Source organism: Phacochoerus africanus, chromosome 1, assembly GCF_016906955.1.
Source record: "Phacochoerus africanus isolate WHEZ1 chromosome 1, ROS_Pafr_v1, whole genome shotgun sequence".
Taxonomy (NCBI): Eukaryota; Metazoa; Chordata; class Mammalia; order Artiodactyla; family Suidae; genus Phacochoerus; species Phacochoerus africanus.
In genome coordinates this window covers 109,442,523-109,586,183 of record NC_062544.1, presented here as the reverse complement: position 1 = coordinate 109,586,183, position 143,661 = coordinate 109,442,523, and the positions used below count along the sequence as shown (strand labels likewise).

The following is a 143,661-nucleotide window of genomic DNA, read 5'->3' as shown; positions in this document are numbered from 1 at the left end:
CAGTATAGGGAAGAGGACAGCAGACCAAATAATGATGAATTTTGTAAAGATGGCAAGTGGGTGGAATACTGTCTGTAAAACCTGAATTTTGAGGGCTCAGAGCACTTTGGAGGCCACAATAGAAGTGGAAGTTAGTGATCAGGGCAGCACAGGTCTTTCACATCAGAGCCTCCCAAAGTTGAAAAGTATATGGAGAAGGGTGGCTGTAAAAGGAAGCAATGGATGGAAAGTCTGTACCTAAACTGCTTTAGGAAGTGGCCTCCCCACCCCATTGACCAATATGGTGGGTAAGAAGTGATAGCTTATGCCACAAAGGTGAGGCTGGATAAATAGTTTCTTTTTCATAAACAAATGAAAGCTGACAGGCAGGGGCAAGGGCTTACAGCATGGACTGCAGCCCCTGAGTAGGTTGGGGTGAGGTGGAGCCTGCTTATCTCCTCCCCACTGTCCTAGCTGATTGTGACACTATCCCTACCCTGCCAGTGCCCCCCTTCCACACCCAGAGCACTCACAATCAGCCTTCTCATTCGAGGAAGAGGAATGCTCCCCAGTTACCTCAAGTCAATGCCCAGCCTGGTATACATGAATAGGGATGGGTTGTCAAGAGTCCCCATTCACACAGCCACCAAGATAGGTAAATAGAATAGACAAGCCTGGAGGAGGCAGAGCTCAGTAACAAGAACAAATGAAAACCCTCAACTCAACTCATCTTCATGGAGAATCAAGAGGATTCACCCATAAAACAAGAACAATCTTCTAAAAAGGAGCAGGTGGGAGTTCCCGTCGTGGTGCAGTGGTTAACGAATCCGACTAGGAACCATGAGGTTGCGGGTTCGGTCCCTGCCCTTGCTCAGTGGGTTAAGGATCTGGCGTTGCCATGAGCTGTGGTGTAGGTTGCAGACGCGGCTCGGATCCCTAGTTGCTGTGGCTCTGGCGTAGGCCAGTGGCTACAGCTCCAATTTGACCCCTAGCCTGGGAAGCTCCATGTGCCGCAGGAGTGGCCCAAAGAAATAGCAAAAAGACAAAAAATAAAATAAAATAAAAATAAAAATAAAAAAATAAAAAGGAGCAGGTGAAACTAAGAAGGAGTTTAAGTCTCTTATGAACTGTATCTACTTTTAATAATTATAATAACATCATACTTGAAATTTAAAAATTCAAACAATAGAATAATTGCACTAAAAAGTCTAGAAGATCTTGCAAAATAGAGAGTAAAATGACAAGTGGATAATTTGAGGGGAAAATGCATAAAAGCTCAATTCATGTGGGTCAATATTTATGTAACAGGAATTTCAGAAACAGAGAGAAGTGTGAAGATGGAGAGGAGGAAATAAAGAAATAATTGAGGAAAATTTCCCAGCATGGAAGAAAGCAAACGTTTTAGTTGGAAAGATCCCACATACCCAGCACAGGGAATAAAGAATGATCTATAGAAACAATGTCATGGGATTTCAGAGTACTGCTCATAAGAGGAGATGCTAAATGCACTCAGAGAGAGTAGAAACACATAACCAGCACAAGAATAAGAAGGAGGCAATCACCAGTGTTCTTATCAGCAACACTGATCCTTGAAGACAATGGAGCAATTACCTTCAAAGTCTGAAGAAACAATTTTTAAATGATTTTTATTTTTTCCATTATAGTAGGTTTACAGTGTTCTGCCAATTTTATAGTGTACAGCAAAGTGACTCAGTCACACATACATATATACATTCTTTTTCTACCATTATCCTGTCATGCTCTGTTACAGGTAACTGAGTAGGGTGGGGAGAGGTGGAGCCCCGCTATACAGCAGGATCTCATTGCTTATCCATTCCAAAGGCAATAGTTTGCATCTGTTTACCTCAGACTCCCCATCCATCCCACTCCCTCCCCCTGCCCCTTGGCAACCACAAGTCTGTTCTCCAAGTCCATGATTTTCTTTTCTGTGGAAAGTTTCATTTGTGCTACATATTAGATTCCAGATATAAGTGATATCATATGGTATCTGTCTACTCCTTTCTGAGTTACTTCACTTAGTTTGAGAGTCTCTAGTTCCATCCATGTTGCTGCAAATGGCATTATTTTGTTATTTTTTATGGCTGTGTAGTATTCCATTGTGTATATATTCCACATCTTCTTAATCTATTCATCTGTTGATGGACATATAGGTTGTTTCCATGTCTTGGCTATTGTGAATAGTGCTACGATGAATACACGGGTGTGTGTCTCTTTTTCACGGAAAAGTTTTGTTTGGATATATGCCCAAGAGTGGGATTGCTGGGTCATATGGTAGTTCTATATTAGTTTTCTGAGATACCTCCATACTGTTTCCCATTGTGCTTGTACCACTTTGCATTCCTACCAACAGCGTAGAAGGGTTTTCTCCACACCCTCTCTAGCATTTGTTATTGGCAGACTTATTAATTATGGACATTCTGACAGGTGTGAGGTGGTACCTCACTGTAGTTTTGATTTGCATTTCTCTAATAATTACTGATATTTAGCATTTTTTCATGTGCTTGTTGCCCATCTGTATGTCTTCTTTGGAGAAATGTCTATTTAGGTCCTCTGCCCATTTTTCAATTGGGTTGTTGGGGTTTTTTGCTGTTGAGTTGTATAAGTTGTTTGTATATTTTAGAGATCAAGCCCCTGTCAGTTGCATCATTTGAAACTATTTTCTCCCTTTCCATGGGTTGTCTTTTTATTTTGTTTTTTTTTGTTTTGTTTTTTATGGTTTCCTTTGCTGTGCAAAAGCTTGTCAGTTCAATCAGGTCCCACTCCTTTATCTTTGCTTTTATTTCTGTTGCCTTGGGAGACTGACCTGAGAAAACCTTTGTAAGGTTGCTATCAGAGAATGTTTTGCCAGTGTTCTCTTCTAGGAGTTTGATGATGGCTTGTCTTACATTTAAGTCTTTAAGCCATTTTGAGTTCACTTTTGTGCATTGTGTGAGGGTGTGTTCCAGTTTCATTGTTTTACATGTGGCTGTCCAGTTTTCCCAGTACCACTTGTTAAAAAGACTGTCTTTTTCCCATTTTATATTCTTGCCTCCTTTATCAAAGATTAATTGACTGTAGGTGTCTGGGTTTATACTGAGTTCTCTGTTCTGTTCCATTGGTCTCTATGTCTGTTTAGGTCAGTACCACACTGTCTTGATTACTGTGGCTTTGTAATATTGCCTGAGGTCTAGGAGAGCTATGCCTCTTGCTTGGTTTTTGTTCCTCAGGATTTCTTTGGCAATACCAGGTCTTTTATGGTTCCATAGAAATTTTTGGGTTGTTCGTTGTGAAGAAACAATTTTATACCTAGAATTTGCTGTCTTGTCAAACTATCAATTCAGTGTGGAAGAGAAATAAAGGCTCATTCAGGCATGTAGGCTCTCAGACTCCCATTCATCCTGGAAATAAAATTACTTGACAATGTACTCCTCAAAAAAGAGAAAGATATGAGAACTAAAAACAATGAAATCGGTCTGGAAATGCAATCAAAAGAAACTCCAGTACAGGTGACCTAGCATTTGACCTAGCCAAAAGTCAATACATTTTGGAGGACCTATTGAATGATGTAATTTAAAATCTGGAAGATATGATATTATAAAGAAGGCGTATGTTTCTATTGTCAATCAACTAAAAATTTTAGAAACTGTACATTGTAAAAAATAAATATACAGAGATAGAGAAAGGTAGGGAGAGGGAGATAGATGGATAGATAACCTCATGGGCCAGATATAAAACCAACCAAAAATTGTCATGGTTTTCTGTACTTGACAAAGTCCAAAAAAAGACCCACTTGACCTTGACATTGGAACATTCCTTACTGCAGATCTCAACATAATACCTGCTTCTGCAGGAAATAATATTTACATCATTTTTGTACTTTAAATACTGTTAGTCCACTGGTTTTTAATAATCAGAATTAACTTACTGACAAAACATGGAAAGATAACTTACTAAACAGAATGCATATATTGTAAACCTTGACAATGTTAAAGAGGTGATATAGCTGAGAGAAGGTGGGAAATACGAGAGAAGAGGAACATTACTTTCCTAACTTACATAGTGGAGAATCACGAATCACTAGCTAAATGATTAATTTGCTTCAATAGAGATTGAACATGATGTAAAATCATAAAGTTAACCATCAAAGGAAATAAAAATACTTATCAATGATTTGGAGGTGGGAGAAGGAGGTCATTAATTGAATAAGCTACTCTTTGGTCACAATGGAAAGTCTATAAATAGTGCTTCAACCTAATACATGAAGACATAGGTGTAGGAGGTTATATAGCAATATCAATCAAGGCAAATACCAGAAGAAACAGAAACAATCAAAATCAAACAAGAAAATCAAATCCTTCTAAAGATACATTTTCTAGAAGGAAAACTAGGAAAAGATTGAGGAAGAAGATTTACTTTTTATTGCCTTCTCTACTATTTGAATTTTTATTTCCAGACACCTATATTTTACTGATTAAAAAACAAAGTAAGAAAAAACATTAAAAACCCTAAGGACTCAACTCCAGAACTACTTGAACTGATTAACAAATTCAGCAAAGTAGCAGGGTATAAGATTAACATTCAGAAGTCAGTTGCATTTCTGTATACCAGCAATGAAATATTAGAAAAGGAATACAAAAATACGATACCTTTTAAAATTGCACCTCACAAAATCAAATACCTCAGAATACACCTGACCAAGGAGGTAAAGGACCTATATGCTGAGAACTATAAAACTTTAATCAAAGAAATCAAAGAAGATGTAAAGAAATGGAAAGATATTCCATGTTCCTGGGCTGGAAAAATCAATATTGTAAAAATGGCCATACTACCCAAAGCAATCTACAGATTCAATGCAATCCCTATCAAATTACCCATGATATTTTTCACAGAAGTAGAACAAACAATCCAAACATTTATATGGAACAACAAAAGACCCAGAATCGCCAAAGCAATCCTGAGAAGCAAAAACCAAGCAGGAGGCATCACTCTCCCAGACTTCAAGAAATACTACAAAGCCACAGTCATCAAAACAGTGTGGTACTGGTATCAAAACAGACAGGCAGACCAATGGAACAGAATAGAGAACCCGGAAATAAACCCTGACACCTAGGGTCAGTTAATCTTTGACAAGGGAGGCAAGAACATCAAATGGGAAAAAGAAAGTCTATTCAGCAAGCATTGCATGCAATGCAATGAAACTAGAACACACCCTCACACCAAGCACAAAAATAAACTCCAAATGGCTGAAAGACTTAAATATACGACAGGACATCACCAAACTCCTAGAAGAAAACAGAGGCAAAACACTCTCTGACATCAACATCATGAATATTTTCTCAGGTCAGTCTCCCAAAGCATTAGAAATTAGAGCAAAAATAAACCCATGGGACCTCGTCAAACTGAAAAGCTTTTGCACAGCAAAGGAAACCCAAAAGAAAACAAAAAGACAACTTACAGAATGGGAGAAAATAGTTTCAAATGATGCAACTGACAAGGGCTTAATCTCTAGAATATATAAACAACTTATACAACCCAACAGCAAAAAAGCCAATCAATCAATGGAAAAATGGGCAAAAGACCTGAATAGACTGTTCTCCAAGGAAGATATACAGATGGCCAACAAACACATGAAAAAATGCTCAACATCGCTGATTATAAGAGAAATGCAAATCAAAACTACCATGAGATACCACGTCACACCAGTCAGAATGGCCATCATTAATAAATCCACAAATAACAAGTGCTGGAGGGGCTGTGGAGAAAAGGGAACCCTCCTGCACTGTTGGTGGGAATGTAAACTGGTACAGCCACTATGGAGAACAGTTTGGAGATACCTTAGAAATCTATCCATAGAACTTCCATATGACCCCACAATCCCACTCTTGGGCATCTATCCGGACAAAACTCTACTTAAAAGAGACACATGCACCCGCATGTTCATTGCAGCACTATTCACAATAGCCAGGACATGGAAACAACCCAAATGTCCATCGACAGATGATTGGATTCGGAAGAGGTGGTATATATACACAAGGGAATACTACTCAGCCATAAAAAAGAATGACACAATGCTATTTGCAGCAACATGGATGGAACTAGAGACTCTCAAACTAAGTGAAATGAGCCAGCAAGACAAAGACAAATACCATATGATATCACTTATAACTGGAATCTAATATCCAGCACAAATGAACATCTCCTCAGAAAAGAAAATCATGGACTTGGAGAAGAGACTTGTGGCTGCCTGATGGGAGGGGGAGGGAGTGGGAGGGATCGGGAGCTTGGGTTTATCAGACACAACTTAGAATAGATTCACAAGGAGATCCTGCTGAATAGCATTGAGAACTTTGTCTAGATACTCATGTTGCAACAGAAGAAAGGGTGGGGGAAAAATGTAATTGTAATGTATACATGTAAGGATAACCTGACCCCCTTGCTGTACAGTGGGAAAATTTTTAAAAATTATTAATAAATAAATAAATAAATAAATAAATAAAAAGAGAAGGCCTGATCTGAAAGGCTGGGGGTTAAAATTGGAAAAAAAAAAAAAGAAAGAAAAAACATTAAAAGATTTTAAAGTAATGTGTATCTTGAGTCAAAAAGAGATTGCATAGGTGATTTTCCCCTCTATTTTCTAATTATATTGTAACATAGTTTTTGTTGTTTCCATAATGGAAAAGTCATAAGGAAGACAGAGAAATGATTAACACATTATGTTTATCACATGGTGGTTAGAAGTTGTAGGAAATGAGGATGACTAAGCAAACAAATTCACCTGGAACATTTGTTTGTTTGTTTTTCCTGGCACATGGAAGTTCTGGAGCCAGGATTCAAACCTGAGCCAGAGCTGCAACCTATGCCCCAGCTGCAGCAATGCGGGATCCCTCACCTTCTGCCCCACAGCAGGAACTTCTCATCTGGAATATTTGTGGGATGATCCTACAATAACCATGACAGCCAGGCTAGCTGTGTGACCTTGGGAAAGTTACTTAACCTCTCTGGACTTTGATTTCCACCTCTGAAACATAGAGGAGTTAGCTTTAGAATTCTGAGGCTCTTTTCAGCTCCCACAGCTATGAGTCTCTGAGTTTCTAGCCGCTGTGAGCATTACCATTGAGATCATGTGATTCAGGCAATCTTGACCACAAAAATGGCTGGGTTCTATTTTCCATCCTTGTTAAGGGGCTGAACAAGACTTCCACTTGAAATCTGAATTTGTGAGGTGCTTCAAACCTCACGTTTCTCTAAAAGAATTGCAATTGTTCATTCCAACATAAGAGAAAGCCCACGTAGATTAACCCTGGGGGTCACAAAGAAAAAAAGACCTCACCCACCGAGAGCCATGGATATGCCCCTGGCCCTGCCCAAGCCCTCAAAGAAACCTTTGTTCATTTGGCCTGTGGCCTGCAAGAAAGGAGTAAGTCATCTCTATTTTGCAAGAAAAGAGGAAGTGTGTGGAAAGAGGTAACCACAGCAAAAACTGCCACATCAAACCCAGAGGTGTCATTAAGCATGGGGAAATTGTGCACCACCAGGAACCCAGAAGGGTATACATCCCAATGCCTGTATGGTTACACATTATCTCTCCATGTCTTGACTAGGATATGGGCATTCTATCCAAAAGGAAGATCTACGGGTAGTAGGTTATTAACAACAATAGCAACAAAACAGAAACAGAGAACAGAAACCTTGTGGTGAGTTCAGATAACAAATGGCAATTCATTTGCTTTTTTTTTTTGCTTTTTTTTTTTTTTTTTTTTTTAGGGCCGCACCCACAGCATATGGAAGTTCACAGCAATGTGGAATCCAAGCCATGTCTGAGAACAGCTCACAGGAATGCTGGATCCTTAACCCACTGAGTGAGGCCAGGGACTGAACCCATGTCCTCATGGATGCTAGTCAGGTTTGTTAACTGCTGAGCCATGACAGGAACTCCTCATTTGCTTTTCTTAATTACAGTGTCTGAAATTGTGTGGTCAAGTTTAGAACAGTGAGGGGCAATAACTAAGGAATATCCATAAGTTCTTAGTAGAGAGTCTACAGTCTTGCCATAAGACATGTGGCCCCCAGAACAGCAGCAGCATCCCTGGGAAGCTTTTAGATTTGCAGAATCATAGGCCCCAAGCTAGACCTGCTGAATCAAGAATGGCCTTTTACCAAAATCTACAGGTGACATATTTGGGCATTGAAGTTCGAGAGGCACTTGTGTACAAATCTGTGAAGTCCACACATCTACCTGCATCAAAATTGAGGATTTCATCATGCACAAGGTTGAGTACCTAAGCCCACAACAACCCTTCAAAGAGGATGTTTCTGTTGTTTTTAATACAAAGGATACAAAATTAATACACAGAAAATTGATTGCATTTCTATATACTAACAATGAAAGATCAGAAATAGAAATTAGGGAAACAATCCCATTTACTATCACATCAAAAATAATAAAATACTAGGAATAAACCTACCTAAAGAGACAAAAAGACCTGTACTCTGAAACTATAAAATGCTGAAGAAAGAAATCAAAGATGACAAAAACAGATGGAAAGATATACCATGCTCTTGGATTGTAAGAATCAATATTGTCAAAATGACTCTACTACCCCAGGCAATCTACAGATTCAACACAATCTCTATCAAATTACCAATGGCGTGTTTCACAGAACTAGAACAAAATTTTTTTTGTATGGAAGTGTAAAAGGCCTTGAATAGCCAAAGCAATCCTGAGAAAGAAAAATGGAGTGGGAGAAATCAGGCTCTCCAGCTTCAGACTATACTACAAAGCTACAGTCATTAAAACAGTATGGTATTGGGATAAAAACAAAAATATAGGTCAGTGTAACCAGATAGAAAGGCCAGAATTAAACCCACACACCTATGGTCAATTAGTCCATGACAAAGGAGGCGAGAATATGTAATGGAGAAAAGACAGTGTCTTCAATAAATGTTACTGAGAGAACTAGACACCCACATGTGAAATAATGATATTAAAACACTCTCTAACACCATACACAAAAAAAATCAACTCAAGATGGATTAAAGACCTAAATGTAAGACCAGAACTATAAAATTCCTAGAGGAAAACATAAGCAGAACACTCTCTGACATAAACCACAGCAATATCTTCTCAGATCCACCCCCTAGAGTAATAAAAATTTTTAAAATAAACAAATGGGACCTAATTAAATTTAGAAGTTTTTGCACAGCGGAAACCATAAACAAAATGAAAAGACAACACACAGAATGGGAAGAACTATTTGCAAATGAAGCTGCTGACAAGCAGTGAATCTCCAAAATAAACAAATACCTCTTGCAGCTCAGTATCAATAAACAGCCCACTCAAAAAAAAAATGGGCAGAAGACCTAAATAGACGTTTCTTCAAAGAAGACATACACATGGCAAAAAAACACATGAAAAGATGTTCAACATCACTAATTAGAGAAATAAAAATGAAAACAAACAATTTTTTTTTAAATCGAAACTACTGTGAGGTACCACTTTACATCAGCCAGAATGGCCATCATCAGAAAGTCTACAAACAGTAAATGCTGGAGAGGGTGAAGAGAAAAGGAGCCCTCTGACTCTGTTGGTGGAACGTAAATTGGTGCAACCAATATGGAAAACAGGTGCCTCAGAAAACTAAAAATAGAACTACCATATGATCCAGCAATCCCATCCCTGGGCAGCTAACCAGAGAAAACTATAATTCAAAAAGATACATGCATACTAGTGTTCATTGCAGCACTATTTACAATAGCTAAGACATGGAAGCAACCAAAATGTCCATCAGCAGAGGAATGGATAAAGAAGAAGTGGTATATACAATGGAATAGTATTTAGCCATAAAAAAGAAAGAAAGAATGCCCTTTGCAGCAACATGGATAGACCTAGAGATTGTCATGCTAAGTGAAGTTAGAGAAAGACAAACATCATATGATATTACTTATATGTGGAATCTAAATAAGAGGATACAAATGAACTTATTTGCAGAGCAGCAACAGACTCACAGATTTTGAAAAACTTATGGTTACAAATGAGATAGGTGGGTGGGTTGGAGGGATAGACTGGGGGTTTGGGATTGGCGCATGCACCCTATGGTATATAGAATGATTGACCAATGCTAACCTGCCTTATAGCACAGAGACTCTACCTAGTATTCTGTGATAATCTATGTGGGAAAAGAATCTAAAAGAGAATGAATGTGTGTACATGTATGAATGAATCACTTTGTTGTACAGCAGAAATTATCACAACCTTGTAAATCAACTATACTGCAGTAAAACTTTAAAAAGCAAAAACATATTATTTCTCCTATGTACAGATGAGGAAGCCTAGGTTAACTTCAGCAGAACTGGGATTGATTAAAAGAAGCTTTATTTTAAACTGGGATTTATTACCAGAAGTTTGGAAAGAAGGCTTAGAGAGGTTAAAGACTTGTCCTGGATCAAAAGGTAGTAAAGGGCATAACAAGGGCCTTTGAAACAAGGTCTCCTTGAATCCCACCATTACTTTGTCACCTCCCTAGGGTTGAATGTTTTTAAGTGGTTCACTTGAACAATTGCATCCAATTGGTAGCATGTCGAGACCCATTTTCCAAAATGTCATCTGTAGGAGACATCCTTAGGTACTTTTCTCACCCCTCACCTGACCATCTGGGTGGATATAGATGGGCTAGGAGGGACACTTGGGAGTTTAGTACCTCCTAGGCAATCAAATCCGAGTCACTCTGGGGCTGAGTGTGACAGTCAGCCCCAGAAACAAAGCCTAGAAACGCCTGTGTTTAAAAACAGAAGGCCAAGGCTTCCAGGAAGGATGATCTATTTTGTGATGCCTTAAGGTTTCACAATGACTGTGGGGCCCCCCTTCACATACCTCCTCTGAGCTAAAGGCCATCATCTACCCTCTGCCACTCTTGGGTCTGGAGACAGATTGGGTCGGGGTGGAGGCAACTGCAGCAAACAGGAACCTTGTTTTTTAAAACCTGAGCCCCCAGGACAGTCCTGGTCAATCCCCTCATGATATGACTTGGGGAAATGTGGGTTTGCTGGAGAGCCATGCATGCTTTTCCTGGATGCAGGAAAGGGAGAAATGGAAGAGCCTAGTAGTGAGTTTCTCAGAAGTCTATTCTTAGCTCCACTTTCTAGATGGCCCCACATGGGAATCACCTCTATGCACCAGAATTAGATTTGGCTTCCAACAACAGGAAAAAGAGTAATAACAGTAGTAGCTTAAACCAGTGCTTCTCAGATCATCATGTGCACGTGAATTATCCGTAGATCTTCTTAAAATGCAGATTCTGTTTTCTTTTCTCTTCTTTTTTTTTTTTTCTTTTTACAGCTACATCTGCAGCATATGTAGGTTCTCAGGCTAGGGGTCAAATAGGCCTATGGCACAGCCAGGACAACACCAGATCTGAGCTGAAAGTGTGACCTATGCTACAGATTACATGACCTTAGCAGCCCCTCTTATCCAGCAGTTTCCATGAGAAAGAAGAAGCCAGACTCCACTGTGGCTGTGATCTGGGTGATAAGTGAACCATGGTCAGGAACCAGAGTGAGAATAAATGAAAAAATGCTGCAGCAGGGCAGGAGGGAGGATAAACTGAGTAGGGTGATCTGGAATCTTCTGCTAGAATTTGACAGAAAAGTAGGAAGACCACAGGTAGACCACATTTGAAAACTAGCTTTGGTCTTGCTTCTGAGACTTAATATTCTATCTGTGTCCAAGGAGTAGGCCTCTTCCCCTGGGCCTGCCAACCTCTTTTGGTGTCCCTGGAACAGAAGTCCTCTCTGCAGTGTTCTAACTAGACTTTTCTCATCCTCCCTTCCTATTCAGAAATGGGGTGCTCCCTGTGCCTACTCCAGCAGAAGCCTGGGGCCTCACTTTTGGCTCATGCCATTGGCACATGGCTTCAGCCTCTCCTGGGTCCCTTCTCTTGCTGTGAATATATGCTCAATGCTATAACCTGCTAGAATCACCATAATTAACTGCTGCTGGTTCCTCGAGGCTTTAGGTATTTTTTTTCTATATCCAATGTCCCCTTGAGCTGAAACTGCCTGGCCTAGAGCACACACATAGTCTCTCCCACACACACACCTAGAGAGAGAAGTTCTGGGGTGACTTTGGGCAGGGGTAACCACCTAGTGGCTCAGGAGTATACACTCTACCATTAGCTACTAGTGGCTTATAACATCGCCTCATGCAAAGGGAACTGACAAAGCAAAGTGATAGCATTAACTGAGCTAGTCAGAGTCCTTCAAAGAATTTGACATGACATTATAGCACAAAAAAAGGGCAAACCTGAGATGACACTGAGTTAGATTAATGATCCTGTTGCTGACATCTCCTGGTGCCGCTGGGCCTGCATTGCTGGATATGCAACCTGATGGTTTCCCATCCTGCTTGCCATCTGGGAACCCCACAGATTTTCAGACAAGAACAGCTGGCATCCCTTTCTGTTTAGTGACAGCTTGTGACATTTGACTAATGCCATGCAAAGTTCTTATTTTGATGCCTACCATGCTATACTATATTTCCCTTCCTGGCTGAAATGGCCCTTCCCAGAGCTCCCTACCCAGGGAAAGTGCTAAACTATTCTCTGTGCAAAGGTGACCACTGATTGGGTCAAAGGTGGGCATCGACCCAAGAGAGACCAACTATAGGCTTGCTGGTTGAGGTAGCTGGCTTGCAGGCAAGAATCATTTCCTAAATGTATCAGTAGCTCGGCTGCCATGAGAAAACAGCAGAGTTGTCCTCACTGGCACTGTACAAGATGGCTCACACCATCTTGGACACGTTCCAAAAAGTGGAAGAGGAAAAGGGACCCTCAAAGATATGCCCCTTCCCTTTAAAGCACAACCTGGAAGTTGCACAAATAACTTTCACTCTCATCCTATTGGTCAAAGGAAGACTCTGGTTCAAGGAAGCCTGGGAAATGTTAGCTGTATTCCAGGCAGCCATGCCTTGGTAGAAAATCCAGGGCTGTCTTAAGAGAGAATAAACAGGAGGAGGCATCTCCAGTCTCTTCTGGACAGACCACCTCCGTCTGGAACCTGGGGCTGGAGAAACCAGAGAGGATTCTCCTTGAGAATAAGATGAGGTAGGGGGTGACACATGGAAAGAATCACAGCCATGAGGCCCATGAGAGAAGTCAAAGCATGGGCAGACCCTGAACTCCCTGTGACACAAACACTGTTGTCAGCCTTGCCCTTATGGGCGGGTGTCCTCTCAGGAAATCCTCCCCTCTTAAGGGGCCTGAGGTACTCAGAAATCTTTGCCGCAAGTCCAGGATATTCAGTTCTGTTGGAGGTGAGGTCTAAGCGATGTGTTACTTGTGGTTCCATTCTCCAGGTGAGAAAACTAAATCCTAAACCCTAAATGCTTCATCCTCCATCCTCAGGTCTCCTGGCCCTAATCAATCAAGGAAGAAATGGTGCATCAGAACCTATTGCTTTCAGCCCCTTGGTCAGTGAGACAGAAACAAACCATCCATACATAAGGCAATCTGGCTTCCTCTGTGGGTGAAGTACAGATGGACATCTTCAGGGCCTTGTTTGCCAAGGCCACAAGTTCAGGGTGAGTGAGTCAGCTGTGTAGCACATTATAAGGGTTGTGAGACTGAGATGTTTAAGGGGGCGCAGAGTACCTGGCACATAGGCCATTGCTGAGGTTCCATGCGTAGAAGCCTCCCTTGGACCTCACAGCTCGGTTACCACAGTGCATGCAGTGGGGCTGAGACATAACTAGCAGTGCGAGGATAGGATTATCTTAGGTCCTGGGGCAGAAGCTCTTCCCAGAAGGCGCAAGTGGTTCTCTAAAAGGATGGCCAGGGGAGTTCCCGTCATGGTACAGTGGAAACAAGTCCAACTAGGAACCATGAAGTTGTGGGTTTGATCCCTGGCCTCGCTCAGTCGGTTAAGGATCCAGCGTTGCTGCGAGCTGTGGTGTAGGTCTCAGATGCAGCTTGGATCCTGTGTTGCTGCGGCTGTGGTGTAGGTCGGCAGCTATAGCTCCAATTCGACCCCTAGCCTGGGAACCCCCATGTGCTGCAGGCAAGGCCCTGAAAAGAGAAAAAAAAAAAAAAAAAAAAAAAAGGATGGCCAGGGTAATACCTTGCCTGGAAATGTGACTTTGGAAAATAAGAATCCAAAATCACTTAATGTGCCTTAACTGATCTAGAATATGCATGAGCAAGTTGTAGCCGAGCTTAGATGTGCACACATCCTGCAAACCACCCCCCACAAGAGTGGGTGTCTTCCAGACCTGCTGGCCACAAGCCAACTCCACCGCAATACTGAGAGTCTCCATTCTGGCCTAGATGGTCCTCAGGTTAGGGCTGGGCAGCATTGGAAGGACAGAGTGTGTGACTGCAGTCCAGAGGCAGCACAGGGCTTTGGCAAGGGAGGTAAAGTGGTCCTATAAAGCAGCTACTGACTGCTGATAGTGGATAAAGTTATCAGAAACCTAACTCGAGCTCGCTTGAGCCAGAAAAGGTATCTGTGGGCTGTACAGCCAAGTGGCACAGAATGCAGAGCTGGATCCAGGAACAACTAGGTTTAGAGATTTGACTTTTTTCAGGACTTCCTCTCTATCCACCTACATGTTAGCTCAGGCTGCTATAACAAATTATCATGGACTGGATGGTTTAATTAGCAGGCATTTACTTCTTCCAGCTCTGGAGGCTGGGAAGTCCAAGATCAAGGCACTGGCATATTAGTTCCCACTAACTGGCCTGCAGACACCACCATCTCACCGTATCCACTGGTCTCTTCTTTGTAGGAGTGCAGGTGGGGAGAGAGAGTATGAACTCTGGTATCTTTCTCTGAATAAGTGCACTCATCTCATCATGGGAGCCCTACCCTCCTGACTTCATCCAAACCTAATTACCTCCCAATTCCTGATTCCTAATATTACCACCTTGGCGATCAGGATTTCAACATATGAATTTGATGGGGGGGGGGGGAATACAAATATCCAGTCCATAACAACCCATATATCTGATTATCTCTGCATGTTGGATCCATTCCTGTAATTCAGATGTCCCCACAAGGCCAAAGCCATGCCTGCAGGCAGTTTGAGAGAGTGTCGTCACCAACTCTTAATTGGCTTTGCAGGCCCCTTGCCCATTCCTAGCCAGTCACTGTGGCCAGGAGGATGAGGCTACTATGATTGGCCCAGGCAGGTCACGAGCTCATCCCCACAGCCACAGGATGGCTGTAGTGGGGAAGGAGAAGCTTGTCCCCAAAGTGGGGTGTGCTGTTTGCTGTTGTTCAAACAGCAAACCAACTGCAAAGGGAGCTCCAAGTGGAAAGGAATGAAGAGGGGGCTGTGCTGAGCTATTGCAAGGGGCTGAAAACAATGGAATACCATTTTGTAAGCCAAAGAAATACTGCTTTAATACTGTTATCATAGAGCCTGAGGAGCCCTGGTACTATGACATCTATAGTTTTCTTCAAAAGACTTCAGCTCTGATAGCGTCATCTAATGGGATTCAATCTCTTTTAATCTATACCCTAGAGGAGGCTAGCTGTCCTAATCAGGGAAACTCCAGGGTGATAATTAGTGTTTAATCAGAAGGAAGCCACAGCCCAGAGTTGCTCCCACAAGTGCCTCAACTGTCTTTATCTCTGATGAATACTAGAGGTTTTGTTAATTAGCATAATGAATGAAGAAATGGGCTTTTTGCTGGGAGCATGGAGAAATTCCACAAATGTATACGAATTCTGGTGCATCTTTTCTCCTTCCCTGTTAGGAATGTTGCTGTTGGTCCAGCTGCAGATTCTGGAGAATGTGGGCCAATCTGAGTCTGACAAGATGGCTTGCCAGTCCTTCTACCAGAGTATTTGTCGCATTTGTCCCAAGTGAAGCTTCCTTTCATGCACGATTTTGTTGGAGCACCCTGAAGCTCACAGGAGGTGATGTGACATGTGTATTTGGTAATAATGTCTGTTTGGGGAAAGAATTCAGTCTGAAAATTCCTTTTATTGGATCCTGGAGTGAGGCTGTGAGGAAGAGCCAGCCCTGGACTCTTGTCACTAATGGCGCCTGTTGTTGATATTAACCGAAAGGAACATCATGGTTATTCATAACCAAACTGGAAAGTAGGACTCGCCCTTTCAAGTCCAGGGACTCATCAGTCTTCCTCAGAAAGCTATGTCATCCGTAAGGTTTCAAGGTCCCAACTGGGCTGGAGTCCTAGCAGGACTCCAACCCCCAAAGAGGTGGAAGAATGTTGGGCTCATTCAGAGTGGGACTGGATAGGCAGGCTTCCATCTGGGAGAAAGGAGAAGACCCAAGAAATGAGGCAACGATCTGGTAGCCAGAACTGGAGTAGGCCTAGAGCCAGAGCACACAGGGGGTCTCCATGTATGTGAACCTCAGAATCTGGGCTGTAGCCTCCTTAGAGACCTGGCCGAAGGGGGCTGAAGGTGATGTTGGCTGCGGAAAGAGGGAGGCTGCAGAGACTGGGAACGGGGCCAAGCTAACGGCCATCCTTCCATTCCAGCAACACCCCGGAACCGCTACTAGGAAGTGCAATGAGATTAGAACTTTTGATAGATATCTCACTCTGCATCAACAACTTTGAATCATCATCCTTTCTTTTTCACGGGTCAGCATTTTCAAGGTACTTGCGAAGACAATGGAGGAAAAACATCTTTGTAGCTACTGGCATGAAAATTTCTTGGTGGAGAAAGGGTCTTTGAAAAGCTCGCTTTTCAAAGGTAGATAAGGGAGCTTCCAGCCTGACCTGGAGCTGCTCCCAGACTTTCTGTAGAAGGAAGGAGGAGGTTTTCTGAAGGACAATGGAGAAGTGGGGCTGAGTGTTGTAAGCCAAGGCCAGGGAAGAGGACAGATGTAGCCAAAGCCCCAAAGAAGATTTTGAGGGAGTTGCTAGACCCATACTTATAAGGTTAACTTCCCCTGGTCCACTCCTACTCCTCAAATGAAATCTTTAGCCAATTCTCCACTGTGTATTAAGGCACACATACCTCCTACTCCCTGGCGTTGGAACAGACCTAAGTCTGTTTAGTCATGTATAACCCTGATGTTCCTTTTGGTTAATATCAACAGCCGCCATTAGTTATATGAGTTGAAAGTCACCTGTAACCTCACTCCAGGTTACCATAAGAACAAGTTTCATAATGAATTCAGCCCAAAGAAAGACAATTTGTTAGCAAGCAGGCAACATTTTCAAGTGCAATCATTTGGGACCACAAAGAGGTGTTAAGGATGAAAACAGAATTCAGACAAAGCTAAATAAATCTTAATGGGAACTGATATAAATGGATTTTCTGTGTATTTATTTATACACACCTGTTACTTCATTTAAAAACTTCTTGGAAGCAAGGACTACTTGTTTTGCTTTAAAAATCCCCATGTGACCTCACTCCCTAACCAAAAGGGGAATATGATAAAACATAAATGGCATACAAATGTGCCTTGTGCACTGAGAAACATGACAGATTCTTATTCTGTAAAGGTATAGACTTGCAGGTAAAAATCTGGGATGTTGTACCTCTCAAACCAAGCATTCCCCCCCAAGGTGTCCACTAGGAACATCTATAAAGAAACTGCCTCGAGAAGACAGAAAAAGAATTACGGGAGGGACAGGCTTCACCTGTCCAGTGGTAGGTGCAGGATGAAGACCAGTCCATCAGCCAGGACTGGTTCTAAGGGGCCTTGGCCACTGTCAGATAGAGATTAAGTAGAGAATGGAAAAAAAAAAATCCCAGTATCAGAAGCCAAGTTCAAGTCAGGGCCACACTGGCCATGTCCAAAGGTTGGGCTTGGAGTGGTGAGCTAAATCTCCCTCCATGCCCTTTCCTAAGGTCAAGATCAATCCCAGAAATAGAAAGTCTTTTAATTAGGATGCATCCAGCTACAAATAAGTGTAAACTGAACTGGAAGTAGCCAAACAATAAGGAGATTGCGGACTCATGGGACATTCAACAGATCAGGCCTGCGACTGCCCTGATCCAGTGGCTCACATTCCATTTGCTGGTGACTTTCTTTACTCTGCCTCTCTCAGAATGGTGGCTTCATCTGCAGGCAGCAAACAGATCTGGCCATGCTGACCTTGGGTGTGGACAGAACAACCACAGGGTCAGCTCCCTTCAGGGCAAATAAGCCATGCAGACAAGGTGGCTCCCTGAACAAAATCATCCTTCTGTTATAAAGAAGGAAGGGGGAACAATGCCAACAAGCAACCTCCAGAGCCCACCAAGGGCAAGAAGGCACAAGCAGGCAGCAGGCCAGATTCTTAGTGCTGTTGTTCTTCTGACATGCTGCGTGATCTGGGGCAAGCCACTTCAGCTCTTGAGGCCTCAGTTTTTCTCATCTTAAATTGATTAAGCTAGAGAATCTGTCAGATTCTATTCAGCTTTGAAAAGTCTTTTATTTGGCCACGCCTATGGCATGTGGAAGTTCCTGGGCCAGAGACTGAAGCAGCACCACAGCAGTGACCCAAGCTGCTTCAGTAACAATGCCGGATCCTTATCCTACCGTATCATAAGAGAACTCCACAATAGTCTTTGACTATGAAATGAGATGCTTAAAGACTACTCAAAATACAGGGCTTCAAATATGGGAAACAGTTCTGGTCCTTTATAGAAAATTCCATTTTCTAGAGATGGCCACAGCAATTGCTCCCATCCCACATGCCCATCTAAGTGGACCCTTGCACTCTGCCATCCGAAGTTCGATTCTCATCCCTTTGAATCTATGCCTGCCTGATGATTTGCTTATACTCATAATAACTTATAACTAATAAGCTATGGGAGAAATGACACTGAGAGGCTTCCCAAAAGGCTATGCATGTCTGCTTGGTTCTCTCACAATGCTAGTAGCAGGACTGAACACAGTATAAGAAATCCAGCCATTCTGAGACTACCATTCCAGAGAGGCCAGGTGTAGGCACTCGTGTCAACAACCCAGCTGAGCTTCCACTCCACAGTGAGCACTGACCACCAGCCCCAAGTGTGCGCCATCATGGACATCCATCCTGGGCTGACTGTCAGATGATTGAAGCCTCAGCTGACATCGTACCACAACCCCATGAGAAATCCCACAGGTGAAAGGCCCCAGTGAGCATTTCCAGAATTCCTAACCCAGAACATCATGAGCAAAATAAAAGCAGGTGTTGCCATTCTATACCCCTGTGTTTCAGAGAGATTTTTTTTATGCAACAGTGGTGATCAGAATAACCTTAGAGAAGAGTGGGCATAAATGAACAAGGAAAGATTTAGAGTCAGCTTTGAGAGGTTGTTTTTGATAGTTGCAAGCATTGAAGATATCTAAATTCCTTTTTCCAACTCTTTAAGGAGTCTGTGGAGAGATTCCTCGAGGCATGATCTGTAGGCATCTTGCCAGGAGGTAAATAACAGTGGACCTTCACATTTATATAGCCTGTTGGAGTTTGTGAAAAGCAAATTAATACATTTGAATGTCAGAACAAAGGATTAGGGCTCCATTCAACTGCCATCTTTGGCCCAAAATCCCTTCTTGGAATTCCCGAGCCAGTGACTCACCTGCTTCCCTTAGAAAAGCAGTCATGGGGAGTTCCCGTGGTGGCGCAGTGGTTGACGAATCCGACTAGGAACCATGAGGTTGCGGGTTCGGTCCCTGCCCTTGCTCAGTGGGTTAACGATCCGGCGTTGCCGTGAGCTGTGGTGTAGGTTGCAGACGCGGCTCAGATCCCGCGTTGCTGTGGCTCTGGCATAGGCCAGTGGCTACAGCTCCAATTCAACCCCTAGCCTGGGAACCTCCATATGCCGCGGGAGCGGCCCAAGAAATAGCAACAACAACAACAACTAAATAAAAAAAAAAAATTAAAAAAAAAAAAAGAAAAGAAAAGCAGTCATGGCTGAGCAAATTTCCCTCAGTGAGTACACATGAAATGGGCACATTGCCAGGCACTTTCCTAATTGTCTCCACATTACAGCTTCATAGGGGGACAGCAAAGAGGCTAGAGGCCTCTGAGCTACTATGTCTCAGTGTTGGCCCTCCGTGGAGCTTCCTGGAATGGTCTCAGTCCACAGCAACCCCTTTTACAGCTGTTTTTAGCAGCTGCTGCCTTGACCTTATCAGATGCATCCTCTGGTTAATGGTTTTTCTTGCAGTGGATATGCCAACAAAACCTCATGATGTCTCAGTGGGATGGACATGGTAGATATTACTGATGCTACTCATTACTGCTAAGATGGTAGCCAGTCTTCATGACGGCTCCCAGTGGTTGATACCACCTGGTACTGACATCCCTGAGTAGGGTTGACCTGGATAACAAGTAAGATAGTGTAGAAATGATAGTGCTTTTCTTCAGAGGTTAAATCATAAAAGATACTGTGGCTTCTGTCTTGGTCTCTTAGATGGCTTACCCTGGGAGAAGGCAGCAACCATGTCAGGAGGACCCTCGGGCTTCATGGAGAGACTCGCATGACCAGGAACCAGGGCCTCCTGCCAGCAGCCATGTGAACACAGCTGGCTTGGAAGCAGATCTTCCAACCCCAGTCAAGCCTTCAGATAACTGCAGCCCCATGGACATCTTGTTCTCATCCCATGAAAGGCCATGGGCCAAAACCATCCAGGTAAGTTGCTTCCAAAGTTCTGACCCCACAAACATTGTGTGAGATAATAATCATTGTTTAAACCACTAGGTTTTGAAGGAATTTTTTTTTTTCCTTTTTCGGCCATACTTGTGGCATATGGATGTTTCCAGGTCCGGGATCAAATCTGAGCCACACCTGCAACCTACGCCACAGCTATGGCAATGCCAGATCCTTAAACTGCTGCACTGGGCCAGGACTCAAACCAGTAACGCCATAGAGACAAGCCGGATCTTTAACCCACTGCACCGCAGGGAAACTCCTTGTAGGAATTTTTTAAAGGTATGGTAGATAAATAATGTACCCATTATACAAGTGAGCCTCAGACACATATGGTGACTAGCCCCAAATCGCACAGCTGGAGCTGTGGCTGACTGGGAAGAGAGCCATCATCTTGTGACTGCTGATCCACACAGCACAGGTTCTCTTATAGCCCCATGATTCAGTAGTTCTCTAATTTGGGGTCAGAAGAGGCAGAGATGAGGTTGCAGGCACAGTGCAGTATCTGCCTAGGCAACTGTGGCCACACTCACAGCCTTGACCCACATGGCCCCTTGACCAGGAATCCAGAATAGGAAGGGAAGCTAAGAGTCTTCTCTCACTTTCGTGGCACCCTCATGAAGAGGAGGCACAAGCCAGCAACACTTCTTATTTGAACAGACCCACACCCATGCAGGCTCACACATGTGAAGGGTCTCAACCCCTACCGCAAAGGAAACTACAGCTGACCCATGATGCTGCATTTCCGAGGGGCTGTGGTGGGGAAGATTTGTGGTGTCAGGGCTTGTGCTAAGATCCTTGCCTGCAACACAGGGTCTGGCTGTGCCTCCCAGCTTCCCCACTGCTGATTCATGCATCCACTTCAGAGAAGTCACTCCACTGACTCAGTTCCCATGTGACTCACTGGCCATGTGATCGCTGGTCCCCCGCTTCTGCTAGCAGGGCCTGTGGGCAACATGAGCTCTCTGTAGTGACAGTGTGGTGGTCACGGGGTCAACAAGTGGCAAGTCTGGCTGGCTCTGTTTTCTCATCCTTCCAGCTGGGTTGGACTTATTCCAGCAAGAGCTGGAATCCCTACATGGCAATGGAATTGACCAAGTCTGGAGGGTAGTTGAAGATAAAAGGTTGAGAAGGGCTCCATAGTCACTGCTTTTGTCTCCAGGGACATGCCAGCCTATCCACAGCAGGAAGGGTGCAGCCCAAAGCCTAAAGCAGGGCTGGACTTCCCAGCAGAGAACAGAAAATTGTTCCTAGGGTGGCAGTGGATGTAAGAGAGACTGAGCAGGAGACCTGCCAAAGCAAACAAGGAAGAGGCCTCACGTGGTAACATTTCTTTTCCTTTTCTTTCTTTCTTTTTTTTTTTTTTTCGGTCTTTTTAGGGCCACACCCACACCCATAACATATGGGTCCAGTCAGACCTGTGGCCACCGACCTACACCAAGGCCATAGCACCATGGGATCTGAGCTGTGTCTGCAACCTACACCACAGCTCATGGCAACACAGGACCCTTAACCCACTGAGCAAGGACAGGGATCAAACCTGCATCCTCACTGATACCAGTTAGGTTCATTAACTGCTGAGCCACGATGGGAACTCCCTGATAATATTTCTTGATAAAGGACCTTAACAGCCCAGCAGATGTCCTCCCGGGCATCAAAGGACCTCCATGATAGGAGAGATTAAAAAAAAAAAAAAAAGGTATAGGACCCCTGAAATCTAATATAAACTCAAGATCCCAACACTTGGATCACCCTGGAAAAGTTGTCAGCCCACATGGGCTTCAGTGTCTTCATGAATGGAGTCAAATGAATGGTTTTCAAACTGGATTCCTTGGAGCCCAAGCTTTCTGCAGACGAGCTTAAGAGTTTGCCATTGGGAGGGAGGCTCTAAACCTGTACTGTCCAATAGGAATATGAAGTAAGCCACACATGCAATTTTAAATGTTGTAGCACCACATTTTCAAAAATCTAACAATAAACAAGTAAAAATGATTTTAATAGTATCTTTTACTTAATCTAGATATTATCATTTCAGCATGCAATCAGTTTGGTAATTTATTAAGATATTTCACATTCTCCCTTTTGTGCTAAATCTTCAATATCTGGTGTGTAATTTGTATTTAAGTACATATCAGTTAGAACCAGCCACGTTTGCAGTACTCGACAGCTAGAGTGGTGTACCTGACCTGCCCAGAGGGAGGAGGAATCAGGCGTTTAGAGAAGACCTCCCCCTGGTGGACAAAACTCAAAAGTCCATTTCCTTGATTCAGTAATCATGTAGAATGTCAGCATTATATGTATCCTGAGGGCACTTGGAGAAAGCACCTACAAATCAAAGAAGCAGGTCAAGTCCAGACTCCTGAGGAATTTGAAAGTGAGAATTGTTAATGGCAGACTCCCTTGCTTCTGGGAAGAGAGTGAGTGTGGACCATTCTTTTCAGGAATTTTGCTGTGAACGGGAGGAACATACAAGGCATGGGGCACAGACCTAAGGGTGTTTTAAATGGGAAGAAAATATTTGGACAAAATGCAGGCTGTAGAACACTTGTCATGACCAGATCAAAGGAACCAGAGGCATTCAAGAGTCATACTAACAGAGCTGGTTGGAATACAGACCCTGGAGCCAGCTTTATTGCTTTCTGGTTGTGTGACTTTGGGCAGATTACTTACATCCTTTTGCCTCTGTTCTCACATCAGTGCAATAGTACCTGCCTCTTCTGTTTGCACTGTGATGAGTTGTGTTTGTATGAGGATTGATTCATTTTTCAAAATAACATACTCAAGTGCTGAGAATAGACATAAGAAAATTAAGTGTTGTATTAGCTGTGTTGTATTAGCTATAATGATTAGAGGGATTCATTTAGAGGGGCAACATGTTCTGTGAGTGTTCACACAGGGGGGCTGCCTCTTCCCCAGTGAGTCAGTCGAAGTTCAAATACTGTGCCATGACAAGTCTGAGAATTCTCAAATCAGAAGTGACAACATTATCTCAACAGAGGGCAGTGGCCAACAACACATTTCTCTAGCATCTTCAAAGTGAAACTGCCAAGAAAGCCGGCTTCCTGACCTAGTGGGGACATTCAGGACCATGGACGTCTAGCTCTTTGTTTTACTCCTTCCTGGGGAAACTTATCAGGTTTCACAGTTCTATGTTTTATTTTATTTTATTTTATTTTTTGGTCTTTTTTGCCATTTCTTGGGCTGCTCCCCCGGCATATGGAGGTTCCCAGGCTAGGGGTCGAATCGGAGCTGCAGCCGCCAGCCTACACCACAGCCACAGCAACGCGTCTGCAACCCACACCACAGCTCATGGCAATGCTGGATCCTTAACCCACTAAGCAAGGCCAGGGATCGAACCCGCAACCTCGTGGTTCCTAGTCAGATTCGTTAACCACTGAGCCACGACAGGAACTCCTATGTTTTAATTTTGACGCTGATGAATTCAGTGATCTCCTGCTTTTTCTTTTTTCAAAATAATAGCTGTCATGTGTTAAGCCACTACTAAGTGGCAATCACTGACCAATATCTCATCTAATCTATTCAATTCTACGATGTCAGTTTCTATAAATAACGTTATGCCATAAATATCACTTGGAACACTTTTTAAAATTCAACATGATGTTTTTGAGCTACAGCTGTGCAGCTCTAGTAAATCCTTTTCTGATTGCTTTGTCTTACTGTGTATGCATCTGCCAACATTTTATGTATCCATTCCCTAGCGACAGACACCTAGGTTGTCCCAATCTCTGCCATCAAAACAAGATGCAATAAGCATCTTCTCACCTGTCTCTTATGGCCTGTGCAGAATATCTCTGGATGAAGAACCCAAGGGTGGACCTGCTGGGTCAGCGGGTATTTGCAGCCTTACCTTCTTCCAGGTTGTCCTTCAAATGCTATGCCAGTTCCCATTCCCACCAGCCTTGCCTCCAGGGTCCTTACTTTCCCCATTCTCATCAGCCTGTAATGTTATGACTTTCTAATTTTTGCCAAATACATGGGCAGAAATGATGTCTGACAGCTTTAATTTGCATATACGTGATAGCTATTGAAATCTCATAGGCCTAGAGCTGTTCTAGGCTTGAAGTGAAAGGGCTATGCACAGGGCAGTTTCCGTCTAAGAACTGGTAAAAATTCCATGGATGTGTAGCTCTTCACTAGGTGACTTTGTGTATTTCAGTGTATCTGCTGCTCCCACCAGCCCTGGGAAGTAAATACTTACAGCATATGAGACTCAGAGGGCTTAGTGACTAACCCATGGGTCGTCCAGCCAGTTCTTATTAGAACCAGGAAGAGAATCCAAACATTGAGACCCCCCTCACCAGAGCTCTTCATACTCCACCATTTATACCCATAGCCCATCAGGAAGAGATGGCTTTCCCCTGAAGCATAGGGTTCCAATGTTTGTGAGAAAGTTGGGGATTTTGGTTGTTTCTCTGCTTTGTTTCTTTAATCAGCTTCACTGAAGTATCATTCATATACAGTAAAATGCACCCATGTTAAGTGGGCATTTCTACAAGTGTACACTGGTATAACCATCACTGGTCCAGACACTTTGATTGCCTTACCCCAATCCTGGATCCAGTGAACAGATGTTTTTGTTGTAGAGCAGAGTTTTAATTGTAAACTGAGAGCTCAAGGCCAGAGACAGAGTCTGAGTTTCTTACAGTGTCATCTGAAGATGCTTTTTGCAGCTTAGTCACCTGCCGAGCAGAACCCAGCCTTTCCCTCTACCTACTGCATTACAATTTCTGGGGCTGGGGCCTGGGGATCTGCATGTTCTTCTTTTTTTCTTTTTTGTCTGCACTTGCAGCATATGGAAGTTCCTGGGGCAGGGATTGAATCTTAGCTGCAGCTGCGACCTACACCACAGCTGCAGCAATGCCGGATCTTCAACTCACTGTGCCAGGCCAGGGATCAAACGCTCACCACTACGGAGATAATGCCGCATCATTAACCCACTGTGCCACAGCAGGAACTTGGGGATCTACATGTTTAATACAACATAAACAATACTTGTGTACCCTAAGTTTGTAAAACCATGGCTGTGAGCCATGGATAATTGTTGAAGACTTTTGAGCTGAATAGTAGGATAGTAGCATTTTAAAATTTATTTAACTTTGAAATAATTATAGATTAGCCGGAAGTTGTAAAAATAGTATAGAGAAATCCCACCCAATTTTCCTCCAGTGGTTACATCTTCCTTAACTACAGTGCAATATCAAAACCAGGATTTGGACATGGGTACAATGCGTGTGTATCGTTCTGTTCTGTTTTATCACATATGTAGATTCTGTAACCACCACCTCAGTCAAGATACAGAATTGGGAGTTCCCGTCGTGGCGCAGTGGTTAACGAATCCGACTAGGAACCATGAGGTTGCGGGTTCGGTCCCTGCCCTTGCTCAGTGGGTTAACGATCCGGCGTTGCCGTGAGCTGTGGTGCAGGTTGCAGACGCGGCTCAGATCCCGAGTTGCTGTGGCTCTGGCATAGGCTAGCAGCTACAGCTCCGATTAGACCCCCTAGCCTGGGAAACTCCATATGCCGCGGGAGCGGCCCAAGAAAAGGCAAAAAGACAAAAAAAAAAGATACAGAATTGTTCCCTCATCACAAAGGTGTCCCTCCTGCTACCCTTTAAAGTCATACCTCCCCCAACATCCATCCCCACCTAACCCCTGGCAACCACTGATCTGCTTTCTATCTCTATGGTTTTTGTCATTTCAAGAGCGTTATGTAAATGAAATTGCTCAGTATGTGACCTTTTGAGATTTTGATTTTTTTTTACTAGTCCTAAAACCCCTGAGATCTATGTGACTTGTTGCATATACCAAAAGCTTGCTCCTTTTTATTCCTGGGTAGTATCCCATGGTATGGAATTTAGCCATTCACCCATCATGGGACATTTTGGTTGTTTCCATTTGGGGGCTATTAAGAGTTAATCTTCTTTAAACAATTATGTATTGATTTTTGTGAGAATATAAGTTTTTACTTCTCCAGGATAAATTCCCAAAAGTGTAATTGCTGGATCATATGGTGTGTGTTCAGTTTTTAAAGAGACTGATATTCTTTTCCAGAGTGTCTATGTCATTTCACATTTCCAAGAGCAACGTGTAAGAGATTGTTTCTCTATATCCTTGCCAGAATTTGGCACGGCCACCATTTTTTATTTTAGTCTTTCTTTTTCTTTTTTCTTTCTTTCTTTCTTTCTTTTTGTGTGTGTGTGTGTGTTTTTAGAGCCACACCCATGGCATATGCAGGTTCCCAGGCTAGGGGTCCAGTCAGAGCTGTAGCTGCCAGCCTACCTACGCCACAGCCACAGCAACACCGGATCTTTAACCCACTGAGTGACGCCAGGGATCAAACCTGCATCCTCAAGGATAGTTAGATTCATTTCCACTGAGCCATGACGGGAACTCCCTATTTTAGCTTTTCTATTAGGTATGTGGTAATATCTCATCATAATCTTAATTTATATTTCCCTCACAGCTAGTGAGGTTGAGTATCTTTTCATGTGCCTATTTGCAGTCATTCTTTAATGAAATGACTCTCCTAGTTCTTTGCCCATTTTTAACAGAATTGATTGCTTTTTTATTGCTGACTTTTGAGGATTCTGTATTTATTTCTAGACATGGGTCCTTTGTCTGATATGTGGTTTGCACATGCTTTCTCTTAGTCTACAGCTTATCTTAACAGAGTCATTTGCAAAGCAAAAGTTTTTCATTTTGATTAAGTCTCATTTATCTGTCTTTTATTTAGACTTTTGATGTTATATCTAAGAACTCATCACCAAGCTTTAGGTTCCCCCAAATTTTCTCCTATGTTTTCTTCTAAAAGTGTTGATAATTTTACATATACATTTATATCCATGATATATTTTGAGTTAGTTTTTGTATAACATTCAAAATTTAAGTCGAGTTTCTTTTTTCTTTCTTTTTTTTTTTTTTTTTTGGCCTATGAATATCCAGTTGCTCCAACACCATTTGTTGAAAAGTCTATCCTTCCTCCAGTGAATTGCTTTTGCACATTTGTTGCAAATCAGATGGCTATACTCATGGGGGCTAACTCTGGGTTTTCCATTCTCTTTCATTGATCTTCATGCCCACCCCTCTGCCAGTGCTATATATAGTCTTTTTATTTTTTTTTAATATACAGTGGGTTTTTTTTATTTTTTCCATTATAGCTGATTTACAATATTCTGTCAATTTTCTACCGTACAGCAAGGTGACCCAGTCACACATACACATGTACATTCCTTTTTCTCACATTATCATGCTCCATCATAAGTGACTAGATACAGTTCCAAGTGCTACACAGCAGGATCTCATTGCTTATCCATTCCAAAGGCAATAGTTTGCATCTATTAACCCCAAATTCCCAATCCATCCCACTCCCTACAGTCCTAATTACTATAGCTGCATAATAAGTCGTGAAACAGAGTGATGACTTGCATGTCTTTCTTCTTTTTCAAAATGTTTTCATTATTGTAATTCCTGTGCTTTTTATATAAATTTTAGAATAAGCCTGTTTCTGCTTACCAAAAAAATCTTGGGGGATTTTGCCAGAAATTGCATTATAATCATATATCATTTGAGGGAGAATGGACATTTTTACTATGATGACTCTTCCAAGCCATGAATGTTTCTCCATTTATTTAGATCTTTTAAAATTTATTTTATCAATATTTTATACTTTTTAGTATACATGTTTTGTACCTGTTGGTGATTCATGCACAAGTATTTCTTTTTTGAGAGATTGTAAGTAATATTGTACTTTAATTTTGCTTTCCATGTGTTTATTGTTAGTATATAGAAGTACAATATTGATCTTGTATCTTACAGTTTTTACCAGACTCACTTATTATCCCTGGAATTGTTTCAGTTTTGTTTTGGTTTTGGATATTATTTGGCACTTTCTATGTAGACCATTATGTCATCTGCAGACAGGGACAGTTTTATTTCTTCCTTTCCAATCTGTATGCCTTTTATTTCCTCCTGCCTTATTGCACTGTCCAAAGCTTCTAGTACTATGTTGAACAAGAGTGGTTAATACAGACAACCCTTGCCTTGCTCCCAATCTTCTGGGAAAACATTGTCTTTCACGTTATTCTGCTGTTTTTTAATAGGTTTTTTTTTTTTTTTATCAAGTTGAGGACATTGCCCCATCCCTGTTTGTTGTTTGTTTTCTGAGAATTTATCATGAATGGAGTTGAATTTTGTCAAATGCTTTTCCTGTACTGATTGATATGATCATGTGGTTTTTCTTCTTTAGCCTACATAGTGTGACTTTGAGGAGTGAACCAGCCTCGTATCCCTGAAATAAACCCCACATTCTATATACTAGTATTCATTAAAGATTTTTTTTTCATTTACGTTTATGAAGGATATTGGTCTGTAGTTATACTACGTTTTGTTTTGGTTTAGTTTTTTGGTATTATCTTTATCTAGTTTTGGTATCAGGGTAATATTGGACTCACAAGATGAAGTTTGTTGTACTCCCTCTTCTGTTTTCTGGAAAGGATTGTGTAGAATGGGTGTTAATTCTTCTTTTAACATTTGAAAGAATCCTCCAGTCAAATTATCTGGGCCTGGAGATTTCTTTCTCAGGAGTTTTTAAATTGTGACTTTGATTTCCTTAATGGTTACAGGGCTATTCAAGTTATTTATTTCATATTGGATGAGTGTTGGAAATCTGTATTTATTGAGGAGTTAGTCTACTTCATCTAAGCTATAGAGTTGTTCATACAATTTATTATCTTTGATGTCTGCAGGATCTGTAGTGATATCCTCTGTTTCATTTCTGATATTAGTAATTTGAGTCTTTCTCTTTTTTTGTTAGTCTTCCTACAGGTGCATCACTTTTATTGATCTTTCCAAGGAACAAAGGAAAGATCAATTCATTGTTCATTTCTCCGTTGTTTTTATGTTTGCAGTTTTATCAATTCTTTTATCTTTATTTTTTCCTCCCATTTATTTTGAATTTATTTTGCTTCACTTTTTCTAAGTTCTTAACATAGGCACTTAGATTATTCATGTGAGAGACAATTTCTCTTTTTTAATATTTTATAATGATTTTTATTTTTTCCATTATAACTGATTTACAGTGTTCTGTCAATTTTCTATTGCACAGCAAGGTGACCCAGCCACACATACATGTACACATTCTTTTTTCTCACACTATCATGCTCCATCACAAGTGACCAGACATAGTTCCCAGTGCTATATAACAGGATCCACTGTTTATCCATTCCAAAGGCAATAGTTTGCATCTATTAACCCCAAATTGCCAGTCCTTCCCACTCCCTCCCCCTCCCTCTTGGCAACCATAAGTCTGTTCTCCAAGTCCATGATTTTCTTTTCTGTGGAAAGATTCATTTGTGCCATATTAGATTCCAGATGTAAGTGAAATCATATGGTATTTCTCTTTCTGACTTTTCTAATGTAAGCATTTAGTGCTAAAAATTTCCCTCATAGAGCTGCTTTAACTGTGTCCCACAAAGTTTGATGTTGCAATTTCATTTTTATCCCATTCAATTTTTTTTTTAATTCCTTTTGAGATTTCTTTGACCCTTGGATTATTGAAAAGTGTGCTCTTTATTTTCCAGTAACCCACTTATGGAAGATTTTTAGGCACAGTAAGTTGGTTTACTGTATTTATTGTATTCTTTTAAGCTGTTGATTTTCATAGTGAGGGTGGCTTGGAAGGAGACCCACATCTTTATCACTGAAGGAGCCCAGCACTTTGTCAGCCAACTTGGGTTGACTTGGAAATCTATGTGAACACACACACACAAGAGCACACAACCACACAAACATACACATAGCATACTTCTACCTATACCTAACTAGCAGAGCACAAATTCTCATTTTTGAAAAACAAGGCTAATGGCAGATACCATGGTAAACAAACAAAAAACAAAAACAAAACAAAACAAAAAAAACAGGAAAAGGAAGCTGTTTCAGAAGAAAAAAAACTTTCAAGTCAGAATTGCATCTCTAAAGAAAAAAATTAGGCCAACCAGAAACCTCTAGCGGAAATATCAGAGACATTTCAGGTTCTGAGTTGACAGTAGACAAAATGAATTTCTTGTATTTTGGCAACACCACCTTCCCTCTAAGTTAACCTCTTCCCCCCTTCCCACCATCACTGCCCCTAGCACGACAGGGTCACCCCAACTAATTCTGCTTTATAAAACTGAAAGGAGAAAAACTTAAGACAACAATGGACTAGACATCCCAGGAATTAAAGATGTATCAAGAAGAAAGAGAGATATGTCCTGCAGACCAATTCAGTATCTGGCATATAATAATACCCTTCTCAAATGGCATGCACAGAGAACCATAAACAAATCTTATTTATGTTTATATTCAATATATGAAAATATATAAGTACGTTTTTAAAGCTGTTCCCTATCCATCTGATAGCTATTTCTGTTGTCCATTTTTTTTAATTTCATTTCTTACATTTCAGTCTATCTAGAACTTAATATGGTTGTAGTTCTACAATACAGTGACATATCTGGCAATGCCTCAGATCCCTCAGCAGCTAAGCCATAAAATTGAACCTTTGGGCTCTTAGTACCAAAGTTCCAGTGAGGGAGGCAGCTTTACCTCCCTGTATAAGCTAGAGCACCCAGTCAGTTTAGACCAGGGTTTCTCAACCTTGGCACCATTGCTGTATTAGTAATTTTCTTTCATAGGAGTTTGTCCTGTTTGTCTGCATCCCTGGCTTCTACCTGCTAGATATCAGTCACTCCCATGAGCTGTGATAACCAGAAATTCCCCCCCAGACATCACAAAATTGCTCCCAGTGAAATCCACTTGTTTAGACATATGCCTCCTTATTTTCTGCTCTGGATGCTGTACAAAGCCATGACGTTTGGTGCCATAGCAGCCATCTTGCAGTCATAAGGAATAATACTACAGATACACCAAGGCTAGTGCAATAGAAGGGACCTTGGTTCTTGATGACCTTGCTGACTTGCTGTACCAACCCTAGCATTACCTCCCTATGGAAAATTAAGAGCTTCTACCACTTAAACCTCTTCGGTCCTGTGCTCTGTCACTTAGAGCTGAAAGTGTCCTACTGAATCCACTGAGCACCTTATTCCTCTGCTTAAAATTCTTCCCTAGTTCTCCATTCAGAGAACTAATTTCAGACTCCTGAGCATAGCATCCAAGGGACTTTACCTCTCTCTCCTGCTCACTTTCCACTGCCCCTCCCAGCACACATTTCCCCTTGAGCCATAAATAAGAGACCTTTGAACCAGCTCCAAGGCTTCTTATCTCCTGGTGTTGACATTTTTTGGTCCCCAAATGCCACTTCCTTCTTCCTCTTCTCTCTCTCTGTTCACTCCTACTCACCTTTTAAGACTTAGCCCATGTTGTCCTCTCCTTCAAGAACTTTTCTCTGAATTTCTATCTAGTGGTTTTGCAATGTAGACGCCAAATTATTTGACACTCCTCCACTTGAGAGTGACCACGTTTTCCTGGGCAGAGATTTGAACCTCTATGACTTTTCATACTCTAAGCACCAAAGCAGGGTGCTAACTGACTAATCCAGGAGGAGTGTAATTAAGTGACACTCAAGCGGCCTTTGTGATAAGGACGTGCAGTGCGTGCTATGAGCTAGTCAGACCTGCAGGCATCAGGCAATCTAACTCAACCCAACCAACCAATGCTGCTCATCTTTCCAGCCTCAAACCCTGGCAGTTAACCACACACTTCTCTCATTCTGAATCACTGGGTGGCCCAGAGCGTATGCTCCTGCATAAGTGTTCCCCCACACCTGGCATTCAACTCCCTTTCCCTGCATAACTCCTACTCATCCTTCAGCTCTCCCTTTGATGTCACCACCCCTAGGAAGCCTTCCTTGCCTCTCCAAGCCTGGTATGCTCAGAGCCTCACACTGCTCTTACCACACTTGCATCCAAACTGCCCATTTCCACATCTTGAACCTGTGCACATCTTAAGGGCAGGGAACGATTTATTCCTTTTTGAACTACCAGCATCCAGAATAATGCTAGAGCTTGTTGTAAAAATTAATGTTCATGGCATGACTGTGCCAATGGTATGACTGAATGTGTTTTGCTCTTGTCCTCCATTCAACATTAATTGAGATCTGACCCCATACAGCTTCTTGCATCTACTACCATCAGCAGGGTAGCTGGAGCTTGCAGCTATTTCAGCTCACTGGGCACTGGCCTTAGTACCTAACTCATTCACTTTTTCTAAGCCTTTGTCTGCTATAATTATCTGCAATCCATATGGGAAAACCAAGGCATCAAGATTACATGGGCACGGAATCCTGGAGTCTAATTTTGAACCCCTGCAACCTATCTCAAGAGCCCGTGGTGTTGATATCTATACTACCTGGCTTCCTTCTGAACCACCCAGACCCCTATCATAAACACAGAAGCCTGGGCCTCACCAGAAGGGCTTGTTGCTCTGGGTCCGGGCAGGACCAGCGAAGCTGCATTCATCATGACTCCCACATAGTGCAGGAGCATCCAGGAGTGTCTGAGGCTCTGTGAGTTCTGGCCCTGATGCTCCTGTCTCCCTGCATCACAAGCACATGCTGTACTCACTCTTCTCCAAGCTCTTGCTGCCTCTGCCAAGAATGCCGTCACCACCACCACTACCATGCTAGTGTTGCTTGAGGAACACCAGAGGGAGTGAGAAGAAGGAGACCTTGGCGCTCAGGATGAGCTGGCAAAGCCCCAGGCCCCAGAGACATCTGCACACGGCTGCTTCCAGAGGCCTCGGAGGAAGTCCAGGGGCCTCAAGCTTCTCAAATGGCTCTTGAGTCTGATGCTACCAGAAGTATCCAAAAGGCTCCATCCAGAACCTCCCACACCTTCAGAGCACACCCCTGGGTTTAGTCCTCCAACTGCAACCTGTGCAGGCCTCGGAAGCTCCCACAGACAAATCCTGGTGATGCCAGCAGGATTTGTTCTGCCCAGGACAGGACCAGCTGGGCAGCAGGCAGTGGTGGAAGCAAGGGCACCCCTGGCCGGTGCATGTATTTCTCCACCTCAGTGTGAACATCAGCCAACCAGGCCTGTGCAGGGCCAGGTGGGCAGAGCAGTCTTCCAAGGAAGGAGCCTCTCCTCGGGAGTCAGTGACTTCACCATCATAAAAGGTCGAAGAGGGCCATGGGAAGACTTGACAGTTGGCCCAGAACAACTCAGCTGTCTTTACTACAGAGCAGCCAGGCCTGCCCCTGGGGGATTTCCCAGCCATGTTCAAATGGAAGCTAAATCGAGTCAACATCCCTGTAAAAGCCACATCAAAGGTAAGTTGCTGGAGAGTTAGCGAGATTCTTGGTGGGGACATTCGTCAAGAGGCACCTGAGAGTATGGGATGCGTGAAGGTGGGATGGAAAATCAGTGTAGGGATTTCCCCCTAAACAATATGATGAGTTCTGACTATTGCTATATAATAAAATACCTCTGAAAAATTATATTATTGCTATGTAATAAAAGACCTCTGCCTCAAATAAGAACCATTTTATTATAGCTCATAATTTTGTGACTGAGAAGCTTGAGCCACTCCCAGCTGGGTAATTCTTTTTCATGTGGCATCAGTGGAGGTCCCTTGATGCCACTGAGCTGGCAAATGGGCCACCGCAAGGCAGCTTCCCTTACAGGTGTGGGCCCATCAGAGAAGGCTGGCAGCTGGGCTCAGCTGGAACTACCAGCCACTCTCCATGCAGCCTCACCAGCATGGCAGCCTCATGGAGTTGGACTTCATAAACTGTGGCTCAGGGCTCCCAGTGAGAGTGTTAGGGGCCTGGCTGAAAGCTATTATGCTTCATATGGCCTAGATGTCCCAGAATCTCACTTCTAACACATTCTTTGGGTCAAGCAAGTCATCAAGACCAGCCCAGGAGTTCCCATCATGGCACAGTGGAAATAAATCTGACTAGGAACCATGAGGTTGTGGCTTCGATCCCTGGCCTCGCTCAGTGGGTTAAGGATCCAGCATTACTGTGAGCTGTGGTATAGGTCCCAGATGCAGCTCGGATCTGGCATTGCTATGACTCTGGTGTAAGCCGGTGGCTACAGCTCCAATTAGATCCCTAGCCTGGGAACCTCCATATGCCACAGGTGCGGCCCTCAAAAGACAAAAAGACAAAAAAAAAAAAGACCAGCCCACATTCAAGGAGACTAGAATTAGACTTCATCTCTCAATGGAAGGAGCAGTGAAACGTTTAAAGCCATATTTAATCTCCCATCCTGCAAAAGAGCTGGGAACCATTTGCCACTCTCATTGTGGGGATTTTTACTCCATACATGTTTGTCAAGCTCCTAGCATGTTCCAGGCTCTGTTCCAGGCACTGGAGAGAGAGAGAGAGAGAGAGTAATGACTAAGACAGAGACATTGTCCTTGCCGTCATGGAGAGTATAGTCTAGAATACAATCTAACAAACAGTTCCCCAGTGCCTGGCATGTGGGAAATGTCAGTAAATGTTGGCTGCTGGTATTTTAATTGTTAAATGGATCATCTTTGGATTAAAACAATAAGTGTAATAAGCATAAACAGAATTGCTTTGAAGAATGACAAGTTGACAAAAGCCTGACCTTTCAGGAGGGTGAAGTTTAAGCCAAGGAGGAAGAGTGATGCGCTCGGGGGAAGGGCAGGAAGTAGTGGCCACTGAGTGCAGTGGACAAGGGGAGCGTGCGTTAAATGAGCTGGGCAGAGAGGGAGCATCCAGACTCTAAACTATGTATCTGACATCCGTCCCTCCAGGCCCACCTTCCACCTTCCCCACCCGCCTATGCCTCTGAGGCTCCCCTGCATGGGCTGCAATCAGCAGTCTCCCTTGCCTCCCTGCTTCCAGTGGAAATCACCAGCAGGAATTGGGTGCAGAGGGGAAGAGAAAGAGGCTGGCATATTTATTCCTCTGGCTCCTCCCTCTGGCTGAGCAAGGGGTGGAAGCAAACACTTTCTCTGCCAAAATCCTGTGTGGGTCCAGCCATCCTCTCCTAGGGTCCCGAGGTCTCACAGGATCTTCGCTCTCTCTCTCCTGTGCCTTCAGCCTGGGCTCAGAAGCAGCTGCCCACTCTTGCTGCCCAGGAACACTTCACAGTCACTGCTTGTGTTCCCTAGACCCTGCCCACACCTTTGTAAAAGTCCCTTCCTTACATTGTTTTCAGTCACCCTTTTGAGAGGGCCTTCTGGCCTTTCCTGGCATCCTGAATGTTATCCCTACACCAGCCAGGGTAGGAATTTGGGACTTTATCTCAGGAGCAGTTCTAAGAAAATGATAACCTTCCATCCAGTGATGTGCTGGTAACAACCAGCTTTCCAGAGGGAAAAGGCCTGATCTTCAGTGATTGCCAAGTTCTGAGATGTAAATACATCCAACATGGTTGATTTCAGACTATCCGTGTGACAGCATCCAGCTTGCAAAATCCCTAAAAACGCAAGCTGGTATGCTCGAGCTCCAGCCTATCTCTGCTCAGATCAGACACTCAGTCTAGTCTCTCCCATTGCTGGAGCCACCCCAGCTGGAAGCTGGATGTCCCAACAGAGAGATGGACAGGCTTTCTGGCTGCTGCCAGCCTTCTTCCTCCCGTTTCCTATGCATGTACTTCCCAGTGAAGCCAGGATGCTATTTATGAGGGCTCCCAAAGCTGCAGGACTTTTCATGTGCCTCGACCTCTGCTCTTCTCATGTGCTTAGGGCTGAGGCTCAAACAGAACCATTCATCTTGCTGGACCTGGTCCAAGTAGATCATGAGACCCCGGGGATCTAGAGTCAGCAGTTCCTGTATTAACAGCAATTCATTCCCGTCAAGAGCCCCACTCTGATGCTGATGCCAAAGACCTCTGATGCTGGTCTCTGCCCTGAATCCTACTTCCCCACAGATGGGTCCAGACCCTAACTGGGATAACCAGGCCTCTGTCCAAATCCTGCTTTACCCAAAACTGAACATCTATGACCTCTATGCCCGGATGAGGCTACTAGATCTCAATCCCATTTTTTGTCCAGCCTGACCAGTGTTTTAGAACTTTCTGTTTAAAGACAGGAGCATGATTTTTTTTTTTTAACTCTGAAACCAAATATGAGGAAATGTGAAAACATTGGTTTCAAGTTGTATCTTTATATTTGGAGAACAAACATCTGTTAAATACTTGCTGTATGAGTTCCTCTCAATAGTTACCCATTTGGGTTTTTTTTTTTTTTTTCTTTTTTTTCCTTAGGACTGCACCCATAGTATATGGAGGTTCCCAGGCTAGGACATAATCTGAGCTACAGCTGCTGGCCTACACCACAGCCACAGCCACGTGGGATCCAAGCAGCCTCTGCGACCTACACCAACAGTTCACAGCAACACTGGATCCTTAACCCACTGAGCAAGGCCAGGGATCCAACCTGCAACCTCATGGTTCCCAGTTGGATTCGTTTCCACTGCACCACCACGGGAACTCCAGTAGTTACCCATTTTGGCAACAAGCAGTTGCACACACATGTACACACACAGCAATTGGATGATAAATTTTTTTTTGGCTTTTTTTTTTTTTTTGCTATTTCTTGGGCCGCTCTCGCAGCATATGGAGGTTCCCAGGCTAGGGGTCCAATCAGAGCCGTAGCCACCAGCCTATGCCAGAGCCACAGCAACGCGGGATCCGAGCCACGTCTGCGACCTACACCACAGCTCACAGCAACGCCGGATGGTTAACCCACTGAGCAAGGGCAGGGACCGAACCCGCAACCTCATGGTTCCTAGTCAGATTCGTTAACCACTGCGCCACGACGGGAACTCCCTGGATGATAAATCTTTAAAGAAAATTCCTAACTCAAAGTAATATAACATTTGAATCAACATAACATGGTACTACAAGTATCCTTTTAAGATGATCAGAAATGTTTATGTTAATAACACCTGATTTTGATGAAGTGCATGGACATGGCAACTCTCATACACTATTGTGGAAATGAAAATAAATACAAGAATTTTAAAGGGCAGTCTGTCAATACTTAACCAAAATGTAAAATTCACATTCCCTATGACCCAGAAATCCACCACTTCTAGAAATCCATCCTACATAAATATCAACACTAGTACATTAAAGGTATATGTAAATTAATGCTCCCTGCAGCATCGTGATAATTTTAAAAATTGAAAACACACTGGATGTCCATTGATAGGGCAATGCATCCATTGCACCATAATGCAGTGGAACACTTTCTAGCTGTTAGAAGAATAAGGTAGGCTTGGAAAGACTTTCATGTCACTTTCTTTAATGGAAAATCAACAAAATTGGAGGCTTATACATTACCGGTGGAAAAATTAAATGGTGCAGCTCTGTGAAAGGCAGTTGAGCAGCTCCTCAAAAAGCTAAACACAGGGTTACTAAACAATTCAGCAGTTCCACACCTAGGTAAATACTCAAGAGAAATGAAAATATATATCCACACAAAAACATATGTGAATGTTCAGAGCAGCTTTATCCATCACAACCAAAAAGTGGGAATAACCCAAATATCCCTCAGTTGGTAACTGGACGAATGAAATTGTTTTATCCATACAATGGAATACTATTCAACCATAAGAGAAGAAATAAAGTAATGGTACATGCTATAATGGTGCATCAAAATATTTTCTAAGTGAAAGTAGCCAGACACAAAAGGTCATATATTCTATGATTCTACTTACATGGAATGTCCAGAATAGGCAAAACCATAGAGACAGAAAGTAGATTAGTGGTTGCCAGGAGATGGAGCAGGGTAGAGAGTGCCATTGGCTGCTGGCGAACAAGTATAGGATTTCTTTGTGGGGGTGACAGAAATGTTCTGATTGGACAGTAATAATGATGTACAACATTGTGCATATGCTAAAAACTACTGAATTCTACACTTTAAAATGATAAATTTTATGTTACATGAATTATTTCAATTTAAAATATCATCATCATCATCATGCATAACTGGTACATTAACTGAATGTAGTTTTTGATAAAAGGTAACTTAAAAATACATTGTCTTTTAAGATCCCTTCCAACTCAAAAGTACCTGCATCTATCCTTGGAGGATCCCAGGGTTCAGATGACCCCTAAGTTGTTGACCCCAGCTTCCTGTGGAGACAGGCTGGGTGACCAGAGCTCTCCTCACTGTGACAAGTGATGTAGCCAGGCTCTACATAAGGTCTTCAGTGGCATGGCGGAGGGGCGGGGGGGAGGGGTTGGGAGCAGATCAAGCCAGAAGGCTCACTGGTGGAAGAAGAGGGATTAGGAAGACTTCCCATCTCCTTCTGAGGCCACACATTAGTCTTCCCCCACCTTCCTCTAGCCTACTGGGCAGGGGAGGTGTTTCAGTTTCTTTGAGCAAAATACGAAACAAAGAAGCACCATTTCTGCCTCAAGACGCATGTAAAGAGGTGCAGTTATAGGTGAGTTCCTTTACAAACTTTTCTACTTTTAATAGCCTTAATCATAAGTTCTTAAACCCCAGGTAGTATTAGAACCACGTGGAGAGCTAATAAATAATGCAGATTCCTGAGCTCTCCCTCCAGGATTCCCTAGGCCTGCATTGCTAAAAGCTGTGGACTGAGTTTTGAGTACAATGGTCATATATAACGCTTTGCATTTCCTTGTGCTTTTTTGTTGTTGTTGTCATAAAACTTTATTATGGGAGTTCCCCGCCATGGCTCAGTGGTTAATGAATCTGACTAGCATCCATGGGGACTCAGGTTCGATCTCTGGCCTCGCTCAGTGGGTTAAGGATCCGGCGTTGCCGTGAGCTGTGGTGTAGGTTGCAGACACAGCTCAGATCTGGCGTTGCTGTGGCTGTGGTGTAGGCTGGATTTGACCCCTAGCCTGGGAACCTCCGTATGCTGTGGGTGCAGCCCTAACAAGACAAAAAAAAAAAACCCACAACAACCAAAAGAACTTTATTATGTACGATGTTGTTATTAACAGTGTTTGGATAATTTAGAGCTGTGTTTCTCAAACCAAATTATACTGAACCAGAAAGCTGGAGTTGCTCTCTTAGAATTGAAGAGGGCCTCAGGGATGGTGTGGGAGAGCAATGATGGGTAAAAAGAACCAAATCCTGAGGATGTAACTAGGAGAGGTTTGGGGTTGGGCACCACTCTCCTTTCTGCGCTCAAGGCCTAGCAGGTTCCGACCAGGAGCACCTCTGAAATTTGAGTAAATGAATCAATAACCAAAAAAAAATTGGAGATTTTGTTAATAGGTGACTGATATCACTTTTATTTCTACTTTGCTGAGAGTTTATATCATGAATGAGTGTTGAGTTTTGTCAAATGCTTTTCGGTGTTTGTTGAAAAGGATCGTATAGTTTGTGTCTTAATATGGTCACGTAAATTGATTTTCAAATATGAAACCAACATCATGCTTCTGGGATAAACACCACTTCATCATGATGTATTATCCTTTTAAAATGTTTTGCTGCATTTAATTTGCTAATGTTTGGTTAAGAATCTTATGTGTTCACCAGGGATATTGGTCTGTAGTTTTCTTTTATTGTAATGTTTTTGTCTGGTTTTGATATCAGGGTTATGCTGGGCTCATAAAACAATTTGGAAATTATTCCATCTTGTGTTTTAGGTAATTTGTATAAGATTGGTGTTATTTATTCCTTAAATGTTTGACAGAATGCACTAGGAAAATCTAGTTCTAGAGTTTTTCTTTCTTCCTTTTTTTTCAATGGCTGCACCCAGGGCATGTGGAAGTTCCCAGGCCAGGGACTGAATCTTAGCTGAACCTGCAGCAATGCCGGATCCTTTAACACATTGCACCAGGCCAGGGATTGAACCTGCACCTCTGTAACAATCTAGGCTGCTGCATTCAGATTATTTTTCTTCCTTTTTTTTTTTTTTTTTTTTTTTTTCCTTTTTACAGCCACACCTGTGGCATATGGAAGATCCTGGGCTGGGGCCAAATCAGAGCTACAGCTGCAGTCCGCATCACAGTCATGGCAACACCAGATCCAAGCTTCATCTGTGACCTATGCTGCAGCTTGTGGCATTGCTGAATCCTTAACCCACTGAGTGAGGCCAGGGATCAAACCTGCATCCTCATGGACACTGTGTCAGGTTCTTAACCCACTGAATCACAGTGGAAACTCCTGGCGTTTCCTTTGTGGGACAGTTTTTTATAGTTAACTAAGGTTCTATAATGGTAGGATTTTTCGTATTTGTCATGTCATTTCATGTCAGTTTTGGTAGGTTAAATTTTTAAAGAAACCTGTCCCTTTCATCAAGTTGTGGAATTTGTTAACATAAAGTCTATCATAATATTTCTTTGTTACTCTTATAAAGTCCGTAAGATCTATAGCAATAACCACTCTATCATATCTGCTAATGACAGTTTGTGTTCTCCCTTTTTCTTTGTTCTCAATCTAACCAGAGTTTTAGTACCTTTAAAAAAATTTTTTTTCATACAACCAGTTTTGGCTTTGTATGATATAAAGGGTACTTACAAAGCCCCAATCCCAAAATATCTCCTCTTCTTACTTGTCACACCACAGGAAATCCCAGAGATTGGTATAATTTCTGGTTTAATCTAAACTAGAACTTCTTGTATATAGAGACTATTTATCCCTCGTGCTTATACCCTAGAATCCAGCCTCTATCACAGTGCCTGGCATACATCATTGATCTTTAAGGGCTGTTGTACTGAGTCAGACAAGGTCTTCTTTAAAATGTAAATACCCCAATTTCTAAATGTCAAAAAAACTGTAAGATGAAATTAAAAGCAGAGCAGTTTGGAGTTCCCATGGTGGCTCAGCGGTAACAAACCTGACTAGTATCCATGAGGATGCAGGTTCGATCCCTGGACTCACTCAGTGGGTTAACGCATCCCTGATGCTGTGGCTGTGGCCAGAAGGTGCAGCTCCGACTTGACCCCTAGCCTGGGAACTTCCATATGTCATAGGTGCAGCCCTAAAAAGACAGGAAAAAAAAAAAAAAGCAGAACGGGTTGATCAGACTAAATAAAGTACTCTTAAAAACTCATAAGAAAAACAATACTATCCGAAGTAGAAAGATGAATAAAATCCAAAAACACTTTAAAAATAAGAAGCAGGAGTTCCCATCGTGGCTCCGAAGAAACGAATCTGATAGCATCCATGAGGACTCAGGTTCAATCCCTGGCCTCGCTCAGTGGGCTAAAGATCTGGTGTTACTGTGAGCTGTGGTAGAGGTCGAAGACGCAGCTTGGATCCTGAGTTGCTTTGGCTGTGGTGTAGGCCGGCAGCTACAGCTCCAATTCGACCCCTAGCCTGGAAACCTTCATGTGCCGAGGGTGTGGCCCTAAAAAGACAAAAAGACAGGGAAAAAGAAAAAAGAAACAGAAGTGGACAGTAAATTTGCAAAAGCATAAGTATCCCTCTCTAGTTACCAAAAGAATACAAAATAAAACCACAGGTACTATATTCAGTTATCTTCACTTCAGTGTTTAGAGACACAAATTGACTTTACTTAAAATAGGATAAAATTTGAGATTCTCCCCCCTTATTATTCCTCCTATCCAAAACTAGGAATTCTGGGAAACTCTTTGCTCAATTTCTCCTCAAAATACAAGGCCACAGAGCCTGGGTTCCAGTTTTGACTCTTCCTTGATGCTTCCTGGCCCAAACATTGAGAAGGTCATTTTGTTAGTCTGAGGCTGTTTCCTCTTCTGTAAACTGAAAACAGTCATGTCTTACGAGAGTTGCAGGATTAAGGGAGCAGTGAGTGTTAACGTGTTAGCCCAGGGCCAGGCACGTAGTGGATACTGAAAACTCTGTTATCTGTTTCAGGCTGCTTCCTACAAGTTTCCTGTCCTCTGCAGTCCTACAGCTTCATTTACCTCTCCTAACAAAATTTGTACATCTTCAATCACTTTCTCCCTTTGTCTCTTTGACCTTCTAGTTTCACTGTTTCTAAAAAAAAAAAAATCTGACTAATGTAGGGAATTGAATCAATTTGATCCAATATACGTTTTCTTAGCTAATCCCCTCCTATTGGAGACAGGTTATTTCAACATGTTCTGTAAACCAAACTCCTAGAAAATGAAGATTTCTGCTCTGAGAGTTAATCCTCTGTGTTAGTGGGGGCTTGATCTCCCAGATTCTCAACAATCATGGAAGTCCTGAGATTATTTCATACCTGGATTTACAGGAGAGAAGTAGGTGTTTGCTTTGTTTATGTCCTCTCTTTTTGGATCTGTTCCAGGAGACAGCAAGTTTCCTGGAAGAATCCTGCCATCAGGATGTCTACACATCATGGGAGGAAGGAGAGGGGCGAGCAAGGGAAGAAATAAGGGAAGGAAGAGACAGAGGGAGGGATGGAGGCAGAGAAGGAGAGGGAGGGGCAGCTAGGCATCATAAATGCTCACTGGATATTTGTTGACTAAATGAAAGAATGACTCTGAGATCATTACCCCTGCTTTGTAGGTGAGGAACTAAGGTTGAGAAAGGTTAAAGAGCTTTGGTGCAAGTGGGATCTCAGGTCTTTGAATCCCCTTCTACTGCTCTTTCTTCTACACCTACTGGGACACTGGTCTAACCTAGTGCTATTCAGATGCCAGTCTTCAAGGAGAAAAGGGGCTTGTAATGTACTGCAAATTCATGTCCCATTCTTCCAGAAAGTCTTACTCAGGAAAAAAATGCTAACCAAACTAAACAGCATGCTTGGTGGCTTCAGGTTCTGGCAAACATTCCTAATCTGGTTACAAACAGTTCACCAACAGGTAGCTGGACCTTGGACCTCACTTTTTGGTACTGTGGGTCCTACTTCTTTGTAGCCTAAGCACACGGCCTTGAACTCCACGTCTCTATCATTTCAGAGGCTCTCAGCGTCTAGATGGAGCCCTCAGATATCCCAGAGTCCACCACCCCTTTTGAGTATGATCCTCAGAGCTTTCTGTGTGAGAAGAAGACCTTCGTCTTCGCCACCTTCAGCACCACCATCCTGTACTGCCTGGTGTTCTTCCTCAGCATGGTGGGCAACAGCCTGGTGTTGTGGGTCCTGGTGAAGTATGAGAGCCTGGAGTCCCTCACCAATGTCTTCATCCTCAACCTGTGCCTCTCAGACCTGGTGTTCTCCTGCTTGCTGCCCGTGTGGATCTTGGGATACCACTGGGGCTGGCTGCTGGGAGACTTCTTCTGCAAGCTCCTCAACATGATCTTCTCCATCAGCCTCTACAGCAGCATCTCCTTCCTGACCATCATGACCATCCATCGCTACCTGTCTGTGGTCAGCCCCATCTCGTCCCTGCGTGTCCACACGCTCCGGTGCCGTGTGCTGGTGACTGCAGCGGTATGGGCAGCCAGCATCTTGTCCTCCATCCCCGATGCCATCTTCCACAAGGTGTTCCCCTCAGGCTGTGATTATTCAGAACGCCAGTGGTTCCTTGCCTCAGTCTACCAGCACAATGTCATCTTCCTTCTCTCTGTGGGGATCATCCTGTTCTGCTACGTGGAGATTCTCAGGACCCTGTTCCGCTCGCGGTCCAACCGGCGCCACCGGACAGTCAGGCTTATCTTCACCATCGTGGTGGCGTATTTCCTCAGCTGGGCTCCCTACAACCTGATCCTGTTTCTGCAGACACTGCTGAAACTTGGGGTCATTCAGAGCTGCGAGCTCAGCCAACAGCTGGATTACGCCTTGCTCATCTGCCGCAACATTGCCTTCTCCCACTGCTGCTTCAACCCGGTGCTCTATGTCTTTGTCGGCGTCAAGTTCCGCAGACACCTCAAAAGTCTGCTCCGGCACTTCTGGCTCTGCCGGCAGCAGGTGCCCGGCTTTCCCCCATCACCCCACCCCACGGGTGCCTTTGCCTATGAGGGCACCTCATTCTATTGAAGGGGAGTTTGGTGGTGCAGACAGAGGGGCTGAAGGAGAAGTAAGGCAGGAAGGAGAGGGGAAGACATGGCATCGGGAAATGCTGCAGCTACAGCAGCGAGGGCGAAAGAAATGCATCACACCACGGGCTCCTTCACCCCCCCCCACCCCTTCTACAGAAAATTTCCCCACCTGGAAATTTTATTTTGCCACCCATAAAAGCATTTCTTAGATTTCGAGAAGATCTTTTATCATCTATTCCTCTATTTAGACATGGATTTCTTATCCTTGCTTAGTTCAGAAGGTTCTGAAACATGAAAGGATTCCCAGAAAGGGAATACTTCAAGACGTTTCCAGGGTCAGAAATTCAGTTATGAAGATGCAGGCTGCTGGCAAGACAGCCTCTCCCGGCTGATTGTACGGTTGTCTAGGCTGATTTTGGAGGGGTTGGCTCTGAATGACTGCAGGAAGAGGCTGTGTGCATGACAGAAGTAATCACATCCTCAAATAAGCATAGTCAGAACGAAATCTGGATTCTAAAAACCCACAGCTGGACTGGAGACGTGTTCTGTATCACAGTTCTGGTTTCTAGCATGTGAACGGGCACTTGCATAGTTAGTCTCTAAATCTTTTATCAAAAGAATGAATGCAGTTAAGTGCCATCTTCTGCCGGCATTTATTTGGAGGATCTGAGGATGAATGAGATATAGATTTCACCCTCCAGGTGCCAAGAGTCCGGTCCCGACAGCTCAGATAACTAAACACCCACCTTGATGAAGGCATCCAACGTGAAGATTCCTCTAAAACCTCATCATCTTCAGATGGATATTGAGCTGACATTTCTGATTCATCACTTTCCATCCAAAATGTTCTCCCCCTACTTGGCTGATGGTCCCAGCTTTCCCCCCGAAACCGTGTCATCTTTCCCTCCACTCCCATGGCAAAGTCCTCGTGATGCTGTCTTCCCAGTGTCTCTCACATGCCCACAGCTTCATCCCCAGACCACCTCACTTCCTCAGCATCTTCCTGCTGCTCTTGTCTTTCCCCACCAAGCATACTCTGCATTGACATCAGGTGCTTCAGTGGCTCCACATGACTTGCAAATAAACCCCCCAAAACTTAGAAAGTCCCCTTGAAAGACCCCTCCAATCTGTTGCCAACTTTCTTATTTTTATTCCAACCCAAGCTGCCACCACTACCCCCACCCCAAGCCACCTGGGATCCAACTACAAAAGACTACTGGCCCTTTTCCGGATACCGTTCTGTCAGTCTCCTCTGGGCCTTTGTCATGCTGGGCCTTCAACTCCCTAACCTACCAGCTCCTTCTGGAAGCCTCTGCAATATGTAAATCAGAAGAGCACTTCCTAGGTTGCCGTGTCACTCTGCTTGTCCCCTCTAAAATAGTATCTGGGATTCCCATTGTGGCTCAGCGGAAACAAACCTGACTAGTACCCATGCCTCACCCAGTGGGTTAAGTATCTGGCATTGCCTGAGCTGTGGTTTAGGTAGCAGATGCAGCTCAGATCCCGTGTTGCTGTGGCTCTGGCTGTGGCTGTGGCCAGCGGCTGCAGCTCCAGTTCCGCCCCAGCCTGGGAACTTCTATATGCCAAGGGTGCGGCCCTAATAAGACCAAAAAAAAAAAAAAAAAGTGTTTGTCTCCTTTCCAACATGTTACACCCATGGATGTCTTATCACCCTGCGCCCACAGAGTGCACACCACCTGAGGGCAGGAACTGGTCTTGCACCTGCCAAGCATGGGCCCTGATATTCAACCATTGAGTACTGAGTGGGAGCAAAGAATGACAGCTATTATTATTCTTTCAGTTTATGCTTTTTTGGGGAGACATGCCCATGCAACATATTCTACCTTGTTTGCCCCAGGCCGTTTTCTTATAAATATTAACCTTTCTTTCTAGTCTTTACCCTCAGAGCACATTGCTTATCCCTCTCTGTGGCAATGGCTAAACTTGCCCTTGCTTTTCAGTTAATAGGATACATGCCTGCCTCTTTCACTGCCCCACAGCTTCACATCCAAGGATATAGATAAAAACCACCCTCTAGACTTTGCCATGCCCCACACACCTGGTCCCAGACCAGACTGTGAACCAGATTCACCTCTGGAGTGGGGCCTTTGGAAAAGGTGATTCTGACATGCACCCCAGTTAGGAGCACTTGGCTGTGACTCCTTGAAGATGGGAATTCCAGAGTCTTCCACAGTCACTTGAGCGGGACTTGGCACACAGCAGGCACTCAGTATATGCTTGTCGAATAAAGTGGCTGCTAATATAGCCCTCAGCTGGAGCCTAGAGAGCTTGTAGAACATTCTCCTTTTCAGTTCCAGCTTCAGTTTCACTGGGTAGCCAGCCTTGAAGGAATCTGACCTGGCTGGGGAAGAGTGAGGGTCTAGTTTTAAGAATTAAGCCTGAGAGTTCCCATCAAGGTGCAGCAGAAACAAATCCGACTGGGAACCATGAGGTTACAGGTTCGATCCCTGGCCTCACTCAGTGAGTTAAGGATCCGGCGTTGCTGTGGCTCTGGCATAGGCCAGCAGCTGTAGCTCCAATTAGCCCCTAGCCTGGGAATCTCCACAGGCTGTGAATGTGGCCTTAAAAAGAAAAAAAAAAAAAATTAAGCCTGCATCACCTGTTGGGAAGGGCTCAGAGGCACGCCAGTGAAGGGCTAGAACTCCTGTGGACTTGTTAACCAATTGGTAGGGCCATCACTCACCACAGAAGAAAGAAACAGCAAAAGAAAGAGACAGAGATAGTTGTGGGGTCAGAGCTAGGTCTCTGGTCAGGCTAATCTTTCTACACCCCCTTTAAATTGATATTATTAAAATTTTATTCAACTTTCATTTGAAGGAGCAGGCTAAGCCCAGGGAGCAGAAGGGGGACTGCTGCTCACACAGTCCCACTTCGCCAATGCAAAGCACAAGTTTTGAGCCCTCTCTTCTTAGAAGGCCAATTTGGGGATCTCGTGTCATAACAGAGCATGCCCTTTGAGGGCCCCACTCCATCATCTCCTCACCTCATCCCATTCCCTCACATCCCAAGATGCTTATCTAACTGTTCTTTTCAATACATACAGCGATATCTGTGGGTGCACTTCACTGGTACAATCGTGTTTGTCTCTCTGCATTTCTAGTGTTGCCCTGGCATCCCCAGTAGACTAGCTCCCAAGGTCATCTTTCAGCTAGAGTCTTCTCCTAATCTAGCTCCTTGGAAATCCAAGGGAAGCGGCACCAACAAAGAGAGGTATGGATGGGAAGATGGAGGGGTGTCCATCCTTCCAGAAAAGGAGCCGTGGGCAGGACTGCTGAAGGAAGCAGTCCGTGAGCTGCACCCCAGTGACCACACTCCACATTTATTGACCACATTCTTCACAAGCCACAACCTCCTGCTTTCCCCTCCCTCAGCCCACTGATTGCTGGATCATGTAGTTCCATGGCATATGGAAGTTCCTGGACCAGTTTTCTGAGGAAACCCCATTCTGTTTTCCATAGTGATTACATCAACTTATGGTACCACGTCAAACCAGTCAGGATGGCCATCATTAATAAATCTACAAATAACAAATGCTGTAGAGGATGAGGAGAAAAGGGAACCCTCTTACATCTTCCAGTCAGCACTGGCACTGCCCAATGAACTTCACATGAACTTTTCCCTAGGGCCCACCAGCTCGGACAGCACCTGGTTTGTTGAACTCCTGATGCCTTTTGTTTGTGAAACCTGCCTGTGATGGGAAAAATATGAATTACTCTTGAAATCATCTCATGAAAATGGAAAGCCTATTGTATCATATATGCAATTAAAAGATAAGCATGTACTAACTTACCTTGGGCTGGTCATTTCCCCCTCATTTCTACCCAAGATCATTATATAAGATTTTTAGAAGTTCTCTGCTTATGAGGGATCTGGGTTAGGATCTTGCGTGAAAAGAGTGATACAGAAGGAAGACAGGAGATAAAGTGTGGAACAAGCCCTGTGTGGGTCAGAATGGTAGGAAATTGCCTCCATTCAGGCCTTAGCAAAATTGTCCAGGAGGCCAAGTCTGTCTTGAGTGCTCCTAGCTTCAGTGTTCTGTTCCTGTCTCTCCCCTGGCCTGACACTCGAGTTTTCCATCTTCAAGTCCAAAGTTTTTTTCTATCTCATGACCCATTGTGCCTGAACAAGGACCTTCCACAGATCAGCCCTCCAATCAGAAAGAGTAATATCACTTTCTACTGGGAAATTTCAGGGATCCTGAAAACTTTTTTTGGCTGCACCTTTGGCATATGGAAGTTCCCGGGCCAGGGATTGAACCTTTGCCATAGCAGTAACCCAAATCACTGCAATGACAAGGCTGGACCTTAACCCACTGCACCACAAGAGAACTCCCCTGAAAACTTGATAGGAGATATTTTGCAGGTTTGGGGGAAGTTTAGGAAGGAAAAGAAGGTTATGCTAACATATCATTAAATTATTCTAGTACAGAGGTCCTCTTTCCACCTTGGGATCAGTCCAGATTTTAGATGTGGGACTGTTTCAATCCCTTCTCACACTCAGCAGCCCCAGCCCCTTCACAAAAGAGTGTCCAGAAGAATCAAATATGACAAAAGTGGCCTGGCTCCTTGAGTGTCACCCATAGTTAGAGAGAGGGCATGGGACTAGAGATGAGCAAAGGGAATTGGATGGTTGCAGGGATTAGAGATGAGGGTGGGGTAAGAGGGGGATAGGTAGACCCCAAGAGGTCCCTGGCCACGCTTGTAGAGGCCCTGCTCTGGGCTCTGTGCAAAGGCACTGGGAGTATAGCAGTAAGACCACAAAAATAAAATAAGCCCCACTCTCAAGCTGCCCAGCCTCTGGCCATTCCTATTTAGGGTAAGATTTCCATAGGATTGCTCCGGGCCCGGGTGATTCTTGGCCCTTTTTCCAGATGACCTGGATGAACCCTCTTGACTGAGAGAAAATGACCTGACTTGACTGTCCACACACTGGGAAAGCACACCTTAAATGTGTCATTAAAATTATTCCAAGGCTGGAGTTCCTGTCGTGGCTCAGCGGAAACGAATCTGACTAGGAACCATGAGGTTTCCGGTTTGATCCCTGGTCTCGCTCAGTGGGTTAAGGATATGACGTTGCCGTGAGCTGTGGTGTAGGCCGGCAGCCTTAGCTCTGATTAGATCCCTAGCCTGGAAACCTCCATATGCCATGAGTGTGGCCCTAAAAAGACAAAAAAAAAAAATTATTTCAAGCCACTTTGCAATGAACTATGGGAGTCTGGGGAAGGAAGTGCCCACCTGTGTCTGCTCTCTCCACAGAGGAGCTCAGTTTTAGGGGGGCTCCATTTCAGGAAAGATGATTTCCTTTTGCTATTTCCTTCCCATTCTTTCCTTTTCCTTTCATAGTTTTTAACAGGAAGAATGGAAGTCACTTCTCCAGAACCGCCACAAACCTACTATTCCATCCCTCTAACTCACTGCCTTATCTATACCTACTTTAGAAAAGATGGCTAATGAGGAATTCCCATTGTGGCTCAGTGGTTAATGAATCCGACTAGGAAACATGAGGTGGTGGGTTCAATCCCTGACCTTGCTCGGTGGGTTAAGGATCTTGCGTTGTTGCAGAAACCGCAAAAACCGTGGCAATGGAAGGAGACAAACAGCACTCGGAGATATGGAAAAGCAAGGTTTATTCAGCACCGGTGCGGGCTCAGAGGAGTTACCTCCAGAGTCTGAGCACCAGGTCTTTGTTCTCAGTAACTTTTATACGCTACAAGGTCTTAATTTTCCCATGTAAGCATCCCGGACCTCCCCCCATCCCCAAGCAGACAGTGTTCCTCCCTAAGAAACTGAGCAAGCAAGGTTACAGAAGCAGAACTGATAAGCAAAGCTGGGTACGTGATTAGGAGGGCTGCTGGCTTGGACAGAGGGCACACAGTTGTAACATTATTACAAGAAGGGTGGTATAGTGACAAGCATAGCTGGAAAGCCTTGCAGCTGCCTTCTTAGCCAAGGGGGGGTTGTTCTTTAGTTAAAACTCCATTTCAGCATTGCTGTGAGCTGTGGGGTAGGTGGCAGACCCGGCTCAGATCCAGCCTTGCTGTGGCTGTGGCGAAGGCTGGTGGCTACAGCTCCGATTGGACCACTAGCCTGGGAACCTCCATAGGCCGAGGGAGTGACCCTAGGAAAGACAAAAAGACCAAAAAAAAAAAAAAAGATGGCTAATGAAATGCTCATAGCCTAAATCTATTTGCTTTTCTGTATTATTCTGCCAGACAACTCCCCTCTTTCTCCATTTGTAATGTTGGGGTCATAACTGCTGACTAGACTAGCTAAATCCTGTGAGGTAGAAAGGAGTTTCTAGATTAAATGGTGGGATCGGGCAGAGAGAAAAGAATGTGACCTAGGTGCAGACTAAAGTATCACAGGTACTCTTCCTCTCCTCTCTTGTGTATAGTAGACATTACTAATACTAATGAATGCGTTCTGTTCTATTGAGTGTAGCCTCAGAGTGCTTTGCAATTTATAAATAGAAAATATAATAATATAAATCGGAATTGGGCAGAGAGTGGGATTAAGTTAGAGGCGGTGGTTCATTCATTAACGTAGTTTTTGAGCACTGATTTAAGCAGGTCTCTATATTAAGCAAGAGGGATGAAAAGATACAACATTTGATTCAGCAGTGTATAATGCTTTTTATTTAGCTCCATATATACAAAAATATCAGTGCATGGAATCAACATAAAAATATTAATGAGCTATTTTACATTCTTTTTTCTTATCAAATCTTTGAAACAGGTGTATTTTGCACTTACACCATAAGTACAATTCACTCAAACTAGTGATATTTCAAGTTCTTGAAAGCCGTACATGGACAGCACTGCTTTCAGGATCCCAGACATTTGATTTGTGGACACACACGTTCCCAGCGATTGCAAGGGTTAATTGAGAGCCGGCTGTCCCTAGGGACAAGAGGGAGAGGTGACGTAAGCTCTGTGGAGCGTGACGGGAGTCGTAGTCAGCGCCCATCTGCCTGTGGGGTCCGATGGGAGTTGTAGGCCGCGGCCCTGCGGAGCATGCCGGGAGTTGTAGTCCGCGCCATCCTGCGGCTGCTTTTGCGTATCATGGCCGCCCACGCCGCGCTCCAGTACTCTTCCGCTTGGCCACAGAAAGTTTCGGTTCTGCCCAGCAGCGGACCCACGAGCGTGTAAGTGCCCCGGGGGTTCGGCCGGACTCTGGGGGTACCTGAGCCGCTGTCGGCTCCGGAGCGGTAAACTTCCCTCGGGTGCGGCTTGTCACCTGTTGCCCTTACCGTCCCCGCCCATCCCGGGTCTTCCATAGACCCCGCCTGAGCCCGAGTTTTTGCCCAGAGGGCCTAGAAAGTACCTCGGGCCAGTGACTCTGACCCTGGAACCCAGACCGCCTCCGGTAATCAGTTAGAAAGACAGACCTTCCCCCCAACCCCCAACCCTCAAACACTAGTTCCAAGACCCTAGACTGCCGAGGAGCCCACCATGTGTGAGCTCAGAACAAGTGTTGGAGTCTTTAAGCACAGGAGGGCAGGTCCCAAAGTTTCTGCTTGCATTGTCCAGGAGGCCGCTGATCTTAAGAAGCGCACTTCCTGGCTCAGCTGAACCGGGACAGACAAGACCTTCACTTTGTGAGATTCCACGATGTCCAGGTCTCTATCCTTCTCCCGTAAGGGTCGGTTTGTTCATCCCGGGCCATCCCCAGGCCACGGCCCATTCTCTTTACCCACTGACTCTTATGTTCGAGATAGCCCCTCGGTGACTGTTCCTGAGACATCTGTGGGTTGATGGATTGTGATGTGGCTGCACTGGCTAAAGTCTAGGCTGTTAAGAACCTAGGCTGGGGATGTAAGAGGAGGGCTGAATTTTTTTTTTTTTTTAAAGAAAAGTGTATGGGGTTGACACCTTAACCACGTGGCTCCCTGCTAGTGCACTGTGTCCTCTCATGTCTCTCCTCATTCTTCACAGTTTCATTGGCTGCCCTCTCCAGAAAAACAATAGAGTACTCTTTGAAACTGCCCGTGTTGGCCACAGCCTCTCTTCCCCTCCGCTTGTCTTACCACAGCAGTTTCCTTTCCCTGTAGAGAAATGGGTCAGGGGCTCTTTGAGGGCAGAGGATCAGGTCTTAATCTGCTCACTGTTCTCCTGCCACTTCCAGCCTTGTGGTCTCCTCTGCAACAAGCTTAACTCCCCTGCCATCTGCCTAATGCAGGTTGCTGGGTATTGCAGCCAGGGAAGATCTGTCACACTGAGGTTTTTCTGCTTTCAGTGGCTCCTACCCTGTGAAATGGGTCCCTGTTGAGTGGATTCCACTTGACCCTCTCTTTCTTGACACTTGCTGTTTACAGTTTATTGAACACCCTGTACCACTTATGGGCCATTATTATATCATCTTGGAAATCAGAGTTTGTCGTCTCAGTGACGAGATGTGGCTTTCTTTGATTAAAAGGATTTGAAAAGGCTTTAGGAAAAAAATGTTCTGCTTCTATTAAAAATGTTCTTTCTGGAGTTCCCGTAGTGGCACAGTGGTTAATGAATCCGACTAGGAACCATGAGGTTGCGGGTTCAATCCCTGGCCTTGCTCAGTGGGCTAAGGATCTGGTGTTGCTGTGAGCTGTGGTGTAGGTTGGTGGCTAATTAGCTCTAATTAGACCCCTAGCCTGTGAACCTCCATATGCCTTGGGAAGCGGCCCTAGAAAGGGCAAAAAAGACAAAAAAATAAAAGTTCTTCCTTGTGTAGTGCTTTAGTAAGTTTTAAAATTTTTTGTTAATACTTTATTAGGAAAATCGTTAAACATATAGAATCATTGAAAGAATTGTATAGTGAGCATATGCTTACCTCTTCGATTCTACAATTAATATTTTACTCTGATTTTTTTTATTTTGCTTCAGCGTCGATCCTCTAGCTGCTCCTTGGTTGGTCTTTGCTCCTCGTGGCTGGTTTTGGGACCAGGACTTTTAACTTGGTCCTTTCGGGGGAATATGGCCTCTCCCCCAGATGTTTGTGATAAGAGGAACCACCCAAAACAGCACAGGATCAGAGCAGCTGGTGACTTTGCCCCATGCTAGTCATCAAAACTGGGCTGCTTCCTCCAGAACATACTGTAGGCACTCAGGAAATGGCAGTCCCCCTCTTCCCTTTAGAGGAGAGACTTGACTAATGGGTAACCTATGTTTTTTGGTGATTCCAAGGACAAGTTTGGTCACTGAAAACTAGAAAGTCTCTAAACCTGAGGTAGAGGGAGCGTGTTATCTAGCTGTGGTGCCATGGTGAAAACCACTGTAGGAAGTTAGTCTGGAGTCACATTCGGGAGCAGCCCAGGCAGCAGAGCAGGTAAGGACCATTAACCAGAGGCCACCTATGAGCAGAGATGAGTTGAATTTGGCCTTGTCAACATCTGCTCATCTCGTGGCTAGGTGTCTCTGTCTTGCTCAGAAGATAAACATATTTCCTCTCTGTGATCTCAATGCCAGATTTTTTTTTTTTTAAAGCTCTTGATTGCTACAAGAGCTTCTGTTTGAACAACTAAATAAATCAGTAGGTTGGGTATTGAACAGTTTCCATGGGTCTCTTTATCTTGCTGTTTTTAGATGTGTCACTGTACTCTCCATAAGAGCTTCAGCCTCAGAGCACTTGGGCTCTCTGGCTCTCAGGAGATGAGGATGGCAGAACTGTACTCAGTTCGGCAGAAGGTGTATTTCCCTCTTTCTCACTTTGGAGCCAGTCAGCCTGCTGGTTTTAGTGACCACCACAGGTCTCCCATGGCGTTTGAAAGACACCAAGTGCCTATTTCTAACTGGGCCAGATCCTATTTGCAAGGATGAGGATGTGTGTGTCATTGTGTTTCTAAGGACCAACTTAGGGAGAATCTGTGGTCTGGGTATGGTACTGTGGCCCTGTGGCTGATCCCAGGGCCCAAGGGCGGGTCTGGCCAGCTATCTCAGGAGCCTAGGGTACTATACCCTGGGCCTTGGGCAGAAAACTGAGTTAGGGGAGCCCTTGGAATCCAGAATAAAAACCTGAGGGCAAAAGCGTTCCAAGCAAGCCATTAGGCTGGAGAGCTGGCCCAAAAGGAGAATCGCTATAAGAGGCTCAGGATAGTCTGACAATGAATCAGAGGTAGCGGCTTAATGTGGAGCTGGAAGGAACCTGCACCCGTAGTACTTTTTCCAGGACATTTGCAGCCTGGGTCATGAGTGGGGAGGGGGCACTTAGAACCCTCATCTAGAGTTAGCCACTGAGAATGTCTTTTCACCTGTTGACCTTTCCACCTCCTCCCTGTAGGAAGGTAAATGGTAACCTTCCCATGCTGTACCTGAAAACACACACACAGTAGGAAGAGGTCAAATAACTTCCCCAGTACAGATAGGCTAAAATTGCCTGAAAATAGTTTGAACTCAATGTACCATGTACCATGTTCAGTCATGGCACGATCTTTATTGCATTATTTGTTGCCTGATAGGACATGGAAATTTCGCAAGATGAGTCTGACTCTGCATTCAGAGTAGGAGCCAAATTGACAAGACTCAGCTATGTGATTGATAACAGAGAAGACACGTTCCTTGCTTGTTGCCACCTCTAGGATGTTTTCTCTGGGCTTTCCATTGGCAAGACCTTAGCCATGCAGCCCCTAAGATGGATGTGTGGCTGCTGCTTGAGCAACTGCCTGCCTTCCTAAGAAAGACAGTCAGCTTTCTCAAGGCCCAGAAGCAACATCTCACATCGAAAGTCCCTCTTGACCCTGCTCTCTTGGGGCAGCAGGCTAGAGTTGGGGCCAATTTTGTGTGTGTTCCAAGGGAGTGACTAAGAAACCTGGAATTGTTGGTGGGAGGGAGGAGGCCATGAAAAGGTTCAAGAAGTGATGGCAGAGTCTCAAGTTTTCATTCCCTTTAAGAAAGGAAGATTACAAGCAAGGAGTGTTTGGGCAAGATGACCCAGGCCTGCAGTTGGCCGGTGCTTTCATTATAGGTCTTTAATTATAATTGGGTGGCTTAATGAGCCTTTGTTTACATGTGCTAAAATGTCGGCTTCCAAGCTGGCCTCTGACAAGCTCCGGAACACTCTCCTAGGTGCTGCATTGAAGCCCTGGCAGGGCAGCCTGCCTGTCCACGGACTGCTTCAGTGCCGAGCCCCTGGACTCCAGGCCTTCAAAGCTGCAGGTACCAGCCAAGTGCCTCCCTTTCTATGGATGTAACCAGATAGATGTGGCTGGGTGTGCTGAACCAGGCCAGGGCAGTGGACTCTTGGGAAAGGCTTTCTGCTTTTGACTGGTCTGAACTGTCCTGTTAACATTTGATCCTAGTCAGGGTGGAATTGACACCTGCTATACACCTCCTCCTTCGGGATGTCAGGGAGGAGCCCAGCTCTAAGGGGCCCTGTCTGGTTCAGATCTTAGCTGTTGTGTTGGAACAAGTACGAAAAATTTGGTCAGCGGGGCAAGGTTGTCTTGCATGCCCCAAACCTCCTCCTCCTCATCTGATCCTTCGTTCCTTGTGTAGTTAGTTACTCAAATGCTGTTGTCGATGGAGGTGGGGGCACAATGTGAGAGTTTTGAGTTGAGTGTTATTGGGGGCAAAATGTGAACTATAGCCTGGGAGACGGCGTCTCAAATAGCTCTGAGGTCCTGCCTCAAAGAGGAAGGGAGTCCATATTACATATTTTAGTCAAGGGGGCACGTGCAGTCGAGCATACATTTTGCTGCTAGTCAGGAAGAGCAGATGTCACTGTTGATAATGATTTTAGTGCTTTTCTAGATAGGAGGAGATGCAAGAAATGGGTCATAAAATCTTCTCCTGGAAATAAATACCATATGGAGACCTGTTCTGCCAGTTTTCCCAAAGCACAGAGTGCCCCATTTCCTGATCTCCACCCTGAGCTCCTTTCGGGATGTGTTGAAGGTCAGCGCCTGCAGTGGCTAGTGGCGTCATTCTTGTGGAGGCAGATGGCAAGTGCCAATTCTTAGTTGGCACTGTTGCACCTGCCAGAGCCAGTTTTTGGACAACATTATTATGAGTATTAGTCATTTTCACCAGAGTGTTAATAAGTTTACATGAGTCAGTGTCTTTGTATCTTAATTTGGGACTAAATTGCTGTCGCTATTGTTTATGGCATTAAGGGCATCTGGGCAGATATAAGAGGGATTTGGAGGTCAGGGAAGTTCCTTTACCTCTAAGATAATACCTAGGCTGTGACTAGGAACTCAGGCAATGGTCCCAGGTAATAAATAAGAATTTTAAAAAATGCATTTAGGCCTTTTTTCCCTCTTTATCAGACATTCTGGGTAAACTTAAACCTAATTTTGAGTTGTTGGCAAGTGAATTCAAGGTTCCCCAAAGTTTTATAAAATGAATTTCTCTGGTGTTTGAAAGAGCTTGCCAGAGACAGTGATGGAAGTTTTTACAGTTATGCAACAAGCACCCTTGGATTCACGGAAGTGATTTGAACTTTGAAGACCTTGCAAGTCCTGGAGCCTTTGCCTCATTGCTGAAGTGTCCATGATGATGGCTGTAGCCTTGTGGACAGAAGCAATCTCTGATGTCTCCTGTTAGAAGAGCAGTTTGTCAGTGTGCTATAGAGGTCAGGATTGCACTGGTTCATGCCAGAAGTCTGTGATCCCTGTGGTATAATAATATTTGGTCTCTGTCCCTGGTTCCTGGCAAAGAGCTACTAAACTCTTAGAATTTCCTGAGTCATTAGCAGTGTCTTTTGTTATTCATAACAAGCCCCTTTCAACCATTAGTAAGTTTATGCTAATAAGATAAATCAGGATAGATAGCTTCTGGCTGGATAAATAGCTTTTGGCTGAGGGCTGGTTGCCAGAGGACCCAACTATAGGATTAGAAGGTTGGAACTTTCAGCCCCACTCTTAGACCTCTGGGGAGTGGAGAGGCGCTGAGGATGGCCAGCGATTTAATCAGACATGCCTATGTAATGAAACCTCCATGAAAACCTCTAAATGGGGATTCTGAGAACTTTTGTGTCAAAGAACACATTGAACTGCTGGAGGGAGCAGAGACCCGAGGGTGTGGAGCTCCACGTGCCCCCCCCCCCCACATTCACCTCCCCTGTAACTCTGTGCATCTTTTCCATTTGGTTGTTGCTGAATTGTATCCTTTAAAATAAACCAGTAATAGTAAAATGTTTCCCCAAGTGTTGTGAGCCATTCCAGCAAGTTATCCAACCTGAGGGGGGATTGTGGGAACCCTGGTTTACAGCTGGTTGGTCAGAAGTACAGGTAGCAACCTGGGACTTTTGACTAGCGTCGAAAGCCTGGGCAGTCTTGTGGACTGAGCCCTTAACCTGTGGTGTCTGCCCTGGCTCCAGGTAGTTAGTGTCAGCATTGGGTTGAGCTGTAGAACACCTAGTGGTGTCAACTGGATATCCGTGTAGAAAAAAGCCACACATTTGGTGTCAGAGTGTTATGAGTAAGAAATAGCTCATCCCTAAACCAAAGGATGAGCTTATCAAGAGACAGAAAGAAGCTGACTATGGAGTGAAGAGAGACAGTTTCCCATTCTGGGTCTTTTGAAGGTTAATAGTGACCTCAGATCTAGGACGAGGGAGATTGAAATGCTCAGAATTGTCCTTTGCAAGTCCATGAGAATAGCATTTGTGGTGACCATTTGTTTCCTGAAACCCTTTGAGATGGTGACCCAGAGCTCTGGTGGGAAAGCCCAGTGTGACCTGCAGGCCCAGCAAGCCGGTTTCTCAGGGCTCATTACCTTGGTGGTGATGCAGGCTCTTTAGAAAATCAACTTGTATAATCAGCAGGTGGCCATAGCTTACCCTGGGACCTGGGACCTTGGCCTTGGCTGAGGAAGGCCCCCTAAGGTTCAAGCACAGAAGACCTCCTGGGATCGGGCTGACACTTGCAGCTTCACCAAAGTGCCAAGAAGTCCTGAAGCGGCATATTTCTGTCTGCTTAGGCTCATCTTGCCAGATGCCAGTTTGCTTTGCAGACACTGTCTTCCTCATGCCAGGCTCCAAAGAGGGCTGGTTTCTAGGAAATTCAGCTGGTCATATAGCTCATGCATTGTCCCAGCCCGACCCTTGTAAGGTAACCTGTAACAGCCTCAGAATCTGTTGTCGTTAGCACTTCCTTCCCAAATTCTGCTGTCTGGCACATGTGAGTCTCACCCTAGTTTCAGGTAAGTGTGCACACAGACGTGGTAGGCTTTGTTCAAGGACTCATGGAGTGTAGGTCATCTTCTTCCAAGATTATTTCTTCCTGAAGCTACAAGGCTCTCTGTTGACCCTAGTCAGATATGAGGAATGCAGGTAGAGAAGTGCCCTCCACCCTGGCGTCCTTTCTTCCTCCTCCGGTCTCTTTGATGACCTCCTGCGCAATTTTTAGGCCTCTCCCAACTCGGTCGTCATCACAGAGTGTCCATCACCCTCTCCCTTTCCCAAGCTGCATGAATGTTTCCTTCATTGAGTCTCATTGTGTCTTCCTAAATTCGTCATGCTGCTATTTTGTTGTTGAGATATAATTTACGTATGTGACTTTTGACAAATTTGTTTGTCCAATATATTCAGTCGTGTAATCACCACCATAATCAAGACATAGAACCCAGAGTTCCCACTGTGGCACAGTGTGTTAAGAATCTGACTATAGTGGCTCAGGTTGCTATGGAGGCATGGGTTTGATCCCTGGCCTAGGACAGTGGGTTAAAGGATCTGGTGTTGCTGCAACTGTGCTGTAGCTTGCAGCTGTGGCTCCTCTTCAGTCCCTGGCCTGGGAACTTCCATATGCCATGGATGCAGTGGTTTAAAAAAAAAAAAAGACGGAACATAATTGCTCCCCGTCCAAATTTCTGCATACTTTCTTCTAGTGAAATCCTCCCTTCCCCCTCAGCCATGGCAACTGAGAGTCTGGTTTCTTCCCAGTGTTTTACCTTTGCAAGAATAGCATGCAGATAGAACACATGTCTGGGTGTTTTTATGTCTTCTTGGTGCACAGCCGAGCTCCTCCAGGGCCAGACAGTGCCTTGTGTGCCCAGACTACACATAGTGGGCACTTGACAGTGTGGTGTGGGGGCAGCTGTGGATTGTCAGTGATGATCCTTGTTTCTTTCCTCCTCACTGGGAGGAGCCAAGTGTCTGCCCAGGCAGCAGAACCCTTGCAGAAATCTGGCCAGGCCTGGGCTCCTGCTCTAGGGCCCTGGCTGGTCCCTGCTCTGGCTCTGTGTTCAGCAGCTGACCTAGAGAGCTGCCTGGGGCTGGGCACACTGGCTTCTGCTAAACCGATCTCATCCTCGGTTTGGTGTCTGTGATAGGCAGGATGCAGCACTTGCTAGGGGCTGTGACTCTCTGGGGATCCATGTCACAAATTACTGAGAGTGTGTACAGGTGTGTGCCTGTCTAGTTCCTCCTAGGTCGGAGAGGCCCTCTTTGGGCCTTGTTTTCACTGAGTCACAGCTGCACTAGCTTTTGAGTTAAAAATAGGACTAGACATACCTGCACCATGACAGGCCCTGCCTGGGCCTCAGGCTGACGCTAGAGTGTTGTGTAAATATTTGGAGTAACTTGAGGTTGGTGACCAGTTCTCCTCCTGGATCCTCGTGCCTGGTATCCTGGAGAAGCAAAGGGAAGAGAGTGGTGGGGGAGTGAGGGCCAGCTCACGCTTGAAACACTCAGGGGGTTGGTGGCACATTTGAGAGGTGCTGGAGTTCAGGGTGGTGCCTAGAAGTCCGTGAAATGGTTGGTCATTTGCTGTGGTAACAGTGGCTCCCTTGTAGAGCCATAGAGTTTGAAATCAAACTCCCTACTGGCCTGTGGCCTTAGACAAGTTACGAGGCTTCTCTGAACACTGTCTCCCCCTCTAGGGTGCTGGTGAGGATTAAGATGACCACGTGTGTAAAGCATAGACAGGCCCAGTGCACAGTAGGCCCTCATCTAGGGCTGGCTACTATGGCAACCACTAGTCTTGGCCAGTCATTAGGACTTTGGCCAACAAACATTACGACTTTCTGTTGGCCATCTAAGGAAAGAGTTAGGGCCTCTGGAAGGAGGATAGGGTGGTGTCCAAATTCGTGTCCAGACCTCCATCCGATGCTACTCCTGTCTCCTCCTCTCTCTTGGTCTTCAGCCACCACTGTGTCCTTAAATCACTTCAGCAGCTGCCCACGTAGCGCTAGTAACTCAGGACTTAACAGCCATGTGAGGGTTGTAACGAGCCTAAAATAGAAACGTGGCCCTTGTCTGGTCCTGAGGGCTGCACCTGCCCTGGATGGCAGGCCCAGGGGTTTCTGCCCTCCCAGGCTGAGCCCAACGCTGGACTAGGCGGCTGGAGGCTACAGACCTCCCCTAGAGGCAAGCCAAGCTCTCCTTGGTCCGGAAGCCCTGAGGGTAGGTGTCCTCAGCCTCTCGGCTCTACCTCCCAGCCAAAGGTTACCTGCTATTCCTCAGAGAAAGCAAGGCTGGGGGTTGGGGGGGGGTGGTCTGAAGGAGATGGGTCCCGTGTGGCCACACCTTGGGCTTAGCAGGCTGGCGAGCACTAGTTCTGGCCTTGATCTTGGGGGTAGGGGGTGCCCCTGGGAGGCATTTTGAAGGTAGAAACTGAGGTGACCTTAAGAGGGTAACTGGGAGGGGAGCACAGAATGAATAGGCCATTATGTTGTTTGATTGATCTTGGTTCTTTTTTAGCCCCAAACCAGGTCATTGTGTCTGAATGTAAGTGTATCAGAGTCGCCCACAGAGCCAGAGCCTCAGAGCAAGGTCAAACCCTTCCCTCTAAGGGAAGAAGTCCAGATGGGGTGACTTTGTGCCCAGAGCGGTGTCCTTCTCCCGCTGTCTTTAAACCATGTATGTGACCACTTCTTCCACGGCCGCCTCCTCCTCCTCATGCAGGTGCCACCATGGAGTCTGACCTCTGCTGAGTGGCCCTTGGCAGGAGGTGCACAGCCAGGAAAGGCGGCCCCGGCCAGTCACGGTCACCATGGCGTCCAGCAGTGTGGAGAGCCAGCTGCAGAGAATCATCCGCGATCTGCAAGGTATGGCTTAGCTGCAGGCACACTGAGCTGGGTTTTGAGGGAGCTGTGGCCATCCTTTTGCTGTTGACAGCTGAAATGCAGCCGGGTGATCTGTGTTTACACCAAGAGCAATTGGAGCTTGCCTGGCCCTCTTCTCAGGCACTGTAAAGACACTTTGTAAACAAAATCAAATATCCTTTTCTGAGCCTGGGTCTGATTTCAGTGTGTGTGTGTGTGTGTGTGTGTGTGTGTGTGTGTGTGTCTTTTCAAGCCACCTTGAAGTCTTTGAATTGTGAGCCTCTGGATGGTGGTGGAGTTGGCTCATTTAGAAAGGAATATCTTTCCTCCCCCTGAGCAGGAAGACGAGATACCCATCTTTCTTGTTTTGCTGTTCTGGTCCTGGGCGGTGAACTGCCTGTCACCCATGACTCACTCCAGTTCTGGGCCTGCTGCCTCCTGGATGTCCCTGAGCTCAGCGTTGCCCAGTGGGAGAGACTGACTTGTGGGCCTCGTCTCACTGGACAAAGGGAAGGCCAGATGAGGGGCTGCATGTGAAGAGAGCAGGCTCAGGAGGAAGAGGCTGTGTTCCCTACTTGCTGCAGGGTACAGGGCCCAGGTTCACCCTTTTAGGTGACATACCCAGGGTCAGAGTTTTTACAAATTTTCCATCCCCTGCAGATCACCAGGACAGGTCATATAAGCCTCTCTGGAGTGCCAGCACATTTGTTGCAACACAATCTGAAGGTGACCCCTTCCACCTATCACAGGGACCACAGTGACTCCCCTGACAGACTCAAGGCCCAGGTTCCTAGTGGCTCAGATGCAGCAGTAACCACCTGCAGTTGCTATCCCTGGGCTAGTGGATGCCATGGCCACCCTCATTCTGAAGGTCAAAAATCACTTTTGCAGGGTTATCTATTTAGATAGCACTTTGGACCGCTAGTAGCTCATAATTACATGGCATTTCATGTGTGCCAGGCATGAACCTCACAAACAGTAACTCACTGAGTTCTCATGTTTGGTCCTGTGAGGCAAGGTCCATTATAATTCCCATTTTGCAGAAGGCACAGGGAGGTTAAGAGAATTTCCTAAAGTCAGAGCCTGGGTTTGCACATGTGCCTGGTGCCAGAGTCTGTGCCCTTAATTACACCAGTCTACTTCCAGCTAAAATAAGAGAGGGCTTCTTTCTTTTTGAGACCACACACACACACACACACACACACCCCACACACACACAGAAAGTAAAATGACATTCATGCAAATATGACTTTGCCCCAGTCTTCAAAGGTTTCCTTGCCAAGTAGGCAATCTCCTTGGTTTTAGTCTCTGGTTCTCAAGCATGACTCTGGGACCTCAGGGTCCTTGTTGGAGAGAAGAGAGGGAAGGAGGAGCCCATGGCAGGGCTCTTGGTCCGTGGAGGAGCACAGGCATCAGCCTTTGTTCAGGTGCCCTTTTCATGTACTAGCCTTGTCTGTCATCCCCCACATCCCAGGGTCATCTCATTGTCCTCTACTCAGCCCTCAGAGCAATTTAGTGGGACTTTTTAAAAGTACCACTTTCTCAAGACCCTTTCCTTTTGTGTCGGTGATTATCAGAGATTAGAGCTGGAAATTTCATATTCTGTATCTGAGGCTCCTTTTTTCAAAATTTTAGAAGTTCCTGAGGGTGGGCAGGGTAGAAGGCTCTATGTGCTTACTGGTCCCTAGTCCCTGGCTCTCAGTGCCAGCCACAGAAAACACTTGTAAGAATCAGTCCCAGGAGCATGTCTTTGCCGTTTGCTCACCCTGGTCTGGGAGGTCAGTGTTGATTAAATCTTAGCAGCTCAGGCTCAGCATCATCCTGGACGGGTCTGCTTTCTAACCAGGGTCAAGAGCAGATTAGACCAAGGCTCCTTTTCTTTCAAGAATTGTCAGAGAAGATAATTTTGTCCAGCATGTTCCAGCCATCTCAGATGGGGACATTTTTCCTAGTAGCTCAACTAAACCCAGCTTCTGACAGTCCTTCTGTTCCCCCAGGGCTGTGAATGAGAGTCAAAGGAGGCTTTTCCTCTTTTTATGCACTGGGAAGTAAATCATCTTGGAAGTTAAGAGTTGAGCTCTGGAGTCAGAAAGCCCTTGAGAAAACCAAAGTTCCCATTCCACCTTTGCTGTCTGCCACCCATCATCTTTGGCCAAGTGCCCCAACCTCTCCGTGAATTTCTCATCTGTAAAGCAGGCACGATAATACCTTTGTCAACTCTACCTTGTACTTTTTTTTTTTCCACATCATAACAGCTCTGAATTCAGATCCTCTTAAAATCAGTTGCATCTTAGATTTGTTGAAATAAAGCAATTCCTGCTTCGTAGTGCTCTATTGAATGAGAAAGACACACAGAGGCCTGGCCCCTAGCTGGCACTCATTTAATGGAAGCAGGCAGTGAAGTTCTTGGCATCGTCATCGTGACCACTGTTTGCACATTCTGAGTCCTCTGGAAGCCTGGACTTCCCTGTACTGAGCAGTAGGGTTACAGAGAAAAACAAGAAATGGAGCCAGAATAGAGAATAAAGCTCTCAGGGGTCAGTATGTAGGGGACTGAATGATTTCTCTACACTGCAAATGTTTGTTGACCAAATACTGCTTGCAAAGTACAAGGCCTGTGTGGTGGGCCTACAGGGATGACCAAAAAGTATGCACAGTCAGCGAGCTGTTACAAAGTACCTATGGGCTCTCAGGACATCCTGGCACCTTCTGACTTGGGGTTCCAGCCCATGGCTGTTTCTGTAGCACTCCCTGTTACCACAGTGCTTTGCCATCATGGACCACTTACTGCCCATGCTTCCTGGGGTCATTCTCCTGCTCTCTCTGGCCAGTCTCCATCTGGTTACATGTTCCTTTTTGTTGTCTTAAAGATGCTGTGACAGAACTAAGCAGAGAATTTAAGGATGCAGGGGAACCCATCACAGATGACAGCACCAGCTTGCATAAGTTCTCTTATAAACTTGAGTATCTCCTTCAAGTAAGTGACTCCCATCATGTGTTGATTTCTGCTCTTTTGTCTCTTATCTCCCTCTTGGCTGCCTCATCAGCATCTAGTGGAGCCACCGAACCCTCCTAGTTAGACTGAAGGTCAGAGCCATCCCCCACCTCTAAGTGCGATCCTCTGGGGAGTCGGAATGTCGCCCCTCAGGATGGTTTTGGGAATTGAGAGCATTCTTTAGAGATTTAGGTCATCTTAAGACATGTCCCAAGGTCTCTGTATAGCAGGGATCTTAATTTTGGGGCAGTCATATGCCCCATTGGCGGTCCGGTGAAAGCTTTGGAATCTCTCCCCAAATGTGTGCATACACACCCAATCACACGTTTTTGAGGAGGGTGTGGACCCTCTGAAGATCATCCAGAGGCCCCTGTTCTAGAGGCTTGCTCCTCAAAGTGTGGTCCATAGAGGAGCAGCATCAGTATCTCCTGGGAGCAGGTCAGAGGTACACTCAGGGTTCCCACCTTGACCTGTTGATCAGCATCTCTGAGGTCAGCCTAGGAAGTTTTAACGTGTTCACAGTGTGATGTTCATGTCTGCTTGGTTTAAGAAGCACAGATCTAGGGAACTCTGCAGATGTGGAAAAATACAGGCAACTACAATAGACAAGAAGGGAATAGACCAAAGTGTTGACAGAAGTTATCTCAGGGTCTTGATATTAGGCATTACAATTTTTTCTTTTCTTTTCACTTTTTTGTTTTATTCAGATGTCCTAACCATATATGCAAGTCTTTTATAGTCAGAAAAAGTGCTGTAAAACATTATGTTATAGGGAGATAAACTTCTGTCATTTTGAACACCGTAAGCTTGCAGTGTCACCTCCCACCAAAGCTGGGGGAGGTGTCTCAGGGCTTGAAGACTCACCTTTCACATGCCTTTCAGCTGGTTCTCTTATTTTACGTTGTGAAAGTATTTATGGATCTTTTTTTTTCTCAGCTCATTTGGTTTTGGATTTGAAATGACTCATTGCTGACATTTATTTGCATTTATTCTATGTATATTAAAACAGTATTGAAACTTGAGTTAAGTAACTGAGATAAAATGTCACTGACACATTTCCCTACATTGAGACATCCTTATTATTCATGTTACCCTCGAGACTTTCCACTTGCGTTTCTTTACCATGTGTTAATAGCACCTTCAGTGTCTTCCACTGAACCCTATGCACAGAGGTCCCCTCAAGGGATAAATCTTTGGGGGGCCAGTTATCCCTGAATCCCACTAGTTGGATGACCTTGAGCTAGTTACTTAACCTCTCCTAGCCCCCATTTCCTTACCTATAAATCGGCAACCTAAACACCCTCATTCATCAATAAATAAAAATAATGCTGATAAAGGGCCTCTCCCCATGCCGGGCAACCTAGATGCTGTTGTTATCATTCATCATTTAAATGGTGGGATCAACAGCAGTGGGTTTTGGACGTCTTCTCTCTTTCCCTGCACAGTTCGATCAGAAGGAGAAGGCCACCCTCCTGGGCAACAAGAAGGACTACTGGGATTACTTCTGTGCTTGCCTGGCCAAGGTGAAGGGAGCCAATGACGGGATCCGATTCGTCAAGTCTATTTCAGAGGTAAGTGGAGCAGCCGAGGACCTCACCTCTTCCCCTTGGCTGCCTTCAGACTCTCTTGCAGAGCAGCCGAGCGAGGAGGTGAGGGTTTACGGGTAGTAAGCAAGTAAAGAGACCCAGTCCAGGTCTGTGCAGTGCACGTGTTAGCTCAGGGAAGCCTCGTAGATGAGCGTTCACCCAGCCAAGGAATGGCTTGATCCTACTCCACACATAACGGGGGGCTGTTCACACTGTCTGCTCGTGGTGTCCCTCAGGTGTAAGGACACCTTCACCTTTCTCAAAAAAAATCGGTTTCTTAGATAAAATCCTTAGAGTTGGCTAGGATACTTTCCCTACAATTTGTCCTGGAAAGTTGGATTTGAAATAAACAGAATGATGTGGGCTGTTGAGAGACATTTCTTAAAATGCTGACATGCTGAGCAGCTTCCTACATTAAGTTCTGAGCCCCGTGGGAGCAGAATGCCCTGGCTTTGCTATTTTACAAAACTCCAGATAACAACACTGTCTCCCGCTGTCTCTTACTTACTCATCAGTCTAGTCCAACGGTGAGTTAAGAACTTAGCATATTAGGGAGCAAGTAAACCTTTACATTTGAATTTTACATTTACATTTACATTTGGGGCAGGAGACCTAAGGTGTTTCTACATTTCCTCTTTTGTTCCAGTATCTCACCCTTTAGAGTTGGCAGCCACAGGCTCAGGTGCTCTGGGAAGTACTCCCAGCCATGCCAGCTGGGGCTGGTGGGTTTTTCCTTGTGGAGAATGATGGTGTCAGACATGCGGACATTGAGGCCTGGGCATTTTCCACCAGCTGCACCTTCTGACAGCTGAGAAAATGAGAAAAGATCATGGCTCAAAGGAGTTTGTTCTGTAAATTTCTTTAACATCCAGGTAGGACAGGCAGGTCCTGTGAGGTCTTGCCTGGTGGGACACTCAGGTGCATGACTAATGTGTCATAAATCGCTGTCGCCCTCCTCTCCTTCAGTCCAGGGGAGGTTCTCATTATGTCTCTCTTCTCCTCCTCAGAGCAGCTAAAGCCTTTGGCTTTGTGACTTTGGACAGCTGAAGTCTGGAAATAAATTTAGTCTATTCCTCACGCCCCAGGGTTATGAAATGCTTAGATCTGATTTTTTGGTAGTTTCCCCTTCTTTTCTCATAATGCAGTCAGACGTTCAGACAGTGTAAGACCAGGAAAACTGACTTCCAGAAGCAAAAAGCATTCCCTGCTTGCACAAACACTGGGTTTTTGGTGGCTGGCATAGGCTTCCCTTCCCAGAGGGTCCAGTCGTTCCATCTCTGTTGAAGACACTGCCCTCCAGGGCACCTCTGGGTGGAATGGCTTGGACTGTCTCTAGACCAGATGGGCTGCTGGAGACTTGGGTTAAATTTAATAATCAAGTGCCATCTGGACCTACAAACCAGAAGGTAAAAGTTAATGGAAAAGAAGCATTGCTGGGCCACTTAGTCCCATTTGGGGTGGGAAGCAGCTGTTTGGACTCAAACAGTCCAAGGCTCTAATCAGCCATTTCTAAAGGTCCACGGTGGCTTGATCTGGATGACTTGCATTTTACCATGATGGACAGGGTTTGGAATTGGGGTGCAGCTTGGCACCAGGCCCCTGACGCAGTGGTCTGTCTTTTGCTGCCGTTGTATCCATCTCCATTTAGTGTGACGAGCTTTGATGAGATGCTAAAGGAATTAAGGAATTGGATAATAAAAGTGGACCCATGATCTCAAAAAGTTCTTCAAAAAAGGCCGTGTTCCCCTGTGGCGCAGCAGGTGAAGGATCTGGTGTCGTCACTGCTGTCATGTGGGTTCCATCCTTGGCCTGGGAACTTCCGTTTTCATTTGCAGTACAAAGGAGCTATTATTGTTCCCTTCCCCAAAGGATGTTTAAAATAGGTCTCTTTACATATTAATCAAAGTTAATAGGCCTGATTTAAACTGTAGCCTCAAATGTTTGCCTTTATAAAATAAAATGTTCTAATTGCTGGTACAATAGCCATTTTATTAATAAGGACAAGCCCTTCCCTTGGGAGCTTACAGACACGGGGCCTGTATTTGGGTGTGTGTTTGTATGAACTGCACGCTTCACTTCATGATGCCTTGCTCAGCTGTTCTCAGCTGCCTGCGTTTCCTGGTTATCACCGCTGAGCACCATCCTCACCTCATTTATCTGTAGAATATCATTGGGCTGTGGGGTTGTCGTCAAGAGTCTCCCCTGGGCATCTGTCTTGATCCACCCCCTGCGGACATGCCATGGTGGTTTTTATAAAGCCTCTGGTCAGGCTATCACCCACTTTTGTTTCCATACCCACAAAACTCCTACAGAGGAATGTTATACGGAGATGTCTTATGAGGTTTCACGCCCTCTTATTTTTTAAAGCTACTTCATGTTTTGGTATCATTTCCTTGAGTCAGCAGTAACAGGGCATGTAGCTCTGAGCTGAAAGGTACTGCGAGCCAGGATGTTTACACCATCACTAATGTGCCAGTGCTTGAGGCTGAACTTCGTGTTTCCTGTCTCCATCCAGTGTCGTGATGGGTTTCTTAGTTGGTACAGAGGGTTAGACCAACTTTTGGTCAAACCACTGCCACCCCTTCCCCCAGATCCCAAGTTAAACATGTCCAACTTTTGAAGGAGTGAGGAGGGTATGTGTATGACAGAACAGGAGCATGTGGCAGGTTGAGAGGTTTGGAGTCCCTTCTTAACTTCTCTTGAGCTTCTGGGGCCAAAACATTGGGAGCATGAATCAGAATATGCAAACTGATCTCAGGGTCTTCTATGGCTGTCTCTTTGGACAGCTTGATTGCGTTGGCCTGTCCTGGCAGCTGTGTACTCTGACGGGCATACCCCACCTCCATCTCAGCAAGCTCCCAGAAACCTCTTTAGAAACCATGTCTTGGCACTGTGGGGAGAGGTTTCCAAGACAGGACTGCACCTGGACCCTCTGTCCACCTCAGACTTCCTGAAACCCATTTTTCATTATCCCAGTGTAACTGGGCCACTTAGAGACACCCCCGTCTCATCCCCTGGGCACCTTCTGATGAAATGTAGTGAGCTGGTGTAGCTGAAAAGAAATCCAGTCAGGAAAGCATTGATAGATGGTTCTGTGAGGACACAGAGGAGGCAGTTATACATCCATCGAAGTCCCGCGCTCACGCTTCTGCCTTTTGCCCTCCTCTCCTTTCCCGATTCCACACAGGCTCCAGCCAAGCAAGGCCTTAGGCCTCTCCCCCTGCACCTCTTCACCCAACCTTCAAAAAAAAAGCCCAGAGGTTAGCCAAACTGAGAACATCTTCCGCTCCTCAAGCATACTTCTGGTGTGAGAAGTCCTTCATTTACCTCCATCTTGTTTGGTGAATGATCCAAATGAAGTCAAACCATTTCATCTCTGACTCTAAACTCAGAGATTCTGATAGAGCAGAGGAAGGAGAATGGCATTCCAATAGAATCCACAGTAGATATTTGAGCCTATCATGACTGTACCTTCCTTGACACATTTGGTGGAGTCAACAGATTATTCTCAGATGGAGGCCTGCAGAAGTCCACCCCCTTAGGGCTTCGCTCTTTGGGGTGACGTTCTCAAATGTTTGTGTTCTTCAAGGGACATGAGTGAAGCCTATGTATAGGGTAGAATTAACTGACATTTTCTGCCCTCTTTCTGGTTTTGCCAGCCACCCAAGAGGCTTATATTTGGGGTTAGGCTAATAGCTCTTCATTTCTGTTTTATCTACCTTTGCCAGCTCCGAACATCTCTGGGAAAAGGAAGAGCATTTATTCGCTACTCCTTGGTGCACCAGAGGTTGGCAGACACCTTACAGCAGTGCTTCATGAACACCAAAGTGACCAGGTAAATATATGACAGTACTGGGCTTTACCCCCACACCATTCAAAAATGACCCCAAATCCCCTCATTAATAATAACGATACTACTTATGTTAGACAGACAAAGACAAATATCATATGGTATCACTTATACCTGGAATCTAAAACACATTACAGGTGAACTTATTTTCAAAACAGAAATAGACTCAGAGATACAGAAAACAAACGGATGTTTACCCAAGGGGAAAGTGGAGGAGGGATAAATTGGGAAAATGGGATTAACAGATGCACACTACTATATGTAAATAGATAAACAACAAGGATTTATTCTCCAGCACAGAGAACTATATTCAGTATCTTGTAATAAACTATAATGGAAAAGAATTGAAAAAAGAATATAGATAAGTGTATATATATGTCTAACTGAATCACTTTCCTGTACAAACTAACACAATATTATAAATCAAGTATAATTTTAAAAAATTATGATACTGCTTATAATCACATGATGGGAACCATCAATGCTCAGTGATGGAGGGCTTTTAAATTATAGCAAATTAACTTGATTGGCATAAAAGCCATCACTTAAAACTATAATAAACTTTGTATAGCAACAAGGAGAACAACAATGTAATAATCATTGAAAAAGAATGTAAATCTTATCCAGCCTAAGGCAACATTGAAGTAATTACAAAATGCATATAAAAGAATTAGAAAGCATATGAGAAATGATTTGATGAAAGGATAGGATTATGTGTATTTTTAAAATTTTTGTTTTTGCAATGGGCAATTTTTCAACACTTTTGTTATATATTACACTGTAAAGTTATCTGAAACAAGTTCAGAAGACCTCAAATAAATTTGATAAACTAAGAAAAAAAGATAGGAGTTCCCTGGTAGCACAGCAGGTTAAGGCTCTGTTGCTTTCCCTTCAGTGGCCTGGGTCCCTGGTGTGACATGGGTTTGATACCTGGCCTAGGAACTTATGCATGCTGGAGGCACAACCCCCAAAACAGTAATAATTAATAATGACAAGTGCATCAGCGGTGCCTGTCTGTCATGCCCTGGGTCAAGCAGACTCCTCCGTTTGTCATCCTTTTCCCCCCCTCCCAACCACAGTCGTTGGCACACCTGGGGCAGGTAGACCTTTCACAGGTGAGAAAAGTGAGGCTCAGAGAGGCCAAACGCCTTTCTCTGTGCCCCACTGATGCTGAGGCAAAAAGCAGGAGTGTGGGTCCGTGTTTCTGAACTCCTAGTGCCAGGTATTTTTCCCTGGTGGATGGTATATCCTTGGGGTGCTGGCAATAATGGACAGACCCCACTGGTCAGCCTGGACCAGTGGGTTGCAGCGTGGGCCTCTCAATGGAATCCCCTGTGGGGTTTTTAACACCAGCCAGGCCGGGTCTCACCTGAGACCCTAAGTCAGCACCTGTCCCACGTGTCTGGGCTCCTTGGAGATTGTGATGAGTGACCACATTGGGAGCCTTTGTGCCACTAGTGCTGAAGCTGCAGCAGGAGGAGAAGGAGGAGGGAGGGGAGAATTGAGTGCGTAAAGAGGGAGACGGTGTCAGATTGGGAGCCAAGATCAGTTGCTGATCATCTGAACCTCTTTGGCTGGCCCTGCACCCCTTTTCCAGCTCTGCCTCCTCCCTCCCTCCAGAGAATTCCTCCAGTTAATCAAAGAAAACAGTTCTGAATTAAAGAAAAATTGTTGGGGGGGGGAAATATTTTGTTTCACTTTGTCACCGTTAAGATTGATTTGCATAAAGGAGTATATCTCAAGCACATGCTTTGTGAATTCAGGTGAGTTGAGAACCTTTGCACATCTAATTTTAAGGATATTTTATTGTAATGTTTGGTGACAGCGGTCATAAACGGCTTGATTTACAGTGTATCTCAGTTCACAGACATCAGCCTAGTAGCTCATTCTTATTGCTTCACATGAAGTGAAAAACCACCACCTCAAAGTGCAGATATTTTGTTCCTTGGCTTTTAAATTGGTGTCTGGACAGAAATTAGCAGTGAGTTCAATGTCTTGTATGGAGCTCTCGGGAGGGAATTGAAAATGAGATTTTTCTTTCAAAAAGGAAGTATTCTTTCCCCTACACCTGCCCTTTCTTGGCAAAAAATTCAGATTTAAGGTTTCTCACATTGATTTGCTGAATAGATATGATATAAATGATAAACAAGTAAATGTCTCATTCATTTCAGCAGTTTCCTGGAAGAAAAGCAAGTTTGAGAATCATGTGCTCCGACAGTGAAAGTAAATTGGGGTGTGGGTGTGTGTGTGTCTTTAGTTAATTTAGTAACCTGAGTTGGAATTTGATGAGGCACAGCCATACTGGGAGCACTGAGTAAATTTACTCTTCCTTTATCTTTATTACTCTTGTACTTGATCCCTTCTTTGTGTTTTCATGCAGTGACTGGTACTACGCAAGGAGCCCCTTTCTGAAGCCAAAGCTGAGCTCTGACATCGTGGGCCAACTCTATGAGCTGACCGACGTCCAGTTTGACCTGGCATCAAGGGGCTATGACCTGGACGCTGCCTGGCCAACTTTTGCCAGGTAATTTGAAGAATTACCTACCTGGTTGAAAAGACAGGGGAAAAAGATGTCTTAAGTTTTGAAGCTTGCCACCAGACTCCTCAAAGCAGTTTTGTTTACGCAGCAAATTACCTGAAGCTTTGCAACTCTTATGCTTGCTAATTTTACAGACTTGGTTGACTCATGACTAGGGTAACATCTGAAGGCTCCAACCTTAAACCAACCTACTCAGCCAGGTGGTATGAGTCATTCAGAGATGCATATCTGAAATCCAGGGTTTTCACATGTGTTCAGGGACTTGGTGTAGGAGCAAGGGAAGAGCAAGTGGGCTTTTCCTAGTTGTGCTCCCATAGGTGTGGTTATCATGGAGCCCTTCCAGCAGGAAGAGAGGGAGCGGAAGCTACAGCATGTCCATGTAAGGCTTGCTGGAAAGATTGCTTTGCTGTGTTTTCATTTCTTGTATCAGTGCTGCACTCGCCCGGCAGTCACAGGCCATCCAGCATCGTCCCTGCAAGTGCTCCAAGAGGGAGGTGCTAAGACTGGAATTAAACTCAAGTCCAGCACTCTTTGTTTTGTTTTGCTTTCTGTCATAAGATGTTTTGGTTTTGTCTTCTTTTTTTTCCCAATTTTTGCCTTTCTTATTAGGGAATACTTCCTATGGAGAGAAAAGTACCAACTATAATAGACCCACATGCCAACCACTAGGATTTAAGAGCTAAATTTTTGTCATATTTGATTCATGTGTCCTTTTTAGAACTTTTCAATTTTGAAATCATTTCAGAATTACAGAAAAGTTGTAAAAATGGTACAGGGTGTTTGTCTTTCCTTTGCCACGGCCCCCCAGGTATCAGTATTTTACTATTACTGTTATTTTTTCATTCTTTTTATGTAAATGTGCTGGTTTATTTCTTGTGTCATTTGAGAGTAAGTTACAGACTTGATTCCCTTTATTCCTAAGGACTTCATTGTGTATTTCCTAAAATCAAGGACAGTCTGTTAAGTAACCTCAGTACAATTACTAAAATCGGGAAATTAACATTGATACAGTTCTGCTGTCTAATCTACAGACCTTGTTCACATTTCAAGCATGATGTCAAACATGCCTTTTATAATATAGGAGCCAATCCAGGATCACGTCAGTGAATTGCTGTCTCTAGTCCTTGTTCATTTGGAACAGTTTCTCTGTCTTTCATAGCATAGACATTTTTGAGAAGTTCTAGCCACTTACTTTGTAACATGTTCCTTAATTTGAGTTTCTCTAGTGTTTCTTCTTTATTGGATTGAGATTAAGCAGAAATGCCCCAGGTGGTGTGTCCTTCTTAGCATGTTGTATCCAGAGACACAGGATGTTGATTTGTTTCATTACCAGTGAGGTTAACCATGATCGTTTGGTTAAGGTGGTGTTGGCCAGGTTTCTCCTAAAGTTACTGTTTCTCTCTTTGTCATTAATTTGTCCTTTACGGGAAGACATTGTGAGATTAGGTTATTATCCTTTTTCTTTTAAATCTCTCTCCTGTAAATTTTGGTATCTGTCAGTCAATCTTGCCTGGACCAGTTATTGGCATGGTTACCAGAGTGATTTTCTAACTCCATTATTCCTTCTACACTAGTAGTTGGCATTCCATTGTAAGGAAGATCTTTTCCTTCTTCCCCATTTATTTATTCCTCTGTTTATTCATTTATATCAATATCGGCTCATGGATTCTTACTCAGGAGGTTATATTCTGTCATTGTAATTATTTTAAAGCTTAAATTGTTTCATATTTGGCCAGTCAAGGTAACTTCAAGCTGGCTCTTAGGAGATTTTTTTTTTTTTGTCTTTTTTGTTGTTGTTGTTGTTGCTATTTCTTGGGCCGCTCCCGCGGCATATGGAGGTTCCCAGGCTAGGGGTTGAATCGGAGCTGTAGCCACCAGCCTACACCAGAGCCACAGCAACGCGGGATCCGAGCCGCGTCTGCAACCTACACCACAGCTCACGGCAACGCCGGATCGTTAACCCACTGAGCAAGGGCAGGGACCGAACCCGCAACCTCATGGTTCCTAGTCGGATTTGTTAACCACTGCGCCACGACGGGAACTCCGGAGATTTTTTTTTTTGTTAGGTTTGATACTTTATAAGAAATAAAATATTACAGATGCAAATAAAGCCCCACCCCAATGCCATCTTTCCCTTTTTCTTCCTCTCTAGAAGTAATTATAGCTCTGTTGTTGATGTCTGTCATTCTCAAATATTTTTGTGTTTTACTATGTGTGTGCACATAGATATTATATATATAGTTTTATTTTGTATATATTTTAAAAATTTGTATCCATTGAATCATGAGCTAGCTATTTTTTTTTCCCTGTCTTTTTAGGGCTGCACCCACAACATATGGAGGTTCCCAGGCTAGGGGTTGAGTCAGAGCTACAGCTTCCAACCTGCACCACAGCCACAGCCACGCGGGAACCAAGCCGCATCTGTGACCTACAGCATAACTCGCAGCAATGCCGGATCCTTAACCCACTGAGCGAGGCCAGGGATTGAACTTGTGTCCTCGTGGATGCCGGTCACATTCATTTCCGCTGAGCCACAATGGGAACTCCAGAGCTAGGTATTCTTTTGCTACTTGCTTTTTTGAGATTTTCATCCATGTTTGCACAGGGAGTTCTGCAGATGTGGAGCAGGGCTGGCAAACCACAGGGCACAGGGCAGAGGGTAACATATTTTCATTTACTTACTGCCCATGTCTGCTTTTGTGTTATGGTGGCAGAGTTGAGTTGCTGTGACAGAGCACATAAGGCTTGCAAACCCACAATATTCACTATCTGGCCTTTTACAAAAAAGATGCCGACCCATGGTGTAGGGTATTCCGTTGTATGAATAAACAGTTTATCTGTTTCCCTAGTGATGTGGCATTAGACTGATTCCACTTTTCCCACCATCGCCATACTGCCGAGAGCATCCCACACATTTCCTTATGCACGTATGTGACTGTCTCAGTATCTGCCTGAAAGACAGACACTTATGTTCGGTGCAGTTACATAAATCAGAGGAGGTCTGCAGCCACGTCACACATGTAACATAATGTAAAGTGGTGACCAGAAGCCTAGCATGAACTTATTTACTAGATTAGCTGCTGCTGCTGGTTCCTCATTGGTAGACAGGTTATGGCTGGCAGCGAAGGTTTGAGAAAAATTTAAACTAAAACGGGAAATACTATTCACTTCATTCTTTCGTGACAGAGTAGAAGCAAAGCCATCGTGTTTAGCCTTCATGATGGAGCCCAGCTGCCATGACCAACCTGAATGTGTGTTTTGGTAGAAATTGTTGGACTTGGCCTTCTTAATGTACCTGGGAAGGTACTGCCCCTACAACCACCTGGTTGCCTGGTGAAAACCAAGGCCTCCTCAAGTATGTGTGTGTGTGTGTTTGTGTGTGTTTCCTGCTCTGATGAAGGCATGTCTGTTCTGTGGCCCCACAGGAGGACACTGGGTCCTGGCTCTGCTGCTTACATGTGGAGACCCCCCAGCCGAAGCTCCAGCATGAGCAGTTTGGTCAGCAGCTACCTGCAGGTAATGACAGGAGGGCTGGAACTCCCTTGCTCTCATGTCAACCAGGGCATGTCCTTGCCCTTCACAGCTCAGGGTGATGTTCTCAGCTGCTTGGTGTCCCAACCTGAGCAGAATAACCCCTCAGTTCTACCCACCATTTCCTAGAGTCCAGGTTTTTTACAACCAGAAGGAACTTAAGCCTTTTAAAAATGAAATTATTTTAAAAGCTTTTGAAATTTTTAAAAGAAGTGGTTTAGCACTGTTCTGTAAAAGCAGCAAAGTTCAAATTCTGACTCTGTCACCCACCACCTGCGTGACCCTGGGAAGGTGACTTACCCTCTTGAAACGTCCGTTCTGTCATCCATAAAGTGGGATCATAACAGTCACTCTAGTTTATGAGGTGGTTGTAGGGAGAAACGAGGGCATGTATGTGCAGTACTTAAGGACTTGGCATAGGCCAGTGCTCGGTGTGAGTGGGTAGGGTCAGTTTTGTTAGAAATGTGAATGTACAGTATAGTTTAGTGGAAAAGAACATTGTAATTAATCAGCAAAGCAAAATAAGAATAATCAATATAGGAAGCATGAAGAAGAGAAAATAGACTAATATTTTACCCTATTTTGTGGTTTAATCACAACAGGACTTGTGGGCATGGTGCACTGGGTGAACAGTGGTTTACATATGACTGCATTTCTCTACGAGCTGACATCCATTGTTTCCAGAGCCACAGGAGGCTGGGTGGGAAACACGAGTTCTGTGTCTCAGTGGAGCTCATGTGTGTGGTATCCTGTTTTTGTTTAGTTTTTTTTTTTTTTTTTTTTTAATGGCCGCATCCATGGGATATGGAAGTTCTTGGACCAGGAATTAGCAACACTGGATCCTGTAACCCACTGTGCCAAGCTGGGGATTGAACTCGCACCTCCACAGTGACCCAAACAGCTGCAGTCAGATTCTTAACCCATTGTGCCACAGCGGGAACTCCTGTGGAGACCTGTTTTTAGGATATACTACTAACCTTCTCTGGCAGATGCCTTGAGCACAGAGGTTCCAGTCCTTTGAATAGCTTGATAATCTACCCTTAGGTCATGTAATTTCTATATGTTTACTTCTATGTTCCTTAAACTCTAAAGCTTTGACAAATAGCTCTGCAGCTTCATTCCCAAGCCACTTGTTTTCTGCTTTTCCTCCACAGACTCAGGAGATGGCCTCCAGCCTTGACCTGAGCAACCCCTTAAACCACGAGGCACTGGAAGGCTTTGATGAGATGCGGCTAGAGCTGGACCAGTTGGAGGTGCGGGAGAAGCAGCTGCAGGAGCGGATGCAGCAGCTGGACAGAGAGAACCAGGAGCTGCGGGTGACTGTCAGCCTGCAGGGAGAGCAGCTGCAAGGGGAGAGGGAGAGGGGCCGTGCCGCCACCGAGGACAATGTCCGCCTCACTGGCATGGTGGCCACGCTTCAGAAGCAGTGGGAGATAGCCCAAGCCACACAGAACACTGTGAAGGAGCTGCAGGCATGCCTGCAGGCCCTGGAGCTGGGTGCCTCCGAGAAGGAGGAGGGCTATCGCTCATCCCTGCAGCGGCTAGAATCCATGCTGCAGCCCCTGGTTCGGGAGCTGGAGGCGACACACAGCTCCCTGGGCAGGAAGGACCTGCACTCAGCTGATGTCCCAGACCAGCTGGACATGGCTGAGCAGAAGGCAGATATGGCGCTGGATACACAGAGGCAGCAAGAGTGTGTCCCCTCTGACTCAGCCCTGGGGATCCAGGAGCTGGGAGCAAAGCTGCAAGCCCTGGAAAGGGAGAACACCCAGGTTGAGGAACTCAACAGGCAGCAGAGCGCCCAGCTGGAGCAGCTGGCCATGGAGCTGCAGCTGAAGGAGGAGGCCCGGGCCAGCCTGGAGCACCAGGTGGAGGAGATGGCCTTGCTCCGGGAAGAACCATCTGGGAAGGGCCAGGAGGCTGCCCAGCTTCGGCATCAGCTGCAGGAGTCGCTAGCGCACTTGAGCTCCCTGAAGGAAGAGCTGGCAGAGGTGAAACGGGAGGAGGGGCAGCGGCGGGAGGAGAAGGAGCTTTTGGAACAGGAGGCCAGATCCCTGATGCGGCAGTTGCAGCTCCTAGAGACTCAGCTGGCACAGGTGAGCCAGCACGTGAGTGACCTGGAGGAGCAGAAGAAGCAGCTCATCCAGGACAAAGACCACCTCAGCCAGAAGGTGGGGACCCTGGAGCAACTTGCTGGGCAGCCAGCCCCAGATCTGCCCGTGGTGGGGGAGGAGCACAAGGCTCTGAGCTCCACCCTGCAGCCAGCCTGTGAGAAGCTGGAGGAAGAGCAGCAGAGGGGCCCATGGGAGGGACAGACAGATGATCCCACGATGCAGGGGGGGCGGCCAGGAGAAGCTCCAACAGGCCAACAGGGAGCTAGAGAAGGAGCTGCAGAATGTACTTGAGCGCAACCAGCTGTTGGAGGGTAAGCTTCAGGCTCTGCAGGCTGATTACCATGCACTGCAGCAGCGGGAGGCAGCTATCCAGGGCTCCCTGGCCTCTCTGGAGTCAGAGCAGGCCAGCATCCGGCACATGGGCGACCAGATGGAGGCGAGCCTCCTGGCTGTCAAGAAGGCCAAGGAGACTATGAGGGCCCAGGTGGCAGAGAAGGAGGTGGCCCTGCAGTGCAAGGAGGCCGAGTGCCAGCAGCTGCGGGAGCAGGCAGAGCAGAGCCGGCAGCTAGCGGAGGCCCGGGAAGGGGAGCTCAGAGCTCTTGAGGGCCAGTGCCACCAGCAGACCCAGCTGATTGAGACCCTCACAGCAGACAAAGGCCAGCAGGGGCTTGGCCCACCTCAAGACCAGGCATCCCAGGAGCTAGCAGCCCAGCTGGCCCTGACTCAGGCACAGCTGGAGATCCATCAGGGGGAGGCCCAGCGACTACAGGCTGGGATGGTGGATCTCCAGGCCAAGCTGCAGGCAGCCCTGGGTGACCAGGAGAAGTTGCAGAGTCAGCTGAACGTGACCGAGACTGCTCTGAGGGAACACAAGGACCTCGTGCAGCAACTGAAGGAGCAGAATGAAGCCCTCAACAGAGCACATGTCCAGGAACTGCTGCAGTGCTCCGAGCTGGAAGGGGTGCTACAGGCGAAAAGGGCAGGTGAGGCCCAGCAGAGGGAGGAGGAGCTCCGAGCCCTGCGGGAGGAGCTGTCCCAGGCAAAGTGCACCTCTGAGGAGGCCCAGCTGGAACACGCAGAGCTGCAGGAGCAGCTTCACCGGGCCAATATGGATACGGCTGAGCTTGGCATTCAGGTCTGTGCACTGACTGCAGAGAAAGAGCGGGTGGAGGGGGCACTGGCCCGCGCCATCCAGGAGCTCCGGGATGCCAAAGAGGCAGCCTCCAAGGAGCAGGAGGGCCTGGCACACCAAGTCGCAGGGCTGCAGCAGGAGAAGGAGAGCCTGCAGGAGAAGCTGAAGGCAGCCGAGGACACAGCCAGCTCACTGTCTGGTCTGCAGACCCAGGTGGCCCAGGCGGAGCAGCAGGCCCAGAGCCTCCGGCAGTCTGCACGCCAGGAGCTCGACACCCTCAAGTTCCAGCTGAGCACTGAGATCATGGACTACCAGAGCAGACTTAAGGTAACCCTCACCTTGACCATCTGAGCTGTGCCTGTCTCCTGTGGCAGGACCTGGGAGCCATGAGTGAATGGGATGCACCTCCAGCCATGTGGCATGTGAGGGCCCAGGAATGTCCTGGGGGCCCAGGCCAGCCTGGTCTCCTCCTGGTGTCCTAGCTCCCAGCATCCTTCTCTCCACAGGAACATGTTAAGGATATGGCGTTTGGGGGGATGCCGTAACTCAGAAGTCTGAATTTAAGGCCATTGCAGACACGTTTGGCCCACAGAGAATTTCTTTAAAAATTATTAGCAGGTTATTTACAGATTTAGTTTGGGGACTTTTGAGATCTTGGGAGATGGAAAGCCTGTGCCCTCATTCCTCCGAGGCAGCAGTCAGCAGGAGCTAGGTGGGAGCTGCCCACTTTAAGGAAGCATCCATCCTCTGATATTTTCCTTGCACTTGTTTATGCATTTGTCCAGCCCCTTGTCAGTTGCTGACTGCCTCCAGTCCTGTCCCTGGGTTCTCTGTCACTTCGGACTCCTGAGAGCAGTGCAGCTGTAGGAAACCAACTCTGTTCATTTTCACAGAGCCCTTGTGGATAGGCAAGCTTAGGAGAACAGCGGTTTCCATGTCCCTTGAACCACATGGAGAAAAGGGTTAAGAGAGGGGGCACAGGCAGGAGACAGCCACAAGGCTTTGGCTCCTGTGTTTATCATGCGTCTTTCTGCTTCTGGGTCTGTGCCCTCGCAGACCACTCCTGACCCTCGCTCTGGGACAGCTACTTCATTTCCACAGATGTGCCTCCCACCTTGTGTCAGCCCACCCTGTGCAGCTCCATGGGGCTCATACGTGGGAAGTGAAATTCTAAGTTTGGGGGCCAAGCTAAGTCTCTTATCTTGACAAGATTGTGTTACCCCTGAAGCCCAAAGTTTTTTGAGTTTGGGAAAAGAGGGGTACCTTGCTTTGGAGTAATGGGGCTGAGAGAGTCTCTAGACAAGGACCCCCTCATTTCCAATCCCTTTCTCTCCTCTCCAGACGTCCAGTGAAGAGTGCAGGAGCCTCAGAGGCCAGCTGGAGGAGCGAAGCCAGCAGCTGCAGGCTGCCGAGAAGGCTGTGGAAAAGCTGAAGGTAGGCCCAATCCCTGAGACCCAGTGGAGGTGCTCTTGCCAGCTCTGAGCGGTGGCCTGCCCACCATCCACCTGCTTATTCCACTTTCAGGGTGTGGCCTTTCAGGGCAGGACATCTGGCTTGGCTTTCCCTGAACCCTCAGAGGGGGCTCCCTACAGTTCCAGTGCCCCAGCTGAAGCTGCTGTCAGCTCACCTTTGTAGACACCCTGAGCCTCAGTCACAGCCATTCCACTCCCTGGACACCTTTGCTACCTGTGTCTTGGAAAGGAAGTATGTCATCCCGCTTAGCCATCTCAGATGTTCTCCAAGTCAGTGATTCTGACCTGAGTGGGAGCAGGGATAGCAATGAAATCTGTCTGCAGGGCAGGGACTTTTTTCAGTGAACCTTGTTCCCTGCCACCACACCAACACCCCACCCATGGAGATTGTGTTACCTGAGGCCCCTCTAACCACCACAGCCAGGAGCAACTGATGCTCGAGGGACATAATTACAAATGGGAGTCTGTCACACTCCACATGCTTACCAGTTCTTGGTCTCTTGAACTTAAACAAAAGCCCCTTCGGTTGGAAGTGCACCAGCCAGATGGGGTGGAGAGTGCCCTGTTACTTGATGGCATCTTGCACGGGCCTCTGCAACCAAGCGTCTTCTTACTGTCCTGTGCCAGGCTACCCAGACAGACATGGGAGAGAAGCTGAGCTGTACCAACAAGCAACTTGCAGAATGCCAGGCTGCCCTGCTGAAGAAGGAAGAGGAGGGGGCTGCCCTGCGCCAAGACCTGGACAGGTTAGCTACATAGCTTGCCCATGTGGCCAATGGAAGTCTCTTCAAGGAAGGGGGGTTTGCTGCAGTCATTTAGAAAGCCAGCAGTCATATCAGGTTAAAGAAGTCCTTTTGCAAGGAAAGCCACAGACTCAGAAAGTACTTATGGCAGAAGCAGGCCACAGAGAACCTTGGCATCCTGCCTGTCACAAGGCTATAGAAAGCTGTAAAATTTCTCTCTTTTTTTAATTTTTAAAATTATTTATTTATTTATTTATTTTGCTGTTTAGGGCCGCAGGTGTGGCATATGGAGGTTCCCAGGCTAGGGGTCAAATCAGAGCTACAGTTGCTGGCCTACACCGTAGCCACAGCAACACGGATTTTTCAAGCCATGTCTGTGACCTACACCATAGCTCACAGCAATGCCAGATTCCCAACCCACTGATCAAGGCCAGGGATCAAACCTACATGCTCACAGATACTAGTTGGATTCTTTTCCACTGTGCCACAACGGAAACTCCCCCAGAACTTTTAATTCCATTGTCCTAGCTCTCGCAAGGCATATTTCAGTTCAGTAACTTCATGCTTTGGTATAACTAAGATGAAATAAAAGTTGGCCTATAATCATTGGTATTTGTAACAGCAAACATTCAAATAATGTCTAAAACGTGACAGGTATCATTTAAAATAATATTTTTGGCCGAGCCCGCAGCATGGAAAAGTTCCCGGGCCAGGGATTGAACTCGCGCCACAGCAAATGACCCACGCCACAGCAGTGACAATGCTGTATCCTTAATTGCTAGGCCACCAGGGAGCTCCCTTAAATAGTTTCATTTACTTGCCCATTTAATCCTCCCAGTAGTCCTGTGAGGATTGTGTTAGTATTTGTCACATTTTATAGATGAGGAAAATGAGGCACAGGGGAGTGAAGTCGCTTTCCCAGTGTCACACATTGTGTGAGTGATGATGGTAGGATCAGAGCTCAGGACATTTGGCTCTAGGGTCTTTTTCTCAACAAGTACCCTAAAAAATATACAGACAGATGCATCTCTGTTTTGTTTTGATTTGTTTCAGGGTACTAGTATGTCATTGTGTGCATGCCTGTTTTCCCTGGTATGGAGTTTTGACTTGAGTTCTTCCTCATTTCCTTTGTGAAATGAGTGGCCACAGGTTTCGGTGTGGGTTTCTCCCAGGCTCATCCGGGAGAGAGTGAGCGAGCCACCAACCAGAATCGGCTTGTCTTCCTGCAGACTCTTTGGTGCTGTGTCTGTGGAAAGCACATCGTGCTGTCACCCTTTCACCATAATTTTTTTTAACCTTAAAACATGACTCTCCCTGTGTCCAACCCCAAGGCCTCCCAGGCCTCCACATCCTTAGGCTTGCTTAATAACTTGGGTGTACTTTTCTGCTCATCTTCCTCTCCTTCCAGAGTTCGGATCCTATAGGGCTCTGGCTGCCCTTGGTTAGGTCTCGTTCATGTGACAGTTTAAATAGAGAGAAAACCTCCTGAGTTGGTGGTATGTATATATATTTAGGGGGGTGGGACGTGGGGTCCATACCCACAGCATATGGAGGTTTCCAGGCTAGGGTCGAATCTAAGCTACAGCTGCTGGTCTGAGGCCTGAGCTATAGCTGCTGGCCTATGGCCTACTCCACAGCCACAGCAACGCCAGATCCGAGCCGTGTACGCGACCTACATCACAGCTCACAGCAGTGCTGGATCCGTAATGCCGGACCCTTAACCCACTGAGCAAGGCCTGGGATTGAACCCACGTCCTCACATAATGCTAGTCAGGTTCTTAACCTGCTGAGCTACAGCGGAAACTCTGGTGTGTGTGTGTGTGTGTGTGTGTGTGTGTGTGTGTGTGTATGTATATATATATATATATATATATATATATATATATATATATGCTTTAACTGGTTATTTGCAAGATCTCAGAGCAATTCTTTTAGTTGCTTGAAGTTACATAAACCACCAGCCCAGGATTAGATTTTATTTTATTCATTGTGTGTATGTGTATGTGTGTATACCCATGAGATTGCTTTGGTGATCAGTGTCTAGTAAACCACCTCCTGACAACTTTATACTGAATGTGGAAAGGCTGGATTAGGTACAAATTCATAGTTTTGCAGAGCCCTCTGTTGTAATGGAGCTTTTTTGAATGCCTTGCTTTATAAAGCATCCTTGGAAAACCCCTGCCTTAGGAAATAAGTTTACTGAAAGTGGGCAGGGGCTGGAAGGCCATGGTCCAGCCAGCCCCTCTGCCATAACTGAGACTGCACAGCGCCCATAACAGGATTCCCTAGACCTCAGGCTGCCAGGTTCAGCTCCTGGCAGTGCAGATTGAGTGCTTGCTGTGTGCCAGTGCCAGGCCCCGTGTGTAGAGTCCCACAGACACATGGAATACAGGCCTTCCTTGTGTGGTGACCTCATTCTTTCTGTCCTTACTCCTTTTCTCTCTGGTGGGTCTCGTCATGCCCAGCCCATGCACCTCACCCAGCAGGCTCCTCTCACAATCTCAGTCTCTGCCCAGGAACCATATGGTACAGAGTTTGACCCACCTGGGCTGCTTCTAGTGACCTGAGGTCAACCCACCCTCCCACAATGTCCCTTGTACTTGCTCTGAGGGGTAGTGGTGTGTGAAGAGTTTGGGGGCATGAGGGGAGTGTTGAAGGTAAGAGAGTGTACTGCCCTTAAGGGGGTAGTGCTTAAGGGCTCCCCCATGAAGAGGAAAGGCTGAGAGGGCAGTGGGACCCCTCATTAGAAGCCTGGGTTAGTCCAGAGGCACAGAGGAAGCCAGAAGTAGTAGATGACCAGAAAAACTTACCAATCCTCCACCAGGACCCAGAAGGAACTTGAAAAAGCCACAACAAAGATCCAGAAATATTACGACAGACTCTGCCAGGAAGCTACAGACCGGGAGAAGAATGACCAGAAGATGCTCGCAGATCTGGATGACCTGAATAGAACCAAGAAGTACCTGGAGGAACGGCTGATTGAGTTGCTGAAGTGAGTGTCAGGACACATGGGGCTGGGGCTTCTCCCGAGCTTGGCTTTTTTTTTTTAAGAGAAATGTAGCTGTTCTTCAAAGGACTCCTGGAGGGAAATGGGCCCATCTGCTTGTGTTCTGTTGTTTAGGGTCCACACACACATACAAGGTCTGCTCAAGCCCTTGGCAACTGTCTCCACTAGTGGGCATCTGGTTTGCATTTTCATATTGCTATGTTAATTGTTTTCAAAATCCCCATGCACTCAGGGACAGTGACAGTCAGTGGTGTTTAATGTCCTCAGGGACTTCTCCATCCCTTTGCCCGTCTCTCATGAGCCCTTTTCTCTACCTCCTCCCACTCTCCATAGTACCTGAAGCCCCAAACTGCAGTGCCTATGGGTAGCAGACAGTGATGTGAATGTGTGAGCTGGGTGAGGGCTCCAAGAAACCGGAAGACATAGCCAGCCGTGCTCCTACCAACTCTTGCCCTGAGGGCATCGAGCCCACGGTTGCCAGGTCACTTTATTTTTTAAAGAGAAGTGAAAATCTGGATTTTTATGTGAATTGGACTTTCAAGTGTGCACAAGTCATTCAAAAAAAATTTTTAAGCTTTTCTTATGGAGATTTTCAAAAATTCAAAAGTAGGAGAGCATAATGCACTCCTGTGTACCTGTCACCCAGCTTTAACAGTGTTCAGCTTGTGATCTTGTTTCATTCAGAAGCCCACCCATTTTCCCCACCTCCTCAGATTATTTTGAAGCAAATCCCAGATATCATATCAGTTCATACGCAGGTATTTTGGTTTGTACCTCTACAAGAGAAGGACTCTATTTTGAACAACTGCAATATCTTTACCATGCTTAACAATTAACTAATTCCTATTATCATGAAGAATCTAGTCAATTTGAAATTTTTTCTAGTTGTCTTATATTATAGTTTTTTTTCTAATCAGAATCCAAATTAGATCTATATATTACATAGCAGTATATTTCTTTGATCTCTCTTGAAGTTCTCTGGTGGCCTAGCACTTAAGGATCTGACATTGTCACTGCCATGGCTCGGGTCACTGCTGTGGCTCCAGTTCAGTCCCTGGCCAGGGAATTTTGGAAGGCCACAGGTGTGGCAAAAAAAAAAAAAAAAAAATCTCTCTTACTTCTCTGGTTTATGGTTTCCCACTATCTTTTTTTTTTTCTTTTGCAATTTACTTTGAAAGAAACCAGGCTATTCAAGTGGTAGAGAGTCCCATAACCTGGGCTTTGCTGATTGCATCCCCATGGTGTCATTTAACATGTTCTTTCATCCTCTGTGTTTCCTGTAACTTGACAGTTAAAACTAGAGCAGTGATTCTCAACCCTGATGCATGTTAGAATCACTAGGGGTGCTATTAAAATGATACCCAGATCCACCAGAGTTCCTGTTGTGGTTCAGTAGGTTAAGAACCTGACTAGTATCCATGAAGGTGAGGGTTCAATACCTGGCCTCACTCAGTGGGTTAGGGATCCAGCATTGCCACAGCTGCAATGTTTACTGCAAATGCAGCTCGGATCTGTGCATTTCTGGGGCTGTGGATGTGGCATAGGCGGGCACCTGCAGCTCCAATTTGACCCCTAGCCTGGGAAGTTTCATATGCTGCAGGTATGGCCCTAAAAAAAATAATAGTAATACCCAGATCCGGACCCCACCCAGGCCAACCAGTTTGAAACTTCTGGAAGTGGAGTCCAACTATCAGTGAGCCAGAGTTGAAAACCACTGTTCTACTAGAGGCTTGATCAAACTCACTTTCAAAATTTTGTCCAGAAAACTTCTTAGAATTGGTTTATAGTTTTGGGTCTTTCTTTCAGGAGTCACATAAGGTCTGGTTAGCCCTTTGTTCACACTGTTAGCAGCTGTGGGTAAACAGTGCTTAAATGGACTAATTCACTAGAGGTTGCCAAGTGGCAATGTTAAATTATAACTAATTTGGAATATTAAAAACTCTGCCCACATGTCATCAATTTGCAAACTGATGCATTTGTGACCTCTGAGCTCAGACATCTTTCTGAGGAAAGGCCTGGGTCCTGAGAACATTCCCACATTCCCAGGGTATGAGTGCCTCGCCTCCTGGGGATAGAAAGAACAGGCTGTGGACCACTTGGGAGAATGATGCTGGTCCAGAAGATGAGTCTGTCTGCTTCCTGACAATCTCAAGCATCTTTGAAAAGCTGGTCAAGTCCATGTTCTGGTTTTGTATTTAAGGGGAAAGGTCTGTGGTTGATTTGGAATTCCTGGTGAGGGAGTCTGTGGCTCTGGTGTTAGTCTCAATAGCTAAAGTGTTGCTGAGGCTACATTAATGCTCAGATCGGTGGCTGGGATTCTATCCAGGAAAGAACTAAGCTTCCCATATCATTAGCCAAGAGCCCTGAAAATTAGCCCCAATAAGAAAGGCTTTATACACATCTTCCCTGGTAAATCAGACATAATCAGATGCTGCCAGAGCTTTTATTTGGGGCCGCACCTGCGGCAAATGGAGGCTCTCAGGCTAAGGGTCGACTCAGAGCTGCAGCTGCTGGCCTACGCTATAGCCACAGCAACACAGGATCTGAGCCGAGTCTGCAACCTACACCACAGCTCATCGCCACACCAGATCCTTAATCCACTTAGTGAGACCAGGGATAGAACCCAAGTCCTCATGAATACTAGTTGGGCTCATTACCCCTGAGCCACAATGGGAGCTCCATGCCAGAGCTTTTTGAAAGGCCTCCCACTGCTTTCAGTCTGGCTTACTTCCTATAGTGGCTGTGCCATCTCTCTAAGGAATAGAGGAGGTTAAGATCCCATTGGATTTTCCAGGCTGGGAAAACACCAGTCTTCTCCATGAATTGTTACTTAAATGAACCATGAAAACATGAGGAATCCTGAGAACATGTGACGTTTGTATGGGAAGTACATTCATGGTCCTTGGGTTTACGGCACACAGACTGTCACATAATCATGGCAGCGTGTGACAGCTTGAACTCCCCAGGGACTGTATACATTGTCATTTAGACACCTGAGCAGCAGGTGACCCTTGTCAATGCCAGTAGTTTTTGCAGTTTCTGGAGTCTTTTAAGGACATTGAGCCCCTACTCCTCCACCCTGTGCCTGTGCACCTGTGATGTCAGGTAAGGGCTTGCATGTTGGAAGGGTCCTGCTGAGTGTAGGACTGATGCTGGGTGACAGAGGAGACTTAGAGTAGGGGGTAAAAGTGAATGCTCTGTGTGTCTTAGAAATTCATATGCAGTCTTTTGAAATGAATCAGAGATAATTCTGTTGTTTTTGTGGATTATTTTTTCTGTTTTCCTAATTCTGCTTTGTGTCAGGGACAAGGATGCTCTCTGGCAGAAGTCAGATGCCCTGGAATTCCAACAGAAGCTCAGTGCTGAGGAGAGATGGCTTGGGGATACAGAGGCGAACCATTGCCTCGACTGCAAACGGGAGTTCAGCTGGATGGTGCGGCGGCACCACTGCAGGTCAGCGGGTGGCTCAAGCCAGAGCGGACAGCTCTGAACAAGGAGTCCATGGCAGGCATTGGCTCCGAGGCTGGCTGTCTTGGAAGAGCATGTTGTCTTTATTGGTTTTGAGAGAACCAGTGGAGGAGGGTGTGTTAGGCAGGGTCCTAGTAGGACACGCAGGGATCCCTGAAAGGGAAAGAATTTAATACAGGGGATGTGGGTGGAGCTGAGGGGATTGATGCATGTAGAGCCCTCAGACCGGCAACCCTCAGCTTGCCCTTAGCCTGCAGGGATCCCAGGGGAAACGGAGCCCAGAGAGGGAAGAGGCTGAGGCCTCACCATAGGAACTCAGAGCTAAGACCTACCCCCCCACGCCCCCCGCCCTGGCCAGGGCCTAAAGAAGAGCAAGCAGGAATGAATCTTGGATTGGGGTGAGGGTAGAGGGAGAATCATTGGCGCGGGGTGGGGGGTTGGGGGGGAGGTGGTCTTTGGTCCCTTGAAGCACTAGCGCTTGAGGTTGCATCAGGAAAGGGAGACTCAGCCTGCCTCCCAGGACCCAAGGAAGTAAAACTTTCTCCCACTAGGCTTACCAAGATGGCTTTCCTGGAAGCTTATGAAATGGGCCTTAAGGCCATACTCTAGAGGGGGGACAGAGCCATGTCTAACAAGCCATGTGGCATCCAGAGCCCAGCACTGTACCAGTTCTGGTGCCAGGCAGGTCACACAAGACCTATGGTGTGGTGTCCTCACAGCCTGTGCCCATGTCGTCCCCAGAATATGTGGCCGCATCTTCTGTTACTACTGCTGCAACAACTATGTCCTGAGCAAGCACAGCGGCAAGAAAGAGCGCTGCTGCCGGGCCTGCTTCCACAAGCTGAGTGGGGGCCCCGGGTCACCTGACAGCACCAGCTCTGGCACCAGCCAGGGAGAGTCCAGCCCCACCCCTTCATCAGCCCAGGCTCCCGGAGGCCAAGGTCAGTCTCCCACCACTGCCCTTGGTGTTCTGCAGGTACATCCCCCACTCCCACTACCCACTGTGGCTGCCTAGACATGCTTAATTCAGTGTCTTCCAAACTTAGGCACCAAAAAGGTAGTACCACTAATTTGAGACTTTCTTTTTGATGTAATTAGGGTTGAAGGAGAATCGAAAAGAGAATAACTTTCTCCTGTTATGACTCAGTGCTATTTTACATGAAGTCTGTTTACCTCTTAACTCACATAGCACCAGAGGAGCACACCCCACACTTTGGAAAACACTATCTCCCAGGGCCCCAGCCCTGGTATCCAGTCCTCTCTCCCAGGGTAACCAAAGGCCAGGAGTTGAATCTGGAACATATCCTTCTCTATGTCCCTGTAGCTCAAGTTCTTTCCCAGTGGCCTAGAAGGATGTATTCTTCATGTTCTCTCACTCAGCTCAGTAAAAGGAAGTAGAATTTGGTTACTGCTGCTTCTGCTCTGAGCACAGCCTCGAAAACCAGCCCAGGCTCCCTTCTCAGACTGGACTGTGGATGTAGAGCACCAGGGGGGCCAGCAGTGACTCTCATCTGTGCTCAAGCCTCTTGAAGCTGGTCCTCTGAGACTCTGCCTTTGCCCCGGCCTGGATCCAGGCCAGCTGGCCTTCAGAAATACTGCTAGTTCCTCTTTTGTTTAATTGAATCATCAAGGAATTGGCAGGCCTCAAAAAAGAACTGCTCAGGGATGGGGAAGTTTACTTTCCACATTAGAGTGGTGTTTTAATTGTTGAATTTTGAAAGTCTTTTATATATCCTGGATATGAATTATCAGATACGTGTTTTATAAATATCTCCTCCCAATATATAGCCTGTCTATTTAAATTTTCTTTCAAAGAGAAGAAGTTTATAATATTGATAAAGTCCAGTCAGTTTTTTTTCCCTTATGGATCCACTTTTTCCTATTCTTTTAGTATCATATTTATCTTTGCTTAACCCACAGACTCAAAGAGCTTCTTCCTTTTCCTGCTACAAGTTTTATAATTTTAGGTTCATGTTTGAATCTGTGATCCATTTTGAGTTAATTTTTTAATACAGTGCCAGCTATGCCCAGAGATTCATTTTTTGTGTATGGTTATCCAAATGTTCTAGCACCATCGGTCTTTTCCTATAGAACTGCCTTTGCATCTTTGTCAAAAATCAGTTGCTTTTATAGATGTGGGTCAGTATCTGGCCTTTCTATTCCTCCATTTGGCTATGTTCCTTTTTCTTCCACCAGTACCAAACTGTTATGATTACCATAGTTTTATAATGAGTCTTAAAATCAGATAGAGTGGGTCCTCCAATTTTGTTCTTTATTAGAGTGTTGGCTGTTCTGGGTCCTTGGTGTTTCCATATTACTTTTAGAGTCAGCCAGTTGGTCTCTACAAAAAAATCCTGGTGACATTTTGATTGGGATTGCATTGAATCTCTGGATCAATTTGGGGAGAACTGACATCTTAACAAAATCAATCTTTCAATCCACGAACATGGTATAGCACTCTGTTTAGGTCTCCTTTGATTTCTCTCAGTGGGCATCATTTTGGATCCCTGATGCTCATGTTCCCTTCTTCCTTCCCTCTGTCAGCCTCAGAAGGCAGGTTCAGGAGTGTGGCTGGGCCTGTGGAGAGAAACCAAACCCTGGTCCCCCTTTTCAGCCTGCACCTCAAGCCCTCTATTACACAGACTTTTGACAAGAGGAGGGACATTCCTTCTTAAGAGCAGCCTATCCCAGAAGCCATGTGGCAGGGCCCACTGGGAATTGTAGCTCATATTACCTGCTCTTGTTGAATAGCCCAAGAATCTTTCCCTTGCCCAGCTCACTGGTGGGTGTTCCAGTGACAACAGAGGGTGGCACAGTGCCAGTCTGCTGAGGCTACTTGTTTTGATTTCTGACATTTCCTGTCTCCTCCTCTATCTGTCTCTCTGTCTTTCACCTCAGACCTGCCACCACATTTTCCATGACAGGCAAGAGAGTTCTGGTGGTGGGTGGCTGGCACAGCCATCCACACAGCATCCTTCCTACAGGGTGGCCTGCAAAGGTGGACAGGAGTCCATCGGTCAGAAGCACAATGGCTGCTGCAGCTCCCTGTGCAAAGGGAGGCTCTTTTCCACCCCCCAGTGGGTCGGGATGAAAATGCAGGTCAGATAGAATCCTACTTTCACAGAGACATGAACGAGGTCTGACTGAAGGAGCAAGGATTTGGCATCAAAGAAATATTTACCTTTTTATCAGATTATTTCCTTGTAAGGTTTTGATAGGTTTTTTGTTTGTTTGTTTGTTTTTTTGCTGAATAAGGGGTCTCGGAATATGTAGGAGCTTGAGACCTCTAAGCCCCTAGCTAAGGAGCTTTAGAAAAATCTTAGGTTATGCATTCAGTTTCATCCATGATCCCCTCATCTACTTTTCTGGAACATCCCAACAGCCATTTCTCTCCATCTGGACAGAATGGCTGTTGGTTGAATGGGCACTTAGAGTGCGTCCTGCTGGCTCACCCCTCGTAGCTGTGCTCCCTCCCTGTCCCGGGCATGACTATGCGTTTCCTCTCTCTCCTGACTGCCTCTGCACCCAGGGGCGAACACAGACTGCAGGCTGCCCAACGACGCCGTGTTTGATATCATCACGGATGAGGAGTTGTGCCAGATACAGGAGTCCGGCTCCTCCTTGCCTGAAACACCTACCGAAATGGATTCTCTTGACCCAAACGTGGCCGAACAGTGAGTAGACATCACCTCCGCTTCCTCAAAGGGCCTGTACTTTTTTATCAAAGGGTTGGGAGAATTCAGAAGCAGGATTTGCAGTCTTTGCTTAAGGGAAGGTGCCTCAGAGCAGTGCCTGAGATAGGATGGCCCTTGAGGAGCCTCACGGCTTGGGGAGTTGTCGGTGTCGAGCCTCATCTGGGAGTTCTGGGCATATCTGTCAGCATCCCCATGAAGGCCTTTCCTGGCTCAGGCAACTGTATTAATCTGCTAAGGCCACCATAACAAATACCACAGACCAGGTGACTTAACAGAAGTCTATTTTCTCACAGTTCTGGAATGTCTAAGGCTGAGGTGTCAGCAGGTTTGGTTTCCTGAGGCCTTTTCCCTTGGCCGGCAGACAGTTGCTCTCTTCCTGTGTCTTCACTTGGTCACCCCTGCTATGTGCGTGTACTCCTGATGTCTGTCTGGGTCCTGATCTCTTCTTATAAGGACATCAGTCAGGTTGAATTATTGGCTTCATTTTAACTCAATTACTTCTTTAAAGGTCTTATCTCTCAAAACAGTCACGTTCTGAGGTCCCAAGGTTAGGATATCAACAAATGAATTTAAGTGGGTAGGACATAATTCAGCGCACAAGAGGAGCCCTTGCTGTGCTGCCTTCAGCCATGCGCAGAGCAACACTCTGCTCTTTCTCTTTTGGTGCAGTGGGTTAAAGATGTGGCATTGATGCTACTGTGGCTCAGGTTCAGTCCTTGGCCCAGGAACTTTCACATGCCACAGGTGCAGCTAAAAAAAATAAATTAAAGCCAAGCTAAAAAGGGGGGGAAAAATAAAGAGAAAAGGAGTTCCCACTGTGGTGCATGGGTTAAGAATCCAACTGCAGTGGCTCAGGTCTCTGCAGAGGTAGTTTCAATCCCCAGCTCAGCCCAGCAGGCTAAAGGATCCGGTGTTGCCACGGTTGCAGCATAGGTCACAGCGATGGCTCAGATTCAGTCTCTGGCCCAGGAACTTCCTTCATATGCCGAGGGTGTGGCCATAAAAAGGAAAAGAAAAAAGAAAAAGAAAAACCATGCTTATCGTTTGGAACTATTCATCAAGCTCCGTAATGGTGCCAGGAGAAAGGAAACTCGGATTCAGTTTCATTTGTTTCGGGCAGATGTTTCTCTCAGAAGTTCTTTTAGCTCCATCTAAGCCCTCCCCAAACCCCAAAGTTCTAAAAGCAGTAAAAGTACAGACAGTTCCATTACCCCACGCTCTCTGGAATGTGGAAGACTTTCCACTCCCCTCATCTGTGCTCTGCCCTGTCACCAGTCTCTTGTGTTGCCTGAAATAGCTGCACAAAAGTGCCACTATATGGAAGTGTCAAGAGTTTAAGCCAGGCGACCCATGGGTATGGTAAGGTTCTCTTGCATGGCAGCCTTGAGTGGTGTTTCTCAGCCCCTGGGGTCTGGCTTAAATGCAGTCTGTGCAGCAAAAGACTGGCTGTTCAGAAGCTGAAGGGAGAATTAACATGGCTTTCTGTCCAGACATTCCTGGGCCCACTTTAGCATCCACTTAGAAAGTTTTGTGATGCTCTTGCTGACTCGTATTGAGATTTCTATTCCTCTCTTCTGGGACTGATCTGTCAGATTTATCATCCAGAGCTTCTGCTGCGTGGAAGAAAATGTACTTCATCTCTGGAGGCTCTCAGCCAAGGAGATTTTAGGCTCATGTGTATGTGCCTCTACTCTTCTGTTTTCTTGCTTGAGAGTGATTGAACTCGCCTCATGGATAAAGAGAAGTCCGTCGCCCAACCCAAGAAAGCCCCTGCTCACTGTCACGTCTTTGACCATGGACCTTTTCTTTTCCTTCTGGAAACCCCACCTTGAAGCTTCTTTTTTGGCTGTGTGAGTCAGCAGTGTTCGCTCCAATCCCCATGGCCCAGCAGACCCCAGGACACATTCCATTGCATTTGCACTAAGCCACACTCTAATATTGGTACTGGCAACTCTTCCCTGACTGTGCCTTGACTCTTGGCCAAGGGGGTGGGGGGTCAGGTGAGAGGGCCTGGACCCTCAGGGAACAGGGGAGTGGCCTTGGGCTGTCACTCACATGAGAAAGTGCCCTCTCTCTTCCCCTCACCCCTCACTTTCTCCTTTCCCAGTAGGAACAAAAACAAAAGGTGTTCTGACCGCTGACAAACATATTTGTTTTTGGTCATGGGAAATCAGGAAGTGTTCCAGGGAAAGGAAACTGCCACCATGCCAGCCTGCAGCCTCCAAGGCAGATCTGGAGCTGGTGGATGGACAGATGGCCGTATGGATGCTCTGTTCAGGTGAAGGACCAGCCCTCCAAGTCAGTTCAGGGCCTCCCTTGGCTCACACCTTCCTTGTACATTAGCTGGAGACAGACCACCTTGTCTTCAGTGGCTTTTTCTTTTCTTCTTCTTCTTAAGTGTAGGACCAATCAAAACCACTAGAGAAAGTGGTGATGGGGTGGGGTATAGAGCCTAGATTTGTGTAAGCATCTCTGACAAGAAACAAAGTAAAAAGTGGTCCAGGGGGGCTAAACCCTGTGGAAGTCCTAATGTGGGGGAAAAGGGGCTGTCTGGAGGCAGTGTCATTAAAAGCTGCTCTTTTAAGCACCTTCCTAGCATAGCTGCTTTTGCATGTGACCTCACTTAGTCCCTACCCAACCTTTCAAAGAGTAGGGATTATGGTCCCATTTTACAGGTCGAGGCACTGAAGCCTCAGGAGTCCAGGTAACTTGCTCAAGTTCAGGTGGCTCTAAGTGTCAGTACTAACCTCCCTTCAGTCCACAGGTACAATATTCATTTTGAAGAGTACAGCCCTCTTATCCTGGCCCCCATTTCCCCATCTGTACCTCAAAAGCCTGCCCACCTTCCCTGTCCCATGTCCACTCCTCCCCCACATCCATGTCCTCAGGGCTGACACAGATGTGTGCCCTGCCCCTCCTGGCCGTGATGGGACAGGAACAGGTCCCAGAATCCAGGCTCTCAGGGGCACCTGGAAGGATGCCACAGATTCCTGAGAAGCTACCCAGTGGCCCCTGTGCATGACTTGGGAGCACAGCCCTCACTTTGGGTAGAAAGGTGGTATTCTTCAGAACCTTGCAAAGGTGCATACCCCTCCCCACAGCCACCTAGGTCCACCCTCAGCCATCTCCCTGCCCAGGTGCCCTGGTCCTCTCAGGACTGAGGCAGGCAGAGAAGGAAAGAAAGAGGTGTCTTCCAGCAGAAGGGCTGGCCTTGGGTCCCTGGGCCTCTGCCTCAGCTACCACCTCTGCTCCTCAGCCTGGCCTCCCCTTCTTAAGCAGACCATGCCAACAAAGAGCTTGAGCTCCAGAGTCAGACACACCCACGCGGATCCTGGTCTACCGCCTCCCTGTCTGTGGCTTTGGGCACCGCAGCCCGCTGAACTCAGTTTCCTCCCTCGTATGGAAGAGACAGACAGCCCCCAGCCCATGGGGTTGTTAGGAGAGTCAGATGAGAACCATGTGGGAAGCCTTCTGTAGAGGTCTATGGTTTTCTTGATGTTCTCCCTGAGCTATGAGGTCAAGGGCCACACTGTGGTGTCTTCCCTAGTTCCTTGCACCTTGTAGCTAAGTGATCTTTGCCAAGGAGAATCCTCACAAATGCCCAGACAATACTGAGCTCAAACTCACACACAGAGCCTGTCCCTGACCCACAGAGCGTCTTTGCCAGTAATCGCTTTAGAACAGGTTTCTCTGTGGTCAGAGTGCTTGGGGGAGCTGTGGCAGGTTTGTCGCCAAGCACATCTGGTGCCCAGTGTCTCAGAAACAGAACGAGAACAGGATATGATGATAATGGTTAAGGTTAGAAAGCTACCTTGTGCTGGGGTTAACCCAGAACCTCTGCCTTCAGATGAGTACAGAGCTGTCAGGTACCCTGGGCCGTCTTAACCGACATTTTGGGGGTGAGAAAGAGGCTGTTCACTGGAATCCTAGCCCTGCTCTGCTGTATATTAATCTCTCTGAACTAATTTCTTCATCTGGAAAACAGTATGGTGGCACCAGGCCTACAGAACAGTGTTGGGAGTAACCGTGGACCATGAAGGACTGGGCGCATGGACGGGAGTGCTGCCCTGAGGGGACAAGGCTAGAGCTGGTGCCCCAGCCACACCTGGACCCTGTGCTCTTTGCTCTGCCCCCACCCCTTTAGGAACAGCAGCTTCCGTTTTTTCTCTCCTGCAGCACCATTTCCTCAGTCCCAAATGCTCACTGAGATCACTCGGGCTTCTGGCTCCAGGTAGCTCCTGGAATCAAGATCACCCTGTGTTCACGACGTCTCGAACAGGGTGGTCCTCAGTGGCTTCTAATCGCCCCACCCCCAGCCTGCGAGTGCAGGGAACCTGCTGCAGGGAGAGCAGATTCTGTACTCTCAGACCCGAGGCCACCCCAAGGCAGGCCGGACTTGCCCAGGGTCCAGGTCCATCCTGACCCCTCCAGCTGGCTCCCCCTGCACCCAGGCCTCTCACATCGTGCACTGGGGTGTGCAACAGAGGGAAGAGCTGTGACAGGGGAGAAGGGTGAGTCTGAGGTAGGGAACTTGTGCTCCTCAGGGCTGTCGTGTGGATGAATGAAGTCGAGAGTAAAAGCCCTCTGGAAGATTCATGGGCTGTGCCAGTGTCTGTTACCAGGGATAGTGTGAACTTAGGAGGGGGTCTGGAAAACAATTTTGACTCCCAAGCCAGCAGGGAAGAACCTGGAGAGTGTTAGGACCCACGAGTGACTGGGCAGAGGAGGCAAAGGAAAATCCAGCTGCAATACTTTTCCTCAGGACAGGCCAGCAGGTTATCCTAAGTTGTGGAAGGCCCAGTGCAAAACCTTTTTGCGATGAGCCTGGAGAGGGGCATATAGCAGTCCTGGGATGGGGCACAGTTTGACGGGTGCCTGCAGCCAGGCGGGCAAGTCAAGAACCCAGAGGTCCCAGCAGTCACCCCTCTGTTGCCGTGGCCTCAGCCAGCAGTGTGGGTGGTGAAACAGGCTTGGGGAGGCCACATGGCTTTCCCCAGGACTCTCAGAGGTTGAGTTCTCACCAAAGCGATGTCTTAGTCACTCCAGAGCCCCGCCTCTCCCATCACACCACACTGCTTTCCCACATGGGGACACGTGGAGAGGCTGCAGGGCCCTTGGCTCCCCAGACTTCACACCTTCCATCCTAGTTAGGACATCTGCCTCTTGTCCCAAGATGTTGTTGAGGAGGCTAGGGGCTGGTGGCCTGTCTACCAGAAGTTCTCGACGTTAAGATGACAGTGCAGAGGAAGGTGACCGAAACTCCCCTATGAAGCTGGCGTAACCAAGGTAAAAGTCAGCCTTGTCAGCAGAAACCGGGCAGATTTTGTTGTCAGAGGAGCACCAGGTGGTCTGTGCAGCCTGGGTACAATAAAGCAGCACTCCCCGTGCATTTAGGCACATTTATGGAGGCCCTGTGGCCCCGCAAGCCCAGCCTGTGCACAGCTGGACCCTGCCACGTGCCTCTGGAAGGCGGAAGCCAGCCTTCTTGCACCTCATCTTCTCAGAGAGAGGTGGCTAATCTTTTGTGTTGCTAGTTCTTGAGAGAAGTAACAATAACTACACCATTTGAGGGACCCTTCTACCCACAGATGCAAACCGTGTCCAGCGTTTTGTGTGCATCACCTCCAGCCTTCCTCACGCCACCCTGAGAGGTGATACTGTTATGGTCCACACTTCACGAGAGTGGAAGCGGTTAAGAGATTACCAACTTGTCTTACCAGCTCATGACTCAGGTCTGTCCAAGCCACAGAACCTCACCATTGAGCCCATTCTGGGCTTCCTCCCTGAGCACTCTCCTTAGCTGTCGGCAGCAGGTTCTTCATGTTTCAGGGAGTGGTTTTTGCAACACATGAGCCCAAAGAGGCCACTTTAAGCCTGTTGGGCAGGTTGCTGGGAATCTAATAAACATATGCACAAACAAGTATTTGACACTTAAAACTCTGCCTCGCCCTGTCACCACATCTCAGAGGTAACAAGTGTACCACTCATGCTAGGGAGGAGATTGGGAGCCACAGTGAAGGAGCTGGGTTGTTATCATCGGTGTGTTGATAGAGCAGGGCCCTGAGAGTTGACAGTGTTAACTTGTTCCCTATGCTCTGAGCTCACACATGATCACTTAAGATATATTCGGGCATTCAGGAATACCACAGTAAGATAGAATGTGCCTAAGGATAAAAGGCGTTTGGAAGCTTTTTTAAAAGTTTTATTTCTTAGTCGGGAAAGGCATATGCTGTTTGATATGCATGCATATTATATATACATTTACATATGATTTGTGTGTGTGAGACATTGAATAATTCAGTTTTTAAACAAGCAACCCACCAAGATTCCATTTCAGAAGTGCTGTGTAGGCTCATGATAGTCCTAAACTCTGGTTTGCACATTTTTCTAGCATTCTGTGGCCCACTGGAATTCCCAGCCGACCCTAATTTTCTTGGTCCATTCACATATCCTGGTGCTACTTCTTCCAGGACTAATCAAAGAGAACATAAAGCATCTATCTGTATAAAAGTCAAACCCCCAAGGCACTGCAGAACCTGAGCTCATTGCTTTTTGGTGCCTGGTGTTGAAGGTCTGAGTCTCAGGGGCTAGCACTTGTCATGACTACTCTGTAATCTCCCTGCCTTCCCAGTTGCCAGAAGGATCTTTTGAACTTGGGAACCCAGAGTGTCATCTGCAGTCAAGACCTTTGTTGGCCATGTCCCCATCTTCAACCCTTGGTCCCAGTCCCTGTGAAGGAGAACCTGGTCACAACGTCATTCCTGGTTTTGGTATTCTCAGGGGAGAGGAAGGAAAGCCCCTGCAGCCTTCAGAATCCCATTTGAGCTTTAGGCCTGGGGTAGAAGAGGAGAGCAGAATCTGTGCTTGCCTGAGAAGAAGCATCCTGCCCCAGCTGCAGCATCAAGGAACTTCTCCAGGAGAACGTGTGTGCTACACACAAATCCTTCCTCGTTGCGGCCAGAGGACACAGCCCTGCTCCTGTGAAATCCTGAGCAGCTTCTCCAAGCCCAGAAAAGACTATAGCTGGAACATGCTGGTGGCCTCTGCATTATGAAAGGCTGAAGCCGTCCTGGACATGTCCTCAGAAGACTTCTGTTGTCTTGAGACATCCAGGTAAGAGAGGCAGCCAGTGTCTTTCACAAGTTTCCAGAAGTTCTTCCGAAACTTCAGGCCAACGAAGGCATAGAGCACAGGGTTAAGGCAGGCGCGCAGGTAGGCAATGGCTTCTGTCACCGTGATGGCATAGTAGAAGCTGGTCATGCTGTGGTACTCCCAGTTTGTGCTGCGGATGAGCTTCACAAGGTTGAAGGGCGTCTGGGTCAGCAGGAACACTGCCACGACCAGGAAGATGATCTTCAGAGACTTGTGCTTCTGGAAGCCACGGGCCTGAAGCAGTGTCTTGATGATGACTGAGTAGCAGACAATCATGGCAAGCAGTGGCAGGAAGAACCCCAGTGTCATCTGGGTGGCCAGAACCACGGGGAGGGTTGCGTTATTGTGATAGCCACAGACGAGCCTGTTGTGGTAAAGGACGTTGCCATAGATGATCTGTGGCAAGGAGACCAGCAGGCAAACCATCCAGATGGACAAGCAGATGGCCTTACCCCAGGCCATCCGCTTGGCCTGCTGGTTGTAGGCCTTGGTAGCCCTAACCACTGCAATGAAGCGGTCCATGGTGATGCAGGTGAGGATGAGCATGGATGTGTAGAAGTTCAAGGTGTAGATGCCCAGCAGGACTTTGCACATGATGCTGCCAAAGACCCACTCGTGGATGCCTGCATAGGCCCAGAAAGGCAGAGTACACACAAACACCAGGTCTGCCAAGGGCAGGTTCATCAGGAATACATCTGTCAGGCTCTTCAGCTTCTGGTAGAAGATGTAGATGACTAGCACCAGGGAGTTCCCCACTAGGCCACAGACGAACACCACCACGTACATGCAGGGCAGGAAGAGCTTGCTGAATTGCCGGAAGTCCTGGTGCCCCTGGCTGCTGTCGTTGGAAGCATTGAAGAACGCAGTGTCTCCATCGTCGTACTCAGCCATGGCATCTGTTCTGATGGACCCTGGTAGTCAGACCACAGGAATTACATGCACTGGGGGCTGAGGGTGGCCCCTCCTGTCTTCCCACTGTTCCGTTGCCCACTTTTAGGGGTCAGATAGTCACCTCCTAAACCCACTCACTCCTCTGCTCAGTAACAGATACTGGAGACAGCCAGTTCTGAGGGGAAACTGTTCAGACATGACGGGAGACCTTTCCATAGCCCTGAAATTCCCAGGATTTCACCCATCTAGAAGACAACACATAACTGACCTCATGCGCATTCTATAAAATCCTGTGCTATATGGTCTTGGAAGCAAAGGTCCCCAGGTGGTGAAATGGGGACAGTGTCCTTTTGGAAAAACCTCATTGGGGAGGACCGTCTTCATCTGCCCATCTCTCAGCAGGTTCCCACCCAGCCTGTGCCCCATTTTGTGTAAAGTTGACCCCTGGACTACAAGTTGTGAAAGCTAAGGCTAGTATTCCCTTCCCAAGGGCTCCACCGTCAAGGAGACTCTGGAGACCCAGAGGTGTTAGTGGAGGACAGGACTTTTCTGCCCGAGTGGGCTATTTCCTCTGTCACGTCTTGCCCCCAAGGGGAGACAAGGCAGGCAAGAGCCCAGGCTGCCCAGTGCTTTGGTTGAGCAGCTTTCTGACCACGGGCCTGGGCAGTTCGCTTCTCGCCCAACCCCAGCCTTCCCCTTTATCATCTGTCAGTGTATGACATTCCACCCCCTGACTTCTTTGATCTTCAGAAATCTCTTACAAGATGGAGTCCCCCAGAAGGGAACATTGCCTTAGCCTTTATTATCAGCAGGGTAGGGCCTAGGGGTCTGCTTTAACAAATGGAAGACCTGATTGAAATGGAATGTCAGGAGGGTGGGCAGCCACAGTGGGGCCAGTGGCCAGCCTTGCAGTGGAGCTGCTTGTCACAAAGACCAAATAGCTGTCTATTCTTTCCAGCCCTTCAAGGTTATCACGTCCTTCTGACCCTTCTCTGGGCCCCATGACCCTGCTGGGAACCATGACAGGACACAGGGTACTGTATTCTGTGGTGTGGGAGCAGGGACAGCTGCGGCAGCATCAGCCTTGGGGGGCCAGGTCAGTCCCTGCCACTGGCCATCAGGTGTTCAACACACAGTGGCTCTTCCACTGACCGGTGCCACAGCCCACTTGCACCTCAAGGAGATGCTTAAGAAGAGTAGGCATTTGGTTTAGCAAAGTCAGAGTATCAATCGGCCTGACGGGGAGTATAAAAAGAGAGAAGACTTCTCCTGTCTGGTCTCCTCAGAGGCTTTTCTTTCCTCATGCTGTGTCCTTACTGGAAGTGATGTCAGCCCTGGTGCTGCCACCTTGGTCTTTCATGGGATCACAGCACCCTTTCTCTCTAAGAAAGGGCCTTGACCTTGGGCTAAGACTGCTCAGGGAAAAGTCTGTCCTCTGACCACAGAATATTAGGCCAGCTGGTAGGCATCATATTCCACCAACTCTGGGCCACTAGGTCAAGCGGGTCAGAGAGTGATTTGTGTGTGTGTTATTACTACACATGGGGACCAAAACATCTTTCACCATTTTGAATATGAAACAAGTGGTTTTGCTTCCCTTGAAAGTAATGTCAAATCTCCACTATTGTTTAACTTGCTCTTGGCCTTTAAGAAAAAATTCTATTATAGCTGTCACTGCATCCTTATTCTGCCATCGCAATTTGCTCAGAGGGCCCATGCAAATTCATTTGTAATCATTGATAAACTTAAAGTAGTATTTAGCAGATTGGGCCTACACAGTTCTGTGCAGATAGAGTCCTAAAAATTACTTAATCTTCTAGAATTATTAAAACTCATTTCTGTATCTTCTATAACCAAAGTCCTATGTTGATTTCTGAAAACTAAAAAATATTATATACAAATTTAGAAATGGTAAGTGTCTGATGTTAAATAAATGAACAAAGTATAATTCAAACATAAACTAGAATATGACTGAAATGTTTAGGAAGTGCTTTTAATGATTTTGGAAAATGCAAACCATTTAAATTGCTCAGAACAATGTAAGTACAAATATGCAAAATAATATTGGCTGTTAGTAATACAATGAATAGGTGACAAAATGAATGTAAAGTTGATCATAATTCTCAACCTTTTTTGATCATAAACCCCTTTGAGAATCTTATAAAAGTTGTAGACTGTTTCCCTCAGTAATAACTACACAGATGCCTGTAATTCTGGGGGTTCATGATCTCTTTAAAATTTCTCTACCATGTGTTCTGCAGACCTCATTTAAGACTCCACAATAAGGTATGTGATTTTGACTATTTTTTTTTAAACATAGAAAAATGACCAGATTTTATTAGCAGTTCGACTCTGGCTGGTAGAATTAGAGATGACTTTTTACCCTTCCCTCTTTATATTTTTCTCTATTTTCTAAAGTTGCTACAGTTGTATGTAGACTTATATAGAGAAAAGAAGGTAAACCATAATCTAAGATACTAGCCTATCTTATAAAATGGAAAAGAAACTAAAGGAAACCAGAGAAAGACATTAGTAAACAAACTCAGTGACTAGACTCTCCTTATTTCCTGGGGAGAGTCTGATTATATCACTGTCAGTATCCATTTACAAGCCCTGTGTGCCCAGAACCAGGGTAAATCATAATTCTCTCATCTAATCCTCCGGGCAGCAAATGGCGGAGATGGAGTTTGAACCAAGGGCAGTTGAGCTTGAGAGCCTGGGCATTTCACATTGTACTGCACTGCAGGCAGGACTCTGAGAACTCCAGAAACCTGCGGGTAGCCCCTGTCTTTAAACTATAAAGAAGACAAATGACTCACCAGTAGAGGTGCTCTGTCAGTGCGTTCCAGAGATAAGGTTGCTCACAGCAGTGAGGTCTGCTTCTCCCTCTCTGTGATGTGGTCTGTGTTTCCGTTGAGTAATTTTTAAGAGCCCTCGTTTGGTGATTATATGACACTTAGCCCTTCCCCATTTTGCAAATCAGAATACACATGACCAGCCTGCACTCATGTAATGTGGGGGTCAGAGACAAGAAGCAGTAGCTCTGATGCTGCACACCCCCTGAAGCCTGGCTAGGGACATACTCTTTTGCCAGGACCTGAGAGGGTTTTAATTTATAAACCAAAGAGGAGCAATAAGCAGCTCTGGCAGTGACAGTCCACTGAAGATGGTAGCATTTGTGCCCTAAAATTAGTTCATTCACCAGTTGTACATATCTTTGGAGCAGTTTGGGTCTGGACCAATGCAAAGCCGATGCTGTGGCCTGGGTTTTGTGTATGCATGTAGCTCCAGTGCACGTGACAGCCCTGATCCTCAGAGCAGTCCTGCAAGTAGGTATTAGCCCATTTTATAGATGAGAATGTGGAGGACGTAGCCAAAGAACAGTCCTATGGACTCACAGCTAATAACTAATAGCCACTTCCAGCACACAAACTCAGATCTGTTACCTTGCCAGACCATTGGATCAGATGGCTTGTGAATGATGGGTCTGCCAGAGAGCATGATGCAGACCTGCCTCCTGAAACCACACCACTCAGGCAGTGCTTACTACCCTACTTGTCCTGGGTAGAATCAGCAGTGAACAGCCTGAACCAGATACTGAAAGTCAAGGTACCCATCCTTCTGAAAGAAATCTTTTGAGACAAGACATCCTTTCAGAATGAGCCAGCCTGACATTTTGGAATCTTTAAGCTTTGAGAGATGAGTTTTTCCCAGGGACAAGCCAACTCTGTCATTTAGGATCAGTTCACAGGGTGATGTTAGAAGGGCCTGAATCCTGTCACTCATCCGCTGTGGGGAGAATCAGGCCTCAAGCCCAGTGCCCTCCGTGACTGTGACGGAGCGCATGCTTGGGTGGGAGAGGTGATGTCTGTATTAGAGAGAACATGACCACGTTTGTCATAACCATTCTCCAATGGAAAGTTCTCTGATGGAAAACTTGGAGAGCCCTTCACAATTTGCAGAGAGAGCATGACCACGTTTGTCATAACCATTCTCCAATGGAAAGTTCTCTGATGGAAAACTTGGAGAGCCCTTCACAATTTGGGGGCCAGAATTTTATTTCAACCAATTTATAAAGTGCCTTTTGTTATCTTCCAAGTCGTAATGCTCACTGCTTTTCTTTGAAAGGAAACTTCTTGTGGGAAAGTACCTAGTCATACTTCTTGGGTTTTTCCCAGAGTACTCAAATATTTCTTAAACAGAATCAAAAGGCCGTGGCAGCCGTACCCCCTAAAGGCTTCTGTCTGAAGTCAGGCCATGTTGACCTGCTCCCTTTTTCTGAACACCTGCCACTCTCTAGACAGAGCCCTGGTGAGGAAGGTGTTCCAGGACTCAGGGATGAGACAGTTGCTCCTGGGAGAAGAGTATCTTGTCAGGTAGTGGTTGTGGCTGGAGCTGTGGAGGATGAGTGGAAAGAACCTCAGAAAAGCAGTCTAACCAGAGGGCAGCAGGGAAAGGCATGGCCTGCTCATCAGTGCCTTGGGGCCAGTCCTGAAGGATAGGCATGTGGGTTTGCATGTTTTGGTCAAGCTGTAGTTATTAGGTAATAAGCAGTCAAAACCAGAAGCCCTCTTCACTTGGTTTTTAGGCAGAAAGGAAGCCTAAAAATTTACTTTTTTTTTCTTTGTTAAAAAATTTTTTTATTAATGTGTAGTTGATTTACAGTATTGTGTCAATTTCTGCTATATAGCATAGTGTCACAGTCATACATATATATACATTCTTTTACTCATATTATCTTCCATCATGTTCTATCACATGAGATTGGATATAGTTCCCTGTGCTATATATAGTAGGACCTCATTGCTTATCCACTCTAAATGTAATAGTTTGCATCTGCTACCCCCAAACTTGCCCATCCCACTCCCTCCCCTCACCATCCACCTTGGCAACCACAAATCTGTTTTCTATGTCTGTGAGTCTGTTTCTGTTCTGTAGATAGGTTCATTTGTGCCATATTTTAGATTCCACATATAAGTGATATCATATGGTATTTGTCTTACTCTGACTTCACTTACTATGAGAATCTCTGGTTGCATCCATGTTGCTACAAATGGTTCTTTTTTATGGCTGAGTAGTATTCCATTGTGTATATGTACCACATTGTCTTAATCTATTCATCTGTCATTGGACATTTAGGTTGTTTCCATATCTTGGCTCTTGCGAATAGTGCTGCTGTGAACATACAGGTGCATGTATCTTTTTGAATTGTAGTTTCGTCTGGATATATGCCCAGGAGTGGGATTTCTGGATCATATGGTAGTTCTTATTAGTTTTCTGAGGAACCTTCATACTGTTTTCCATGGTGGTTGTACCAGTTTACATTCCCACCAGCAGTGTAAGTGGGTTTACTTTTTTCCACACCCTTTCCAGCATTTGTTATTTGTAGACCTATTAATGATGGTCATTCTGACCAGTGTGAAGTGGTACCTCATTGTAGTTTTGATTTGCATTTCTCTGATAATTAGTGATGTTGAGCATCTTTTCAAGTCTTTGGAGAAATGTCTATGAAGGTCTTCTGCCCATTTTTCTTTTATTAATTAATTAATTAATTAATTTGGTCTTTTTTAGGGCTGCACCCACAGCATATGGAAGTTCCCAGGCTAGGGGTCCAATCGGAGCTGTAGCCACTGGCCTACACCACAACCACAGCCACAGCAACATGGGATCTGAGCTGTGTCTTTGACCTACACCACAGCTCATGGCAATGCCGGATCCTTAACCCACTGAGTGAGGCCAGGGACTGAACCCTCATCCTCATGGATGCTAGTTGGGTTCACTAACTGCTGAGCCACAATGGGAACTCCCTGCATTATTCCATTGGGTTGTTTGTTGTTGTTGTTGTTGTTGAGTTATATGAGTTGTTTGTTTATTTTGGAGATTAAGCCCTTGTTAGTAACATGGTTTGCAAATATTTTCTCCCATTCTGTAGGTTGCCTATTTTTTTTTTTATTGTTTCCTTTGCTGTGCAAAAACTTTTAAGTTTGATAATGTCCCATTGGTTTACTTTTGTTTTTATTTTTCTTGCCTTGGGAGATTGACCTAAGAAAACATTTATATCATTGATGTCAGAGAATGATTTGCCTGTGTTCTCTTCTAGGAGTTTTTTTATGATATCTTGTCTTATGTTTAAGTCTGTAAACTATTTTGAGTTTATGTTTATGCATGGTGTGAGAGTGTTTTCTGGTTTCATTGATTTCCATGCAACTGTCCAGTTTTCCTAGCACCACTTTTGAAAAGACTGTCTTTTTCCCATTTTATATTCTTGTGTCCTTTGTCAAAGATTAATCACCTATAGTTATCTGGATTTATTTCTGGGCTCTCTATTCTGTTCCATTGATCTGTATGTTTTTATACCAGTACCCCACTGTCCTGATTACTGTAGCTTTGTAATATCATCTGAAGTCTAGGAGAGCTATACCTCCTATTTTGTTTTGTTTTTTTTTAATTTTTTTTTTTGCCTTTTTTTTTATGGCCGCACCCACAGCATATGGAGGTTCCCAGGCTAGGGGTCCAGTTGGAGCCACGTTGCTGACCTATACCAGAGCCACAGCAACGCAGCATCCAAACCACATCTGCGACCTACACCACAGCTCTTGGCAACCCCAGATCCTTAACCCACTGAGTGAGGCCAGGGATTGAACCCACAGCCTCATAGTTCCTAGTTGGATTTGTTTCTGCTCTGCCACTACAGGAACTCCTATACATCCTGCTTTGTTTTTTGTTTTTCCTCAGGATTGCTTTGGCAATTCTGAGTCTTTTATGGTTCCATATAAATTTTTGGATTATTTGCTCTAGTTCTGTGGAAAATGTCACGGGTAATTTGATAGGAATCACTAAATCTACAGATTGCTTTGGGAAGATGGCCATTTTAATAGTATTAATTCTTCCAATCCAGGAGCATGGGATATCTTTCCATTTCTTTGAATTCTCTTTAATTTCCTTGATTAATGTTTTATAGTTCTAAGTGTATAAGTCAGCCCCATGGTTAGGTTTATTTCCTAGGAATTTAATTTTTGGGGGTGCAATTTTAAAAGGTATTATTTTATATACCTTTTCTAATATTTCATTGTTAGTGTATGAAATGCAATGGATTTCTGAATGTTAATCTTGTATCCTGCTACTTTAAATTCATTTTGAATAGTTTTTGTGTGGAGTCCTTATATTTTCTCTAATGGTATCATGTCATTTGCATATAGAGACAGTTTTATCTCTTCTCTTCCAATTTGGATAACTTTATTTCTTTTGTTTGTTTGATTGCTGTGTCTAGGACTTCAAATACTATGTTGAATAGAAGTAGTGAGAGTGGGCATCCTTGACTTGTTCCAGATTTTAGTGGGAAGGCTTTCAGCTTTTCTCCATTGAGTATTATATTGGCCGTGGGTTTGTCATAAAATGGCTTTTTATTATGTTAAGATGTATTGCCTCCATACCCACCTTGGTAAGAGTTTTTATCATGAATGGATGTTGGATTTTGTCAGATGCTTTTTATGCATCTTTTGAGGTGATCATGTGGCTTTTTACTTTTCTTATATTAATGTGGTGTATGACACTGATTGATTTGCATATGTTGAACCATCCTTGTAAACTTGGGATGAATCCCACTTGGTTGTGGTGTATGGTCTTTTTTATGTATTGTTGGATTTGGTTGGCTAAAATTTTGTTGAGAATTTTTGTGTCTGTATTCATCAAAGATATTGGCCTATAATTTTTTTTTTTTTTGGTGGTATCTTTGATTTTGGTATTAGGGTGATGGTGGCTTCATAGAATGTCTTTGGGAGTGTCCCTTCTTCAGTCTCTTGGAAAAGTTTAAGAAGGATGGGTATTAATTCTTCCTTGTGTGTTTGGAAGAATTTGCCTGTGAAGCTATCTGGTCCTGGACTTTTGTTTATAGGGTTTGTTTTTATTACATATTCAATTTCATTTCTAATGATTCTTCCATTCAAATGATCTATTTCTTCTTGATTCAGTTTTGGTGGGTTATATGTCCCCTGAAAGTTGTCCATTTCTTCTAGGTTGTCAGATTTGTTGGCATATCATTGTTCATAGTGTTCTCTTATGGATTTTTGTATTTTTGCAGAATCCATTGGGATTTATCCTTTTTCATTTCTTATTTTGTTTATTTGGGTTCTTTCTCTTTTCTTGGTGAGTCTGGCCAGAAGTTTGTCAAATTTTTTACCCTTTCATAGAATCAGCTCTTGGTTTCATTGGTTTTTTTTTCTATTTTTTTAAATCTTTTTTTAATTGACTTCCTCTCTGATCTTTATGATTTCCTTCCTTCTGATGACTTTAAGTTTTGTTTGTTCTTTTTTTTTTTTTTAGGGCCACACCTAAAGCATGTGGAGGTTCCCATGCTAGGGGTCGAATTGGAGCTACAGCTGGCCATGGCCACAGTAACACAGGATCTGAGCCACGCCACAGGATCACAGCCTACACCATAGCTCATGGCAACACTGAATTCTTAACCCACTGAGCGAGGCCAGGGTTTGAACCTGCGTCCTCATGAATGCTAGTCAGATTTGTTTCCACTATGGCACAATGGGAACTCCTTGTTTGTTCTTTTTCCAATTCTTTTAGATGGTAGATTAAGTTATTGATTGATATTTTTCTTGTTTTTTTGAGGAAGGCCTGTATCACTATGAACTTCCCTCTAAGAACTGCTTTTGTGGCATCCCATAGATTTTGGATGGTTGTGTTTTCATTGTCATTTGTCTCAAAGTAGTTTTTGTTTGTTTGTTTGTTTGTCTTTTTAGGGCTACACCTGCAGCATATGGAGGTTCCCAGGCTAGGAGTCGGAATTGGACCTGTAGCCGCTGGCCTACACCACAGCCAAAGCAATGCCAGATCTGAGCCACATCTGCAACCTACACTATAGCTCATGGCAATGCCAGATCCTTAACCAACTGAGTGAGGCCAGAGATTGAACCTGCATCCTCATGGATTCTAGTCAGATTCATTTCTGCTGAGCCACGATGGGAACTCCTCAAGGTATTTTTTAATTTCCTTTTTGATTTCTTTGTTGAACCATTGGTTTTTTTATATAATATGTTGTTGAGTCTCCATGTAGCCAGTTTTTTTCTCATTTCTTTTCCTTTAGTTGATTTCTAATTTCTTGCCATTGTGGTCAGAGAGGATGCTTGAAATAATCTCTATACACTTAAATTTTTGAGGTTAGTTTTGTGCCCTAGTATGTGGTCAATCCTGGAGAATGTTCCATGTGCACTTGAAAAGAATGTATATTCTGGTTTTTTGAATGCAATGTCCTGAAAATGTCAGTTGGGTCTAAATATTCTATTGTGTCATTTAGGATCTCTATTGCCTTGTTGTTTCTATGTCTAGAGGATCTGTGCATTGATGTGAGCAGGGTAAAGTCTCCTAATATTATTGTATTCCCATCAATGTCTCCTTTTATGCTTATTAGTTTTTGTTGTATTTGTGTGCTCCTGTATTAGGGCCATATATATTGGTGAGTGTAATATCCTCTTCTTGAATTGATCCTTTTATCATTAAATAGTGCCCTCATTTATCTTTCTTTATGGCCTTTGTTTTAAAGTCTATTTTGTATGATGTGATTGCAACTATTGCTTTCCTGTCATATCCATCCACATGAAATATCTTTTTCCATCCCCTCACTTTGAATTTATATGTGTCCTTTGCCCTAAGGTGAGTCTCTTGTAGGCAGCATACTGTAGGCTCTTGTTTTTTTATCCAATCTGCCATTCTATGTTTTTCGTTTGTTTGTTTTGTTTTTGTTTTTGTTTTTTTGTCTTTTTGCCTTTTCTAGGGCTGCTCCTGAGGCATATGGAGGTTCCCAGGCTAGGGGTCTAATCAGAGCTGTATCTCCTGGCCTACACCAGAGCCACAGCAATGCAGGATCTGAGCCGCATCTGTGACCTACACCACAGCTCATGGCAACGCCAGATCCTTAACCCACTGAGCAAGGCCAGGTATCAAACCTGCAATCTCATGGTTCCTAGTCAGATTCGCTAACCACTGAGCCACAACGGGAACTCCCACTCTATGTTTTTTGATTGAAGCATTCAGTCCATTGACATTTAACATAATTTTGGTAAATATGTATTTATTGCCATTTTAAACCTTGTTTTCCAGTTGATTCTATGTTTCTCCTTTGTCCCTTTTCCTTTTTTGGTTGGATGATTTCCTTATATTTGATACTTGTGTCCTCTTCTTTTTAATTTTTGGGAATGTAATGTTTGGTTTTGATTTGTGGTTGCCCTGTTTTTCAAGTATGTTAACCCCTTCCTATATCTGCTTGCTTCTACAAATAGTTTTTTTTTTCCTTTTTTGATCTGTACACTGGCTTATTTAAGTAATTACTTTCCAGTTGTGATTTTCTCCATTCTATATCTTCTTACTTCTCTCCCATGTAGAGGAGACCTTTCAATATTTCTTTTAGAATGGGTTGAGTATTGCTGTACTCTTAGTTTTTGTTTGTTGGAGAAATTCTTTATTTTTCCTTATATTTTAAATGGTAATCTTGTTGAGTAGAGTATTCTAGGCTGCAAATTTTCCCCTTTTAGAAGTTCAAATATATCTTGTTGCTCTCCTCTGACCTATGGTGTTTCTGTTGAGAAATCAGCTGATAGCCTTATGGGGGTTCCTCTCCTTATCTTTATCTTTTGCCAATTTTATAATATGTCTTGGTGTAGGTCTGTTTGGGTTCAGCTTGTTTGGGACCCTCTGTACTTCTTGTATATTAATACTGGTTTCCTTTAGATCTGAAATGTTTTCAGCCATAATTTCTTCAAATATATTTTCAACCCCCTTTTCTTTTTCTTCTTTTTTGGAATCATTATGCAAAGATTGGCCCACTTTATATTATCTCATAGATGTCATGTATAGCTTTCATATTTTTTTATTTGGTTTTCTCTCTGCTGTCCTGATTGGGTGATTTCCATTATTCTATCTTCCAAGTCACTTATTTGTTCCTCTGCATTATTCATTCTTCTTTTCAATGCCTGTAACTCAGCTTTCATCTCCACAAATGAATATTCTAATTTTTCTTGGCTCCTCCTTATGGTTTCTAGTTTCTTTCTAAAGTAATCGGCATTATTATTCATATCCACTCTTAATTCCTTCAGTATATTTACTGTCTCCTTTTGAACTTGGTGTCTGTTAGACCGCAGAGGTTTATTTCATTGTTTGCTCCTTCAGAGGCATTTGCTTGTTCTTTTAACTGGGGAATGGTTCCTGTGCTTTTTTATTTTGCTTATATTTTTCTTGCTTTGTGAGTTTAGGGAAAACAAATATCTTCTCTAGTCCTGAAGGGCTGTTTATATGTGGAGCATTCCTAGGTAGCTTGTGAGGGTTTACCTTTTTTTTTTTTTGGCATGAGGGCTGGTTTTGGTTTGGATGCTTGTTGTCTCTTTCCTCAGTGTGCGCAGGCTGTGATCCCCTGATAGAGGGTGTGCTGGTGTATGGCCTGTGCATGCTTCCAGGCAGATGGAGGCAATGGTCATGGCCTGTAGCCACTGCCTGGTTGCTAGACCCTTGATAGTGGTGAAGACCCGCAGGGAGGTGGCTAGCAGGCTGCTCATGGTTTCAGGGCCCTGGGCAGTGGCATTTACCCTCAGGGAGGTAGAAGCAGCTCCCAGAGCCTTTAGCAGCAGCAACAGTGGGGTGTGTGTGTTCCTACAGGAAGTGAGGGCAACAGGTGGCACTTGTTTGCAGGGTGACCCTTGAGGTAACTGGGGCCACAAGCTGTGCCTGTTACAGGACCTTTAGTGGTGGGGTCCATGCCCACCTCAGGAGTCTGAGCTGGCTGCAGTAGTTTGCACCCACCCCCACAGCTTGCACAAGAGGCACTCTGATGCCCAAGAGCCTGCGCATGCACAGAAAAAGATGTTCCTGTGGCATTCCCCCCCCACCCCACCCCTTCTCTCACCCTCCCCAACAATGGCGCCTTGCTTCTCTAGTGGGCCCAGACCTCCTTCCACACTCTCTCGGCTGTGATGATCCACTCCCCAGCTTGTGGCAAACAGCTCCCTAGCCCCTCAGGCTGTTTCCAGTAGCCGTTCCTAGTCTTCTCCCTTGCACTGACCTCTGAAGCCTGAGTCCCAGCACCCAGCCCAGTGTCTCAGACCGTGGTGTCCCAGGCAGTGGTAGGTACCGATGGCCTGTGCGGCACTCTCTCTCTGCTTTGCCCTTCTCAGTCTGGTTGCTGCACTTTTCTCCAAGGCTTTGAGTTTCCCCCTGTCCCGGCTGATCTCCCCGTCAGTTAGGTGGCCTTCCAGGGTGTGGGTTCCTTTCCTCTTTCACAGCTTCCTCTCAGGAGTGCTGGTCCTGTCCTGATTCCTTTTTTTCTCTTCTCTCTCTCTCTCTCTCTTTTTCCTTTTGTTCTACCCAGTTATGTGGAGGGTTTCTTGCCCTTTTTGGAAGTCTGAGGTCTCCTGCCAACTTTCAGTAGATGTTCCGTGAGAATTTTTCTACATGTAGATGGTGGGTTTTTTGCTGTCTGTGGGAGAAGGTGAGCACCATGTCCTACTCCTCCACCATCTCAATCCCGCTCCCCTGGAATTTAAGAGTAAAATAAAGATGCACCCAAGCTGCACAGTGAACGAGGCCCCCAGCATGCCTCAGTCTCTTTCCAAACCTGAGCTGTTCAGTAGAGCCTTCCGGGACACAGGCATGGCCTGTATCTGCACACCAACCCCTGTGGCTCTCAGGCTTTGAAGTGTGGCTAGTGCAACCATGGAGCCAAGCTTTTTAGCTTTGTTTTAATTCTGATGAGTTTGCCTTTAACCAAGCACATGAGGCTGGTGCTACTGTATTGGACTGTGCGGTTGTAAACTAAAGTCCTCTTCAGTTCACAGGAGACTGTTCTCAGATGGAGGCTGATCTAGGGGACTGTGGGGCCCCATGTAGCCAGGCAGAGCAACACTCCTGTCTGTGCCGGCTTAGCAAGACAGAGGGGTAGCTGGAGCCCTCTGAGGAACAAGATTCTCATGCCCTGAGGCTCTCTAGGCGCCCTGCCTTCCTCAGCCAATCTGAACAACCAGAGAACCTGCTCCCCAGGCAGTTTGCAGGCTTGAAGTTACAGAAGAAAGAGGCTAAGGCATTTTGATTTGTAACCAGAAAATACTATAGATTCCAGCTGCAGAGGCACCCCACCTGTGACTCTTCATCCAGGCAGCCGTGAACCCTTGAACTACATTGCTGGGGATTTCCTCTGCATCCCTGCTGGTGGTCACCACTTATTCTTGTTTCTGAAGTGGAGCCTTGGTCACATCCTTGGGGACATTTGGGATGGAAGACTCTCTTGGCTTTGTGCAAGGCAGGTGCTCAGGCTAAATGTGGCAGCTGTGGCCAAGATGACCATTCCTGAGAGGGTGGAGCAGGTTGACAGACATACACATCTCAAAACAGGTTCAGTTGGACTGACCACAGGCTGAGGAATGGAAACTCAGGTGGACAGGAAAGGGTGATGTGCCATCAGCCATAAGAGGCCACCATAGCTAGCAGTGGGCCCCCATAACCAGAGCAAGGGGAGGAGGAAGGTCACCTGTGGGCAATGAATTTGTCCTGCATCTTTACTGAAACACCTCAATGGCAACAAAAGGAGATAGGGTGCCCCCTAGTGGCCTTGCCTTTGTCCCCTGTCATTCTCAAATGACAAAGGATTTAAAAAATCTTGACATCTTCCAGGAGTTGCTTAAACATTTTCTACCCCATCCCACAGTCAGAAATACATTTTACGTGACTACCCAAGTGTGTATGTATGTAGGCATAAAAATCAAACAAGAGCCTCACACTGTGGATGCCTGTTCTCCTGCCCCAGAAATGGGCCAGAGCAAGCTCGTCTAGCCAGCTCTGCTGGTGTGGGACAGGGCTGTGGTCCTTTGTGCTATGGTCACCCTCCCACACCCACTGGGAAGACATCAGGGAGATCACTGCACCGCTGTGATTAAAGGGTTCCCTGTGCATCCCAAGGTTGGCCACCTGACTCCAAGGCTGCAGGCCTCAGGATGCAGGACACTGTGTTCTGATAGCTAACAGACTGTGTCTTGTTGGTGACATTTCAGGGACATCACATCAAACTCACTAACCCCTGAGGACACTGAAGACATGCCCATGGGGCAGGATGCTGAAATCTGCTTGCTAAAGTCAGGCGAACTGATGTAAGTGATGGGTCCCTGAGCTGGATTTACCTCGGTGTCATGTTTGGGGGAGGGACAGCAGAGGCTCAGGTGTGACACCCACAGTGGCTTTCAAGTTTGGTTTTTTTCTTCCTTTTTTTCCCGATATAATCTATACAAGGTAAAATTCCCCCTTTATAATGTACATTGCTTAGAATTTGACAAATAATACATTGCAATCACCAGATATCTGCTAGCCCCCACATCCAGCTTGGCCAGGGCTTACCCAGCCTCAGAACTCAGACCTCCACTCCCAGTTCTGCTAAAGAGGAAACCTAGGTCCAGAAAAGAGAAACAGTTGGCCTACATGTAACCACAGAAAATACGAAACAGTTCCATCCTCCCGGGAAGCTCCCTGTGTCCCTTTAAAGTAGTTCTTCCCTCACCTTTATGCTATATTCTTCCTTTTAGAAAATAACTTTATTCTCTTATTGTAAAAAAATTTTCCTTGGAGAAAATCAGGAAAGAAGCAAACCACTTTGGTATGTAGCCTTCCTGTCTTCTTTATATTAATATACATAATTTTCCAATATATAGATATTCTACATCTTCTTTCACAGTCTTTACACTTAATATTGCACGGGTATTTCCCCATCTCGTTCTTTTTCTCCAGTGTTGCAACCAGAGGCTGCATGATTGCACTATAGTCATTGAATAGATTCAGTCACTCATTCACAGATGTTTGTCCAGCACCTACTAAGTGCTGGATATTGTTGTAGTTCCTTAGAGCACATCAGTGAACAACAGAAACAAAGATTCCTGCCCTCATGTCTAGTTTACATTCCAGCAGGAGTTGACAAATGATAAACATCAGTAAATAAGTAAAGCGTACAAGGTGATACCTGCTATGAAAAAGAAACAAAGAGTAGGATAAGTGGGGAGGGATTTCACTTTTAAATAGAGTGACAACTAAAAGGAAAGACTTGAAGGAGTTACCATGCAGACATGTGAGGGAACAGCATTTGGGCAGAGGGAACAGTCAGTGCAAAGCCCCTGGGGCAGGGTGGTGCCTGGTGTGTTCAAGGAACAGGGAAAGAGCCTGTGTAGCTGAAGCAAAGAGAGGGAGGGTGACTAAGTCAGAGAGGGAATGGGGCCCACGCCACATCAGGCCTTCTTGGCCATTACAGGGACCTTGTCTTTCAATCTGAGGGAAATAGAGCTTAGTAATTAGGTTTGGAACAGAATTATGACTTAATCTATCTTACATTAGAAAAGGAGTCACTCTGGTTGTCATGCAGAGAATGACTATGGAGGGATAGGGGCAGAAGTAGGAAAACAAGTAGAATTTACATTTATGATTTGAGTCTTGCAGACAACAGTCTTTTTTCTCTCTTGTGCTCTCTCTCTCTCTTTTTTTTTTTTTTTCCTTTTAGGGCTGCACCTGCAGCATATGGAAGTTCCTGAGCTAGGGGTGAATTGGAGCTGCTGGCCTACACCATAGCCACAGCAACACAGGATCTGAGTTGCATCTGCAACCTATGCTGCAACTTGTGGCAGTGACGGACCCTTAACCCACTGAGTGAGACTGGGGATTGAACCCACCTCATGGATACTAGTCAGATTCTTAACCTGTTGAGCCACAGTGGGAACTCCCCGGGCTTTTTTTTTTTTTTTTTTTCTCTCCAGTCTTTTTGCCTTTTCTTGAGCTGCTCCTGAGGGATATGGAGGTTGCCAAGCTAGGGGTCTAATTGGAGCTGTAGCCACCGGCCTACACCACAGCAACGCAGGATCTGAGGCCTGTCTGCATCTGCAACCTGCACCACAGTTCACAGCAATGCCAGATCCTTAACCCACTGAGCAAGGCCAGGGACCTAACCCACAACCTCATGGCTCCTAGTCGGATTCGTTAACCACTGCGCCACGACAGGAACTCCGCATTTTGGTGTTTTAATCATTGATTAGTTTTCTCATTTGCAAAACTTGGGGAGCATTTCCATCCACCTCCACATCTTTGGAGCCAACAGAGCTCAATGCCACCACTTACTTGCTGTGCAGTGTTAGGCAAATTACCTACCTTCTCTGAGTCCCCCCCCCCCCCCCCGCCGCCATGTTAAAGGGGACAGTAGTATTTTTCTCCACAAAAGGTAGTTTGGTGTAATAGAAAGGCAGTAGCTTTGGATCAAACCTGTGTGGACCTAGATGGAGTTTCTTAATCATTTTGAATCTAGCTTACATGTAGACAGAAGCATCATGCTTCCTCAAAGCGCCATTGCAATAACACTCGAAATTGGCGAGCAGTTAGCCCTTTCACAGTAGAGGAGGGGAGATGAGACTGCCAGGGCCTTACACTCTGCACTGGGGGCCCCACCCTTGTGGCCAAGCTCACCTGTGGCCTCCGGATTTGCAGGGCAGGAGGGGGCGCCACTCCACCAGGGAGACCTTCCCCCTCAGGGCAGGTTCATCCTCTAATGAAATCCTGACACAACCCAGACCAGGAGGCGGGTGTGCTTGCCCTGTCTGCAGGTGAAAACCTGAGGCTGATGTGAGGGTGAGTCCCGCAGCAGCTGAGAAGCAAGACAGGTACCAGCGTTGGGTCCTCTGCCTCCACCCTGCATGTTCTTCACACCACACTGTCCTGCAGGGGAACTCACTGTCCCCAAGCCCTTTGAATTTTTAGAGTTAGGACAGGAGACATAACCCCAAGAAGTCTACCTTCTGAAGTCCATCATACTTCCTTGCCTTAAAGTGTCCTGGGTGTTTGCATTTAAGAAGAGCTGAAGTGGAGTTCCTGTCACGATGCAGCAGAAGTGAATCTGACTAGGAACCATGAGGTTGCAGGTTCATTCCCTGGCCCCCCTCGGTGGGTTAAGGATCCAGCATTGCTGTGAGCTAAGGCATAGGCCGGCATCTGTAGCTCCGATTTGATCCCTAGGCTGGGAACCTCCATATGCTGCAAGTGCAGCCCTAAAAAGCAAAAAAAAAAAAAAAAGCTGAAGTGCCGCCCATTTGCAATCTTGCAGCAGGCCCCGGATTTCCTCTGAAAAGAAGGACAATTGAAAGGGCAGGAGGTTTCAAATGATGGGTGTGCTTTCTGCTGGTGCTAATTAGGTAAATGGGGGAGGTGGGGAACTAAAAAAAGAGGAGAGACAGTGGACAGCTGAGCTTCAGGGCAGTGGCAGGAGAGCTGTGTCAGCCTGCGCTTCCTGCCCGTGAGGGGTGTAGAGCAGCCCAGGCCGTCCTCTCAGTTCCAGCCGGCTCATGGGACCACACCAGCTCCTTACAGGCATGGGTTGTCTGTATTTTTTACTTCTCTGTCCCCAGTGCCTAGAGCTATGCCAGGCACATGGTAGGTACCCAGGAAACATCTGTTGGCAGGAGCTGCACATCCAGTTTTCTCTCATGATTAAGTGTGTCAGTCATGGTGACCCAGATCTTGTCCTCCTAAGAGCCTCCAGGGTCTCTGGTCACCTGAGCCACAGACAACATGACCAGTAGACTCTTCCTGCTTTGATCAGGTTCTTCTCTGCGTTTGTATTTTAGGATAAAACTACCCCTCACAGTGGAAGAGATCGCCAACTTCGGGGAGGGCAATAGGGAGTTGTTTGTGAGGTCCAGTACCTACAGCCTCATCCCCATCATCGTGGCCGAGCCAGGCCTCACCATCAGCTGGGTCTTCTCCTCCGACCCCAAGAGTATCTCCTTCAGCGTGGTCTTCCGGGAGGCAGAGGACACGCCATTGGATCAGTGTAAGGTAAGGCTGGCTCCCAGCCAGCAGGATGCCCAGGCAGACCTTACTAGAATGTTCTGAGAGGGACACAGAGAGAAACCAGGGTGGGAAAGCCCACCGAGCTGCCTCACGAGGAGCAGGTGGTGCTCCTGCGCTTGTCCAGCCTGGGGAAGGAAAGACCCAAGGCTCGGGAGAGCCGTCTTCTAATGTCTGAAGGCCGCTCCTGGGCCATCTGCAGACTGTAGGTGAGACTTAGAGGAATATGATGTGTGACTCAGTTTGAGGATCATCTTTTAACAAAGCCATGCAGAGCAAGAACGGTCACTGTGGGAGGTGGTGACCAGGATCTCTGCTTCCAGCTCTGAGCTCAAGGTGTTCAGCATCTCACCTCACAAAGATCACAGGCCATGTATCACTAGGGTAGTTGGACTGGAAATCTCGTGACAGATACCAGTTTCTAAACTCCTAACACATTCTGAGCATGGCATATTGGCAGTGCCTGGGACCATCTTTCTTAGTCTTGGCTGCACAGTAGAAACACCTGGCAAGCTTTTTTAAACCCACTTGTGAGTCAGTACCCCAGACCACTAAGTCAGAATCTCTAGGGGGCACCCAGGCATCCCTAGGTAATCCCAGGAGGCAGTCAAGGTTGAAAGCCACTCGTCCATATCAAGGGGAAGAAGCGAGGGTAGAAATGATGGGGTGGGATGGGGAGCATAGGGCAGTGAATAGACCTCCGGGGTGGGGGTGGGAGGGCTGATTCATTGTGGGCTGAGGAAGAGGGAGGGTCTGAAGTCCATGCCTGAACCTCAGCAGGGAGGTGCTGAGGAATGATGGAGGGAGAGCTGGTTTGGGTGGAAACATGAATTCCATATGTCACACAAGCTGGATTGGAGCTAGAGTGGATCCTTAATACAAGATCTCCATTTTCTAAGAATGGCAAGAATCAAAGAGAGAAGTTGTATAAAGAAGCCATCTGAGAAGTCTCTGTGTTGACATCCACTAGTCCCTCACACATGTGGGCCCCTGGGCATCCCACGGGGCTGGTGGTGAGGGCCAGGGAAGGCCCAGAGTCGCAGGAGGCCCAGATCACTGCTCCAGCCCTGGCATCCACACGGAGGGATGGGTGTCCACCTGGGTTTGCTCTCCGCCCAACCCTGCATGTGTGGCGCCTGCTCATTGTAGAGGTTGCTTTGTCATATCTGTCCTCTTCAGATTTTCTCCTTAAATTTAACTCTAGCCTCCCCTCCGGCCCCGCTCCACCCAAGTTGGCCTTGTTTACTGGGTCTCATGCTCATTCTTATTTCAAAACTGCTTTGCCCCTGTTTTCCTTTTGGGGGCTTACAGCCTCACACACACATGTAGCCCTGAAGCCCCTCCTTGAGCAGTACTGAACATCCACCCAGGAGGTCCTGGGGCATGTGGTCGGAGAGCAGATTCAGGCTCAGCCCGGCCAACAGGCACATATCTCAGTCCGTGAGGCAGGTCTTAGTCCCGGTTTGCAGAGGAGGAGACTCGGGGCAGAGCAGCCTGCCTGTGCATTTGGTGGAGCAGCAGCTTCACCAGTGCACTTGTCAGCCCTCCTCATCTCTGGCTCCCTCCTGGCCTGGAGGGTATGGCTACTGTTGTCATTCCCACAGTGGACGCTAGGGGGAAGAAGGAACCCGTTTGCAGAGTGAGCGAGAAGGGTGCTCAGGTGCTCCTCTGCCTTCTCAGGCCGACTGTCACCAGTCAGTTGTGGGGCAGCTGTTATTTCTGCCTGGGGACCTGGACAGACATCACCCTGGAGAACCAATGTCCAAGCTCACATCTCTAGCATCTATCCTGGGAACTCCCCATGTGATCCCCTGACCAGCCTGGACCTTGTAGGGAACAGTGGGACACAGTGCAGATTGCAACACTTAGGGTTTTTTCGCTCATGGAGGTTCAGATAGGAGGAACTGTGCTGTGTATTTTCTCTGTTTATAACCATTTACTGAGCTTCTGTTGTACGCTGGACTCTGTAGTGCCCATTGGGGATAAAGAGATTAGAAACAACACAGGATCTGCCATTGCAGAGCCCCTGGTGTGATCAGAGAGAGAACTTATTAAGAAGCAACTGTGTGGAGTTTCCATTGTGGCACAACAGAAACGAATCCAACTTGTAACCATGAGGTTGTGGGTTCGATCCCTAGGCTCATTCAGCAGGCTGGAGATCTGAGCTGTGCTGTAGGTCGCGGATGTGGCTCATATCCTGTGCTGCTGTGGGTATGGCTTAGGCTGGCAGCTATAGCTCCAATTTGACTCCTAGCCTGGGAACCTCCATATGCTGCAGGTGTGGCCCTAAAAAGCAAAAAAAAAAAAAAAAAAGAGAGAGAGAGAAGTAACTGTGATTCCAGGTGGTGATTGTCATGCTAGGAGTGGGCAGGCTCTACAGGGACAGACACCTAGGAAGGATGCCTCACCCAGCCTGGGTGGCAGTGATCAGGTCAAGAGACACTTGGGCCAAACCAGGAAAAGCTATTGGGAAGGGAGGGGGGACATGGGTTAGAGGAGATGCAGCCAGGCAGAGGGAACAGCACAGCAGGCCAGTTCCATCTCTAGGAGACATCAGACACTCCCCACCCGGGGTCACCCTCTCCAGAGGGACTTCCTCCATCAAGGTCATGCCTCAATGCTGAGGTTAGAGATTGTGAACTTGAGAAGCACTTGATGTAAGAAGTAAATCAAGGACCTGATGCTACCCATATGCAGACCGAGTCCCTGAATCTTGGTATATGCCAGAGACTAAGACCAGGCCCTGCCTCTGTCTTTGGCTAGAGAAGCTCAGAGGCCTGCCCAGGGCCTCTGAGAGTCGGAAAGAACCAGGGCTGGGAGCAAGGACCCTGGACTTCTAATTTTTTTTAAACAGCTTTACGAGGTATAATTCACCCATTTAAGATGTACAATTACTGAGGTTTTTATTCAGTATTATTCACAGAGTTGTGTAGCCTTCACCACTATCATTTGATGATTTTCATCATCCCCAAAACAAAAAGAAACTCTGTACCCATTACCCAACCTCCACCCAGCAGCCACCAACGTACTTTCTGTCCTTATGAGATTACCTGTTTTGGACATTTCATGTGAATGGAATCAAGCTTTAAGTGGTCTTTTGTGATTGAATTTTTCTTTTTAGGGCCACACCTTCGGCATATGGAAGTCCCTGGGCTAGGGGTAGAATCAGAGCTGCCAGCATATGCCCCAGCCACAGCAACGTGGGATCTGAGCTGAGTCTGTGATCTACACCACAGCTCTCGGCAATGCTGGATCCTTAACCCACTGAGTGAGGCCAGGGATCAAACCCATATCCTCATGGACACTGTGTCCGGTTCTTAATCCACTGAGCCATAACAGGAACTCTGGCTTTTTCTATTTAGCATAGAACCCTGGCTTTGCACCAGGGCCCCAGGCCACTAGAGGTCCGAGAGATCAATAAAACCTACTTGGACTGCTGCAGACATATGGCATAAATCGAGGTATGGCTGCCCAGGCACTGGGAGCTATAGGAGATGCCCTGGAGCTCACATGGCAGAGATCTGTCTTGCTCAGGTTTATACCAAGACCCAAGTCTTCTGACATCACCTTGGCTACATGAGCTTTCACCCTAGAACCTTTGTTAATCTTTCCTAAATGTTCTGATTGTTTGATTTAAAATAACAGCAAGAAAATCTTAACAGATTTTGACCATGGAAAAAAAAAATAGCGGCTGGAATGAACAAAAAAGTCTATAGAATAGAATGTTTTAAAGAAGTGAAGAGGGAGTTCCTGTTGTGGTGCGGTGGAAACGAACCCAACTAGTATCCATGAGGACGCAGGTTCAATCCCTGGCCTCGCTCAGTGGACTAAGGATGGTGTTGCTGTGAGCTGTGGTGTAGGTTGCAGATGCAGCTCGGATCCCGAGTTGCTGTGGCTGTGGTGTACACCAGCAGCTGTAGCTGATTCGACCACTAACCTGGAAACTTCTATATGCCATGGGTATGGCTCTAAAAAGCAAAAAAAAAAAAAAAAAGAAGAAGTGAAGAGTATTAGCTTGAACATGTCCTCTTCAGAGGAGCTGCCTTAACGAGCTCTTGGTTTATGCTTTGTAATCAAGGTGGTGTGTAGGAAGGTTGAGGTGCTGGGGTCCCTGTATAAAAAACAGGCATTTCTCTCCAGTACTTCTTCCTGCATGTGGTTGCTGAAGTGTCTTAGGCCAGGCTCAGAATTCTTAGGTTATGGACCACAAGAATAGACCTAACCACTCCACCTCCCTCCTGGGATTCTCGGTCCCCAGCGGGATTAGAATATTATAGAACATTAGTGGAACTTACAAGATAACATGTACAAAAGTGGCTTCCGGAGTCCACACATAGTAGGTCCCCATCCATCTCTGTTGCCTCCAGGCTTGTCTTAAGCTTTTCCTACTCCCTGACCACCACCAGGCTTCCAGCCAGAGCCAGTGTTCTATGCTGTCTGGAAGATACTGTGTGTTCTGTACGTCTCTCCCATGCCTTTGGGATCTCCCTTTTGAGAGCTTTCTGACTCGTGCGTTATTTAGTTTCCACATATTTTGGCCTTTTTTCCCAATAGCTGCTATTTATATCTAACTTAATTCCATTGTCAGAAAATGTACTTTGTATAGTTTGAGTCTTTTTACATCTAAGTTGTGTTTTGTTTTTTTGCTTTTTGTAAACGGCCTAGAATATGGCATACCTGGTGAATGTTCCAAGTACACCTGAAAAGAATGTGTGTTCTGCTGTTGTTAAGTGCAGTGTTCTGTAAATATCAGTTAGGTCAAGTTAGTTGATAGTGTTCCATTTCCTTATTGAGTTCCTCTCTACTTATTCCATCAATTATTGAGAGGCATTAAAATACTCAACTATAATTATTAACTTAATTCTATCACTTTTCACTTCATGTGTGTTGAGGCTCTGTCTTTAGGGGCATAAATGTTTAGGATTGTTTTGTCCTCTTGATGAATTGACATCTGTATCATTATCATATTATCCCTGGCCATATTCTTTAATATAAAACCTACTTTGATATTAATAGAGTCAATCCAGCTTTCTTTTGACTAGTATTGGCGTGGTATATCTTTATACATCCTTGTACTTTCAACTTATTTGTATATTTATGTTTAAATTGTATTTCTTGTAGGCATCATAGAGTTGGGGTTGCTTTTATCCAGCCTGATAATCTCTGCTTTTCAATTGGGTGTTTAGCCTACTTACATTTAACGTGATTATTGATGAGGTGAGGTTGAAGTCTTTTATCTTATTTGGAGTTTTTTTGTCCCATCTGGTTGTTGTTCTCTTTTCCCTCACAAAGCAGTAAGTTAGGGCAATTGTATGGCTCATGTCGTTCTCTCAAAGATCACTGTGCATCGTTGCCTGATGTCCATTGTCTTGAAAACTGTTGTTTTGTATATTTTTTCTATCTTTGGTTGTTCCTTGGGAGGGTAGATCTTAGCCATTCTCCCATGCTTTTGAACATGTTGTTCCCCCCTCCCCCCACCCCTGGCCTGTAGCTGTCAGACCTCCCTGTAACTAGTTCAGTTGTCCAAGCTTAGTGTTGACTCTTCCAGGAAGTCTTCCCTGATTCTGCCTCTCCTCTCTCCTACCCAGGGGCTAGAATAGGCACCTTTCCCTGGTTCTCCCCTTGTGATACTTTCGCCCAACATAATTGAATGTTATCTTGCCTGTTTTCACTACTGAACCACAAGATCCTTAAAGGTAGAGCCCTTACTCTTATTTCACTTTGGGAACTTTGTGGCCAACATTTAGGGTTTCAAGAAATACATAGCTGCTATAAGAGTGAGTTGAAAAAATAATCACACCTTTATAACTATTTTGGATTCGGTCATCTTACACAGGTTGAAAAATGTTTAATAGGAAAAAATTAAAACTAAATTGAGCAAGCATCGCATTTTCAAAAAAAAGAACATGTCATTTTGTAAAGAATGAAATTGGTCACTTGTGGGGCAGCTCACCACCTTAGGAGCCTGATGCTGCTAAGATGTTACATGATCTATGTGATTTTTCATGAGCAGGCAACCTAATCTGAGGCTTAAGTCTGCTTTTTGAGACAAGACCCTCTAGGTGCTTGTCCCGTCTAAAAAATGTTATTAATTTTGGTTGGCTCTGTGTTATTTCTTATTTTTTATTGCCTATTATATCTTCAGGTTTTTTTTTTCTTCTTCTTCTTCTTTTTTTGGCTGCAACCATGGCATATGGAAGTTCCAGGCCAGGGATTAAATCTGAGCCGCAGCTGCAACCTACACCATAGCTGTAGTAATGCTGGATCATTAATCCACTGCCTCAGGTGGGGGATTGGACCCACACCTCTGCAACAACTGTGCCACTGCGGGAATTCCTGTATCTTCAGTTTTAAAATGTATCTTATCTGTCTAGCAGGTTGAAGACTCTGCTCTTGGGGAAGAGGTTGGCCATCCAAAGATCCCAGCTTGGGCCCTGTCCATCTCACACCATTTGCTCAGATTTGGCCTCTGACAGTGAGGCCCTTAGAACATGTCCTTAGAAAATAAATGTTTCCTGGGATTAATTTCTCATTCTTAGGAGAGGTAGAGAGGAAGCAAGAGACATAGAAAGATGAAAGGGCTCTGGGGTATATGGACTAACTGGGGCTAAGTGAGGAGCCAGGGGTGGGAGTGGGCCTGGAGAGGAGTGGGCCCAGCAGCTTTGCAACGTGCTTGAGAGATGTGGACGGAGGGCTAGGCCTTGCCTGTGAGATCCCTAAAGGCGACACTAGTGCCAACAGGAGAGCAGACAGGATTTCACCTGGAATAAGCCCCAGATTCCTGAAACCAGAAAGGGGCTGTGCCTCCAGATGTTGGAGCATTCTGACACTGGCCATGGTCAGAGGAGGCTGGGGACCACTCTTTGGGGATGTGGACCAATTCATAATTCTGGATGAAACATATCTACAGCCTCCCCCCATCATAAGTTATCGCCAAACCCAGGGCATGTGGAAGGTCCCCCACCACTCCTGGGGGCTGATCTGCACCCCAGTTCTGCTCAGTTCTGGCCTCAGATGAGGCAGGCACTCAGCATCCCTGGGCCTCAGTTTCCTTCCCCAGAGCAGAGTCTCCCCAGAGGATCCATGGTGCCCTCTCAGCATCCATGACACTTGTGCTGTCTGCTTTTCCTCCCAGGTGCTCATTCCCACCACCCGATGCAATTCCCACAAGGAAAACATCCAGGGTCAGCTCAAGGTCCGCACACCAGGCATCTACATGCTCATCTTTGACAACACCTTTTCCAGGTAAGGGCCACTGCATTCATCAGCATCCGGATCCATACACCTGGCACCTGGTCTCAGGAACAGAGGTGGGAGTTCCCATCATGACTCAGCAGGTTAAAAACCCAACTAGTATCCATGAGGATGCGGGTTCAATCCCTGGCCTCGGTCAGTGGGTTAAGGATCCTTCCTTGCTGTGGCTGTGGCATAGGTTGCCACCTGCAACTCCAATTCAACCCCTAACCTGGGAACCTCCATATGCCACGGGTGCAGCCCTAAAGAGAAAAAAGAAAGAATAGAGGTGGATGTTAAAAGAAGTGATTTAATAATCAGTCATTTATTATCAGTAGCCCTTTGATTTTAGACCTCTACTGTGGTGTTCCAGTGTCTATTGTAGGCAGTGTCACACACAGGCTAATACTTAAGAGAGTCGCACAGTGTGTCGAGGGTGTTCTCCACTCTCCCTCACTCAGTTCAGCCCCACGGAGCTCATGCCATGCGGACTTTCTCCTCATGTTACTGCTAAGGGACTGAGGACCACAAGGAGAAAAGAGTGACACTCCTAAGTCACACAACTAGTGGTGGGGTGGATTTGAACCCAGGGGCCTGGCTACATGCTCTGGGCTCTTACCCAGGATGCTCTCTGGCCTCCCTGCTGTCCAGATCCACACTGCCCAAACCCGAGAAGAGCTCAGTAAATAGAGTGGAAGGATTGGGTGGACAGATAGGTGGATGAGAGAGAAGCAAAGGAATGAAGGCTAAGCTTGAAATAATAAGGACCAGACTGTGAGGTGAAGCGGCTGGGTCCTGTCTTCATAGGAGTGGAGGCGCAGGTACCAGCTCTGGGAAGATACAGGTCCAGGAGTGTAGGGCTTGGGTGTGGGAGGATGGGGATGTAGGGAGATAAGGATGGAGGAGGGGCCATTGTTGGGACAGAGGACCAACATTAGTTGAGCATCTCCCGTGGGCCAGGAGCCTGCTTCATGGAGACATGAGACAGGGGTGACAGAGGTGGTGAAGGTTACTGGGCACCTGTCCCTTTTATGTCTTCTGGCTTCAGCATAAGCCCATAATCAGGGCTTGCCTCTTGTATAACACCTGCCTGATCAACATCTAGCCACATCCTTTCTGAGTGCAGCCCTGAGCTAGTGGCCACATCCCCGCACATGGACACCCTTCCCAGCCCACTTGGCTTTAAGCAGCATAACTTAATAAGATACTCTAAGGGAAAGCAAGAGTGCCACTGCCTTACCACCTCCAGGCCTTGAACTCCCAGGGAGAGGTTAGAAGAACGGGCCCCCGCTTTGCCCCTCTCCTGCCCCCACATCCATGCACCCATGAACATGAAGACAGCCGGAGTTAGCAGGACTTTCGGCCACAGGCCCAGTGTGTCCAAAGAGCTGCTTTTGGACTGGGCATGGCCCTCAGTCCCTCCTGGGCTGGAGGATAGGGTAGTGGTTAGAAGACTGGGTGGAGGCCTGCCAGGCACAGGCTCTGTTCTTCCCTCTGCAGGTTTTAGTTGAACCCCAGTTCCTTCTGCAGCGGCAGCCAGCTTTTTCACTACCTCACTGAGCCCCATTGCGGGCTGACGGAGAGGTTGAGGAGAGCATGTCGAGGGTGGAGCACAGCCTCAAGCTGATTCCCACTTATCCCTAGAAGTGGCTGTGGTCTGTGACACTCTAGTCTTATAGCCCACCGAGGTCATCTCAGGGGCCTACCGCAGATTTCCAAAACACAGATGGAAAAATGGATCTGTCCAGTCAGAACGAAATCCAGCTCACATCCACCACACGTGTCCTCTCCACACCTGCTGCATCTGCTCCCCTACACACTGCGGTCCAGACCACCAAGACCCCCGTTTCAGAATAGCAAGGCAAGGAGGGAGGGGTTCACATTTGGGACTGAATGGGCATTTCTGCACTCAAGACCCAAGAAAGTCCATGGCAGTGTCCAGGACCTCCAGACCCTTTCCAGGGAGATGTCTCTGCTAGCCAACAGGAAATGGGGGTGAGGGGCCCCAGCCTCCGAGCAGACGTCGCTGCCCAAAGGCCACCCGTGCCAGCTGGTGCCCACCCCGGCCAGGTCACTGCCACTGCTGCTGCTGCTCCTCGGGCTTTCAGCCCTCAGGGTAACCGCCTCCTTTTCCATTTCTGTTTCCTCAGGTTTGTCTCCAAGAAAGTATTTTATCACTTAACAGTTGACCGGCCTGTGATCTATGATGGAAGTGATTTCCCGTAGCCTGGATTTTAATAGTTTCACATTACCCACAGCAAACACTACTCTTCCTCACCTGTCACATAAAGCACTAAAAAGAAAAAAAAACAAACAGCTGCTCTGAATATGAATGTCAACTATGCAACCCTGGGAGACAGGCCCTTGGCTGCTTCTCGGAGCTTCGCTGCCCCGAGCACTGTGTACTCAGCACTGTGCACTGTCACTCTTAGCCCCATGGCTTGCAAGAGCTCAAGCACCATTTCCATTGTCCTCACACCCAGAGGGACACTTTGCCAAAGGTTTAAACACTCAGGAAACCATCAGCCTCACCTGGGGGCACAGTTGGTTCCAGGCCTCCTGTGGGGAGTTTCTCAGGCCAGAGGGGACCCCGACTTCTGCCCGTGGAGAAACATGGTCCCCTGTGCCCAACGGGGGGCCAGGCATCCAGGTGACCAAGAGCTAGGATGCCATGGCCAGGCCCTGTGAGTCCTCCCAGGAAAAGGAGCTCGGGGCACCCGTGGGTCCACCAGAGATCCCAGCTGTCGTGCTCCTACCCCTTCCTGCCCTAGGAAGTTGGGGGCTGCTCCAGAACTCAGCCATTTCCATGGGGCCTCCAATTGCACTTTCCTCCTGGCCCTTCTGTCTGAGCAGTGCTGTCCGTGAGCAAAGCCCTTTACTCAGCCTGGCCTCTCAAGGCTCAAAACATCACCCTAAGAATCAGAACTGAAGCAAATCCCAGGAAACAGAACCCACCTACTGCGGGCCTGCAATGTTGTCTGTGTACGGAAGGCCAGAGCCCAGATCCTGGGCAACATCAGCCCCACGACCAAAAAGCAGGATTGTGCGTCAGCTTTTAGGGCTCACTCCTCAGCTGACAGCTTGTCTTTGTTTATATCAATAAGAGCTTCTGCCTAACTTGCAGATGCTTTTACTAATGATCATAATCAGGGTAGGAACCCCTTTTATAAATTGAGACTTCTTAACAGACGTCTTTGGTAACGCAAATGTAAACAGGCATAATTCACAGATCTGCTCTTTGCTCACTTCTCAGCCCCTCCTCCCCACCTGCCAGATTCCCCACACCCCATCTGCCCACTTCCTGCTGCTCAGCCTGCACATGACACCCAGCAGCTGTCTCCCTTTGGGGCAGATAAATCCTGTTGCCTTTTGTCAGACAAGGAGATAATCTTCCTATTCTCCTACCGTTTTCTACCACCACAGAGTGCTCGCCTGTGGTGGCCCCTTTGGGCCCTGTTCACAGAAGCCAGCACCTACAGTCAAGGCCTAGGTACTTCCATGGGTGACCAGAGTATCTCACGAAGCAGCTCACCTTGGCCAGGGATGAGGGGGAGGGCACTGGGCAGGGTGGCTGAGGTTCTGAGCGCTGGACCCAGCCTGTCCTTCAGGTAGCCTGGTGACTAAGCCAAGTCAAACACCTCGAGGCTTCATCTTGCCATTCCCAAGCCTGGTCTGGCCAGTTTCGAGAGCTCAAGAGTGGGTCAGGAGACCCAGGCCAACTTCAGCTCAAACCCCATGTGTACCAGCAGAGAGAACCAGGGGCAGGGCTGGGAGGAAATGACTTTGGCGATGGCTTGGAACTTTCATTGAAACAGGAGACTTAAGCACTTCTAGTCACTTTAATAAGGGCTTGGGGCACGATGAACACTGGACCTCTTGTGCTTTTTCCTGGAACAGCTGCCTCTAGCAGAAAGCTCCAGCATCTCCTCAGGCAAGGCTTTGACAGGTGCTCAGCATCAAAGTGGAAATGGCCAGGCCCCCAGAGGCTTCCTAGCCTCATGCTTGTCCTCACAGGCATGCCACACAGCCTTGAGGACTATTCCAGGGCAAATTACCTTTGATCCACCTACCTTTTTGGAAAGGATAATCAAAAATAGCTTGTTTGCCACATGGGAGAAACTAACCAAAGAACCCAGAGCAGTCTGGAATCTTGGTTTGAGTGCTTAGCTTTCCCACAGTACCATGGAGACCTTGGCCAAGTTGATGGCCTTCTGCCAGTGTCCCCACCATCATCTGCAGCTTGAACCAACATTTTGTGAATAGCTGATGTGTTGCCTTCGAAAGACCTGGGACAGTCCATCTGAGGCTGGTTCTGAACCTGTCACTCAACCCAGCAGGGGACCAACTGCAGCTTAAAAACCACTTGGCGCTTGTGAGGCCAACTCAGAGCCACTCCTCCAAGAGAGTGGGGGCCGCTTGTGCCACCACCGCAAGCAGTGACTACAGTTGTGCAAAAAAGCCTTTGCTGCATTCAGAGGCCTGCCCTCTGAGGTCACACCCTGCCTCTGCAGCATATTTATTTTTTGTGCTGGATGGACTCTGGTCCTTTGTTTCTTTTCTGTGCAAGCTTGGGTTTGCTGTGCACTGTGCAGCTAGAGAACATCTTGGCCTATTTAATTATGGCTTGTATAAATAGCTTTCTTATTTTAAACAGGTTCCCAACTTTACTGAGCTTTGGGGGTTGGGGTATTTTTTAAAACTGCAAATGACAATGAAAAACAACTATTGAAGATTCCCAAGAGACTGAATTGCACTAGAGATCAACCAAAAGGAAACATCCTTGGAATCTCAGATCACTGTTTTAAAAAAAAAAACAACCCCACCCCGAAGCAGCTCCTGATGGCCCAGCTCTCTGAATAACAGTCACTCTTTAGTGTTGATTCCAGCTGCCTTGCTCACCACTGCCTCAGAAGTCACTGATCACCCTCACCCAAGAACACAGCCTCTCTCAGGCACACTCATCCACCACAAAGAAGGGCATTTGGGAGAAAGTGTGGCCTCTGCACACTTCTGGCTGGAGCCCACTGCACTCTGGGTTGACTGGACCAAGTGCAGGCAAGGAAATTCTCAAGCAGCAATCTGGAACTGAAACACTGCACAGGGTTTGGAAAGTAGAAATGAAAAGCCACATGATATAATTTAAAAATAAAGGGGATGGGTTTTCTGGAAATTTTCATTTGTCACCCCCCTTAGGTGGTCAAGCCATTCCACATTCACACGAAAGGAAGTCCCCATTTGGGGCTGAAATCTCAGAGTCAGTGTTTTATTACACTGGTTAAATGTCCACAAAATGACTTTATAGGAGTTTTATTTTTAAAAGTCCATCTTGGTGGATCTACATGAGAGAGTCCCATCCTTGCCTTAGAGGTGTTGAGAATCAGAGCAGAGCTCTCATCTCTGATGCACAGAACCAAGGGTTGCCTTTGCTCAGAGGCTAGAGGCAGCCGTCCACGTTTACAAAACACTGAAAAAGTACTTTTCACTGGAATCTGGGGTAAGTTTTTCTTATTTCATTGTGATTCTTCCAAGGAAAGAGGGAAGACTGAGTTAATAATGCCATTCCTCTCAAGCACTTTTTCAGTAAAGTACATCTTCACCTTTTGGAAGGCATCTCTGATAAAAAGGCTTCCTTAGAACCTTAGGACGAGTGTTATCCAGAGATGCTCCTGGCCCTGGTGGCTGCAGACCAACACTCAAGCCTCCGTCAGGTGGCTTCCAAGTCGGAATTGCACTTTAATCCACTCATCCTCAATTCTTCGGGCGTTATGGGATAGTGGGCCTGGGAACCCATCTCATTCTTAGCTGCCAAAGAATTACCCAAAAGCACATCAAATGCCAACACTCCTCCCACACAGTGGGGGTAAGGAACTCGTATCCCAAAACATACTCCTTATAGTGTCTGCTGCAACATTGGGAATGTGTTATTTTTAACTTTAGGATTTAAATAAAGTAAACACTATGACACTGAAAGTAGCCTCATCTTTCTTTCTCTTAAGACATAAGGTGAGCCATAAAGTTGCCTACACTGGTGCCAGGGATGAGCTGCCCTCCTGGGGGCTTGTCTTGTATCCTGACGCTTCTGAAGGGCTGGGGACAGCAGCTGTCCTGTAAGGCTGATGTACAGACCCACAGTCTGCTCTGAGGCCCAGTGTTCAGACCCGCTCAAGCCAATGCAACAGAATGCTCCAACCCACCCTCTCCACCAGATGCGCTTCTGCCCTCAGCAAAACTCCCTGGCCCTCCTCTGGTCCTCAGAGAGCACAGTGAGCAAAGAGCAATGTGATTTACCAGGATAGTGAGGTGGGGTAGGAGGTCACTGATGGTCTAAAACCAAGATTAGTCAATCTGTATACAAATCTGGACAAAACTCATTAAGATGAAGCAGCACAGAGGATCAGCAAAGAGCCTGAACACAGGTCCTGAGGGGCGTGTCCCAGTCACTCCCTGACCAATTGAGTGCAGACTGGGCAGTCCATCCACACTCCCCGCTGAGTGCCCTGTGCCCCACAGAGCATCTCCCAAGCCCAGCTTCTCTCCTCTTCCTCCAACCCTCCCCTGTCCGGGATTGGAGTCTCCTGTGACCACTCCTTTCATCAGTTACTAGGAATAAGTTACCCTTTCTGTATCCATACTGTACCTTCAATGGCTAGGGCTGCGTTGCGACCGTCCTCGTCTCCCTCCTCAACCTCACCCCACAGCATACAGCACGGTGCCAGTTATAAGGGTGCTTGCCAGCTTCTGAACCAGCTAGGACACGCGGCGCCTTGGTCAGCTCTAGGCCATCGACAGTCCCGTTGACCAACGTCGCCAGAGACAAGCTCCCGAAACCCCTATGGCAGAGAAGCACAGAAAGCAAGTCTGCAGAAGAGGTTTGGGGAGGACGTTAGTGAGCTGGTCACTCCATCTGACTCCCGCAACCCCCCGTGTAGTAATCATGCTCTAAAGCCAAGCGTCTTACTGTCCAGTAACGCAAGAGTGCTTTATCCCAGTTGCCCCAAACAGCAAAGCCGATGGATTTATTTGTTAATAAGACAGTCCCTCCAGGGGCTCGGTGGCCACGTGGACTGATGAGGCCTGTAAGGGGAACCAACCGGCACACAGAGGTGTGTAGGCTGCTGCATCTGGGCTGGGATCTGGGGCCTCCGTGCCAGAATCCCAGTGCACCTCACCCCACCTGCTAAACCACTGAGTTGACCAAACCAAACGTTCGCCAGAGGTTTTCCAAATTCCCCGCGCGATTCCAGGCATTCTGGCCCAACTCGGGGTCCGTAGGCTCCGTGGCACTCGGTGCCACGCCTCTTCCGGCGGGTCGGCTGTGGTGCGGGGAAGGTGCCGAGATTCCCCAGGTGACTCACAAGGATGCGCTCTGCAGGGTCAGCCCTCTCGGTTTGAAGATGCGTGGGAAAAATCTGGCAAGAGGAGTCCGCCACCCACGCACATATGAAAGGCAAATAGATGGTGAAACCTGTGGCCTGAAATGAGAAAACGGACTTTTTTTGAGTGAGCGGTTGAAGCTGAAGCCATCAAAACCTAGGGGAGAGCAGAGCTGTTATGAAAGCCGCTCAAAGTGGGTTGGGGTGAAAGAAAGGTCAGCCTTTTACTTTTCCCACACCCGCTGGTTTCTGAAGAAAGATGGTAAAGCCGAGCAGAAGTGTGATCTCCAGCCTCTAGCCTTTGATGTGTGTCCCCTCGTCCCTCCCCCATCTCCTGAGCTCCGGGGAGGATGGAGGCTGCTGTGGTTTCCTCACTCTTTCTGGCATGTTCCTGCAGAGGTTATCGCAGACTTGGCAGCTCCATCAGAAGCTTGGACTGAGTTTGTCTTCTTAGCTCAGAAATGAACAAAGGGAGCCAGGCCTCACCAAACCTGAGGTGCCTGAGTGTCCTTCCCCAGAGAAGGCCTGGTTTCCAGAGCAGGTTTGGCTTCGGGCCTCTGGCTCCACAGACTTCTCAAAGGGAAGGTGATTTCAGGGAGACCTCCCCAGCTTTCCACTCCCAGGGGGGCCTCGGACTGAGCCCTGAGGAGAGAAGGACACCACTCCTGGGAGGTCACACCTCTCTGCCAGGTCAGTGTGGCAGGCACTTTCTTCTCCCTGGTGTGAGAAAGGGAAGGGGGGCGGGGGCAGGTGCTGAAAGGATAGGAGAGGGAAGAAGGGGTAAGGAAAAAGGATCAGCAGCAGGAGGGGCCTTCCCAGAGGCCTTGAGGAGGGCCACACTGCAGGCCAGGTTAGCAGAGGCCTCCTGTCTCATTGGAGGAAAGGAGCAGTGGGGAAACAACAGGTTTACAGAGTAGCTAACAAGGCAGTGACTGCAGACATGAAGACAATGCAGTTCATATGTCTGTCTTTGAAGCTGACCTGAGGCCCCGCGTGCTTTCAAGAAAAGACCCTGGGGAGTGGCAGCAGCATCAGCCCCCCAGGTGGCCTTTGCACAAGAGACAGGGTTACTGCCTGGAACCAAAGGTCTTTGTAAAGACAGCCCTCCATCCACCAGCAAGGACCCCCCACAGGATTGTTGGATGTCCTCAAAAAGAGGATCACACGGTCATGCCCCCAATACGACCCTGTGGCCATCAGGCCTGAATCCAGCTCACAGCTTCCTCCGTTATCAGGGGTTCAGGTATTAAGCCATAAGGAAAAGCCCAAGACTCAAGCTGGACTCAATGTTAATCAAATTGGTCATTTATTATCAGTAAATACAAAGCAAACAGTGAAGAGTTTCTTAGAAGAAAGTGTTCTTATTTGGATTACCTGGTGGCATATTAAAATGCAGTCCCCACATCAACTCTGGTTCATCAGGTCCAGTTCACTCACAAGGCTGCCAGGTGATTCTGGTGGAGCTGATTGTGAACCTCACCTAGAAAGTCCTTGATGATGGCTGCTGTGTCACTGAATTGGTTAGAACTTGAGGAAAGGGGTAAAGCGAGCTAATGGATCTCTCTTAATGTAACTCTACCAGTGACCCCTACATATTGGAACTGGGACCTTTTCCTCAATCCACTGGCCCAAGCACTGGGATGCAGTGTTGGAAATGTCATTCTTGGAGAGGAAGATATTTATAAACAAATCACCTGGTATGAAACTATTCTATAGGTAAATTCTTTTTAAAAGCATACTTTTTTTATGGCTTGTGTTGGTATTCAAGGGACAAGTTGCTAACTGGAAGATCATTTGTAAATGGAAAAACGTTCCCTTCCCTAAATCTTAAGTAGTCTCATACAGGTCCGCAATTTAAGAAGTAGAGGAAGAAACATGAGTTTGGTACTAAGTGGTTTGGGTCAGAGGAAGTTGGGTTAAAATTGGATTCCTAAGCTGGTCCATACCTGGAATTCAAAAGGTCTATGAACTTGGAAAATGGCATTTCCCCCCTAACATTTAACTGAGATTTAGGTTTTCCTTCATTTATGAAAACAGACTACCTGCCACAGTAGTATGTAGTAGCAAGACCTGTGACTCTGTCACCAGTGGAAGTGACAGATATTTTCATGTGATGTGAGAGTTGTTGCAGACTCTCAAAAATGACGTTTATGCTCATCTCTACTCTGAAATGAAGGTTGTCATTGGACCTGCCGATAGATTTTATTTAACGCCTTAGTAACGAGGCATGTGTGTTCCTACTTCACAAATTTGTTTTCATGTTTAGAGAATTATATTTCAATATGATTGGTTTCTTTTGTAATCCTATATATTTTACTTTATTCATTTTAAAACATTCTGGGAAGGAGGCTGTAGGCTTTGTCAGATTGCCGAAGGAGTGCATGAGGGAAAAAAAAAGCCTAAGGACCTTTGGGTGCTGGCAGGCCTTTATGGAAAAGAGAAGATCAGCTCATTGCAGCCCTGGTTCTTTAATAATAACATATAATTAATAGTAGCCTATATAATTTAATAGGCTCTTGTCATAAGTCGGCTATCTTTTACAGGTGAGGAAACCAAAGCCCCAGGGAAGTTGGTACCAGGCTAAATTGTTCTCATTTCACTGGAACATAGATTCTCTGATGATTTAAAAGACAAAAACAAAAACTTCCATAAACTAGGCTATGCTATGTCAGTCCTTGACCCTCTAACCCTTACTATGTATCGTCTTCCAAACAAGAGGCCTTATCTGTTATTTATTGTTAGTACATTGACACTGTATAACAAACAACCGCAGAAACAATGACTTAAATCACAGCACTTATTTCGCTCACAGATCTGCAGTTTGACTAGCAGTGCTTCTGGACTCACTCATGCTGGCCTCACTGAGATGCCTGTCCTCAGTCAGTTGTGGGTCATCTAGGCAGTTCCACTCACCTCAGCTGTGCTCTTCACGCTGGAGGGCTGGCTGGCTGATCTTGGCTAGGCTCACTTCTGCAGTCAGTTGGTTGGTCGCCTGGGACTGGCTGGGCTAGCATGGCCTTGGCCAAATGACTCTGCTCTGCTCCACACAGTCTCCCATCTCCCAGCAGGATGGACCATGCTTGTTCAGATGCATCCAGACAGGTTTCCAAGAGAGCAAGGAGTACACAGCCCTTGGGAGACCTAGTCTCCAAACTACACAGCATCATTTCGACCACATTCTCTTGGCCAAAGCAAGTCACAGGCCAGCCCAGATTCAGGGTGTGGGAAAGGGACCCATCTGGATGGGAGGACTGCAGGGTCACATTGCAAAGGGTTTAGGGATAAGAAATGGAGAATCTGAACCATTTCTGCAGTCGTTCGGTTGTATAGCAGAGTGACTTAGTTATACACATATATTCATTGTTTTTTTATATTTCTTTCCATTATGGTTTATCCTACAGGATTGGATATAGTTTCCTGTGCTATATAGTAGGACCTCATTGCTTATCATTCTAAATGTAATAGTTTGCATCTACTAACCCCAGACTCCCAGTCCATCTCTCTCCTTCTCCTCCCCCTTGGCAACCACAAGTCTGTTTTCCTTGTCTGTGGGTCTGTTTCTGTTTTGTAGATAGGTTCGTTTGTGCCATATTTTAGATTCTATATGTAAGTGATATCACACGGTATTTGTCTTCTCATTCTGACTGACTTCACTTAGTGTATGAGAATCTCATTGCATCTATGTTGCTACAAATGGCATTATTTCGTTCTTTTTAATGGCTAAGTAGTATTCCTGTGTGTGTGTGTGTGTGTGTGTGTGTGTGTGTGTGTGTGTGTGTGTGTGTGTATCACATCTTCTTTGTCCATTCATCTGTTGATGGACATTTAGGTTGTTCCCAAATCTTGGCTATTGTGATTAGTGCTGCAGTGAATATAGGGGTGCATATATCCCTTTGTATCTTTTTTTTTTTTTTTTTGGTCTTTTTAGGGCCATACCCACTGCATATGGACGTTCCTAGGCTAGGGGTCCAATCGGAGATCTAGTGGCTGGCCTACACCAGAGCCACTGCAAGGCAGGATCCAAACCATGTCTGCGACCTACACCACAGCTCATGACAATGCCGGATCCTTAACCCACTGAGTGAGGCCAGGGATCAAACCCGCATCCTCATGGATGCTAGTCAGGTTTGTTAACTGCTGAGCCACGATGGGAACTTCCCCTTTGTATCATTATTTTGTCCAAGTATAAGCCCAGGACTGCTATTGATGGATCATATGGAAATTCTATTTTTAGTTTTCTGAGAAACCTCCATACTGTTCTCCATAGTGGCTGCACTAATTTATATTCCCACCAACAGTGTAGGAGGGTTCCCTTTTTTTTCCACACCCTCTCCAGAATTTGTTATTTGTAGACTTGCTAATGATAGCCATTCTGACCACGTGAGGTGGTACCTCATTGTAGTTTTGATTTGCATTGCTCTAATAATTAGCAATGTTGAGTATCTTTTCATGTGCCTACTGCCATCTGTATGTTTTCTTTGGAGAAATGTCTATTTAAATCTTCTCATTTTTCTTTTTTTATGATTTTTATTTTTTCCGTTACAGTTGATTTGTAGTTTTCTATCAATTTCTACTGTACAGCAAAGTGACCCAGTTATACATATATACATACATTCATTTTCTCGCATTATCCTCTGTCATGTTCCATCACAGGTGACTGGATATAGTTCCCTGTGCTATACAGCAGGATCTCATTGCTTAGCCACTACATGCCATAGTTTGTCTCTATTAACCCCAAACTTCCAGCCCATCCCACTCCCTCCCCTCCCTCTGCTCATTTTTCAGTTTAGTTGTTGGTTTTTTGTTGTTGTTGAGTTGTACGAACTGTTTGTATATTTTGGAGATTAAGCCCTTGTTGGTAGCATCATTTGCAAATATTTTTTCCCAGTCTGTAGGTTGTCTTTTCCTTTTTTTTTTTATGGTTTACTTTTGCTGTGCAAAAGCTTCTAAGTTTGATTAAGTCCTATTTGTTTGTTTTTGTTTTTATTTCTGTTGCCTTGGAAGACTGACCTAAGAAACATCTGTAAGGTTGATGTCAGAGAATGTTTTGCCTGTGTTCTCTTCTAGGAGTTTTATGATGTCATGTCTTATGTTTAAGTCTTTAAACTATTTTGAGTTCTTTTTTTATATGCTATGAGGATGTGTTCTAACTTCATTGATTTACATGCAGCTGTCCAGTTTTCCCAGTGCCTCTTGCTGAAGAGACTTTTATCCCATTTTATATTCTTGCCTCCTTAGTCCAAGATTAATTGATCCTAGGTGTTTGGGTTTCTTTCTAGGATCTCTATTGTGTCCCATTGATCCATATGTCTCTTTTTGTGCCAATACCACACTGTTTTGATTACTGTAGCTTTGAGGTATTGTGTGAGGTCTAGGAGAGTTACACTATCACAGATAATCTGACATAAGTTTTGTCTACACGTTCTACTTCCAAATCCTCACTTCCCATTTGCTTCTCACCCAGCTCCAGTCCGCCTTGTTCATGCCTCAGGAGCCACTCACATCAAGGCCACAGCCACCCTCCATAGAGCCAAGTCCAGAAACCATCCTGTTCTCATCAGCCTTTAAGCATCTTTCAACTTAGCTGACTCCTCCTTGCTCCCCCCTTGCTTGGTGCCCACAGAACCACTCCTCTCATTTCTCTTACCTAAACGGCCCTCACACAGGCTCCTTTATCCAGCCCCTAACAGGTCATGCCTAGAGCTGTGTCATGCTACACCACCGCCATCCTTTCCTCTAGATCTCAGCTCTTCCCATGGGCATGACTACCATCCTCATGTAAGTGGCCTCCAGGTCTGCGTCTCTCCTCTGAACTCTGACCTTGCATGGATAGCTAGTGACGTCTCCGCTCAGATGGCCTTAGATGGAACTCTTGATTTCCACCCCCAGAACCTGTTCTCCTCTCCTCCCCAGTAGGGACATCACCAACTACCCGGAAGTTCAAGCTGAACTTGAACTTCCATGATTCCTTCCTTTTCTCAATGCTTATCTGCACCTGTTGCTTCTTTCCCAGAATGAGTCTCAAAGTCGTCCACTTCTCTTCGCCATCTCTGCCACTATCACCTAAGGCCAGCCAGCAGCATCTCCTTCCTGAACAGCTGCAGCAGCTTCCTCACTGGTCTCTGTGCTTCTACACTTTCTCCGCCCCCCCCCCCCCCGACCCGACCTGCCAACCCCTGCTTCTTTCCTCTTTATCCACCCAGGGGCTTTAGAGACCTATAAAACATGATTGAGGTCAAGTCACAGCCCCCATATAAGTATCTTCTCCCTGGCAGTGGAATAAAAGATAAATTCATCTTCTGAGTCTGAGCAGACCCCTGCCTTTCTCCCCAGTCTGACCTCTCACTCATAACCCTCCAGTCACCAGTGCAAGAAACTGAAGTCTTTCCTGCCTCAGTGACACCAGTGAGAATTAGAGCTGATGGTCCCACTCTGTCTCAGTCAGTATCAGAGCTCTTCTGGCCCTTAGAGACTTTCTGGTTTCCTACAGTTGAATGAGAGAAAGTACTGGGGCTCACTCTGCCTTTGTTAGCCTCTCCAGGGTATTGAGTTCCCTAGAGTGTTGGTCCCACTGGGACAGTATTACCCACAGTGTGAGACCTTTTAGAGTTTTCTCATCCATTCCCAGCCACCTTTGTACCTCCCTCAGTCTGTTGGTAAGGGGTGGCCCAGCCAGACAGGAAGTTTCCATTCAGTATTCACTCATTCATTCATTCATTTGTGTCTGGAACTTTTTATAAGGATAAGAGTGGCTTTTTGAGGAAAATTACATGTCTTGAGATTTGCTTTAAAATATTCTAGAAAAGAAAACAAAGAAAGACATAAGCTAAGGGAAAATGGTAGGAGTAAAGAAAAGGAAGAGGGGGAGGGAGGGACACAGAAGGAAGGCAAATGGAACAGAGAAAAAGAGAAGCGAGAAGGAAAGGAAAAGGAAGAGTGGGTGGTATAGAACGGATAAGAAGAAAGAACACTGATTTCTGTTGAAGCTGGGTGATGGTGATGGAGATTCATTATGCTATTCTCTCTACATTTATGTAAGTTTAAGTATTTCCATAATTAAAATGTTTAAAAAGGAAAGAACATGAGTGGAAACAACCTGAACCAATTCAGTGCTATGGGCACTTTACTCAGCACTTAGCTAGGCAGTATTCCACAGGCAGAGGCACCGCAGGGCCTTTGCACGTGCTGCTCCCTCCTCCCAGTACACCCTCCCTCCCTCTCTTCCTGTAGGTAATTCCTGCTCAGCCTTCAGTTCTCAGCTCACTGTCACCTCCTCAGGGAAACCTTCCCTTCCTGCCATCCTCAGAGTAGATCAGAACCTCCTATGACACACTCTCTAGCATCTTAAAACTGTCTCTTTGTGATAGTGTGATTAGCTTTTTTCACCTTTATGGACTATGAGCTTCATGAGTGTTAGGCCTGTGTCTGCTTTGGCTCAGCATCACCTGAGCCCAGTGCCTGACTCGTAGAAAATGCTCCAGAAGCTTTTGTTGAATGAGGTTATTAAGGTATTATTAGCAATTTCTATATTTTCCCAAGATACAGGGTTTCCCAAGAATGGGTGCACTTCATGGAACCAAATAGTTGAAATTTGAGGGATTTTTGATTCATTCAGCAGTCATTTATTGAGTGTTTGTCATGTGTGAAGCCTGGAAAAGGCACTAGGGAAATAGTAATGAACAGAACAGAACCACCTCCCCCCGTGGAGTTTGCAGTTGCTACGTGTCGCGTGGTGCTGAGTGCTGTGGAGAACAAGGCAGGTGGAGGGGAGTGAGGGTGGGCAGGGAAGGCCTGAAGGAGAAGGCCTTAGGAGCAAGGACCTAAGGAGGTGGGGGAGGGAGCTTGTGGCTGGTGGGGATCCAGGCAGAATTGCCTAGAGAATTGCCAGGTGGACTGACACTTCCTCCAGCCTCTTCCTTAACGGCAGGAGCTGCCATGTGTTCCTGGGGGTTCATTGCGTTACATCTGAAAGATTAACAACAGGCATTGTTGGCTTCTCATTATCCTGCTGATCAACTGCTTGTAACAAATTACCCCAAAAGTTAGTGATTTAAAGCAATAATATCTGTTTTCTTACATCTCATGATTTTATGGTTCAGGAGTTTGCTCAGGGCTTGAATGGAATGATTGTTCTGTTCCATGTGGTATCATTGACAGAAGTCACGTGGTGTTAAGTTGATGGATGGGCTGATCTGTTTGTGAGACAGAGAAGAATGGAGGCGGGGACAGTGCGGGGTGAGGAAGACAGAGGTCTGGTCAGGTGTGAGTGCAGAGTCCTTTGGGCCCACACATCCACATGCCTGCAGGGGAACCTGTGGCTTCTTCACAGAGAATTTGAGGCTCCACAGCTGTGTGTTTGGGGAGGAGCCCAGGGGAGGGAGTGGGGAGGGACCTTCTTGAGACTGAGGACGATGACATAGTCCTGGGCTGGTGCACCCACTCAGCCCACTTTTGAAGGAGGGCTCAGCAGGGCCTCAGCTGTCACATGTCATCGTTTAGTGTTTGTGTGTGGTGGCATCTGGAGGAGTGCTGGCCGTGGCTGTGCCCATTCATCTTTTGCCTCCCCTGATACTTGGAAAAAATTTCTGGTTGACCTTCCAAAGCAGTGGATGATTTGTCTGACCACATCAGGCAAGGTAGGATGGCATTGTGAGCAAAAAGCAAGGTGTGAACACCAGATATGCCTAGGTTCATTTCTTCCCTTAACAACTATTCACCGCATTACACTGGGCAAGTTCATGGTGGTGAGAAAAAGTGTCTGTCCTGTACACTGAGGGGCCCAGCTGACCATTGGTGCACAAGAAGGTCTGCTTATACTTTCTTTTTCTTTTTTCTTTTTATGGCCGCACCTGGGGCATATGGAAGTTCCCAGGCTAGGGGCTGAATCAGAGCTGTAGCTGCTGGCCTACGCTACAGCTTCAGCAACACTAGATCTGAGTCCCATCTGTGACCTACTTTGCAACTTGCAGCAATACCAGGTTCTTAATGCACTGAACAAAGCCATGGATTGAACCTGCATCCTCACGGATACTATGCCAGGTTCTTAACCAGCTGAGCCACAATGGGAACTCTGTAAGAAGGTCTGCTGATGGTTGAATTAAGACCAGGTAGGGCCCATGCTCCCAGCCTCCTGAGATGAGTTCTGTGACTGATGCTCCAGAATTCTTTGTTGCTCTGGACCCCCCATGCTGTTTACCCTGCAGTACTCAAACAGGCTCTGACAATTGGCTACCCCTGGTGAAAAGACTGTTGCAAGCTGACTTCTCTAGAAGTGGTTGCTGAGCTGGGAATTTGGGGGCAAGGTGTCTATTTGTCTATTAGGGGTCAACACCTATGAAGGGAAGTAGGAGGAAACAGGATTGGGCAGAGGGAGGAGTCCAACTGAGAGACCCAAGCCCAGCAAATGTCACCAGCCTGGCGGGAAGCTCTGAAGCAGATGCTGCCCATCAGTGCACCCCCATCAGGCTAATAGGCTCCACCCCACCTCCCAGGTGTTGGTTGCAGGGGGCCTTGGGCCACATGGCTCTGGCCAGGGCTGCACTGTGCAGCAGAGGCAGAACCTGAAGGAACTGGCTGCTGGAGATGATGTGTTGACCACACTCCCTATAAGTTATTTCATGAAGGGAGATCCAGGAGTTCCCGTCATGGCGCAGCAGAAACGAATCTGACCAGGCACCATGAGGACATGGGTTCAATCCGTGGCCTTGCTCAGTGGGTTAAGGCTCTGACATTGCCGTGAGCTGTGATTCAGGTCGCAGACGTGGCTTGGATCCTCATTGCTGTGGCTGCGGCTTAGGCAGGCAGCTGTAGCTCCATTTGACTTCTAGCCTGGAGACCTCCATATGCTGGGGGTGCGGCCCTAAAAGTTAAAAAAAAAAAATGCAACACACACACAAATTTTTTTTAATTAAAAAAAAAAAAGGAGATCCAGTTGATGCCTCTCCATTTGACCACAGAGATTTTTTTTACTTAGCCTGTGTACCATGTTTGATTATGAAGGATAAATATATCAAGAGTGGAGAGAACTCATCGAGAGTCATGTATTAGAGAAACACAATTGCATGTCTTTGGTAAGTTTTTATAATACAGACATTGAAAGGGACATTAGCTATTTGCTTGTCTATAGCACTTATACGGAATTGATTACAGAAGCACTCCCTCCCCAGAGGATTCTGGCCCAAACCACAACTGTAACAGGAGGGCCAGATGGGATGGGGCAGAAGAAACTGTGTTGCAGAAGCACCATAGAGTTGTGGTTGTGATAATAATTCTAAAGCCCTGCTATTTATTAATCATGCAGAGTAACCAATCAGTAACTGTATTTCAAATGAAGAGAGAGATTCAGGCATCTAGAATGTGTGAGGTGTAGGTGCTGGAGGCTGTGATTATTTCCTTTTTCTTAGCCATTTAGAGCCCCTTGACCAGACCTCACTTTGAGATGTGTTGACTGGAGTGGAGGAAGAGGAGAAGCATCAGTGGAGAGATGTCAATTCCACTGAGGGACAGAGATTAGGGTCGGGTGGGGCGATGCTTCTGCCCATGCCTTGACCTGGACCCCATGGGAAGCTCCAGCCAGTGAGGCCAACTCAGGATTGGAAAACCAAGCACACCCACTGCAAGACAACAGCCATAGTGTGTGCCAGCTTTCCATTTACTGAAGCAAAAAGACAGTTGGGGGGTGTCCAGAGGTTTCAGGCTTCATGGCAGCTTTGCTGCACGTTTAAGCCCATCACGGAAATGCTCTGAGTAACCCCCACACTGTGAGGGAAACAGGTCTAAGTGGAAGGAGCTCCCTGGAGCTGGTTGCTTCCTTGTGTGGGACTATTTGTAGTGGCTGCACTGGACAGGCAGAGGAAATTATAACCACACGCCCCTTGCAGGGGTTGGGGCGGGGGCGGTCTGAGCCCCTCATCAGGCTTTGGAGAGGAACTGGTGTTCAGTCTCCCTCTAGCCAGCTGCCCTTGACTGCCAGCTCCTTTCAAGCTGCCGTGGGTAACAGGACGGTGTTACTACCCAAAGGACAAGACGTCTTATTGCTCAGAGTTGCTAATCTTAATTTTTTTATTTTCTAAAGTTTTCTGGCATCCGCTTTCTGTTACATGAAGCACACACGTTTGAGAAATGACTAATTTAAAATTTTAAAAAATGTATCCATTCAACACAGTATGTTGGCTTTATACAAGGCGTTGTCTGTGGGGTGTGTTTGGCACATACACACAGTTGCTGTCTGAGGGCTCAGTCACCCACAGAGTCTGCGTATCCTGGAAACAGTCTGCAGACCAGTTCACAAGCCGTACAAGGACACTAGCCTCGTGATTTTTCAGCCAAGGGAACCACACTTGAGACTTGGCTTGCCCAGGTTGCTAGAATGTAAGCATCTCGAGGGACAGGACCATGGTGTTCTCATAACCTCAGTGATAGAAAGGGACTGGCGCTTGGTGTGCACACACAAGTTGGCTGAATGTACGAATGAGGATTCTGTAGGCCTGAAAGACAGTCCCCAAAGACCAAATCTCTAGTCATGCAAGCTGACCACTTCAAAACAGCAATCCCCATCTGTATGTTATGAGTGTTGACCTAAAATTCGTTTAAAATTTTTTTCAATGGAAAAGCCAATTGCTTTTTCGAAAGAAAAACGTGAAAACACGTCATATGT

At 46.0% G+C, this 143,661-nt stretch overlaps 3 protein-coding genes across 4 annotated transcripts; 2 read left to right on the top strand and 1 right to left on the bottom strand.

The window, feature by feature from the left end:
- The first annotated feature begins 33,332 nt into the window (after positions 1-33,332).
- On the top strand, positions 33,333-48,200 carry XCR1 (X-C motif chemokine receptor 1). 2 transcript variants are annotated; one of them, XM_047772016.1, is made up of 2 exons: positions 33,333-33,864; positions 43,370-46,980. In XM_047772016.1, the coding sequence occupies exon 2, from the start codon at positions 43,387-43,389 to the stop codon at positions 44,386-44,388; it is 1,002 nt and encodes a 333-aa protein (XP_047627972.1). In that variant the 5' UTR covers positions 33,333-33,864; positions 43,370-43,386; the 3' UTR covers positions 44,389-46,980. The 2 variants fall into 2 exon arrangements, with proteins under 2 accessions (XP_047627972.1, XP_047627963.1); XM_047772007.1 differs by lacking the exon at positions 33,333-33,864 and adding an exon at positions 38,854-38,967 and having other exon boundaries at positions 43,370-48,200.
- Positions 48,201-60,498: 12,298 nt separating this feature from the next.
- On the top strand, positions 60,499-130,602 carry FYCO1 (FYVE and coiled-coil domain autophagy adaptor 1). The gene is given in 19 exon segments (XM_047771965.1): positions 60,499-60,724; positions 61,226-61,368; positions 64,236-64,342; positions 65,806-65,931; positions 69,675-69,781; positions 72,177-72,320; positions 75,761-75,851; positions 77,021-78,201; positions 78,203-79,439; positions 80,454-80,546; positions 81,212-81,330; positions 84,152-84,319; positions 87,638-87,787; positions 88,544-88,743; positions 91,332-91,476; positions 113,583-113,678; positions 117,177-117,387; positions 124,535-124,644; positions 126,783-130,602. Coding segments are annotated over 18 exon segments (4,416 nt in total). The 5' UTR covers positions 60,499-60,724; positions 61,226-61,313; the 3' UTR covers positions 126,859-130,602.
- CXCR6 (C-X-C motif chemokine receptor 6) lies at positions 97,684-102,479 on the bottom strand. Its single transcript, XM_047771979.1, has 2 exons — positions 102,360-102,479; positions 97,684-99,560 (listed from the first exon to the last, which is right to left on the bottom strand). The coding sequence occupies exon 2, from the start codon at positions 99,538-99,540 to the stop codon at positions 98,515-98,517; it is 1,026 nt and encodes a 341-aa protein (XP_047627935.1). The 5' UTR covers positions 99,541-99,560; positions 102,360-102,479; the 3' UTR covers positions 97,684-98,514.
- Positions 130,603-143,661: the final 13,059 nt, after the last annotated feature.

Coding starts and splice junctions, on each gene's coding strand:
- CXCR6 (XM_047771979.1), bottom strand. CDS start 99,540: ATGGCTGAGTACGACGATGGAGACACTGCGTTCTTCAATGCTTCCAAC.
- XCR1 (XM_047772007.1), top strand. CDS start 43,387: ATGGAGCCCTCAGATATCCCAGAGTCCACCACCCCTTTTGAGTATGAT.